General features: G+C 38.9%; 11 protein-coding genes across 23 annotated transcripts in view; 5 read left to right on the top strand and 6 right to left on the bottom strand.

Annotated features, from left to right (window-relative positions):
* The window catches only part of rin2b (Ras and Rab interactor 2b), a 24,445-nt gene extending 7,942 nt beyond the window's left edge, over positions 1-16,503 (top strand). For 2 of the 5 annotated variants that reach the window (XM_079460097.1, XM_079460096.1), the window contains exons 3-15: positions 298-473; positions 1,742-1,877; positions 2,809-2,884; positions 4,754-4,863; positions 5,324-5,495; positions 5,634-5,742; positions 6,045-6,117; positions 6,416-6,507; positions 8,338-9,477; positions 11,785-12,093; positions 12,198-12,329; positions 14,444-14,607; positions 15,085-16,503. In XM_079460097.1, coding sequence (XP_079316223.1) covers positions 2,825-2,884; positions 4,754-4,863; positions 5,324-5,495; positions 5,634-5,742; positions 6,045-6,117; positions 6,416-6,507; positions 8,338-9,477; positions 11,785-12,093; positions 12,198-12,329; positions 14,444-14,607; positions 15,085-15,357 — 2,634 coding nt within the window. In that variant the 5' untranslated portion in view covers positions 298-473; positions 1,742-1,877; positions 2,809-2,824 and the 3' untranslated portion in view covers positions 15,358-16,503. Of the gene's footprint in view, positions 1-297; positions 474-1,308; positions 1,369-1,741; positions 1,878-2,808; positions 2,885-4,753; positions 4,864-5,323; positions 5,496-5,633; positions 5,743-6,044; positions 6,118-6,415; positions 6,508-8,337; positions 9,478-11,784; positions 12,094-12,197; positions 12,330-14,443; positions 14,636-15,084 lie in introns of those variants that run through there. The other 3 variants (XM_079460100.1, XM_079460099.1, XM_079460098.1) reach the window with 2 other exon arrangements.
* Positions 16,504-16,935: 432 nt separating this feature from the next.
* rapgef4b (Rap guanine nucleotide exchange factor 4b) lies at positions 16,936-31,580 on the top strand (the record flags this gene model as incomplete). The annotated part of the gene is made up of 9 exons (XM_079461176.1): positions 16,936-17,066; positions 19,660-19,802; positions 20,217-20,305; positions 21,913-22,059; positions 29,855-29,927; positions 30,009-30,067; positions 30,440-30,546; positions 31,172-31,293; positions 31,393-31,580. Exons 1-9 carry the CDS (start codon positions 16,999-17,001, stop codon positions 31,578-31,580), a joined length of 996 nt encoding a protein of 331 aa, XP_079317302.1. The 5' UTR covers positions 16,936-16,998.
* A 619-nt stretch (positions 31,581-32,199) lies between these two features.
* Positions 32,200-40,366, top strand: LOC306896245 (rap guanine nucleotide exchange factor 4-like; the record flags this gene model as incomplete). The annotated part of the gene is made up of 21 exons (XM_079460048.1): positions 32,200-32,232; positions 32,522-32,578; positions 33,538-33,684; positions 33,880-33,986; positions 34,081-34,166; positions 34,480-34,553; positions 34,654-34,815; positions 34,905-34,915; positions 34,980-34,993; positions 35,411-35,436; positions 35,554-35,632; positions 36,901-37,047; positions 37,701-37,798; positions 37,899-38,024; positions 38,111-38,289; positions 38,392-38,482; positions 38,815-38,865; positions 38,980-39,067; positions 39,194-39,258; positions 39,342-39,396; positions 39,490-40,366. The coding sequence occupies 21 exons, from the start codon at positions 32,200-32,202 to the stop codon at positions 39,615-39,617; spliced, it is 1,824 nt and encodes a 607-aa protein (XP_079316174.1). The 3' UTR covers positions 39,618-40,366.
* An 809-nt stretch (positions 40,367-41,175) lies between these two features.
* map3k20b (mitogen-activated protein kinase kinase kinase 20b) lies at positions 41,176-51,926 on the top strand. 2 transcript variants are annotated; one of them, XM_079461003.1, is made up of 14 exons: positions 41,182-41,250; positions 41,867-42,079; positions 43,282-43,361; positions 43,532-43,716; positions 44,478-44,565; positions 46,289-46,390; positions 47,200-47,265; positions 47,364-47,392; positions 47,477-47,614; positions 47,839-47,925; positions 49,074-49,148; positions 49,756-49,862; positions 50,746-50,887; positions 51,079-51,842. In XM_079461003.1, exons 4-14 carry the CDS (start codon positions 43,558-43,560, stop codon positions 51,424-51,426), a joined length of 1,341 nt encoding a protein of 446 aa, XP_079317129.1. In that variant the 5' UTR covers positions 41,182-41,250; positions 41,867-42,079; positions 43,282-43,361; positions 43,532-43,557; the 3' UTR covers positions 51,427-51,842. The 2 variants fall into 2 exon arrangements, with proteins under 2 accessions (XP_079317128.1, XP_079317129.1); XM_079461002.1 differs by lacking the exon at positions 41,867-42,079 and having other exon boundaries at positions 41,176-41,250; positions 51,079-51,926.
* A 1,398-nt stretch (positions 51,927-53,324) lies between these two features.
* Positions 53,325-64,461, bottom strand: LOC306896695 (tubulin alpha-1A chain-like). 2 transcript variants are annotated; one of them, XM_079460914.1, is made up of 5 exons: positions 64,183-64,461; positions 63,804-63,912; positions 63,383-63,605; positions 62,463-62,611; positions 60,868-62,363 (listed from the first exon to the last, which is right to left on the bottom strand). In XM_079460914.1, the coding sequence occupies exons 2-5, from the start codon at positions 63,804-63,806 to the stop codon at positions 61,383-61,385; spliced, it is 1,356 nt and encodes a 451-aa protein (XP_079317040.1). In that variant the 5' UTR covers positions 63,807-63,912; positions 64,183-64,461; the 3' UTR covers positions 60,868-61,382. The 2 variants fall into 2 exon arrangements, with proteins under 2 accessions (XP_079317041.1, XP_079317040.1); XM_079460915.1 differs by lacking the exons at positions 60,868-62,363; positions 62,463-62,611; positions 63,383-63,605; positions 63,804-63,912; positions 64,183-64,461 and adding exons at positions 53,325-54,439; positions 54,539-54,687; positions 54,783-55,005; positions 56,029-56,194.
* Positions 64,462-66,071: 1,610 nt separating this feature from the next.
* bin1b (bridging integrator 1b) lies at positions 66,072-81,638 on the bottom strand. Of its 6 annotated transcripts, XM_079459724.1 has the most exons (19): positions 81,114-81,601; positions 75,862-75,942; positions 75,663-75,717; positions 74,861-74,955; positions 74,267-74,302; positions 73,961-74,056; positions 73,272-73,379; positions 72,679-72,771; positions 72,315-72,400; positions 72,149-72,224; positions 72,011-72,066; positions 71,882-71,914; positions 71,524-71,587; positions 70,921-71,049; positions 70,090-70,113; positions 68,740-69,090; positions 68,501-68,566; positions 67,588-67,689; positions 66,072-67,509 (listed from the first exon to the last, which is right to left on the bottom strand). In XM_079459724.1, the coding sequence occupies exons 1-19, from the start codon at positions 81,192-81,194 to the stop codon at positions 67,408-67,410; spliced, it is 1,734 nt and encodes a 577-aa protein (XP_079315850.1). In that variant the 5' UTR covers positions 81,195-81,601; the 3' UTR covers positions 66,072-67,407. The 6 variants fall into 6 exon arrangements, with proteins under 6 accessions (XP_079315850.1, XP_079315851.1, XP_079315852.1 ...); XM_079459725.1 differs by lacking the exon at positions 71,882-71,914; XM_079459726.1 differs by lacking the exons at positions 68,740-69,090; positions 71,882-71,914.
* Positions 81,639-83,288: 1,650 nt separating this feature from the next.
* ihhb (Indian hedgehog signaling molecule b) lies at positions 83,289-90,844 on the bottom strand. Its single transcript, XM_079459721.1, has 3 exons — positions 89,843-90,844; positions 86,452-86,713; positions 83,289-84,572 (listed from the first exon to the last, which is right to left on the bottom strand). Exons 1-3 carry the CDS (start codon positions 90,140-90,142, stop codon positions 83,878-83,880), a joined length of 1,257 nt encoding a protein of 418 aa, XP_079315847.1. The 5' UTR covers positions 90,143-90,844; the 3' UTR covers positions 83,289-83,877.
* An 81-nt stretch (positions 90,845-90,925) lies between these two features.
* Positions 90,926-102,230, bottom strand: nhej1 (nonhomologous end-joining factor 1). 2 transcript variants are annotated; one of them, XM_079459722.1, is made up of 10 exons: positions 101,967-102,003; positions 101,243-101,445; positions 100,672-100,890; positions 100,251-100,389; positions 100,107-100,165; positions 92,944-93,139; positions 92,573-92,655; positions 92,178-92,266; positions 91,851-91,990; positions 90,926-91,535 (listed from the first exon to the last, which is right to left on the bottom strand). In XM_079459722.1, exons 2-9 carry the CDS (start codon positions 101,408-101,410, stop codon positions 91,972-91,974), a joined length of 972 nt encoding a protein of 323 aa, XP_079315848.1. In that variant the 5' UTR covers positions 101,411-101,445; positions 101,967-102,003; the 3' UTR covers positions 90,926-91,535; positions 91,851-91,971. The 2 variants fall into 2 exon arrangements, with proteins under 2 accessions (XP_079315848.1, XP_079315849.1); XM_079459723.1 differs by lacking the exons at positions 90,926-91,535; positions 91,851-91,990 and adding an exon at positions 102,148-102,230 and having other exon boundaries at positions 91,991-92,266; positions 101,967-102,002.
* Positions 102,231-102,394: 164 nt separating this feature from the next.
* Positions 102,395-106,810, bottom strand: atg3 (autophagy related 3). The gene is made up of 12 exons (XM_079461319.1): positions 106,549-106,810; positions 106,110-106,151; positions 105,972-106,021; positions 105,516-105,586; positions 105,292-105,399; positions 105,049-105,089; positions 104,871-104,961; positions 104,760-104,794; positions 104,531-104,686; positions 104,295-104,422; positions 104,071-104,139; positions 102,395-103,894 (listed from the first exon to the last, which is right to left on the bottom strand). Exons 1-12 carry the CDS (start codon positions 106,618-106,620, stop codon positions 103,813-103,815), a joined length of 945 nt encoding a protein of 314 aa, XP_079317445.1. The 5' UTR covers positions 106,621-106,810; the 3' UTR covers positions 102,395-103,812.
* A 721-nt stretch (positions 106,811-107,531) lies between these two features.
* gpr161a (G protein-coupled receptor 161a) lies at positions 107,532-112,005 on the top strand. Its single transcript, XM_079460985.1, has 6 exons — positions 107,532-108,019; positions 108,680-109,114; positions 109,227-109,945; positions 110,155-110,262; positions 110,491-110,610; positions 110,727-112,005. The coding sequence occupies exons 2-6, from the start codon at positions 108,756-108,758 to the stop codon at positions 110,966-110,968; spliced, it is 1,548 nt and encodes a 515-aa protein (XP_079317111.1). The 5' UTR covers positions 107,532-108,019; positions 108,680-108,755; the 3' UTR covers positions 110,969-112,005.
* An 8,893-nt stretch (positions 112,006-120,898) lies between these two features.
* hs6st3a (heparan sulfate 6-O-sulfotransferase 3a) lies at positions 120,899-135,284 on the bottom strand (the record flags this gene model as incomplete). Its single annotated transcript, XM_079459536.1, has 2 exons — positions 120,899-121,637; positions 134,764-135,284. 2 exons carry the CDS (start codon positions 135,282-135,284, stop codon positions 120,899-120,901), a joined length of 1,260 nt encoding a protein of 419 aa, XP_079315662.1.
* Between the last annotated feature and the right edge of the window lie 8,107 nt (positions 135,285-143,391).

Below are 143,391 nucleotides of genomic sequence, written 5' to 3'. Positions count from 1 at the left end.
TTACTTTTATTTCCATGAATTACGGTTTGTTTAGTTTTATTTATTTGCTTTTCTCTCTGCTCCTTATTGTAAGGGCAGTAAATTGCTAATAGCTTGGGATATCTGTGATCAACCATCTGTTTGTGAAATCCTATTTGTGTGTGAGCATCTACTGAGTTAAAGTCTCGTAGTAGACCAACAATTGATCTTCCTAACTGGATTGTTTTTCTTTATGTTTGTTATTTCCATTTATTAATTTGGACTCTATTAATGTCAACACTGCCATCTTTATTGTTATAGTTTCTTATTATTTTGCAGGAGCTGAGGTCCCACGGGTGGATTGCTCTTTCTGGTGGTGGTCCTATCGTGTGCAGTGTACACTCGAGTGTGTGATAGTGTGATTAAACTGCACGGGTGTGAGTGTCGTGTGGAAGTGTGTCCCGTAGAATCGAACTCCCCAGTGCTTCCTGCCGTTGGGAGCTTCAGCCCTGCTGGTATTTAGATTTGTTTTACAGCTGCTCTATATCAAGTTGGTTTGTATGTGTTTCTGTTTGTTTTATTTGAAGTGGGGTTTCAATGTCCCATCTAACATTTTAAAGGATTTTCCTAGTAATAAACATTTGTATTTTTGTATTACTCGCGTCTCTTGTCTACTTCCATGAGGGAACTGAACCTGTGTGCTTTGCTCATAGTTTGAGTATTTTTCCCTGGGATTAATTCCTAGGGTGGCGTAGTCGGACTCTTTATTCGTGAATAGAACTTACTCTGTGTCTCAAATTTCACCACCTCGTCACATAATGATGTGGTTTATCTCAGTCAGGATCCTCTTAACATGCATTACATCAAATTGCTTCCGTGGTAGAATACAGACGTGGATGAGTTGAGTTTAGAAGCAGGCTGAAAGTGCAGAGAGCTGAAGGGCATTCACCTATGTGCACAAAACTGATTTGGTTTCGCTCAGACCATGTTGCATATTGTGTTTTAGTGAAGAATGCTTTTACTATGTGAAAGTGCTCTTTAGTGGTCTGGTTAGTTTTGCAGGAACTTTTCGCTTACAATGGATTGGAGAACATTAGGCTAGATTTGTATTCTTGTATGTGAAGAAATGAAATGCTTCCTTTCTTGTGGTGATGTTTTACAAATCAAGAAGGTGTTTTTCTTTATCATGAAGAGGATAATGTCATCATCCGCCACATTTATCTGTTGCTGAGCCCAGTGGTGTGTTTCTCTACTTAGAATGCATAATAGATCATTTTGCCGCTCTTAATGTTCCTGGTATCTTACTGATGGATTTTTGTGTTTTTGAAATCTTGTTTCATTTGCATGGAGATCTCCCTGAACCCCATGATGTGGGTTCACAGCAACAGCTTCCAAATGCAAACACAACAGGTAGAATAAACTCCAGACCTTTAACGTGCTTTAAAAATGATTTATGGAAAAGCCCACACCTGGGAATAAAACAGCATTTGGTTCAACTGTCCAATTACTTTTGGTCCCTCGAAAAAAGGGGGAGCCTCATATTAAAGATCTGTAATTCCTAAAGCCTAAAACTAATCTGGATGTGAAAACACTCTAAATAAAGCCGAGAGATTGGACTAAGACAATATCCACTATAAAACTGTAACTCGAATACACTTTGATGCTAAAATAAAAAGAAATGTGCTTTTGTCCAAATATTTATGAACCCGACTGTATGTAATATGCAGGTCCAGAAATCATGAAAAGTTGAATTGAAAATGTATTTTTTTCAACTCTCTAATAGGTGATATGTTTCCGTATTTACTTGACCTGACATGGACTTTACAAAGTGGCTCAAAACCTGTGATCCATGTTATCCTGGTGTGAATAGAGAATGTTCCAGATTTCCGGTGAGCTTTAATGGGAGCGAGAAAATCAAGGTAACAAGTTTATCACATGTGTTTGCGTATATGACCTGTGATCTAAATTTGCATTTATCATGTTTTGTGTATTTATTTGTGAATCAAACATTTCTTTTTTACAAATTCAAAACAAATGCGGTCTGTGCCTTCTATTGGACCCTGTGCGTATTTATCCTTTTCACTGATGTTTGAGCTAGAAAAAAGCTTTTTCAGGCTAAGTGCATTATTAATTCACATCTGTCTGTCTGCAGCTGTCTCCCACACTTTAGTTTCACTTCAGACTATTGATAGACTATAAATGTCCCCGAAGACAAAATCAACATTGTGAAAAACAGAACAAAGCTCCATTGTCATCAATTCAGAAAGGTGTAATCGACCTACTGCCGCTTTCCTTTATTCTCAATGAGGGTTTGTTTTTGCAGGTCAGCTGTTTAATATGCTGCAAATGTCTTAACAGAGACTTATTCGAAAGCTGAATTTCCCTGTTGTGTATAATGTAATTATACCAGAACTTTTGATATAGTGCCGGTTTAACCACACAGTCTGGCCCAGAAGGACCACTGACCTCTCTTATGCAACACGTTCTACTCTTACTCAAGTTACTCTTGTAAATGATATTCCAAACAGCTCTCAGGAAATGCTTCACCGTCTACTTCAAATCTTACGTTTGTTTGCTTTGTGTGCTCAATGTTGTGTTTTAAATGGAGTAAAACTTGCTTTAGATAATGTATGTTTATGGATTGAGGAACAGAAGTGATAGCGGCCTTTGAGGTCTATCTTTCATTCATAACACACACACATACAAAGCAGAACTGTATGCAAATAGCACAACAGAATGTGAACAATTCAAAGTGTTTTTATGATATACCGGTTTAGGATATACCAAATACCAAGTTTCACAGAAACTTGATTCTCTAAATGTTTTTTTCCTGACGTTTTTTCCTTCAAGAGTTTAACACTGTAAGATGGCAACAGACTCAGCATTACAGCCCAGTCGTAAGGACCGCAGCAGTAGCTACCTTCAGGTAAGACGCTCATTGTGTTTGTGAAGTCACACTTGGTTTCGTAATTTTCTCAAATTAGGGTAAATCATTAGGAGGGGGTGTTTTCGGGGGATCAACCGGCCCACTCTGAAACCTGAAAATATGATATGATACTCATGACATACGAAGGCAGAAACTGAATCCAATATTTGTATACATTTTAATAAAGTCTTGTCTACTACGATGCCTTCATTTGGTCTGTATTTAAAGATGGGGTCACAAGTAGTTTCTGCAAATCTCATATTAGTCTTGAGTACGTATACAGTAGTCTTGCATATGTCGTATCTTCAAAGAGTATTTAGTTTGATCACATTTATAAAAGAGAGATACAGCTGAGAGATACAGCTGGAAAAACACGAGCTGCTGGGGGCAGGCTGGGGGGACTGAACTACAGCACGAGCACACAATAAAATTACATTATAACATTATTATAATCATATATAATATAATATTATAATTCCTTTGTGTTTTTTACAAACGTACGTGCCGATTGCCAACAAAACACAAACACATGAATTATATTCCCTTACTGCGTGCGGTTCTTGTCCGGTATCTTTTAGCACAGGGACTGTGCCGTCTATCAGTTTCAAAAGCAATCCAGCAATATATCCACCGTTTATATAACATCCATCACTTAAATGCCGTGAACAAACAAATGTGCGTGCCAACTACTGGGTGAATGCAGGGCTTGTAGCCCAGACAGGGCCATTCAAGTGTTCCATAATGTGTGTCTGCAACTCTCTCTCTCTCTGTTTATCATTCAAGCTAAACAATTGTGGACTTGCGTTCAAAAATCTAATGGATTGCGTTCTAAATCTATCATACGCAAAGTAGGTTTACATTTATTTGATAATTCTTTAAAACAGTGTCACTTAAAACCAGGAAATAATCCAGAAGCTGCAACAGAAACTATTTGTTTATCTCTCTATAACTACTGAGTCTAATCGCCTGGAGTTTTCCCCAACATAGTCCATAATTGCATGGAATTGCCAGGAAGTTGGCCTGGCGATTCAAATCTGCAGTCGGTCTGTAAGTGGTTGAGTACTAATAGACTTTCAGGAAGAATTTGTTTCAGTTGCTTGTCTATAAACTCTGCAATACTGCACTTACTCAGGGTTTTTTCCTTACTCAAAATGAGGTGGAGGTGGTATCATCACTTTCTTGTGCACACGTACGCCTACTGCGCCTTTAAGTGGCTTAACCAAACACTTTACATATTAAAACATTAAAATGAAATGAAAATGACAATTATTATGGTTACATAAAACTTTTCTTTTATTTAACTTAATTGAAATGTTTTTAAATCAAATAACTTAAAAAATAACCAGTCTTACTAAATGAGCAAAGGTCATTTACATCCTGTGAATGACCTTTGAATGATTCACTTATTGTTTTTATTCCGTTGACTGAAAAGTTTCAAATGAGTTCAAATAGTTGAAAGGACTCATTTGCCAATTGCTCAGCTTAACATTATACAATTATGGACGCAACATTAATATAAGAAACAATTTAAGAAACCTTTTAAGAAATTGATTTAATACATTATTGTACCGCAATGGCCAAGATGTGTTGCCATGGCGAGCCACATTTCCTGTCGTGAAGAATATTTATAAAATACAGGAAAGTGACTAACTTGTTTCCTGTTTGTGGGTGGATATCAGAGGGGATTTACACTGTCGCATTTGTTTCTTTTAACTTGTGATGTGTCTCATTTCTAACCAGTTTTGCATCTTTTATATACTGTTCTTGCAGTTTCTTGATCATATAATAAAAGAAAAGTGTCTATGAGACAGATAAGAATGATGAGTTCTCTGTCAGGACACACATGATCTTATTTCTGTTCATGTGCAGTTGGTGGAGGCTTTTGCATGTTCGCTGGGTGATCTGGAGCAACAAATGGTTCATGCTCAGGAGACAGACGAAGATCCAGACAGAGATCCAGATCCCTCTTTACTCGTACAGTGAGTACACTTTATTGACTATTAACAAACATTGCTGATTAAAGAAAGTATAATACATTAAATCATACCTACAGATCATCTTATAGGTTTGTTTTCCATGAGTTTGGGGCTGGTTTGGTCCACAAATATGACGGCTTTGACGGCAAGCAACAATTAATTTCTCTCAATTATTTTAAATACAGTCTTGATATTGTGACTGGCAGATTAAGTGAGCACATAGTAATCCTATTACTTTCATCAAATACTTATGTGTGCGATTCATTTTGTCCACATTTGTGCTCAAACTAGGTAAGCAAACGTTGCAACCCTCTGTGTAATATCATAATTTACATTAACCAGCAAAGGGAGCTATTGTTTGAGTCCTTGACATAGAGCGCTGTGAATGTTTATTCTTCCTTTAAAGGACATGAAAGACAAACAAAGTCAGTAGAGCGATCTCCTCTGTTTTGTCTCTCTGTAGGATAGAGGGAGAGATGAGCGGTGTGTGTCTGGTGTATCCTGCGGCTGATGGAGATGCTGTGGGCACAAGTGTGAGTGTGTTGGATAAACTGATACACACACACCCCATCTGGCTTCTGCTTTCCATCGACCAGCAAGAGGCCACGGACATTCTACTAAAACAACCAGCCGGGGTAAAAGTGAAAGGGCTGTTCTCTATATCTCTTCAAAAGATGAAATACACACAGCAGACATATTTCTTCAAAGGCCCTTAAAAATGTATGCGTGACCTGTCTTAACTGAATATAATAATAATTATTTATCCTATCCAGGTGTTTTTGGTGTGGAGATCACATGTCTTACAGAAGAAGGTCTTGTCTTTCCACGTGGATGAAACCTCAGATTCTGTCATTCACATCCCTGTTAAAGAGAGCCAGTACAGTATGTCAAATCCTTGATTTCATATCAAGACATAATAGCTGTTGAAAAGTTTGCACTAGGGGTGACATATTTGTAGTTAGACATCATCAGGATGACCTGACATCATTTCATGTATATACAAGCGGGGCAGTTCCTGGAGATTGTCCATCAGAAGCATCTGTGTGTTTTTACTTTAGACACAATTGGCCGGGCGGCCTACCTGCCAAAATCCAGTTGCCAGGTGTACCCAGATCTTTTTAGATTAGAAGTGGAAAGAGATACACTGATGATGATCTGATTCATGCATTGTTCTTTATTTCCAGCATTTTCTCTGGAGGAATCTGGAATCAGTTTTGCTGACCTGTTTCATCTCGTGGCCTTTTATTGTATTAGCAGGTAACAACTTTTAAATAAAAAATTACAAATCTGGACGGGATTAGATGTGAAGTTATTAAGTATAAAGACTGATTACGGCATAAAATACACAATTAACATTTAAATCTTTAATGTTCAAAGAATGAGTCATTGTCCGTTTATGAACATGCATTCAACACAGTGGTGTCCATCACCTTATTAACATCACGATAATGTACGGATGACCATTGAAGAGAGAAAGCTGTAATTTTTGGGAATTGTTGAAAAATGTCGACATCTGTTTAATACATGTTTTATCTGTGCTTTTGTTATATTTCAGGGACATTTTGCCATCCACCTTGAAGTTTCCGGAAGCCATTGGCTCAGCTGAAACTCTGTCTGATCTGCTTGAGGTTGCCCAGCGAGGGGCAGGTATTGACCTATCCTGACCTACTTTTCTATGATAAACAATATGTCATTAAACACAGATACAGTATTTTTATGTGGTGTATTATATTATTAAGGGGGTTGTGGTGTAGACACAAGCAGAAATTACAGACCAAGATTCATAATTATGCATTCAAAAATCGGCTATTCCTTTATATGATTCATGTTATATATATATTATTAGTCTAAAGCAACTTACAAATTAGGAAATCGCAAGCAATGTATTGTTAAAAATCCAACAATATTTGCACATTAAATACACAGTGAGATCAATACACATGAGAAGTAACATGACTGGGAAAACTTGGAATAACAATAAATAAAAAATTGACAGTTTTAGGATTTAAAACAGTACATTAACATAATATGTAATACATTGGCAATATGTACAAAACTGCAAAAGGTCAAATCTTCTTGCCCTCATTAGCACACAAGATGCTCTTTGAAACATTCTCGGATCATGCTGGGAAAACAATGGATTATGAGGATGTAAACAAATGTGACCCGGTCTGTGAAAACCAGCCTTAAGTCTCAAAAAAAAAAAAAAAGCTCTCTAACTCAACTAATAATGAGTTAGAGAGCACCAACCTTAGAATTCAGTCTTTGACATGGCATGACATTTGACATGGATTATATGTTGAAAACATGATATTACTTAAGCTGGGTTTTCACAGACTGGGTCACAAATCTTTGCAATAAATATCAAAACATCGAGAAATTCATGTTGATTTTCTAAGCTAAGAAAATATTGTAGTGCGCAAAACACAAAACATTTTCGATCCCACCAATATATATAGTAAAGATTCTAAGTGAAATGCCTTGTCTGTCTACCACAGTTGTGGTCATGTTGCCCTGGAACAGGTTATTAATAGCCAGCAGCCGTCATTCCAGATAATGTGTGCGAGACTATATGTGAGCCAATTGGAGCAAAGAGTCACTCATACTCACATAAAAAAGCTACAGGCACACTTTCTCTAGTCCTCTGTTCCTTTTTTACGGCAGTACTTCCACTTGTCGTAACAGGACTGACGTTTCATTTGTTTACAAAGCTATCAACCATTCTTTATTTACTTACCCTTGTGTCATTCCAAAACTGCATGACTTACTTCTGCAGAACACAAAAGAAGACATTTTGAAGAACCTTGATAACCAAACAACAACTTTTGTGTTCTTCAGAGTAAAAAAAGTCATATACAGGTTTTTAACCACATGAGTGTGAAAAAATGATGAAATATGTGTATTATGCGTGAGTGAACTGTTCCTTTAAAGTGTATCAAGGGTGACGTTGTCTGTATTGCATGATATTGCAGACTTTTAAAAGAGATTGTCACGTGAGTGAACTGTGAGTCTCATGAAAGCGACTATCAAAACAAATGTCCAAATAGAAACTGGCTGAACAACTAGAGAGCCGGATGCCACAGTGAAATGGGTGGGGAGACGGGGAGAAAACATGGGGAGGAGAAAGAGGAGGGCTTCTCTGAACTCTGTGAAGTTCAACTCCCCAAACACACTGTGTGTTTGGATAAAAATGACTCACTGAGGTTTGAGTTGGGTGTGTTTTGCATGGCATCTGTGAATCAGCTTTCTGAAACACAGGAAAAAGCTTTGCTAAACTTCACTCGACTTTAGGGCGACATGAACGGATGAACGGAACGGACGCTGTAGCCTGGCTGTAATAAGATATGGACAACCACAAATAACTGTCAGCGGTCCTGTCGTAGGCAGATAGAGTGGGTGTGTTTGCTGCTTTCAAACTTGTGTTTGTCCAATGATTGTATATGTATGTTTTAATCATTAACCACATTCTCTCTCCAGCGTTTTGGAAGTCTACTCTCAACCGTCAACACGAGACTCTTTGTAAACCAGACGGTTCTCTGGTTCAGGAGAGAGCACCAATCTTTGACATCTCACAGATTGAGGATCAAACTGGCTTTTTCCCAAATACTTCAGAAGGTGGGAGAAGTTGCTCCAGTGCTTTGTCTTTTATCAACCCGGCCTTTTATCAACAACAGCATCCTGCTGGAAACACGGCTGGGATTGCAGAAGACCTGACCACAGCCAACAGAGAATCTCGTCCACCCAGACCTCCACCACCACGTCTTTTGGTTCGTAGACCTTCACCTTCTGGTCCGGGAACTATGCCGTTAAACATCGGCTTTAACAGACTCAGCCAGAGATCCAAGTCTAGCTCCAAGGGATCCAAACAATCCTCTTCCAAAAAACCTCCACCACGACCTCCTCAAGCTCCAGATATTGACAGTTACCGCTGCACCATTGCTTTGGACGACGAGACGATCTCTAGAGCCCTGTCACGAGCCAACCTGCCCCACACTCCCTTAAACCAAACCAACAACAACATCCTACAGCAATGGACAGGACCTGAAGAGAAAGGACGAAGCTCGAGCGGCCGAAGTTTGTCCACTTCATCATCTGATTCTCTGGGTTCTCCTCCAAAGCCTCTCCCGTTGAGCCTGTCCCCGAGCACGGCCCCCGGCCTCTTCACAACCGATGACAGCAGCGATGAATATGATGAAGAAGAGGAAGACTACGGTGCTGGTCTCGAGAAAGACCTGGAACTCCGGCTTCGTGCTTCCCGCAAGTCGAAGAGAATCATGGCGGTGGAATTAGCGGGGGCCCGTCCGACATCGTTCGTCATCTTACCACATGCGTTAAGGGGACGCTTCCGGAAGGTCCGAGGTGTCCTCAATGTTCTGGCTACACCTGAGAGACGCATCTTGCTGAGGATCATTGATCTAGCCCAGGATAAAGGTTCTTACTTTGGGTGCCTGGTGCAAGACTATGTGAGCTTTGTGCAGGAGAATAAAAACTGCCAATCGTCCAGCCAAGATCTTCTGAAGACACTACGACAGTTCATGACCCAGATGAAGGCCTATCTCATACAGAGCTCAGAGATTAACCCACCCATTGAGTCTTACATACCTGAAGACCAGATTGGTAAGACGATTTCTATTCCAATAGTTTTTACTTTCTTTACTGAATAAGCATTTAATGCAAATGCCAAAACTACCCAAAAAAGAACATGTTTGCATTTGTATTGTAGTGAGATGTGTCCGTTTTAGAGAAAAGTGCAGACAGGAAACGATGTGAATGATATTGCGAAATGTCACAATCTTTATTTCATCTTCAACATTTCTTTACCCTTAAATTATTTTTAAGAAATAATGGATTTCTTTTTTTAAAATGTTCGATAAAAATGGATATGTTAAATCAGTTATCTTTCTTGACACAGGGATTTTACTGAATAATATATATTCTATAAAGTATATGTGGACCCCGGACAACAAAACCATGGCCAACAATACATTGTCAAAATTATAAAATCATTAGGATATTGAGTAAAGATCATGTTCCATTAAGATATTTTGTAAATTTTCACATCTTCCGTACATCAAAACTTTATTTTTGTGATTGGATGCTGCAAAATCTTGTTAAAAAATGTCTGGAAACACACCTACAAACCTGTTTTTCTTAGCAACAGGCTTCTACAGTGCCTCTGACAACCTTAAGAGGGATTTTCTCATTATTTCGATTTTTTTACACCCTCAGGTTCCAGATTCTCAAATAGTAGTATCTCGGCCAAATATTGCCCATCCTAAAAAAACATAATGGAAATCGGCTATATATTTGTGTCGAAAAAGCCCTGAGATCAGAAACATAGCTTGCAAAATAAAAGAGTCAGGATTTTATGATTTTATTGAGCAGCTGTGTACTGGCACGCAGCCATCCATTTGAAATATAAGTGATGGCTGCTTACAAACATTCATATGCATATGAAATCGCTGTCACGTTAAACTGTTAATAAATGAAAATACTTTCCTCATTAACACTCTCTCAGGGCATTCGAGGTAGGTCTATGTAAAAACAAACCGAAGCAGATTGTATGAACAGGTTGAAACTTGACTGCTATGGAAATAAATAATGAGCAATAAAAACTGGAACATATTTCACACAACTTGGCACAAGATTTGCAATCTTTTTGAAATGAGATGGAATTTGGTGTAAAAGGTTCCTAATATCCTTAAAACATCAACATGGTTTGGACAATTTATAGGTCAAGTTTTCTAAAGATTAACCTTCTCTTCAGTTGGGAGGGTTTAGGGCCAATAAACAGAGCCTGAAGGCAGGTATTTCAATACTTGAATATGCCAAAGTTGTGCTAGAATATTGAACCTAAGTCACAGACCTAAACCATTCAAAAGCTGTCAAAGTTCCAAAGGTTCAATTCTTATCTCCTTGTTCTGAGAGCTTACGTTAGTGTAACTTTAAAAACTTCATGTCCAGTTTCACTCCACGATAAGCTAACGGTTTCCTTAATGTTTATGTTAAGTTCATGTTTGTGTTTTGGAATAACCTCTGTTGTTGAATGTCAGGTTTAAATATTTTTCTAATATTATACATATTCATGTTTCTGTAACTGCTTACTTTAGTTGCAGTCACAGGGAACTCATCAGAGATCTGTTTTTGTCCTCGTTTGACTTGCCACCAGTGTGTCGGAAAGCTCTCCGTCTTATTTCACAGTAAAGCGTGAAACTGAGACTTGAAGCTAAATATTATCTTCAACTTCTTGAGTCAGCTTTCCTAAAGCATTTTACTTTTTTGCCCTTACAAAATCGTTATTTAGAAGGAAAAAGTGTCTGCTATTTAAATAGTGTATTTCAGTTATTATTTCCAACACAATCTTACGGCAAAAGCTTAACTATTTGCATGGTGGCTAATTTTCGCTAATATGTATGAATTTAGTGTGATGTGCTTTCGGGCCGGTGACGCTATGTTCAGTAGTGGGGTTAGGGGTGGGTCTTTAGTATTCATTTTTTCTAGTAATTCACAACGTACGAATTCATACGAACTAGTTACGAAGTCCCGTGCGATCGGGTTGGTGTTTCATGTTAAAGTCTGGCTGTAGATCAGGTTTTACCAGGGCAGAATTTTAGTGCCACATATAAATCTTACATTTATGAGAATATAGTCATAATATTTCAAGAATACTGTAAAAATATAAAAATCATAATCATACCGGTGTGAAATTAAAGTCGTAATATTTTTTGAATAATGTAATTTAAGTTCCATATTGGAGATCTGCCAATTTATAACTTTATTATTATTTTATTGCTTTTGTGTGAATTCACATAAGACGAATCAAATCAGAATGTGGCAGGTTTGATATCATGAATACAATATAATTCATGTTTTAACAGAAAAAGATGCTGTGTTAAAGCTGTTCTCTCTCTCTGTGTGTGTCAGATGCATTGTTGGAAAAGGCCATGCACAAATGTGTGCTGAAACCTCTGTACGGTTCGGTGCAGTCGGCACTGCATGAGTTCCAGGTGGCCAGCGGTTCCTGGCGGAGGCTTCAGGAGAATCTGGCCCTGGCCAAGACCAAAAAGCCCAGAGAACTGGGGGCGAACGCAGCCAGGCCACCAGACAGCCACGCCATCCATCGGATCCGCAGTAAACTTATCGCCATGCGCAAGATGTACTCGCCCGAGAGGAAGATCGCGGTTCTGTTGAAAGTGTGCAAACTCACCTACAGCATTATGCAAGATCATACAGGTGTGTACGGGTGGAGTTTGTTTGTTTAAATGTTTTATGGGTGTGTGAGCTGTGAAATAATCCGGGTGAAGATCAAACATGATGTTTTTTTCTGTTTGCATCAGTGCGGCTGTTCGGAGCGGATGATTTTCTGCCCATGTTGACATACGTGTTGATCCAGTGTGACATGCCTCAGCTGGACACAGAGATCATGTACATGATGGAGCTTATAGATCCACCACTGCTACACGGAGAAGGTGTGTTCGCATGTTTTTATACAAATACATGTTCAATACATACTGTTGATCACTGATCAATAGTCACACAAAACGCATCCATAGTTTGTGTGATGCAAGAATAATAAAGTTTATCAAAACTATTAAAACATTCCTGTTACCTGAAAACAAATGAAATAGTGACCTAAATATATATATATAAATAATTAAAACAAATAAATTACAAAAGCACATAACAAAATAAAACGACAATTACCACAAACTGTCATGAACCTGCAGACAGACAAGTTTGCCAAAAAGACTTTTATTAAATAATAAGCCTGCAATGGGGCAAACAATAACACAAAACAAAGTGAAAACATGCCACGAGGGGCAAAACAAAGTCCAAAATAAAGCACTGGGAATTATCCGAACATGGCAGGGCAGGACAGGGCAGGAACAAGGTCCTCAGACGCACTGGACAGGGCCCTGTTTCAATAAGGAGGTTCAACCAACTCTAGGTTAAACCTTGAACTCAGAGTTGGTTTAAACGGCCCCAGAGAACACAAAGGCCTTAAATGGGAAGACCAATGAGGGGAAAAACACTGGCCAGGTGAGGGGAATGATACACTAACACAAAACTAACAGGGAGAGTACATGGGCAGGTGAGGGGCATGAACCACAATCTAAGAGATGACGGGGAAACAAGGTGGCGGGCCGAGGCACACAACAGGAGGACACGTGGCGCAAAGTCAAAACAAAGGCCACGTGTCTCCAAACATAACACAACAAGCACAAAGGACATGGTACTGTAACAACTCAGAAGAAGAAAACTCATGACAAGGAGGACAGAATCATGACAACAAACACTATATATATAACATTATAAGCTTATTCAAAGGATTATACAGTAAGACAGTAAGATGACAGTAAAACCAAACTATAATAACTCTGGTGTGATAAGATTCTTGTTGTATCACATGGTAAAAATGGAGGAATTTTAGTACAAGAACAACATTAGTTCCTCAAGTGCAACATTTTAAAGTCTTTCCACCCTTTCCTGTTTTGTTATGACAATCCTCTGTAATGGCTCGCGTGCTTCTGTATTTTAGAAACAAAACAATAGAGGGAGTTATAGATTTATTTTCCATATTTGACAAACTTGCTTAATTATGTTCCCCACAAAGTAATTTCCTCCTGGGTGTGTGTGTCCTGTTCCTATTGAGCTCTATACAGGAAACCTTTGTGGAAAACACACAGTCACACAATATATCTGAGGCCAGATTTAACTTAACTGCAGATTTAAAGGGACAGTTCACCCCAAAATTTTAATTCTGTCATCGTTTATCCATCCACGTGTTGTTAAAGACTTGTTGTGACTCTTTATTCTGTGGAACACAAAATAAGACATTTTTAAATATGTGTCTATACAATGAAAGTCAATGGGGGCCGATGTTGTTTGATGACCAAAATTCTCCAAATATCATCTTTTGTGTTCTGCAGAGGAAAGAAAGTCATATAGGTTTGCAATGACATGAGGGTGAATAAATGATGAAAGAATCTTCATTTTTGGGTGAACTCTCTCTTTAAACATTGTGCATTTTCAATTGGTTTGATTTCTAAAAAACAATGTTTTACAGATACTTCTTAGTGAATTAAGTAAAGGGATATTATAATCAGCATTCTCAACACAATGCATTCTGGTATTGCCTCTTTTTAAAAGGATGTATATTTCCTTCGAAATTTGACAAAATGAAGTACTGTGAAGGAACCAAAAAATGAAAAAGAATTTTCTGCCGCTCAAGTTGTTCAAAAACTGTATTAAAATCTTTTTCTGCTGAACATAAAAGAAGATATTTTGAACAATGTTGGAAACCGAATAGTTTTGGGCCACCATTAACTAGGAGATTATTTCCCTACTATGGAAGTCTATAGTTCCCCAGATGTCTTTGGTTTCAAACATTCTTCAAATATCTTTGTGTCCATCAGAACAAATACATTAACGCGGGTTTGAACTTCAGGATGAGTAAATGTTGACAGTTTTATTTCATTTTTGGGTGAATTGTCCCTTTTCATAGCAACACAGTTTTGCTGTCATGTTTTGAAAAGCCTTTACATCAGGATTTGTAGTGTTAATAGACTTCATTTGTGTACAGGTGGTTATTACCTGACTAGTGCATATGGAGCGATGTCACTGATCAAGAACTTTCAGGAAGAGCAAGCTGCCCGAGTCCTCAGTTCAACAACACGCGACACACTCCACCAATGGCACCAACGGCGCTCCATGCTAAAAAATCTGCCCTCTGTGGATGACTTTCAGGTATCACCCTGACCCACCATACTCTTAGGTCTGCATGACTATTCTCTCTATTTACCAATGACATACCAGTCTACATGAGTATGAATGATATTAAAAAGCTTTTGCATCTGCTTCTTACATAAAACCGATGTTTAGTTAAAATGTTTTAGTTCAACCACCCTGATGTCATTCCAAACCTGTATGACTGTCTTTCCTCTGCCGAACACGATAATTTGAAGAATGTCTGTAACCGAATGCGGTGGTACTCATTGACTTGAACTGGTTTATGTCCGTGCAACAAAAGTGAATGTGTACCATTGTTGTTCAGTTACCAGAGGGCGAATAAATGACCGACTTTTCGTTTTTGGACGAACTGTCCCTTATGGATATTTTTGCCCGACAGATAAAATCAATAACAATCATAAGGGGGTTAAACTTGAGTAAGTTGAAGTTTTGGTGAACTGTCCCTTTAATATCTGTTTGTGTATTTGTGTTTAGAATTACTTGCGTGTGGCTTTGCAGAGGGCAGACAGCGACTGCACATCTAAAACCCTGCAGGTGCGGCCGTACGCCACCACGGAAGACGTGTGCCGCCTTTGTGCCCTCAAATTCCACGTGTCCGATCCTGAAAACTACAGCTTGTTTCTCTGTATGGAAGACATCAGCCAGCAGCTGACCATGGACACACATCCTCAGTGGATTAAAGCAGAACTGCATAGTCGGCCAAACCCTCTGTCTTTTCATTTTGTTTACAAGAGGACACAAACATAAACGGATGCTTTCTTGCCCATCAGAATCATGGGAGCTGCCCTAAAGACAAAACCAGCAAGAGTACTGTGTAACAAGTTTCATAAAAGCAAGACATATATCAATATCAGGACAACACGTGACTAAGAAATGTGTACTGTATAGAAAAAGATATGTAAAGGGATATTGTAAAAAGAAATGCAGCATGCGCAGTAAGCACTTTTCTAAAAATGGTTTTAAAAGGCTTCAAGTGTTTTTGGTCACAAAGGCAATATGATAAATTATTTGCTTGGCATTTTCAGTAATGTAGTTTTGAGGGCAAATACTGTAAGATTTATTGTTCTCTCATAATTCAATTCTCGATTATATCTCAAAAGTACGTATTTGGTTTATCATGTGCTTCAACAAACCGAATATATACGCGTTTTGTTTTTAAATCCTAGAAAAGATATCAGGGATTCTCTCCAGTTCTATATGATCTTGTATTCTGGTTAGTGTTGAGATGTCACCTTTGCTGTCAAAGTCTCACATCAACAGAATCTAAAATCTTTTAAGCCCTGTGAGGAAAGCAGCTTTAAGGACGTGACCTCTACTAGAGATCCAGCGTGATGTGGCCTTTTCTCATTTCTTACAACAGTGTGGGATTGTTTTATTCAGACTTAACACGTTTCTGAAAAAAGATCACTTTTCTTCGTAGCATTTGTGTAGTGCAACTTTAAAAAAGTAATATATTTTTGCAATTTATAATGTACGAAATTGCTACGAATATGAATATGATTTATTTTTCCTGGACTTGGAAATGATTATATTTAAAGTGTACATGTTGTGTATTTTACTCCCCTTGTAGTACGCCTAAATGTACCTCCTCAGAAGAGTAAAAGTGTGATTTTAAACAAATCAAGTTCCCCGACAAAGTGTTTTCCCCGAGGTTAAAATACGGGTTAAATAGGTACATATTGAAGTCAAAAAAGTGCTTTAAGTGGTAATCAGGTATGTTGAATGTTAAATATGTATTTATGTATTCACTTCTTTAAACCCTGTGTGGCCATCTTCTGTGGAACACAAAATTAGATATTTTGAGAAACCTCTCACTGGTTATGTGTCCATACAATGAAAGTCAATGGGATGAATGTTTTTTTCTTCATTTTTTGTAAAGACACTATAAGAATTGCACAATTGTATTTTTTTCCATCGTAGTCAAATCTTTTCTGACGTATACAAGGTGCCTTGAGAGCACATCACTGTTAGTGTTGATGCAGCATCCGTGCTCCCGTCACCATGGCAGCCGCATCAGCACCACGTATGTCAGAACGCCGTGTCAGGTGAATCGATGTTAAAATCCTTTATCTAACAGAAACGTCTCCCGTTACACACACTACAGCAACACTTTCTTCTCAGAGATTTTACCATCCCATCACTTCCCTCCAGCTAAAGCGTTATATGAACTCGCCAAGGCTTCTGCGCGAGATGATGCTGATCCGAACGGACATGTGCGCTTGTAAAAGGTCGTCGTGCGTGGCGTCGTGACGACGCGTGCACGCTATTGAGATCCAGTTGACGACAGAGGCGAGGAGGGAGGGAGGGAGAGGAACGATACCCGATGCTGATGCGCTCAATCGGTGGGAATCTGCGATCCGAACACGAAGCACACCGGTGGAGCCGAAGATGGTGGCGGTGCACGCCTCAGCGCAGTCCGTGGCCTCCTCCGAGTGGATTATCTGCCTGGATAAGAGGTGAGATAGACAAATGAGATCACACAAAAGCGATTTTAGGTCTGTTTATTTCAATGTCCTGCAACAAGGTGACTGTAGCCGAATGCGCGATTCCCCATCCCGCATCCGCGGTGCATCACCTGCATCCAACTGGTCGTGTTAAATGTACATTCAGTGCGCACATTTCAATTGATGTCTCATATAAGCATTTCATTTTATAAGTAGTGAAAGAGATGAGATCGTTAAGATGAACGAAAGACAGGATTTGAATGAACGATTTTGCCGGCTTGGTCATGCATGTGCGCCCTTTGCTCTGTGGTGTCTTTGTGTGTTTTTTATTATTTTGTGGAAGAACGGATGTTGCATTATCGAACTGTGTTGTGTGTTTGTGTCTATGTCTGTGTGATTGCAAACCCGATGAATTACAAAAAGGATGAGTTAACCTGTCAGTGAACCCGGAGGCTTGCAAAGTTGTGTTGTTCTAAACATAAACCACTCTTAGTTTACAAAGCATTAGGTCTCCAGTTAAGTTATTGATCTTCACCGAGAATATCTCTTACTTTGAATCACAGCCCCTCCTAGCCCAGACACATCCCTGCAGGTTACCATGGCGATGGGAGGGAAAAGTGAGATCACCTTACTGGGCGTGATGGCTTTCCAGAGGCTGATGTTTTTAATGGACTATTAAAATCTCTTTATGCCGATCAATTTAATGCTTCTTAAGGATATCTGTAGTCTCGCTGACACTCTTTTAACATGAGAGAAACACTCTGGGAATCAATAAAAGCGCACACATGTTCAGAAACGCACTGCAATGTTGGATGATACCGCACAGTTTCTACACATCACACCATGAATATTCTCTATTCTGACCGAGAGTTCAATCTTGGTTACTTTGTTGAAAATGAGAGTTTGATGTGTCTGATTTCAAGAGAGTGCTCTATCCGACCTAAACCCAATGTGCAGGCTCCATCGATACTTCGAGTTTGCGCTTGGGTTTGTGCTTCTCATGAATATAAAAATGGTACTTGTTTTGCACAAGTGCACACACTCCTCGTCTATCAAACCGGTATGACTCTTTATTCGGGAAGCACAAAAGAAGAACCGTTTAGGAATCCTCACATAGCTTTTTCATGCACAGTTCACGGTGACCAAAGCTTTTTTTTTGTAGTCCATTTGACTTCCATTTATCTATATTTCATGCCTCGTGAAGCCACGTAATAGCTGTGACGTGCAGGCCAGATTTTGCCCTGCCGTGTTCATTGTTAGATGGCACCGAAAATAGTCGCATGCAAATTTTGAACCATTCCTCTTTCGGACATCATGGAAAAATAACAGCACTGATGTTTGTAATGCCACTAAAGCTCCGTCTATGATGTCAGATTTTCCTTTTTTGGAATAACCGCTTTTCTACAGAACCAAAGGGGAAGGTTCTCTTTCAAAGGGGGGGGGGGGGGTCTTCACAGTGAAATTGTCAGGAAATGGATTTAAAAAACAGCGAGAGAGACAGACATAGCTTTGCTCCTGCGGCTATACTGTAATACAGTGTCCACTCACAGTACCCACAGCGCCGCTGGATATATGCGGGTCATGTGTTTCCACTTCACTGAATCGCAACACATCCAGAAGAGCACAGAGACCGGTCTGTATCATATGGGGTTTTTATTTACTTATTTACAGATTTTCTCGGTGCTCCAAAAATGATATGAGGGTAATATACTGTATGTAGGTCATAATTTATTCATCCTCGGTTGGTTCAAAACCTGTGACACTTTCTTCTGCAACACAAAAGAAGATATTTAGAGAAATGTCTCTGTGGTTTTGGTCCATACAATGGAAGTCAATGGGGGTCAGTGTTGTGTGGTTGTCAACGTTCTTCAAAATATCTTCTTTTGTTCTTCTGCATAAGAGAGAAACTCGTACAGGTTTGTAATAAAACGAGGTGAATAAATGATTATTTTGGCTCTTTTAGTTCTCGCACTACCTGGAAAAGGTTTGGTAAAATGAGTTCATGATTAAGTCTCGTCTTATTGCCGTTTTAATTTCCCCATTTGAAGTTATTATCTCCATGGCAACAAGAAGTTCTTGCCCAGAAGGAGTACGCTGACTTTGTTAAGCTAAGCGAAATGCATGGACACACACATATGAGAAGCATTACTTTATATACACAGCGAGAACAACAACAAACTCTTCATTATCATCTACAATATCTCAATCCGTCATATGCCATGACGCAAAATGATGATCCGGCCTGCTTTAACCTATTATTTTATTATAATAAAATGATGTTTAATCCTGATCGATTTAGTATTAAAAAGCGTAATGGAAAACAAGCCTAATAACTGAACAAATTGAGTCAGTCCAACCCGAGCACTTCTTTTATGAAATGTTTTCTACGCTGGCCACATCTAAAGACCAAAATGTTTCGTTTCCATGTAAGCAGATAGTACAATGTCGATACTGGTGCATTCCAAACAGACCCAACTTTATTTGTGTTACGCCTGTTTCGAATACCAACATGACATCCCGGTCACATGCATTGTGACAACTTCAGGATTGTCTTGGAGGTCACGTGTGTCTATCCAGGCATAGCATGTCTTTGTGTGTTTGGCAGGCCATCAGAACGCTCAGGGGAGGACGTGGACATCATTCTGGCTCGACTGAAGGGGGTCAAAGCCTTCGAGAGGTTTCACACCAACCTGCTGCAGCAGATCTGCATGTGTGGCTTCTATGAATACCTGGAGAAAGGCATCACCTGTAAGAACCTGATGTAGTTTTGTATTGCGGGGTTGTTTCTCTTTTTCTTATTTGGATTTGATCCGTGCAAAATATCTTTTCACAGTGTGGGATTCTTGAGTTGGCTACGGACAGTGCATCGTTTGTTTTGCAGTGAAGTTCTACATCATTACTATTTCACAAGGTGGCTAAATCATTACATTTGTGTGATATGAATTGTACAAAAACAAGCTTTCATTTATTAAACCATCACTGGATCGTAATTACTTAAAAGTACAAATAGGATTTTACTCATTCATATGAATTAGCCACCTTGTAAAAAAGTTGAACGAATGAATTGCCATGAGATTTTGTAATGAAACAATGTAAAATTGTCTTGACATTGAAAAATAAAAGATACTTTCTGAAATATAAACTCTGTTTGTTTGGCCACAGTGTATCGACAGGGTGATATTGGTACCAGCTGGTATGCGGTTCTGTCTGGTTCACTGGATGTGAAGGTGTCGGAGACGGCCAACCATCAGGTAAACCGAACCAGGATCGTGTACAACATTAGTCTGCATGCTGCATGTTTACTGTTCTGTTTAAAACCGACTAAGAGGAACCTTTTATTTGTGTATTATAAAAGCATTTTCTGTAATGCTTCAACCGAATCATATTGAGACTTAGCTCATGTCGTCTTACATGTGTCTATTAAAACTTATTTTTACACAGACAAGGTTTAAGCCTACAGTCTCAGACTAAAATAAGTGTTTGAGGAAACTTTTCAAAGCGCTATACTTAAATGATCAACAGTCGTCTTTCCAGTAAAACAGATCCATTAAAGATCTGTTAAAAAAATGGAAAATTCTACATGGTGCATTGATCTAATTCACATAATAAAGCAATAAAAAAAGAAATCCCTTCAGTCCATTATTGTCAATTGAGTCTAAATTGCATTTAATACCCAGAAGCACCAGAGATTTTCCCTATTCCTGCGCAAAGAGATAAATCCTCCATTCAGAGCATTGCCTCGGATGTTTCAGGGACACAACAATCGAAAATCTCTACAGCAAACGTCAGATGGGACCGAATCATGTTTTCATGTGGTTTGAGGAAGCTAGGAAAGGAATTAGACACGGGAGAGTGTCCTCTAACATCTAGTTTCTATTTTTATTTTAGGAGAAACACCTGAGACAAAATTAATAGGTAAAACAGAACCAAGCTTTCATGCGCTCTGAGCGTTATATTATATTTTAGGGCTGTCAAACAATGAATCGCATCCAGAATAAAAGTTTGTCTTTAGATAATATGAATGTTCTGTGTACTGTGCATCTTCATTTTGTATTTATAAACACATAAACATACATGCATATACATAAAAAAATATTTTTAAACATTTCAATTATTGTTAAATATTAATAAATCCAAATATTTCCTAAATATATATACATGTATGGGTAAGTTTTTGTATTTATAAATCCAAAATGAATATGCACAATATAGATTATGTAAAAACAAACATTTGTTCTGGATGTGATTAATCACGATTAAACGTTTGACAGCCCTATTTTTACGTTTATCATTAACATATAAGAGACTGAGTTGTGCTTACAAAGAATTTCCTGCAGATTTGCTAACTGACTCATGATGTCATGTTATTTTAGACACTTGTTTTTACAACACTGTGTAATGTTCTGCAGCGTTGGGTGTTGCTCACATTGATGCATGTATGTGAAAATTCCTCTTTCTTCAATGCTATTGCAATGGTTATTGCTTTAATTTTATGGTGTGGCAATCGTCCATTATCACGCTGCTCTTACAAAATGAGTGTCAAATGCAAAACTATGACAAAAGCAAATGTGTTCATATATGATTCATGCACAAATGTGCTTTTGTTTCGAGCGATGATGTTTTTCAACCTCACCGAGCAGATGCTCGTATACCGTATGCATACATTTACATAAAGATCATTAAGATTCTATAATTAGCTCACAAAGATGTCATGCCTGTTTCCTGCTTAGCTGGCAGAATAAGGTGCTATCAACAACAAGATCTGAATCTCTGTGGAACGCTGGAGAACTTTATAAATCTATATGATTGTCCGTCTAATTCTATCAAGTGAAGTCTCTTTCTTTTCCTTGTTCAACAGGACGCTGTAACAATCTGTACTTTAGGGGTAGGGGCGGCGTTTGGAGAGTCGATCCTGGATAACACCCCCCGGCATGCCACCATCGTCAGCCGAGAAAACAGCGAACTGCTGCGCATCGAACAGAGGGAGTTCAAGAGCCTGTGGGAGGTTTGTTTGCCTGCTGTTGTTTTCATTCGATTTGCTGTATAACATTGTCATATCATTAGTTTTGTGTGTGCCTAGTAAGGGTGTGTGTGTGTGTTAGCGAGGTGTATTCTGAACTGTAAAAAGGTTAGAAATGTATAATACTGAAAATGAAGACAACAACAATAATTAAGTATACAACAGATAAAAGAAGGATGGGAGGAGTAATACAAAAATGACATGGTTGTAATGTTGCCTCTGTTCCCCCGTGGCCATGATAGAAGTGGGCAGAAGTCCCCGGCCCATGTTACGCCACAAAGGGGCGTCAGGGATGTCACCCCCAGGACACTTCCCATTCCAGGCCATCAATCTACATGCCCCGCTTATCCTATTCTCTCTTTTTTCTTTTTTCACCCTTCACGTTTTAGCCAATCAGAAAGAAGGGTAACTGTCTTTTAATTTGTCATTTTTAGATACATCTGTGCGGGGGGGAGTGTGTGTGGTTCAGGAGATGGGGTGTGGTCAAGATGGCGCTAGCAACGCAAAGGTCATGGGTTCTCAGGGATTGCATATACTCAAATACAAACGTATAATATACTGCAATGTAAGTCGCTTTGGAAAAAAGCATCTGCCAAATGCGTAAATGTAAATAATAATATAAAACAATAAATCATTAAAAAATGTAAATAAAGATATCTAAATAAATAACTATTACGAAATCAAAGTATTAAAGTATAAAAATTAAGTTCAATTCACTATGTCTGACATAAGAAATGACTCAAATGGTGTGACGGTCACCCATCAGGACCACCAGAGGGCACTCTCTGATGTGTTATCGGCTCGACTGGTCCTCTGGTCTGATCATTGCAGTCATATGGCATTTCTCCTCAAACTGTCCGTCACAGAATCTTAAAAAGCTGGTCTGCGATTCCAACGCTACTAAAGTGTGAATGTGTGTGTGTGTGTGTGTACGCTGTGAGCAGTGGCGGCGCCAGGGGGGGTCTCAAGACCCTTCCAAAAAACGCCTTGACCCCCCATTAGACCCCCCACCCCTTCCTGATTAAAAAATATTTGATATATATTAAAATATATATCCGGGATAAAGATTTAAAAATCGTTCTCTTCAAACTACGCAGAACAATAATAATTAATAATTTAATCGACATATAAAAAAATATAAACATCAGAATCAATGCGACGCCCTATGAACGTTGCTGCCGCTGCCGCTGCGTCTTGCGTCATTGCGTTCAAGGCGCTGTCGCGCGACCGCAAGAGCTGCTACGCACTTTTCTTGAAGCTAAAAATGGATCGTTTTGTCATACCTAAAAAAGGGCGGAGGAGACAGGTGAGCAGATGGAAAGAAATTGCGCCTCATCGAGCGCTACAGCGGGCACAGATGGTGGGAATCCTGACGGCGGAGAGGATTTAACTGGGGATTTAATCCATTGCCCAGCCGAGAAACCAAGACAGGCTCAATTTAAATCATACACGCTTAGTTCGTTTGGATTGTAAATATGTTTTCTGTCATGGGTGTGGCAAACGCCGCCGCTACCACGCGCTGTTATGGAAAGCCAACAGGGTCAGAAAACGCGTGCTTTTAATCGCCGTATTAATATTGAAACGCCGATTTCTTAACGCCGCCAGGCGTTAAATAAACGCCGCTTGACGCTAAACTAACGTCACACGCCGCCACGCGTTTAAATAACGCCGCACGCCGATTGGCGTTAAGTTAACGTCACACGTCACTCAAAATGCAAACGTAATAGCTCATTTGCATAGCCCGTCCTTTTCTAGGTTGTGGGCTCTACGGCAAGTCGGAGCATCCAGTTTTGCAAAAGCGCGGGTCAAAGGGATTGATTTAAAATAAAGTCAGGAGTTCAATTCATTCTTATTATGTCTACAGAACCTAATCATTATTTTAGAAGACGCCTATCTGCAATAAGGGATCGCATAAATTCACAACTTGATTGTTTGTTGGAAGCATCACCAGAGCATGGAGAACAAAGTATTGTAGACAGGTAACATTAATAGCTAATTATAACGTCAGAAATGTATTGTTCATTTTTTAATACCAAGATTTTCCCCTAAAGTATTAAACATCATTCACTGCAGTCAAATTAACCATTAACTTGCCGTAGAGCCCGCAACCTAGAAAAGGACGGGCTATGCAAATGAGCTATTATGTTTGCATTTTAAGTGACGTGTGACGTTAACTTAACGCCAAGTTAAGTGCTGAGGCGACACCAAAATAGCATAATGAAAAACATTTTTTCAAATCTAATATTATTTAATTAGGCTATAGAAAAATGATTAGGCGGGCACATTTTAGCCATGTATATGTAAAAAAACACGGCCGAACAATCCCATATCACCACCACCCGCCCATGTACGGTCCGCACGGCAGCGCCGGTTGATGGCGCGTCCGCCTGACGCAGTGTGACAGACGGTAGTCTAGGCAACTTATTTGGAAATGGCCCCGAAAAGACATTAGGAGTCAGGATCAGAGAAAAGAAAGAAGAAGAAACTGCGAGATGATGACCGTGCATCACATGCAGGTATGTCCATGTTTAATTAACTTAAATTCGGGAAATGTGGATGTGCTGCTACTAATTCTGTTTACTGAAGAAAAGTTTGCACTTTCAAATGTGTAGTGTGTGTTGGCTATTCTACATATGTTTGACAAAGTCAGCAAAGCTGTGAAGATTTTACTTTCTCTATTTAGTGTTCCTAGGTTTTATACTGCGATGCTGCTATTGTGTTATTGGTATTGAGTTATATGTTTGGTAATAAAAAGTTAAACTGGCAAATTTCAGGGTGGGGGGAGGCATCATAATGGAATTATGCTCAGGGCACCAATATGACTAGCAGCGGCACTGGGTGTGGATATGGCAATTAAAGTTCGAGCATATTGTTTGCAAACTACAATTGATTAATTAATTAAAAACAAAGTAGTTGATATGCTGTGTTGTTTTATTTGTTTATAGCATTAATATGCAGTTATTACCCGTGTCCACTGTATTTTCTGTTGGTTTTCATGAGACCCCCCTTTAAATGACCAGGACCCCCCATTGACCCCCCAATCAAAATTGTCTGGAGCCGCTACTGGCTGTGAGTGTAAGCCAGTCTGTGCGCTAATAGATTTAAGAGTCATGCATTGGTCTTTGAAGTTCGTCGTGTGCATTTGAGTCGAGAAAAGATGTATTGGGATTTTAAAGCTATACGGCTTTATTTAATGACATAAAGGGTTTATCATGGCTCTCAATCCTCAGTATACCAGAAGTGTGTTGGCTGATATGCTTTACAAAGACACTTTGAAGATGCATTTTGTGCATGAAGGTGTTTTGATCTCTGTGTATGCTTCTGCTTGCTACGCGTCCTGGAAAAGGTCGTATTGGTTGCTTTAATGAAATGAGAATAAATCACAAATGGCTTGGAGTGGAGGTTCGGTGCAGCTATGACTTCAATATGCTGGTTATTTGTGACCTCTTTAAGGATTTAACAGGAGGTGATTGTGACTCAGTGTGTGTATAGACACCGAGGGCGTCCGGCTTCTGTTGTTAACACTGCTTGTGTAAATAGTTTCAGCATCAAGTCTCATCAGCTTTCCAATGAGCATATGTGCTTTATTTCTGTTGCATGTCACACACACACACACACGCAGCGGCATAGACGGAAAGGGTTTTGTGTTATTATGTGTTATTATGATGCACTAAAGCAGACATGCAACATCAAATATGTATCAGTCTCTATTGCTTCAATGGAACAATCCGGGTGAAGGTCTCTCTCTCTCTCTCTCTCTCTCTCTCTCTCTCTCTCTCTCTTTCTTTGAGCTTTGTCTCCCTCTTGTTTTCAGACGAGTGCTCATGAGAGAATGTTTTGTCTGTATATGACTGTGTGTGTGTGAATGAGAGGCAGAGTGACAGAGTTGATATAGAGTATTTGTGTGTGTGTGTGTGTGTGTGTGTGTGTATGTGTGCGTGCGGATGCGTGTGTGTTTTCCATTTCAAAGCATTCGCGTAATGTTAATAATAAATGTAAACATTACCAACAAAGTCAACGGCCTCCTTTATTATACTGTATGTGTATACACAACTCTACGCTACGTGCCAACACAGTCTGTTTATATTGTACGCTTTAAGTATAAAGTATACCCTGTGAAAACTCATTTAAGAGATTTTTATCATTTATAAATGATACCTCACATTATTTAAAAGGAAGTAATATCATAATGACCAAAATATGAGGAAAACAGTGAGAATTGTCTAATCTCAGAAGTCATTTAACAGATGCTTTTATCCAAAGCGACTTGCAGAGAGTTCAGGGAGCAATAAGCAATACGTCATACTAAGCAATAAAACAATAGGTGCTATTTCAAAGTTACTAGTTTCAGCAAGGGCCAGACAAATACCTGTTGAGAGAAAGAGAGAGGGTTAGTTTTTTGTTTTTCATTTCATATGCTGAGAGTCAAACTACTGTTGAAAAGATTTTGCCGACTCAATCTGTCCATTTATTTTAACTTTCCGTCTGTTATCTCGGATAACCCCGCCCCAAACAAACTGTGATTGATCGCTTCAGATGTCCATCAGACGGCTGGTTCACTTCAAGCCTCCAATAGCTTTAGATGTAGTCAGTCTCCAAGTGTACAGTAAGTCATGTTTGGATAAAAATGTGTTCGTACAACCAGTTACAGAGCATTTGGACTTACATCACAAAAGTAGTAAATTACAAATGACTTTTTAATTGCATTCTTACTTCTTACTTTGTATCAAAATGAAGATTTTAAATTCAATATTGTTTTATATAGAACAGTTGAAAGTATATAATGCAAGTACATCATAAGCAACTTTAATAAGATTGCTTAAAAATTCAAAGATATTCCTTATTGAATTTAGTTACCCATTTTCACCCAGCACTGTTTACTGTCACATATTCACTATAGTTTTGGTCTAGACGACATCAATGAATGGGAAGAAAAGGGTTGTACTAAAGAGGGGGGTACGTTTTCTTTTTAATGGGGTCATGAGACATCCATCCGGATAGTGAAACCCACAGCTCGTGAATAAGTGCTGTTTCTTGTTTCCCATCCAAAGAGGGGTTTTTTTTATCAAAAGCAAAGCAACGGTATGAAGGTCAGAAAGAGGATACAACAAATAGTCATAGTTTAATAACATAACATTATATCATTATTACACGGAAAGGTTATTTTCCCTGTTAAGTTTATTGGTGTAAAAGTGTAGTAACCATGTTTTTTTTGGCAGATAACCATTTGTATTAACTACAAATATCATAGTTAAACTGTGGTTTTTGTGTTGAGAGCATAGTGAATTTGTAATTACTATGGTTTTACTACAAATAAAACCCGAAACACTGAACTATAGTAAAATAATGGAACCAGGCTGCATTCATGCATTTCGAAAAAGGTTTTCCAACAAACACACTTTTACAAAGACAGACAGACCACCTCCCAGATGTGATGAAGGTGATATCACTACTGCTGCAGGACACACGCACGCACACACACAGCTGTCTATTCAGTGTAAATACGATTTAACAGCTTTAATAATTGATGAGGACCGAAGCTTTTGAGAGCCTTTTAGCAGCCCAAAGTCTCTCTCACTCTCTCTATTAGATGTAGCTCTACGGAAGAGGGTGAATTGAGCAAACGCAGCTCTCTGATTGGCTACGGCTATTGCCTGGCAACGGCCACTAAAGTCCAGTCGGATGCCCAGCCGGAGCGCTGGAACATCATGCGTACATTACTGTGTGTGACAGGAGCGGAAGGCGGCACGTGTTTGTGTTGATGTACGTGTGCGTCGGACTGGAAAAGATAAAAGTGGGTTTTGTTGGATGGTGCTGGGAAGTTTACATTTACATTTAGTCTTTAGGAAGTACATGTAGTCAAGAATCACGTCTGCAGGGATTCACAGCTGGAGACACAAAACCAGGGTGAGTCTCATAGGCTCAGCATCTTTTGTTATTTCCAAACACAGTTTTATACTGTAATGTTATTAGATTATTTATTATAATATTAGATTTATGTTTAGCATAGTATCGTACACAAGTTTTTCGCTGTTTTATTACTGTTCTTATTTCTCATGTGAAAACAACAAAAACATTTTTAAAATATATGATATATATATACACATAAATATTTTACTTTAAACCACACCAAGTTAGTTATGCTTAAACAATTCATATTGACAGAAATAAGAATTTTTGTGAAGTACAGTGTTGTTTACTATATACTTTTTTATAGTGTAGATTATTTATATTGATTATTTATTATTTCTCGATGTGAATGATGGGGTATAGAGAGCCTGTGTCTGAGGTGGATATCAGCTGTTATGTGCTTGTGGATGTGAGTTGAATGTTGAGGGCTCGCTCTCGGGGTCAGGCAGCAGGGGGCACTGCCAGACCTGGCACCCGGCGAGGAAATACACTTGCTCCGTGTGCTTATGTGCTCTTAATGACATAATCCTCGCTGAATTACTTAACCTACATGAAGACGGCCAGCTGGAAGACTGAACAATGTATTATTCCCCGCGTGTGTGCCGGGGTTGGGAGATGTTAGGAAAAAGTGACTTGGCCTTTTGTGTAAGATTCAGGAAACAGGAAGGAACCGTGTATACAATGTGCATTTGTGTGAATGGGGCAAAGCTGGTCAGAAACGGTGCCTTAATGGCTATAAGCTACAATTCCTATACACACGTCATTTTATAAGCAGATTTATTTGGCAAAAATAATATGGTCAGGTTTCATCTGAGACCTTAAACTGTTATTTAAGGTTCATTGTGTGTGTATGAGAGCGCTCGGAGGATCTCAATCCCTCAGCATGTGTTGAAGGATCCTGCTGGGGTTACACCAGTTCTAATATGCTAACAAGGCTGGCATGCTGTTTAAAAGGGCAAAGCACCACTTTTAAACCAAATTAAATATCGGATTTTAAGATTATGGCTTAGTTTGAACGATTCTTGAAAGATTCTGTACTGTATGTGCCAAATTGTGTTTTATCTTAAAAACACAGTATAGGGAAATAAAGCGGGGGAACATTTTGCAAAAGATTACGAACACAACAATAAAAATATATGTTTGCATAATATTATTAACTTATGGAATGTATAATAAATCAAATATTACATAATTGAGTCTAAAAAATGATTCAGAGCCTTAGTTAATATCACAAAAATAAACAACTTTATTGATTAGAAATCCAACCGATAATTTCTCTGAAAGTATTTATATGTATTATTCAAGTGAATTTAATGAAAATAAATACGTTTTTAATTAACAAATAAAACATGTATATACCCTTAATATATCTGGTGAGTTCTAAAATAAATATTCGAGTCACTCAGGTTTACTTTTCCTTATATTTTCTCAATATATAAAGTTTATTTCATTGATTTTGAACGCCTTAAAAGTTACTAAAAAAACATTTTATTCTCTTAATTCCAGCAAGAAACTCGATTCTGATTTGATTAAGAAAATAAAGGAAATGATGGTGTGATGCTTTTAACATCATTCACACGGTATGAATGAGTCATCCTTCGGCCATTTTGGAAAGATGTGAAACAGGTGCAGGATAACGTGTGTGTTTGAACTTTAGGTGAGATATCAGACGGGTATCTGTGAATCCCCTCCATGAATCACCTCGTAACACATCACCATGGTGATGTGGAGAAAAAAAGAATAAAAACATGAATATTCACAATGGTGCCCAGGTAGAGAAGCCTTGAATGTGTGCGGCTGTCACCAGGATGTAGAGGCAGTTCACCTGAATTCAAAATGAATTCATGATGATGTTTTGTGTGTGTTGCAGAAATACAGACAGTGCATGGCCGCGCTTCTCGCCCCGCCGTACGGAGCCATGGATAGTGGCACTGCAAATGACAGTGAGGACACATAAAACGGCCAGGACATACGTGGTCCTTCTGGCCTATTTCTCAGCGATCTCTCTTTCTTTTTTTAAACAGGGATGCCGAACAAGGACAACACAGACCCTCTTAATTTTATGTCAAAGAACCTCAACAAGGTATGATTTTCAGATCCAGATTTTCGTCCCCGTATAAATTATTCATTTTATTCAGAAATTAATGTGATCTTGGCACAAAGCTTTAACTGTGCCGTGTATTGAGTTTGCTTTAAACATTAAATGCGCGTTTTCCTGAGAACGTTGTGTTTGTTTGGATGGTCATTTGATGGTAACTCAAGACCGCAGGCTATGGTCAACCTGTTCACACAATGTTAGGCTGATGGTGCGTAATGTGCTCATTGAATTTCAAACACAATCTGCTGACTGAGGCTCCTTTATGTTATTCACACCAGCGTAGGTGTGTGTACCACACGAGAGTGTGCTTTTCATTGTATACTTGTTTGTGTGTCTCTCTCTTGGATTTTACTTTAGGTCCCATCAGAAAAGATCCTGAAGGCAGAGAAAGTCTTACGTAACGCTATACTGGCCAGAGCTCCTCACATGATCAGAGACAGAAAATATCATCTGAAAACCTACAGGTTTCTTGTGTTCATTTCATTCGTATGAATTATAGTTAACATGTAAATCGAAGAAGGGAATGAGAAATGAATTTCTGCTCAAAGAACATCAATGTATTTTTCATTCTTGATTGATTCGTTTAATTTGCCTTCATTATTGTGATCAAATGACAATTATGCACAAAGTATGTATAGCTCGAATTAGAATTAACTGTACTGCCATAAATATAAAGTCTAATAATCACCACAAAAATAATTGACAATAATAAAACCTTGTGTCCTTACACAGGCTTTATTTTGTCAATGCAAAATATTTGTATGCATTTATTTTTTGCATTTTGATTGACTCATACGTGTGTATATCACGGAACGGCTAGGAACCACAACGAGGGAAGATTTCTAGAGTAATACTTTTAATAAAAGTCCAAAAAAATAAATAAACCAGCCAGCAAAACAACAAAAACAATGGACAAGGGAACAGGTTGAGTATACTATATATATATATATATATAGTGTCCAGTGATGTGGCTGATGACCGGCAGGTGTGGAAGCATCATGGGACATGGAGTCCGTGGGGAACACAGGAGAAAACAGGCACGGGGACAGACGGAACGCTGACAATTGTATTTCGTGTGTTTTTTTACAGGCAGTGTTGTGTCGGCACCGAGCTGGTGGACTGGCTGCTTCAGCAGAGCTCGTGTGTTCACAGTCGAGGTCATGCTGTGGGAATGTGGCAGGTACTTCTGGAGGAAGGTGTCTTAAACCACGGTACGCACATCTACCTCTTCAAACAACAAAAAGTGAGCATTTCATACTGCGCCAAAGCAATGGTTTTACTCTCATCTGCCTTTACTTTCCTGTGAGCAGTCGACCACGAGCTGAACTTTCAGGATAAGTACCTCTTTTATCGTTTCCTTGATGATGAGGATGAGGATGGCGTGTTGCCTAGCGACGACGAGAAGCATGATGCTGAGGAGGAACTGCAAGAGACCCTTCTCTTCGTCTCTCAGATCGGCCCTGATGCACACATGCGGATGATCCTCAGGAAACCGTGAGTAACCCCGTAGTGTCTTTACTCTAGTGTCGTTGTATTAAATATGCCTCTTTCTTTCTCTGATTTTGCTTTCACTTCTCTCTACAGGCCAGGTCAAAGAACCGCTGAAGATCTGGAGATCATATATGATGAAATGCTGCATATCAAAGCGCTCTCTCATCTCTCGAACACTGTAAGTTTAACTTCTGTTTATCATTTTACATATATATTTTCGAACACATAAAAGTTTAGGGTTACTCGGCTGAAATGCATTTCATGATCTTTAAGAAAATCTGTTGATCAGAAGGCTGATGTCTGAATGTTTTAAATTAATAAGGTGGAGAAAAATATTACGTTGCAAATATATTTAGTCATTTAGAAGATGCTTTGATCCAAAGCAACTGACAAAGTGTTCGGGGAGCAATAAGCGATACGTCATACAGGAGCAATAATACTATCGGTGCTAATACAACGTTACTAGTTTCGACAAAATCTAGACCACTACCTGTTGAGAGAAAGAGAGAGGGTTAATGTACATACATTTTTTTCATTTGTCTGTCAAGTATTCACAGAAGAGATGGGTTTTAAGCAGTTTTTTGAAGGTTGGGAGAGATGTGGTTGGCCGGACTGAGTTAGGAAGAATGTTCCACCAGAAAGGAGATATGAAGGAGAATGTAATGCTTACTAAAGATGAAAAAATGAAGAAAAGGCTGAAAATAAGAAAAAAACTTCTTTGGAACATTTATTATAATTCTAGGCAAATATATAGTTAGACTAAAATATTAAATCATTTTGATTTATACAAATTTGTAAATACATCTGTGTTATTCCATACTATCATGTCATGCTTAAAAATGAATAATTAACTCTTTGATCAGAAGTGTAATGAATTCATTTACACTGTCTGGTTATGTCTAATACTGTATATGCTAACGTGTGCTGTGGTTGTGCTGCCCCCTGCAGGTGAAGAGAGAGCTCGCTGGTGTCCTTATCTTTGAGTCACATGCCAAAGCAGGCACTGTCTGTAAGTTTGAATATCACTTTAAACACATGATAAAATGTTCAGATATAGACATATTAGATAATTATGCTGTGCAAGGTTCATGAATAGAAAGGGACAAATCCTGGTCAAAAGTATTAGTACCGTACCACCATCAAAGGCTTTAGTTGTAGTGCCACAGTGTGTATTCATTGATAAAGTGATGTTTGCATGCATAACCTTATTTTCTGTTTTCAGTGTTTAATCAGGGGGAAGAAGGCACGTCGTGGTACATTATCCAGAAGGGATCTGTTAACGTTGTTATCTACGGCAAGGTGGCGTTCATGAGCTTTTATGAGACACTTGCATTCACTTGTATTTCTGTGATTTACAGTGACAATTTTGGACACTTGCGTCACACTAAAATGTTTAAATGTCATTGAATTACAATACAAAATATTAAACCATGGTGGCATTTGTTGTAAAGAACTTTTCATTTCACTAAGCACTACAATAAACTGCAAAACAGCAAAGATACTGTTCAAATAAAAAGGCAAAAACTGTCATTACTATTGTCAGGACCTGTGTGAACATAAGGGCAATTGACATCATCATACATCTATTCAATTTGTTTTGATATTTTGTTATTTTATGCAATGACATTCCTACGTTTGTGTCTTGTACGTATTAAAAACATATGACAGTAATCACATTTTGTTTAAAAGCTTTCCGCAATTTTGCATAGTTTTAAAGCGGCTTTACAGAAAAGACTTTTTAGTTTTAGAGATATTTCCATAATATGTGTGTAAATTGTAAAACTGTAAAAAAATAATAGGATCATAATAGTCATTCATCGTTGTTATCAGATCATCATTTTCGTCGTTTTTGCTTTTTAAACATTTCTTTTTCTATTATTTAAAAATGCATATTATAAAATATCTATAAATAAATAATCATAATGTTTAGGTTTGTCAGACTGACGTCTGGTGTGTGTCTGTAGGGTGTGGTGTGTACATTACATGAAGGAGATGATTTTGGCAAACTGGCCCTGGTGAACGACGCCCCCCGCGCTGCCTCCATCGTCCTGAGAGAGGACAACTGCCACTTTCTGAGAGTGGACAAAGAGGACTTCAACCGAATACTCAGGGTACAAACACATACACACATCTTACCTCCAACACTGAATGTACACCAAGGACAAGAATGTTTGAGATTTCAGTAGAATCTGTGAACCTCCCCTGCTGGGCGAGTTTAACATGATATTTCCAAATTGCTCATAATTAATTTTGTGTGTGTATATAATGTAAAATACTAAACAATGTTTATATTTGTGTGTGCGTAGGATGTTGAAGCAAACACAGTGCGCCTGAAGGAGCATGACCAGGATGTTCTAGTGTTGCAAAAGAGTCTTCGGCCCTCCGGCCATGGGAACTTACCTGTCCACTTCAAGTATATAACTATTTTATTTCAGTTCATTCTTACATTTCTTTATTATTCAAGTGAAATATGCTTAAATCAAGCTGAATTTTTGTGTCCGTGGCAGGTACACTGTGATGTCCGGCACTCCAGAGAAGATTCTGGAGCATCTTCTGGAGACAATGCGACTGGACATTCATTTCTCCGAACCGGGTATTTTATCTGAAGTCTTTTTCAAGGGATTCCTGTAGTTCACCCCAAAATAATACTTCTGTCGTCATTTATTCACCCTCATGTCATTGAAAATCTGTATATCACAACAAAAAATATATTTGGAGGAATGTCTCAGTGGTTTTGTGCATACAATGGAAATCAAGTCCAGTGTTGTTTGGTTACCAACGTTCTTCAAAGAAAGAAAGTCATACAGGTTTGGGACGACATGAGGGTAGATAAATGATGAAAATTTTTATTCTTATAAATTCAGACATAAATCATTCCTTCAAATAAATGTTTTTTATTCCTTCAGATCCGGCTCTGGATGACTTTGTGCTCATGCACTGTGTCTTCATGCCCAACAGCCAGCTGTGTCCTGCCCTCCTGGCTCAATATCCTGCTTGAAGAATCAATCGATCGATTTGTCTCTCTGTGTTTGTCACCTCAATGTTCCCTACGTTGTATTTTCAGTTCACTTGTTCCTTAGCCCGTGTGTACCTATCACTCTCAGGCTTCTCAGGGCTCAGAGCAGGAGCGTCTAGACTACGCCCTGGCCACTAAGAGACGGGTGCTCAGTCTGGCTCTTCGCTGGGCTGCCTTGCAGGGCCACCATCTGCTAGAGGACGACACGATGATCGGCTTTCTGGATGTTAGTAACACACACCATGTTAGATGTCGCTCACCACCTGTCTGCTCTGACATGGCAGATTCCATAGATTGTTTTGTTTTTGTTTACAGGAGCTGCACGGGTTCGTATCGAATGATTCAAGAGTTTTGCGTCCGCTGAAGGAGCTTTTGCCCGAGATTGAGAAGATTGTCAAGCAGTAGTAAGAGTTTTTTTCACCAAAGATTCTGTCTTCAGAACGATATCGGCAGTTAACTTCCGGTCTCTGTTTGGCTAGGGTGTCTTATAATATAACTTTTTATTTAATTTATGTTCATATTTAATTTACATTAATATTTTATTGTATAATAATTGTATTAAACAAACTATTTGTAGAATGGGTCCTGCAGTTTTGATGCATTTAAATCAACCGTATGGTCCATTGACATCTGAGTCGATTTTTTCGCAAAAGTAACGGTTCTTTTCCGTTTCTTTTGCTTGTTATCTGAAATAATCTACAGTCACGTTATTATTTGTGAATGTGTACCGGAAGTTAAGGGTAGTCCACGGACGCAGTAACGTTTGTTTATGTTGTTGCTTTGAAACCATCTATAATGTTATCTCTTCTCTTTCAGTCCAGATGATGCAAGAACTTCTCAAAAAAAGGTAGCTGAGCTCTGCTTCCTACAGAACAATCTGTCTGGAAATCGGCTTGTGATGAATAATACATACATTTTCATTATTTTATTGTTTGACTTGATGTTTTTCTCTGTGATCTCTCAGCATAAAGTTCTCCTGAGACAGTTCAGCTCTGGGGAAGAGAGGCTTGCGAAAAAGCAACCAATCAGGAGCTTTGATGACAGTGAGTATGTGTATGTACAGTAGTGACAAAAAGTGACATCTTTGTCCTTTATTCCAACACATTTGTACTGCATGTTAAGTCATTGAAATGCACTTCCTGCATGTTAAAATAAATCCTTTTTTGCAGAAATAAATATTTAATTTAAATGCACATTTTACCCAAAAATTTTAATTGTTTCACCGTTTACTCACTCTTGTGTCATGTCAAACCTGTATGACTTTCTGACCTCTGCAGAACACAACAGAAGATATTTTGAAGAATGTTGGTAACTAAACAACATTGGTTGACTTCCTTAGTGACTTCCATTGTATAGACACAAAACCACATAGACCTTTAATATGAAATAATTGTCTCATTGCGATTGTTTGACCTCATTGTGATGGTTTCAGATTATAACAATTATTGCACATCTCTGAAGAAGACACAAGGGGGAGCTGTAGTGCCTGCGTATTGCATATTTTAGTGTACAGTATATATTGTAACTTTAAGTATGATAATACTGGAAAAAATTACCAACACAACCACAACACCATCACTTAAGCATAAACCATAAAAATAACCTGCAGTACAATATTATTTTACATTATATTATCTCAGTGTGAAAACCAGCCTTCCAAAATGTCATTAACACAGAAGTAAAATAAATTCTTGTAGTCTTGCAAGTGACCAAAAAACAGACTAGGAGCTTTTCTGCTTCTTCATTTCACTCCTGATCAAACTTTATTTATAAGTATTTGGCAGTTGTATTATTGACACGTTAAAGTCAACACCTTAAATATATGATGACTCCATTTTCCCGATGTATTTCCTAGTAAAAAACAGTCTTATATTCAGAACCATGTGGTCGTTTCAAAGCCGAATAAATAATGTGTGAGAAACTAAATGTCAAAGCCCTTAATAAACAGACAATTAATCGTCAACGATTTGTTATAAAATTCATCATCAGCTAAATGTGATATCCATGACAGCCCTAACTGAGACTTTTTATTAAAAGTATTACATTGTTCTTAAGATAAATTGCAGGACGTTCGTATTCCTTATTAAGAAGTTCTCGAATATTAAGTTCATCTTTATTATTTTCATAAGAAATGCTTTGTAAATCAATCTTGAGAAAATGTTGGAACCATCTTAAAAAGTTAAGAATACAAATCATTTCTAACCTTTCTTCTTTTATATTGGAAATACTACTAACATTTTCTCCAGTAAATGTACATTAATATTCTCATCATGCTAATATAATGAATTCTTGATCTGTTTTATGTGTGTAGTACTCTTAAAGGTTTACTGCAATGATCACACGTACACCACCATCCGTGTTCCTGTGCTGGCCACGGGGAGAGAGGTCATCTCCGCGGTGACGGATAAACTGGGATCCACCGAAGAGCTGCTCTTAATAAACCTCAGCGCATCTGGAGGTGATCCGCACACATCCCGACACGCGTATGAAAGCGCAGGCTGATTGGACACGGATGAAATATTAGTTGCCCTTGGAAGTACCACACAAACAAACGTTGCATTTTTGCTCCGTGTTTTGTTGCTCTAGCAACATTGTGCTTAAAAGCAGATCTATTTCTGTCATTTCAAACTCATCTACGGATCAGTTTCAACCATCAAAAAGCCTTCGATGTAAACCAGCCTATGTGGAAATTCTCCCAGAGGATGTTCTTTTATAGCTCAAAAAGGTCTCAGTTTAGTCTAGTTTACTTTACTATAATATTGCATTAGAGAAATAAAACAAATTCCCATCCATGGAGGTGTAAAACGAATGAAGATTGTAGAGGTAAAATAATCTGGTTTGGGGTCAATGTGATGAGAAATGTTTGAGTTCATATAAAGCTCTTCAATAATAATGACTTTAGACAAATCCGAGTTCAGTTTGTGACATTGTTGAGATCTTTTCTGGTTGTTTTTCTCTGAAGAAATATCTGTGATGCAGACTTTGTCCAGGAAAAATACGATTTTAAAGCGATCTCATCTGTGAATTTTCTCGTGCTTTTGTAGTCTAAATATTAAGGCTAAGCGTTCAGGCCGTGATTTCTGATGTGACTAACTATGCATTTGCGTACAGAAAAGCAGATTTTAAAGCCCAATGACGTGTCAGTGTTCCAGTCGCTGGGAGTGAATGGACGATTGTTTGTCTGCTCCAGAGAACAGCTCGACTTACTGGTGAGATCAAACGAACCGTGTCCCTTAAAGCTGTTATCTATAACGTTTTCTTGTTGTTGTTAAAAATAAACAAGGTTTGTAATTTTGCCACCATGGGTAGAATCCTCTTCCGGAGCAAGAGGGTCCGTCCACGGGGTCTATGTCCAGTTTTGAGCTGATGAGTTCTAAAGATCTGGCCTTCCAGATGACTCAGTACGACTGGGAGCTTTTCAGCTGCGTGCATGAGGTCAATATACCTGCCGGCACGCTGATACACACAAATAAGGTTTTAAATCCATGTTGTGCATCGATCGTGTGTGTGTGTGTTCGCAGTACGAGCTGGTGTATCACACGTTCAGCCGTCAAGCATACAGGCGCTCCACGGCGAATCTGGAGCTGTTTCTGAAGCGCTTCAATCAGGTTCAGTTGTGGGTGGTGACGGAGGTCTGTTTGTGTGCAACGCTAAGCAAACGCGTTCAACTGCTCAAGAAGTTCATCAAGATCGCCGCCCAGTGAGCGCACAAACTCAACACAACACGTGATGAATATGGCTCTGTGTGAATTACTGACTGGAGCGCTGCATTGCTTACGACATCTTGTATTTGTTTCCTCAGCTGTCGAGAGTTTAAGAATCTCAACTCTTTCTTCGCCATTATCATGGGCATGTGCAACCTTGCTGTCAGCCGGCTCGGCCAAACATGGGAGGTCAGTGCCACGTCATATTTTTGTGATTTACTGTTTTTAACATAAAATCGTCCGGCATAATGAAAAGAACGTATTTTTGAGTAAGACCATATCAAGAAGCCAACTTCTGGTATTTGTTGTGCAAATTAGTGCAATGTCAATAAAAGCATTCAGCATATTAATCATATTATAAATAACAAATTTGTGATATATTACATACATCTAATCCTAATATCGCCTAATATCATTATTAAATTATGCGACTTTGGTCTTGATTTCACAGATGGGGACACAAATATGGCGATTGAAGTATGTTTCTTAATATACAAAGTTTATTTCTTACTTTCTTTTAGAAATTACCCAGTAAATTTAAGAAGTTCTACGCAGAGTTTGAGAGTTTACTGGTGAGTCTACTGCAAACGTGTTGCATTTTCACATTTCTTAAAGGAATATTCTGAGACGTACGTTATTTTTCATTCATCAATTGTCCGTTATCGATCTATTGTCTACATTCCCAGGATCCGTCCAGGAATCACCGTGCATACCGCCTCACTGTGGCTAAAATGGAGCCGCCAATCATTCCGTTTATGCCCCTCCTCATTAAAGGTGTGTGGGGGCGTGGCCTATTCTGAATATTCGTTGTTACGGCCAAATAGGAATAAAAGGCATTATAAACATTTGAAAGAATCCGTCTGTTCTATTGCAAAGCTAAACGATACGTTCTCTTATCAGACATGACATTCACTAATGAAGGGAACAGGACTTTCATTGATGGACTGGTGAACTTTGAGAAGATGGTGAGTGTTTTTCTTCGGTCTGTGACCACGGATCCACGCAAACTGTCTGAGAACATCGCGTTGATATTTTGTTCTCCCCGCAGAGACTGATTGCTAACACAGTCCGGGCGATGAAGCACTGCAGGAGTCAACCCTTCAGTGAGTCAACTACACATCGATCTGAAATCGAATTTGAAACAACACCCGATCTAACATGTCATTATCACTGTTTTCCCCTCTGATCTCCACCAGATGCCGAAGCATCTCCGGCGAGCAAGAATCCACAAGAAGTGAGGAATTACGTCCGGCAGTTGAGCGTGATTGACAACCAGAGAAGACTATCACAGCTGTCCTTCAAACTGGAGCCAAGACGGGGCTAAAGACCAATGCTCTCTCTCCTTCTCTCTCTTATTCTATCTCTTCCACAGTATATCCAGTTTACAACATTAAAATCAATTAAACCTTCTGTCAACTGCCTAAGCAGTTGTATTACGTCTGTATGTGCAATCACTGCCAACTACGTGTACGAGATGCATTCTCATATGTGTGCGTGTGAATAGCATGTTGCCGTCTGTGAGATCCGAAGGTCAGTTCAGCTCGGATGCCGAACACGCGAAAGGTTTGTGTTCTTATATTTGTAAATGTAAGGCCCGTCATCACGTTCAGTGTCTACCGACGTTCAAGACCTGCCTGTGCATTTCTATGAACCTTCGAAATCTGAACAATCCCCCAGATGAGAATTAAGCGCAAGCCACATATCATGCGTACAGAGACACATTGATCCTTCGTTCGCCACAAAAGAACCTCCAAGGCCTCGATGTCCGTCGGTGTGTTACGTTACGTCCGTTCTATATGTCAGCATTCTGGCTCAAGGACTATTTTTGTGCTAGCAACTTACCTCTCGCCATAGCCTGTAGCATTATTGATGTCATTTTGTATATTGAGTTACATTTGTATATTTTTGGACCCATTTTGCTAAGTTATCATAACTGGCCACAGAAGGCCTGCGTTTGTTCTCATCCCGCCTTTTGGAAAAGTGAGACGCTGTCTGTGCAGGGCACTTCTTTTCTTTTAGGAAAATGCCTACGGATTGTACAAAGTATGGAAATAAATGTATTGTTGAACTCTTTGTGTTGCTTTGATTTGACTTTTAACTCCTAAAAGGTTTATATCTCCCATGACAAGAAATACTGTAGTACACTTTAGCATTTACTATAGTGAACTGTACTTGATACCACAGTGTTTTTGAATCACACTAAATATATGAAAGTACACAAAACAGTTGTATGTCTGTTAATTTCCAACCCAAAATATATAAAAACTTTATTTTTGTGAGTGGATGGCCTGCTACAGTGCCTCGGATTAACAACTTCAAAGGCGATTTTCTCAATATTTAGATGTTTTGCACCCTTTACTTCCAGAGTTTTAAACTCTTGTATCTCCACCAGATATTGCCCCATCTTATCAACCCATATATCAATAAAAAGCTTAACTATTCAGCTTTCAGTTGATGTAAAAAGCTCAATTTAGAAAAATGTACCCATAAGACTGGTTTTGTTGTCCAGGGTCACATTTCTAAATAAATAAAAAATATTTGCGTTATTTCTCAAACGTTACGTGTTATTTTCAGCGTTTCTGACCGCGTGGAGGCGCTATTGTCCTTATAATCATGCCAGTGTTACGGAATACGAATCCGAAGTGTCATTAATATTCATAGCCACCCTGGTCTACCTAATTGGCTGGATTGCCGGGGTTGGCCGCCGAGCGCCAGCCATCTGACGAATCAGCAACTTCAGTGATGAATATTTATCAGTCGTCGTCACGGACGCTTCGGGACGGCAGTCTGGCGTAATGAATATTCATAAGACAGACCTCTACCGTAGTAAGATTAGTAACGCGCGCGCGCTGTCCTCTTATGGAAGTAACGCGAGACAACGAGGCTCCGCATTTTATCTCATGACTGGGATTGTTGAGGCCGTTTTCACCGGACCGAACGGAAAGCACGACTAACAGGTAAAAAAAGTTATAAAACACATCGCGTTGTGGAGATTAAATCCGTTTTGTCATGACGTGCATTGCAAGTGGAATTTGTACTTTTTCCATTACTTCAGAAAAGTGTCACATTATTTGTATACTTATTTTACTTGTGCAATAAGGTCGTCTGTTGTCATAATACTGAAAATGTGTGGTACTTTCCATTGTGTTATTTATTATTTTATACTTATTTTCTATTGTGTTGTGGTCTAACGAATAGACAAGAGCAAACTCCTTCAAGTTGCGTATTATAATGGCGCATATTTGTTTATTTGTTTGTTTATTATGCGCGTGTAACGTTACACTTGTGCAATAATGTGTCTATGTTGTGAAAACACTGCAAATGTATGTTGTTGACTTTAATGATGACGCAATTATATTAACGATCATTTTGATGAGTTATTATTATTATTATTATTATTATAACGTTGATGGATTTTGCACATTTTGTCAATGGAAGTCATTGGTGTGAATGAGCTTTTGTAAGGGTATTGTGTGTCAGGTCGGCCCCTGATGTCACAGTCCGCGGGCCACAGCGATGATATGTGCGGTTGTTTTTAGAGACACTGTGCTATTAAATGAACTGTGTGCACAGGTTGGTTACTCTTAACTGGGGAATCCGCACTGAGGTCATGTATTTCAGGGAATGGTGACACGTGTCCTAGAGAGGCAGAAGAAACCAGACCTCATTTCCACAAACCATAACTCAGGTTACAGAACTGGAAGTGAAAGAACACATCATGTAGCGAGTATGAAAGTCCTTCAATTCTCTTCATCTGTGCAAATTTGGTTCCTTCTTAATGTGATGGTAAGACGTTATTTGTATGTAGTGATGCTGTGATGCTGTGATGGGTCCATGTTTGGGCAGTCAGATTTATTGTACATCTGATCTATATCAAGAGCTAAATAATATATATACGAAGAGTTTGGTTGCAAAATGAGATTGTTTTATTATGTTAACATGTTTTTATTATGTTCGTTAGCTGTGTTATTTGAGTTATTATGGCTGCACAGTAAAAACACGGTTTTATCTCATTTTGGAACCGAACTCTTCATATAATATATAAAATCTGTGCACATCAAATGCTCAGACTTTAAATCCCCGGGATGCTTATAAAGGATCTAGCATGACCGAGGTTCAGCTTATTTGACGTTGGGTGATGTACATGGAATTAACTGCCAGTGTTTTTAGGTTTTCTGTTTAATGTTATTTTAGGTTAGGATAGATTTCCTCCTAATACTTGTGGTATTATGCTTCTGGTGAAGTTTACTTGTTTGTTTTCATCTTTTGTTTCATTTTAACTCAACATTGCTAACCCTCCCTTATTGTTAGTCCAAATGGGTGATGTTTTATATTCTTTTAAACTCACAATGCCTGTGAAATTGTGCCTGCAGTCTAGACAAGAGTGGCAGGAATCCACACGCAGATGTAGAAATGTAAACAGAAGGAAGATACAAAGACATGGCATGTGGCTCTGGAGTTATAGGAACATGGTTAAAGATCACATTGTAAATCAAACACATGGGGTTGATATTTCACACAGCTCAGCTCCTCGTGCTCTGATTGTATAGAATCAAAGCCGTGCTTTCCCACGTACAGTCACTGGCTCTGATTGACTGTAAATGGCCTTTCTGTAGTCGTGTTTGCTAAGGATGATTATTATTACTTGATGGGCTAGTTCACCCGAAATGAAAAGATATTTTGAAGAACGTTGGTAACCAAACAACACTGGATCCCATTGACAAAACCACTGAGTCATATACAGGATTTGAAGTGTGAAAAAAATGAACATTTTGATGACATCATTTTTGTTTTGTTTTATATACTGTATATATATATATATTTATATAAAAGCAGTGTATGTGCTATAGACATAAGTATACAGTACAACAATCCTATACAAAGACGGACCTGAGCTATGTATATATGCATATATATATATATATATATATATATATATATATATATATATATATGTACAGTATTTATAAGGGGTGTCTGCTTTTCAGGAGTGAATATCCTACTTCCAGATCAAAGACACCAAATTAACAACGAAAATCTTTCCCTGTGAATCCCACCTATACAAGAGGTTTGTATTAACAAAACAAGCTTTGCAAATGTATATCAGAACTGGCAGTGCAATGCTTTTTATTTTAAAATCGTACTAAAAAATATAGATTTTTTTAATTCCCTTTATGGCTTGTCCGATATATTGATCTACTTACTCTTGGCTCTTTCATTATCATATTTATTTTCTAGTTTGTCACAGTCAGTGTCAGTATGAGATGTCGTCCCTCAGCGGCAGCTTCGTTCAAATCCATTTCGATGACATCCGCTTCTACGAGAACTGCGGCGGCGGGAGTTTCGGGAGCGTTTACCGGGCGCTTTGGATCTCACAGGACAAAGAAGTTGCGGTCAAAAAACTGCTGAAGATCGACGCAGAGGTGCGATCATATTCACAAACACTTAAGATGTCAATACATAAAGTGTGATTGGATCGAGAAATGCATGTTAAAGCTACAATCTGTAAATATATTTGGTTAAAATAAGCAAAAATCAGTTCTTGGGCAAATACATACAAAATCAGTGTTGTTAACAGTCTTCTTACCTTACCTTACTGTCTGGGTTTTTAAGGTTTCGGTGTTAAATGTGTTTGTTTTGAGAATTGGAACTGAAGCGACCCAGCAGTCAACAGCTATGACATCATTTCCTGTCTTGCCTCTGGTTTACACATTAAACTTGTTTATGGATTAAGGCACGAGGCAGTCTTAGTGCCAAGATGGCACGAATGCCAAGTCCAGTTTTGCACGCCCTCCCCCCTATTTCTCGATTTTTCTTTGTCTAAGCAAATTTGATATACTGTAAGTGTAAAATGTAACATCTTAATGTGGCTCGACGGTACTGTCAAGACTGATGCATGCTCAGCATCTTTGCCAGACTCTCTATCACTGTTTACCGGCGCTTAGCAGTGCTGTTGAGCTCCTCTGCTTTCCTGGCTTTAGCCGTTGGGTTTGAATCCCAGTGGGCATGTCCCACAATACTGCTAATGGCTGCCTCTTCACACACATTTCTTCTGCAATATTTGACCTTGACATACTGTAATGAAAAAATAGTTTTATGACATTGATGCAGCGCTAATTTGAGCCCGAGTGTTTGACCGCGGTGTTTGTCATTCACGTGTGTTTTTTTCCTTCACCCCATCCAGGCCGATATTCTCAGTGTCCTGAGCCACAAAAATATTATTCAGTTTTACGGCGCCATTCTGGAAGCACCGCACTACGGCATCGTCACAGGTAACTCAACACGGATGCTCGGGTGTGCCACGGGGTGTCGTATCACCCTGACGAGGTTTATCTTGTGATTGGCTTGATGTACATTATTTCACTCACATGACTCCATGCCACAAACGTTAATAAATGCATGTAAAACTAATGCAAACCTTCTGCAAGAAATTTCTTTTCAAACACCATGCCACGTTAGCCATGTTTTAGTTGATAATTTATCTATTTGTAAGAATGTCGTGACTGGCAAATCAGAATGAAGTGTTCCAGGGAGACTTTTATAAAAATAAAATACTCTGTAAAATAGTGGTGCAGTAACTTACAGAGCATTGTAAAACGTGTGTATATATCCTATATCGTCTACGATCAGGGCTGTGATTCACATACAAGTTATCACATACAGTCATAAGTTCATATCGATGCCTTGAATAGCACTGTTGCCTGATATTGAATTTATACAAAAGTTCAACGGACAACAAAGTATTAAAAAATATAAGTAATGACTGCACTCAAAATACCAATCCAAGTTTAACACATTGTGTTGTTTTGTCTCTGAATCACCGCCGCAGTGTTGTGATTATAAATAGCGTTGTGGGTTATCAAAGGGTGAATGCAGTTCGGGAAGGCATGCGCGCACACACACTTTTTCAAACATACTATTGTGATATTTATCTCCAGGGATGTAAATGTGCTTACGAACAGATTTATATGGCCTAATCATTTCTCACGTGTTTCAGCTGGTTTATAGAGAGCATACAGTCCGCTCCATAATCTGTAAATGTGTCTAATAAATCTAATCCTTCTGCATAGCATCTACTAAATCCTGCTGCCTGTGTCTGCTTCTGTGTACGACCAAACGATTGCATCCAGACAAAAACTTGTGTTTGTATAATATATGTTTGTGTACTGTGCTTATACAATTTTGTATGTATAAACACATACAGATGCATGCATATTCGTTGTACAACGCATTTAAGAAACATTTATATACAATTTAATTACATTTTGTGTTTATAAATACAAAATTTATATGCACAATACACAGACATGCTGTATATTATGTAAACGCAAACGTTTATTCTGGATGCGATTAATCAGATTAATTGTTTTACAGCCCTAGTTGTGATGGATGATCATGGGTTTGATTGACATCTCAACATGAGGTGGAATACGTCTTATTTGCTCCATTGTTTTTTTTTGCTCTCCATTGGTCTCCAATTGGTTATATTGACAATTATGCAAGGAATATTGTACAGCCATCACACTTGTATCACACTGAAGGGGCTTATTTAGCCATAACAGCCTGCTTCTTGTACATTATCTTGCTTATTACACGGTTACTTACCACATTAGAAGAAAAGAAACGGACATGAAATGCGAATTTGAAATATTTCATTAGCTTATTTTCACTGAATACAGATGTTCTGCGAAGAAAAGCTGTCTACTATTGGTTTTTGGTGGAATCATTTGTAAATATTATGTCATATATATTATGAAAATACATATTTATATGTCATAATGATTTGCTGCATCCAGGTTACCGTGTGTTACTTTTGAGCGTTTTTTATCTGGGAATCGTGACTGCGGCCAATCAGAATCAAGCATTCCATCGAGCCGTGTTATAATAATAAATATCCATCCTCCACATTCACACATCAACCAATACTGAGTCCTGTCTCATGTTCAGTATAGACTGCAGTAAATGCTGCTTATGAAACATGTGTCTGTGTTGTAGAATATGCCAGCAAAGGATCGCTGTATGAATATTTGTCTAGTCCTGACAGTGAGGAGATGGATATGGGTCAGGTGATGACCTGGGCCGTAGATATTGCTAAAGGTATGTCCTTAAGTGTTTTTTGGGATGTGTCCTTAAAGTACTTCTTGCCTGTGTACTATTAGACTATACATGTCTGAAACACACTCTTACTTATTTATTTAACGTCCTCGTCTGTTATTTTTAAATGACAAAACATTTCTGAATGACAAAATTACAAAATGTAAACATTTTGGACTCCTTTATCTGACTAGCTGGCTAATTTCATAGCTAGTGTCTTATGTTTTCTAAATATACACAAATTAATAAATGTTGATAAAATGTTTTCAAATATATGATATAAAAACACAATAATATGATATGAAAATATATTATATAATATGATATGATTAAAAAAGTAATGTATGATACATGTTTAAATAGCACTTTTTAAATAGTTATTTACATAACCCTACAGATATTGTTAGATTGAAAAACAATGTAAACGCATACATAAAGATGCATCATTTAAACATAACAAGTCATGTTTTTATAATGGATGTTTTAGGTTTAAGACTGGGTGGACAACAAGCGTATAACAATACAATTTATACATAAACGACATTTGTAAAGTAGGGAAAATAAATGATCGAGGGAAGGAATGATGAAAATGTGTGAGAATATTGTTTTAGTTTTTTGCGAGTACCGTATTTGTAAAAAATTGTATGTGATTTTCATATTCAGCATGTTAAACTTAAAAATAAATAAAAAAATAAATAACTTTAAAAAAAGAAGCCTCATAAAAACCTTTTTTTAAATGATGTTTGTTTTAATAAAGGTTACGGAAACACTCAAACACTCAGTGGCTGTTTGTATGATTTGTTTCTGTGCAGGAATGCATTATTTACATGCAGAAGCCCCTTTGAAAGTCATTCATAGAGACCTGAAGTCAAGAAACGGTGAGTTTGTGATGTGATCAATGTTACTAAAGAAATATTGTGAGGAAAGGCGAACACTTTCTAACCATTTCATCAACCCTCTCCTGCTTCTCCAATAGTTGTGTTAGCTGCAGACAATGTATTAAAGGTATTTCTCTTCATTAACTATTATTATTGTGCCAATATTTTATAGGCAACAGTGATTGTGTCAAATACTTCTGGTCTGTTACAGATCTGTGATTTCGGGGCATCGAAGTTGGTTTCTCACACCACACATATGTCCCTGGTGGGCACCTTCCCTTGGATGGCCCCAGAAGTGATCCAGAGTTTACCCGTCTCAGAAACATGTGACACATACTCATACGGCGTGGTCAGTACTTATATGTGAATATTTACGTGATCGGTTTCTGGAAATATTCTATGAAGAATAAAACAGCGAAATTATGATTATAAATAGACTGATTTTGAATGAGTCTTTGGTAAAGTTAAGGTCGATTGTTAATACAAACAGATTCCAAGTTGCGTTCCTACCATACATGTTTGGATGTCTAGCTGGACATGTATTTATTTTCTGATTTGTGGTTTGTCTGGCAGGTTTTGTGGGAGATGCTCACCAGAGAAGTGCCGTTTAAAGGTTTTGAGGGATTGCAGGTGGCCTGGTTGGTGGTGGAAAAAAACGAGGTGCTGTAAAGTACATCCCACAATCCCTCACTGTTCTTAAGAGAGGAATGCTATTACCATCCAACCACCACATGAATGTTTACAGTGAATATGCAGTTACATTGCTATTGAAGTTACGCAGACCTAAAGCTCACTGGCCACCTTAGCGAGTTATTGCCCAACACAAAATATAATCTGGATCTGGGTTAATTTGAGGAGAAAGGTTCGACTTGAGATATTGATATTTTCAATTATACCGACTTTTGGTTGCAGACATTGATGAGATCTCTTCTGAAACTGTAATGACACAGACATTTGTGGGATTTTTAGGTCCTTTCTCAGGACAAATATCTGAGATGAAATTTAAACAAAAGTCATAATGTCATAATATCTGAATTAAACTGAACCAGATGGCCAAAAGTTTTCTTAGAAGACAGCCTGTACAGGTTTCACAACAGTCGGCTTTCTCGTTCTTTCTGTGGGCAGCAGAATAGCCCGATCACGGATTCCATCGCTAGCTTTAAGAGGTTATTTATAGTCGGCTGATCCAAAAGCTTTGCTCTGCGAGAACCCCTGCGAATTTTATGGAGCACAAGCACACTTTACGGAAAGTTACTTTACCGTGAACATCAGATTAGACCACAGTGGTTATAGTGGGGTAGGAAACCTTTTTTAGATAAACATCCCAGCCCTGGAAAGCCAGGGAGACCAGGGACTTATAAGAGAAATTGTTGGCAAGGCAGCAATGGGAGAGGTCAAAAGATGGATGAAAAGATATTTTCATTTATGTTAAATTCCCACAAGGAAAGAGCGGTTTCCATGCTGTCGATGACTCATGATGGTGTGTTGTGCCAGATCCGTTTGTCAGATTTCATACCGTGTGCATTTTATTCAGTAGGGCTCAGCGTCCATGTTTGAAGTTCCATGAGAGAGAATTAAATGTTAGCGTAAACAATTCTCATGTAAAAGTGTTAATCCTAATATACCGCTTCTGATGTATCATGATGCAAGACGCGGAGATCTACACTCGTCGTTCGTGATGTGATGTAAACGTATTAGAAGCACTTAAACTCGTGCTAAAATGAGAGTTTAATGTAATGGCTTCTATAATGAGTTTTTGAAATGGATTCTAATGCGCGTGTGGTGTTTGTGCTGCTCGTGTGTTTCAGAGGCCGACCATTCCCAGCAGCTGCCCCGCCAGCTTCGCAGACCTGATGAGAACATGCTGGGGTCCGGAACCCAAGGTGCATAATGGGATAGCGCCAACACTGCGCTCATACGAAGCTCAGCGGGTGTCAATCCTGGAAACTTGTTCAAGTTTTTATATTAAAAAAACATATTGCAAGGACAGTTCACCCAAAAAAAACTTTCTTCTGCAGAAAACACAAGAAGATATTTTGAAGAACGTGGTAACCAGATAACACTCCCTTTAACTTCTATTGTACAAACATAAAACCACCGAACATTTCTCAATATATTTTCTCTTGTGTTCTGCATAAGAAATAGTCATATACAGATTTTAAACAACATACGTGTGAATAAATAATGACATGATTTTTCTTTTTGGGTGAACTGTCACTTTAAAACTTGTTAACGCTCGAGTCAGAAATGAAAGAAGTTTTATAATATAAAACACACATCTGACTTTTTAAGGTTAGGTAATGTTTTCCAGCCAACTGGGCATTCTGGGTATTCTAACTCATTTCAGAGAATGTTCAAATATTTCAGCATCCAGTTAAAAGTTCAAAATTGAGGTGCAAGTACGTTTGTTTGTTAGAATTTTATGTTCATGTTGTTTAGTCGTTCTGAATCCTAATAAAGCCCTTTAATGACGGTTTGTGGTTTCCGCAGGAAAGGCCGCAGTTTAAACAGATCCTGAGCACGCTAGAGACCATGAGAAACGACAGCAGACTGCCAGACCAATGCAACTCTTTCTTACACAACAAAGCCGAGTGGAGGTGCGTACAGAAATGAGATGAGAAATGAACAACACATGAATCAAAATGAAACAGAAACATTGCACGCTTTTGTTTTGGCCACATGGGACCCTTAAACGTAGCCTAATGCATGTACTTACTATGCAACAACGCATTTAAAAAAAACTTTGTCATAAAACATAGAAACTAAAATCTGCAAACTACTGCTCGAAGAAACTAAATCGTATTAATGCAACAATAATGCAAAATAGTGCGTAAAGGAATGTATTTGTTGTTTTTAAAGTTTGGGCCCCAACTGCTATAAAAAGCGTAGGTTTGGCCTCTATAACGCTAAACGTTATATGAGCCAAAAGACCATTGGAAAGAAACAAACACGATGAGTGCTCCACTTCAGCAGACCTAGACTGCATGAAGACAGATATCCCAGAAATGAACTGAGAGCAATGGAAAAAGAGAGCGAGTCGAGGCAGTGCAAGAGGGAGGGTGAGAAATTCTGGAAACGCTCGACATGAGAGTGGTAGAGAAATCAATTCCAGCAGCGGGGAAGTTTTGAGAGTGTGTGTGGAGAGATTTTGGCAGGGGCTGATATGGCTTTCGGGGGCAGAGGGGATGAGGCGGGGGAGCGTGCTGGCCTTCCATCACATACCTGTTTATAAATAACTGGAGAAAGACTTTGTGTGAGGGGTTTATTGTTTCACCAACACCGCCACCTGCTGGCACAGAGAGAAACTGCAGGCAATGACTGTGTGTTTGTCATCATTAGGGGAACATTTTGGTATCTTTTTTTATATATATTGCCAGAAATGATGAACTCATTTTAAAGGGTTAACATGTTATATGTCTGAAAATGTTTGATTTGCGTGTATATATTTTCATCCTCACTGGTTTTATTTGTCTCTGTAAGGTGTGAGATCGAGGAAACGCTGGAGCGCTTGAAGCAGTTGGAGAGAGAGTTGACCTGTAAAGAGCAAGAGCTGGCGGAGAGAGAGAGGAGATTGACAGAGTGGGAAAACAGACTCATGGAAAGATCCAGACCCTGCACTCCGGTAATTTTCACCAGGTTTTATGCAAAAAACAGCAAAAATACTGCATAGAAAGAAAGAAAGAAAGAAAATATGTTATATAAGCTTCTAAAGCACACAGGGCAATGTCGCTATAGCTTATTTATACAAAATATAAAGTCGCATAACTATTCACATAATTATTGATCGAGCTTAACTTCACGTTGTTTCCGCAGATGTTTTCACACATTTCCCCCCTGGCGGCCACTCTGAGCGCCGAGACCTTCTATGAGGCTCACATGGAAGAGAGCAACAGCTCGGAGGTCAGCTGCCAGATTTCATCTTCCTCCAGTAATGGCGATCTGGGCAAGGCCAGCCTTCAGAAGCTCATGCTGGGGTTCGGAGACATGTTCGACCTGGACGGCGACGTTCCCGGCGGCAACCTCGTCCGACAGTCGGGAATAAAGGTGAACATGCAAGCGAAGAAGAACTCCTCCAAGTCCTGCAGTATCCGTGAGGGACGCAAAATGAACATGGCCATTACCATGGATAACTTTGGCTGGTCCGATGATGACAGCGATTAGAGGAGGGCAGAATAAGGTGACAGGGCGGGGTCAGAGCTGGTCCAAGATCAGATATTTACAGTGAGAGCTAGTAATCTACTTTAATTTTGGGGTCAAGCAGTGACAATTATTTGTTTAAATTAACAATCATATGAATAGTTTAAAGAACGATGCACCCAGATTTCACATCATTTGATTTGGAGAAAAATGTTGCGATTAACGGTACAAATGTGTTTTAATTTGGGACTATACAGGGTACTGCATAGATGACCATAGACAAGATTTATTGGAGTTTTTAGGAGGAATTTACTGAGATTTGCCCTGTGAGACATATGACAGATTTCATATTTGCAATATTTATAAAGTTTGAGGTTAAGGATTTCTGAAGCTGTGTTTTTGTAAACCCCTGAAGTTTTTATAAAATAAAGGTAACATGGAAGAACTTGTGTGAAATTAGTTAACATGAAAGAACATTAAATACATATTTTAATAGCAACAGAATAAAATACATAATTAATTGCTGGAGTATCTTCATCAGTTTTACCTTACAAAAAATTATTAAATATGTAAGTATACTTTTGTTCAAGTAGCCTATATTTTTAGGCATGCTTTTCGTAGTATTCTCATATCAATGTACTAGTAGTAGGTTTAAACATACTTTTATTTCTACCTGGATTCAATTGGCTCACTAATTTATTCTTGGAGTACACAACTACATTTACATTTACACAACTAGTTTAAAACTACGTTTTTAGCAACTTATAGGTGTACTATTTACTATAAGTTTACTACGCCAATACTTCTAGCATACTTTGAAGTATACTCTCTTTAAACTACTACCAGTTCTTTAAATGACATCAAACGGTTTACTATTTACTTTAGGAATCCTTCTATGTTCCTATCTAGGAATATATTGATCCTTGAAATATTTTGATACTTGAAATATACTTTAAACTTAATTCTTATGCTCACTGTGTACTAAAGAAGTTCAGCTTCAGCGCCACACGCTTTACTGTATATAAATAATATTATATTCCACCTTAAAGCTTGTTATTATATAAACGTATTTAAGATTATGTATGTAAAAAATTATTTGGGCTACCCAGTCAAGAGCAAGTCAAGTACTTCAATATACTACAAGTCCATCTCTATCAGTATGTATTTAAAGTATCGATCTATAAAATATAGAGCAGGTATATGCCAAATATAGGGTACTTAAAATATAAATATAATATATAGTATATTTGACTTAAACATAAAAAGTAGACTGAACGTCTACTTTTTATTCTAATTTAATTTTAAACAAACACACAACTCTATTCATAAATACATGTTTGGTCCGTAAAGCCTAAGCGGCAGACTAAGATTTAAAAAAAATATTGCAGACAACAGAACATCAAGTTTAAACGCTTGAAGCTCTATAGTGATATCAAAGACCTGTAAATATGTGCATACATGTGCCCACAAATTAACATACATAAGCTTTAATGTTGTGAAATGCATGAACAGGACCTGAAAGTTCTATGTATGACAAGCACATGTTTAATGGTCACACAATTTAACCTTATCCTTTGTAGATAAGTGGCAAATTCTGATTTTATTTGTTGAACACAGTGTTCAGAGTACTTTATATAGGACTCATTACCCTCATCAACAAATACTTACTTGGAAAGAACTTCAGGTTTTGCCCGTCTGGTGTCTGAAAATAACCCATATTAGTGTGGATTGTGGTAAATGCAGGTGTTGAGATGTCAAATTTACTAAAACCATGCTTCTACTGACATTATAGTGCTGACAGATTTTGGAACCTGCAAAAGCCTCTTTCCCGTTTTATTAGCTTGTGGCAACACTCACTTCCTCATGTATCAGGATAACCATATTTCTCAACAAAGTAAAGACAACGACAGCTAATATTTTATTTCTGCACTTTTATTGAAACCAAGAGGAAAGCTTTATTGTAAGGAATGTGGTTAAAAGGGAACTCCCATCTTTTTAAGCTCATGCAAGTGTTGTCTTGCTAGATTGAGCAGGCATCTGTAAGCCAGGTGGTGACATCCTAATACTCTTCCCCTTCCTCATCCTCTTCTCCGACGCTGTCTGTGCCCACCTCTTCATAATCTTTCTCCAGGGCAGCCATGTCTTCTCTGGCCTCGGAGAACTCGCCCTCCTCCATACCTTCACCCACATACCAGTGGACAAAAGCTCTCTTGGCGTACATCAGATCGAACTTGTGATCCAGACGAGCCCAAGCTTCGGCAATGGCTGTAGTGTTGCTTAACATGCACACGGCTCGCTGCACCTTAGCCAGATCTCCTCCAGGAACCACAGTTGGGGGCTGATAGTTGATGCCCACCTTGAAGCCAGTGGGACACCAGTCTACAAACTGAATGGTGCGCTTCGTCTTGATGGTGGCGATGGCGGAGTTGACGTCTTTGGGGACGACATCACCACGGTACAGCAGACAGCAAGCCATATACTTGCCGTGACGTGGATCGCACTTCACCATCTGATTGGCTGGCTCGAAGCAAGCGTTGGTGATGTCAGCAACAGACAGCTGCTCGTGGTAGGCCTTCTCTGCTGAGATGACTGGGGCGTAGGTGGCCAGAGGGAAGTGGATACGTGGATAAGGCACCAAGTTAGTCTGGAACTCGGTGAGATCCACATTCAGGGCTCCATCGAAGCGCAGAGATGCTGTGATGGAGGACACGATCTGTCCGATCAGCCTGTTGAGGTTTGTGTAGGTGGGGCGCTCGATGTCGAGGTTTCTGCGGCAGATGTCGTAGATGGCCTCATTGTCAACCATGAAGGCACAGTCGGAGTGCTCGAGGGTGGTGTGGGTGGTGAGGATGGAGTTGTAGGGCTCGACCACAGCTGTGGAGACTTGGGGAGCTGGATAAACGGCAAACTCAAGTTTGGACTTCTTGCCGTAGTCGACAGAGAGTCGCTCCATGAGCAGAGAGGTGAAGCCAGAGCCGGTGCCACCACCAAAACTGTGGAAGATCAGGAAGCCCTGGAGTCCAGTGCACTGATCAGCCTTAAAATACAAAGGGGAAATCTTTAGTATAGAATACTACAAATTTTACTTGTTCATCATGTGCACATTAATGGGATAGGAAAATAAATGATGTCATACCAGTTTGCGAGTTCTGTCCAGCACCAGGTCAATGATCTCTTTGCCAATGGTGTAGTGGCCACGGGCGTAATTGTTAGCGGCGTCTTCCTTACCAGTGATCAACTGTTCAGGGTGGAACAGTTGGCGGTAGGTTCCCGTGCGCACCTCATCTGCAAAAACAAGTGTAATTAAACTCTTGCAAGCAAAGGTTTTAGCAGGGTGTGATGGGAATTCTGTCAATTTGTTTTTTTGCAAGAATAATTACCGATGACGGTGGGCTCCAGATCGACGAAGACCGCTCTCGGGACATGTTTACCAGCGCCAGTCTCACTGAAGAAGGTGTTAAAGGAGTCGTCTCCTCCTCCGATGGTTTTGTCACTTGGCATCTGACCATCTGGCTGGATCCCGTGCTCCAAGCAATACAGCTCCCAGCATGCATTGCCCATCTGGGCTCCGGCTTGGCCAACGTGCATGGAAATACATTCACGCTGGAATGAAAGACAGACGTTAACATCGGCGATGCTAAACATACAACAGCCAGTGTGCATTTTGTATTCGTAACGGCATTTAAAACCTCGAATATGAAAAATTAAAACATCTAAAATGTTTATATTCTCCCACATGGGAATTGGGTCCAGACCTAATGATAGGATGTTTACTCTGAACACCGTTTTGATATAGAAACGTGTGCGTCTTTGTTTGAATGCTGGGCGGTGGTGGTATTGTTTCACTCTCTTTGTTCTCTGCATTATAAGGTGCATGATGGGTAAGGACCTTTCTTTAGCTCGAAATACTGATCGCGAGGTCAGAATCAGTCATTGCCTAAGATGGCCGCTTTTGCTGAATCAATAGCCATTAGCAGCTCTAAACCCTGCAGCTGTTCTCGCCGCACGCGCACTTCAATGATGACGGAGCTCAAATCCATTTCGCGTGGACACTGAGATACAGTGAACGGACAGGGCAGGGCGCGTCCCATCCCCCACATATCTTAGTGTGCTAGCAGACGAGAGGAAACCCTGGTGCGGAGGAGAGAGAGGAGAAATCGTGACCGCGCCTTTGCTGAACACATTTCTATCAATGATGCGCATCGAACAAAAGCCTTTTCAACGTAATTCATTATGAGTCAAATCGCGTAAAAACCCCAAGAACGCGTTTACATGTTCATATCTATTTAAAAACGAACTCGATCTTATTCGTTTTCCTGCGAGTCTCCACAGAAGTGCGCCAGACGCGCACAAAGAGCCCGATGATGCTCGTGCGCGCGCGCGGGAAGGCGATTGATTCGCGCACGCCCAACGTCTTAAAATCCGCCCGATATAAAACACAAATACACGTTTCGCTTCGAACGAATTTTAAATCCTAATCTTAAATTATAATCTGCTTGTGTGAAATTACATCAACAAAGGGAAATTAAACCTATTGGGATGAGCATGGTTATTGGCGTTTAAAGGCAATACGCGTAAAAACCGGCGTCCGTAACATTAAGGAAACACAATTGTGGTAAAACTCACCATTTTGACAGATTTTCCTTCAGACCGACGTTAAGGGTTCGAAAATTGAAGGTTGTGTTAAAGCGGAAAGAACCGGGCTGAGTTTATATAGCCCCCGCGCGACCGGATAAAGGAGGGCGGGGCTATCCTTCATTGGCGGGATCGACCGTTGGGTAGAGAGACGGAGGAGGGAATGATTGGGCGGGGCTTCTCGGGAACCGACTAGAAGGGATGCAGCTGCCTCCACCGGGCATGCGCACTTCAATACTGCTGCATATTGTTTGTCACGCTGATAGCAGTTAATTACCATATTTTTGTATTATTTTACGGTTAGGTGAAGGTTTGGGGCAGGCGTAGGTGTCAGCTAATGTCATTTATGGCGAGATTTTGCATCACTTCCGGCCTTGGCTTTACCCCTTCTAACCACAACCCATTGAGCCAGTGCTGCGCTAGATTGAGCTTTGAGTGAAATAAGGGCGGTGACCGGCTCTTCTTGCCCTGCTGCTATCGACAAGGCCCTCTTTATGTCTGCCATTAAGATGCGTTTTGGTCCATCGGATCACAAGTGGAGGAAAGAGGCACATCCCCGTTTACAATCACTGCTGTGGTCCGTCTCATTTGATCGCTTGTGTCCTGATGTCTTCAAGAAATATCTGCACAAGCATACATATTTACCCAGCATACACCCATGGCTGGCTTCATGCATTCTCTATTTCAGATGTTTCATTAGAATGGACGAAATAAGTGCATGTAATGTACATATGAGCGCGACCGGAAATGACAAAAACAACATACATCGGTTTTATTGCTGCTTTGATGTGAGACAGGGCCGTGCGTTAGAAAACAAAAGCGACTAAAGCAGAGTGCGGGCGACAGCGCGACGCGACTCTCCTATTGCAACGCTCCCACACTTACTGTCATTATAAAACGCTTACGTCTAAATTATATAAAATTCGCACTATATTGCCACCTAGCGGTGCGACTGTGTAACTACCTTGCATGCATAACCTGTTATAGTCATTTTAAAGTAACATATATTTTGCGGCTCCTGACAGATTTAATTTGCTGGGAGAGGGCCCGAAAGGACTCTTTAGGTTGTCGACCCCTGGTCTAGGCTAAAACAAGACTGAATTTGGGCTGTCAGTGAAAATCTAATAGACGTCTAAATATAACCTGAGAATAGTCCAGTCATCCATTAGACAATAGACTACGTCATCTAATAGAAAACAAAGCAATGGCTAAAATCGCATCAATCAACACAACTTGTATTAAGAAAACGTGAAAACATGAAAGACCCTAAATAAAATGTTATTTATACAATATAATTAAATATGATCATTATACAAATATGGAAAATTGCCCAACATTAACTTAAGATAAAAATATAAAGAATGACAAAATAATACAGTTTTAATAACTTAGCTCTATTCTAAAATAATAAATCTATTACAAATCAATAGCAAATAAAAATGTTAACCGTTTTGTTGGTTTGCCTGTTTTAACAAACAAACAGTGAACTTTATAATTAAATAATATGAATAGTTGGTTTAATTTCTTCATCCCCTCCCATCTTCTCCCTAGTGCTTTCTGGCGAGTTGATCATCACAGTGTTATTAAAGTAAGTAAAACCAGAGTCGATGTCTTTAGCTTGGAGGCACACTAGGGCTGTGCAGCGTACCTTTTAAATCGTTTTTAATAATCTTATTATTTATTGTCTTTACACAACGCCATAAATTATGTTTGATGCAAAGCATGTTAGTTAGTCTTGTTGCCAAAACAAAGCTCACTTTTTATATGATAATGATCTAAAGAATATAATATATTGATGGCTTTCATGTCAAATTCTAATAGGTTGCACATGTTGGATTCTCATAATTAAGAGTTTATGGGGCACACGGAAACACTTGCGTGTAAGTTAACAGGTTTAAACTGACCACAACATGGCTCCGCACTGTCCCACACACATGTTAACAAATATTGTAGATCAATTATGAACACAAATCAAAACAAAAACACAGTTACTTACAGCAGGAAAATGCTGCGCTCCTACACGAAATGCTCTCAATTCAAACGACGCGTTCTCGCGAGATCTCGCAACAGCGTTCGCTACTAACTATCAAGTTTTGCGTTGCCGGAAGTCTCTGTAGGGCTACAGTTGCCATCTAACGGTCAAGAATTGTAATTGCATTATGTTAATTTGTTAAAATGGAAGACAGCTTATATTGTAGAATGTGTATGAATGTTACGTGACAGCCAATATAATACAAATATACCCATCTTGCCCGACGGCGCGTATGGTTGCGTTGATTTTGGTACTGTGTTTAAGTTGCGCCATATGGGACCCCCCTGGTCCCTGAGCATTCATTTTAATGTAGGGAGTCGTGGCCTAATGGCTAGAGAGTCGAAATTTGCTAGTTCGATTGGTTGAGGCGGATGGACACAGCATGGGCTGCCAGATGACCTTGGAACAATGCATCACCCACCCAGGTCTGATCAACCTGCGGTGGGCCTCGCTTGGCTGAGGGTGTCTTGTGATAAAGGGCGAAACACCCAATGAAGCCAGTGTGCACAACTGACGATGTGTCGCATTGATTGGGAACCATACAAAGGGCATTATCAGCAGCACCTAACCCAAAGGGAATTTCGCTAGGTGGACTTAAAACAAACTGCACATGGCCCAACCCATTCAGAGCTAAATCGTGACCCCAGATCGACCATGTAATGAAATGACAAACATCTTTTGCTTGTATTATTTATACATCGAACATGATGAGATATAGAATCAGTCTCTGCGCTGACTTGCCATAAACGCCAATGAACCAGTCTCGACTACAAATAGCCCGTCTGAATAAGAGCTAAATCGTGGCTACACACAGGAAATGTCAAACGAATTAAACCAAACGCCTGTTGATTTTCTTCACATGATGGAATATCATACATCATAGGCAAAAATGACATGTTACCAAATTCAAGGTTATTTCGGCTGGAAGTAGGTCGGACTATATTACGGACTATATTATATTAAAGTTTTGGTGGGCTAACTATAAACTTGAGTCAGAACAGACGCCTAATTTTTTAGCAGTCTTACATAAAACTGCTGACTTCATAAATATATTTGACAAACATTTCATCGTTTTATTGTTGTTTGTTTCAAAGACCTAGCACTCTCTATTGGTTATACTACAGTTAGAATAGGGCATGTGGTCTGATCTGAAAGCATGAGGCAATAACACAGAAACACATTTACACACAGACGTCTTCAGAATGATGAATGATGTGGATATCTGTGCCATGAACTTTGACACACGTCACGCACAATATCCTCAGATAAGCCACATCGCATGTTCCCTAACTGGAGGACATCGTGTTTTTTGTGTAATATATTAACAATGTGAAACACATCTAGTTCTTCAATAATCGATGCTCCCTTGTTCTTTTCCTGCACAAAGATTTGCCGCTGGGATAAGTCCAAATGTTTAGAGAAGTCCTCAGTTGAGAATGTTTTAAATTTCAGGGCTGTGTTAAGCGGGTAGTGTTTATGTTTGCATGAAAGAAACTACAGAGAGTAAAGCTCATCTCATGTTACTATGCCTTCAACTGTGACAAAAAGACCTTAAAAGACGTTTGGCCAGGTGAATGGGACATTGTGTTATAGGAAGCTGTCAAATGTCTTGCTTTGCATTTCAATAGATTATTCTCAATGCAAATTAGACCATTGTTTGTGGAATTCACCTCTCGGCTTTTGAGACTGAAACAGCCTTTGCAATCACACCGTACGTTGAAAAGAAAAGACAAATCAAAGTATACAGTATTTGGTCTATACTCAAAGTATACTTGTCTTTAGTTGTGTTTACTCTTTCGATTGAGGAGCCTATCAATACATTTTCACAGTTTTACAAACTTATAAACTCACATCTTGAATTTATTTTTGTGAACTGTTAGTATGATGTTAAAGGAGTAGTTCACCCAAAAATGAAAATACTGACATGAAGTACTCGCTCTCTAGTTGTTTCAAACCTGTCTACATTCCTTTTCATAGGTTGAACACAGAGAAATACATTTTGACCAATGGTTGTAACCAAACAGTTCTTGGACCCCATCGACTACTGTAGTTGGAAAAATGACAATGGTAGTCAAAAGAAGTCTACCCCGGAACTGTTTGCTGTCATACATTCTTCAAAAAAGCTTGCTTTGTGTTCAAAAGAATAAAACAATTATAAAGTCATTTTTCCTATATGATAGTGTATGGGGTCCAAGAACTGTTTGGTTACAAGCATTCTACCAAATATCTTTCTCTGTGTTAATCAGAACAATGACACTTATACAGATTTGGAACATCTCGAAGGTGAGTAAATGTTGACAGATATTTGGGTGAACTATCCCTTTAAACTCACTTAAAGAGAACAATGCTAAGACAATATAGTACTTTACTGCAGTACACTAGAGCGTATACTTCAAGATGTAGTTTTATAAAATTAAGAATGTGATTCAATTAAAATGTGCCTACCCACAATAAGTTAAGTTCTATTGCAGTTGTACAAATAAACGAGTATACTTTTATATATTAAATGTGTCCAAAGTAATGTGGTCTTCAAGTAATATTGACTATAGTACATCGATATTAGTATACTTCAAACATCAAGGAAGAAATAACTTTATCTAAATACTTTACTTAAGTATGCTTATAAAATAAACTTGAAGTAAACTTATTGTTGGGTATTGAAAACCATCACTGTATAAATAATGTACGGTTACAGATAAATAATTCACTAGAAGGCACCTTTAAGCACATACTCTAAAATCGATTCATTAAATAATTTATGTTTTTCTTTTCAAATGATTATAAACGTGTCTGTACAGAGATATCTGAAACAGATTGACTGACTCGTGCTTTCTAAAGTCATGCAAATGGTGTGTAAATGTAAAACTGTTGTTGATGGTTTCCATGGTGCCGTCTAAATGTGCACTCCTTCATTTGGATTCTCAGTGTTCAACCAATGAAAAACAAAGACGTTACACAGATGGTCTTCGGGTGGCAAAGTGTTAGCCAAGATTTTATTTGATTTCCAGAAAACTTAAAAACAAAAGATTTTTGCACTGTAGTGGTTAGCATTGCAACAATTCTCGACAAGTTTGTTACTATACTAACTAAGACTATTTACAGTGAATGTGTTTCTTTGTTTGTATCTTATTCGGTGGTGCGTTTTTATATAAGTGTATGAATGAAAATAGAAATTGCACATAGACATGCATATTAACTACATGCTTTCAATAAGAATAGGAAACATGAAACAATATTTTATTTGCCTGAAAATACTGTTTGTAAAACCTATGTAGATCTATAAGGTTAACTAAAATTTCAAAACGGGGATCTTTTAATATTCCTCGCCTTCCTCTTCTCCCTCATCTCCGACGCTGTCTGTGCCCACCTCTTCATAATCTTTCTCCAGGGCAGCCATGTCTTCTCTGGCCTCGGAGAACTCGCCCTCCTCCATACCTTCACCCACATACCAGTGGACAAAAGCTCTCTTGGCGTACATCAGATCGAACTTGTGATCCAGACGAGCCCAAGCTTCGGCAATGGCTGTAGTGTTGCTCAACATGCACACGGCTCGCTGCACCTTAGCCAGATCTCCTCCAGGAACCACAGTTGGGGGCTGATAGTTGATGCCCACCTTGAAGCCAGTGGGACACCAGTCTACAAACTGAATGGTGCGCTTCGTCTTGATGGTGGCGATGGCGGAGTTGACGTCTTTGGGGACGACATCACCACGGTACAGCAGACAGCAAGCCATATACTTGCCGTGACGTGGATCGCATTTAACCATCTGATTGGCTGGCTCGAAGCAAGCGTTGGTGATCTCTGAAACAGACAGCTGCTCGTGGTAGGCCTTCTCTGCTGAGATGACTGGGGCGTAGGTGGCCAGAGGGAAGTGGATACGTGGATAAGGCACCAAGTTAGTCTGGAACTCGGTGAGATCCACATTCAGGGCTCCATCGAAGCGCAGAGATGCCGTGATGGAGGACACGATCTGTCCGATCAGCCTGTTGAGGTTTGTGTAGGTGGGGCGCTCGATGTCGAGGTTTCTGCGGCAGATGTCGTAGATGGCCTCATTGTCCACCATGAAGGCACAGTCGGAGTGCTCGAGGGTGGTGTGGGTGGTGAGGATGGAGTTGTAGGGCTCGACCACAGCCGTGGAGACTTGGGGAGCTGGATAAATGGCAAACTCAAGTTTGGACTTCTTGCCGTAGTCGACAGAGAGTCGCTCCATGAGCAGAGAGGTGAAGCCAGAGCCGGTGCCACCACCAAAACTGTGGAAGATCAGGAAGCCCTGGAGTCCAGTGCACTGATCAGCCTTAAAATACAAAGGGGAAATCTTTAGTATAGAATACTACAAATTTTACTTGTTCATCATGTCCACATTAATGGGATAGGAAAATAAATGATGTCATACCAGTTTGCGAGTTCTGTCCAGCACCAGGTCAATGATCTCCTTGCCAATGGTGTAGTGGCCACGGGCGTAATTGTTAGCGGCGTCTTCCTTACCAGTGATCAACTGTTCAGGGTGGAACAGTTGGCGGTAGGTTCCCGTGCGCACCTCATCTGCAAAAACCATCAATGTACTTCACCTTAAAGAATGGTTTACCCCCAAAAAAGAACGTTCTTTCATCACTTATTCACCCTCATGTCATTCCAAACGTGTATGACTTTCTTCCCACTGCAGAACACAAAATATATTTCGAAGAATGTCGGTAACCAAACAACATTGGCCCCCATTCACTTACGTTGTATCCGAGACATTTCTCAAAATATCTTTTGCATAAAAAGAGTCATACATGCTTCATGAGGATTAATAAACAGAACAACATTTTAGAAGATCTGTAACAGTTGAATCATAAATACTGAGCAGTGTTGGGTAGGTTACGCTGAAATAGTATTTATTACTAGTTGCTAATTACAAATTCAATAGTGTTATTAGATTACTGTACAAATGACTCTACCAAACTGTATTTAATTACTTATAACTAATTACTTTCTATATCCCACATCAACCTCGATTAGAACAGATTCAAGGATAGACATGAAACAATTAATCAATTCATATAAACAATATATAACTACATAAATTATTATTATTAACTGACAAAATTATACAAATGTAAGAAGGATGCATACATTAACAAATGGTTCCACAATTGAATACACAGCATTACAACATATTTATCACAATTGTAACCGAATAACACCCTTGACTTTATTTAGAAGGGAGACGTAATTAATTACAAAAACTAATTACTTAGTAACTAGTCACACCCAACACTGATACCGAGTCGAATGAACAGAGAAGGCCCAGTATTGAATTACTGTGTATACCAATGACGGTGGGCTCCAGATCCACAAAGACCGCTCTCGGGACATGCTTTCCAGCTCCGGTCTCACTGAAGAAGGTGTTAAAGGAGTCGTCTCCTCCTCCGATTGTTTTATCACTTGGCATCTGACCATCTGGCTGGATCCCGTGCTCCAAACAATACAGCTCCCAGCATGCATTGCCCATCTGCACACCTGCCTGGCCGACATGGATGGAAATACACTCGCGCTGCGAGGAAAACGTCAAAACGCATTTTAAACCCAGTGCATTCGTGACCTTGTGCAAATACCATACACGTCATGTTAACAGTCGAATCCGCTCAAATCAACCGAACAAAAACCACATCTTAACGTGTTAAATTCGAGCGATATCATTCGATGTTATCAATCATTTTATAGATAGATGAATCGTTTTAAAACGACTTACCATTGTTAATCTTTCCTCTGGCCGTCGTCAGGAGATCGGTTGAGAAATCTTGTGTACGCTCTGTCAGGCGACCGTCGCTATATAAAGGGTAAGCCGATGCCATGGCAACCTGGTTTGTTGTTGGAAACAAAGGGGTTAAGTCAAATAATGAGAACAGCTGCCGTGCTGGTCTTGAATCGGGCCAATCAGAGACGTCGAGAGCTCGAGCAAACACGCCCAGTCACATCCCAACGCTTCCGGTTTCAAACACAGTAAAGGGCGGTTTAGATCATAACGATAAATGATAACTGTGATGCGGAAGATGAAGATAACGTTATATTAAGCCTGCGCGCTGCAGTCACTATAAAATGATTGTAGATGACCTGATGCTGATGCTTACGTTGTCATTCCCGCATTACATAGATCATATCCCGCCGTAAACGCGCCACTTCCGGCCACTGCGGTCTTTAATTCGGACACAAAACCCGCTTTGCGATCACCAGTAGTCCTCCAGAAACTGCTCATCAGCTGGAAAAAAATATCGTTTGAAAGTGATCCCAACGATATCGTTGTCTGTAACTTTATCGTTATGGCGTGAACCGCTATTGTCCTGAATTGAACGTTATTGTTTACAGTTATTCTTATTGTTCTGATCTGAACGGCCCCACACTCGTTCAGAGTTGAGATTAATAACCCCGATGGACCATATCTGATGGAAATTAAGTGATAAATCTGTTTCACGTGTTATCATCTCTCAATGATATGTATCGTGCAGACTTCCCTTAGAGAAATAAAGAAGCCACATTTAGAGATAGAGATCATAGAGGACATGTTTGATGTTCGCATTCGCAATTTCTACTCTGCATGTTTGTAGATAGTTTAACTCAAAAGATGTATTTTTATTATAAAAATAAAGAGCCACTAAAACTGCAAAGAAATTGTATTGTTTGCTTCTTTCCCTTAGGAAAATGTATTAATAATGAATAAGTCAAGCAACCATGTTGTTTTGTCTATTGGCAAAACTATAAGTTTACTATAGTAACCCCAGTTTAAGACTTAAATCCAGCATGGTTATTTTGTGGTCGCATGGTTTTACGACAGTAATCATGTTTTTTGCCTGTAGTAAAACAATGGTACATTTTTGTAAGGATTAGTCTTATTTTTTAAGACATGTGGAAGCACCCTTTGGAAGTTTGTTGAGGGCCCGGCCCACCCAGAACACCTTAGTAACCGCGTAGCAACGATCCTTTGGATTGTGGTGTGGGTAAGCATCCATCACATATTTCCTTTTTTTGTCTTTATTTAGGACAAATACTTAGCTGCGCATTTTCATTATTCTATTTCTGTCTGTCTCAATACATTTTGTATGCTAGCCAAACTGACCCGGGCACTAACCCGAAGCACTACTTATGCATTTGTGTAGTTAACTGTCATCTATGGTATTGTTAACAGGTGACCATGGTGCTCAGAAACAAACATTTCTCAATTGTGGACAAAATGTTCCCATGACAATAAATGCACATAACTTATTATTATGTGAAGTTCTTTGAAGGCTGAAGGTTTGTTTAATCTTTTATCTGTTGCAGTTAATATGTACAGTATATCCTATCATAGGGCTACAATAGTTTTTATGCTGTCCATCTGTTGCATTGCCTTCAGAGTAAAGAAACAGTATGAAGAAACAAATAAGCTTTAGCTTTAAAGGGGGGGTGCAACGGTGTTTCATCCATTCTGCATTCATCATGGACAACTTGTCAAAACACGAGTTTCGTATATATAAAAAACACTTTTCTTAGTGCCTTATGGGGCAATTCTCCCCGAAACACACGCCCATGAGTCAACCAATGAGCGAGACCCGCTTACCATACAGATTGGCTGCGCTGTGGGCCTGCAGCTGCAGCTCGTTACTCTTGCTATAGTGAGAGAAGTTGAGGTGTGTTTGTTTGTTCACAGCATTTCAGTGATGGAAGTTATATAAACGCTGGAATAATGTTGGATTTGGAGATCATTTGAAACTGACTGGATAAAGGGCAAACTCGAGTTTGGACTTCTTGTGGACCAAATGTTCCCATGACAATAAATAATAATACATTTATTTTATATAGCACCATTTAAGGTTGCTTTCGCAGCAGGTAAACAAACACAATGACAACACTTTGTGAAACAACACAACAAAGTCTTCAGAGTCATCATTAATATCACAGTAGGGATATGAACAACAAATAATCTTTAGCTATAGAACCTCATATGTGATTTTATCCAAAGGTACATTAATGAACGAGAGGACACTAGATGTTCAAAATCATTTTAATGCTTCTCAAGGGCTGCCAGACAGTTACAGCATGTTAAAACAGGGCGTCCCAAGCTATACCATAATGCCTCAGGGCATATTTCCCCCGTCTTAAAAATCCTTGTATTTCCTGTGGTACATTTTGAATCTTCGCATATTGCATTTTTTTATATTTCAATAATGCATGTAAGGGGTAGGTCATGTGAAAGAACATAATAAATATGTCATATTTAAAAGTCACGAGAGCTGCAGTTGCATGATGTCAAAAGACACAGTGTAAAAACATCTTCCTTGAGGTAATCGATTAGTTATCTTTTGTAAAATGTAAAGAATGTCTGCAATCTGTCATTCAAAGAAAATCCTCCCCCACTCGCACCATCCCATTCTCATACAAATCTCTTTTATCATTGAAAGAGTGCAGGAACATTCACACAATTTTGCAAGAACAATGAGCAAACGCCCCCTGCGGGTGTTTCTTTCGAATGCCTCAGCATTCAAAACAGATTTAAACGAAGAGCCTCGAGATGAATTAGAAAATGACAGATCTAATATGCGAACAGATGAGAGGGAGTGAAGGAGACAAGATCTAGATTTGACAAGCACGGAGTGACAGTATCAGATCTGACAATACACACATTAGCAGCATCATATTTGTCAATAAAAAAGATCACCTCTAATCGAGACTGAACACTCAAAAGCAGCTTTTCAGCTTACCAGTATATTTATCAGAGATAACATTAGACTGACGTCAGGGCTCAGTTTATCATAATGAATTTTCCAGATCATTACCAAGATCTCGTTTTAATCTATCAATTGGAAATGTGTTTATATATTTGTAACAGCAGAAAATAGAAAAATAAATAAAGCATGCCTCGAAAAAAGATCTATAAAATGTCCAAACAAACTTATTGGTTAGTGGTTTGCCCTAAAGTAATAATGACATTTTCTAATCTTTGGTGTCTTATACCTGCAGACATCATTGACAAAACAAAAAAAACAATATAAATATAATGAAATTGCATTGTGTGATACTGAATATGGCTGAGGAGTCAAAGGTACCAGGACAGCACTTAACATGCAGTGCAAGAAAAATGTATTTCCAAGAATGACAAGGAAGGATGTCAGATCAAGAACAAGATTAGTGTGAAATAACATGTTGCTCTAAACACCTTCTACTATTTTCCAAGGAGCCGCAATTTATGAACACATTTGATTGAGAAGCCCTTATTTTGAAAGGTGTCTTATAAAAACCATGAGGAAATAAAAGCAAGAAGATCACAGCGCTTGTTTCGTAGAGGGTGAGGACATTCATCGAGTAGGTGATGGTTGTTCCGCTTACAGTTTCTGGGTGAAGTTTTCCGGGAAGACGCCTTTCGCTAGCAGGTTTTTATTCTGAAGCCAATGTGACTCTTTTACGCCCATTAACCAGCCGTCATCCTGCGAAAACAAAACGGAGGAAAGATAATCGTATCTTGCTGTACGATTGAGTTTTTACTGTGTGTTTGCGTTTCTGACCTGTTCATCTGGATTGGCGAAGTCAATCACATATACAATGTCACCAGCCTTCAGATCGAGTTCATCCTTGTCTGTTGCTCCATAGTCATGCACCACTTTCACCTTACAAATCACACATTTCAACCAGGCATTAGAACTAAAAAACAAGCTTTATCCAACTATGAATGTCTTTATAGACATATATACAGTATATATAGATATACAGCCGCTGAAAAAATGTCCATTCCAAATGTTCATTAAATCATCATTTCTAGATGTATTGTGGTCATTCCAGTGATTGCGTTTCAATAGCATCAAACCTCAGGAGTGACATAAAGTCATCCAACAGCAATGTGAAAGACTGACAGCATGACAAGACACATGAAAACCATCCTAAAATCCTTCGAGGTTTTCCTAAATACATGTAGAAATATCACTGTTGTGTTGCTTAAAATTGAATATTAACTTTTTTTCTTTGCAGTATTTGACGTCTGACAAAATACAGAGCATCTATTCTGTTGTTTTGACTGGTTTCTATACTGCAAATACATGCAAATAGAAGCAATATTTTTATTTGAAATTTGGGGAAACATTGTTAGTAGTTCACAAAAGGCAAAAAAGGATCATTTTACATAAACACATACCTTTAAAAAGTAAATTCAGAAAACCTGAAAATAATTTTGGTTTTCGGAACCGCTGAATATCTTATAACAATAAAGTTGCAATCTGTAACTTTTCTAGTAATAAAATAAATGTACAAAAGTACATAAAAAAATCAGTTATTATGGTTTTGTTGACAATGTCACTTTGACGTCATTTGACGTAACCTGTAGCTTTATGTTTTAAACAGAGATGGCGATAGAGAGGCAAATAAACGCATACGTTTAAATGCAGCTTTAAACTATTGTTTGTAAAAAAAAACATTAAAACACACCTTGTACAGAAAAGAGGGAGGCAGCTCGGCATCCGAAGAGCCATTTGTCACTGTTGGCGTTTCATTCTAAAAAAAACAATAAAAAGAATATTTACTAACCAAAAGAAACAAAACAAACCTCCACTACAAACACATTCAGCTACAATTTTGTAGTCTCTAACGCAAAAGGACCACCGATGACATCACATACACCCACAAAACAGAAGCATCCTAATACTACCCCCACCAGCTCCTCTTACACTCTGAGGCTCCTCCCACTCAGGCTGATTAGACTCCGCCTCCCAGTCCTGAGCAGTGCCACTGTCCCAGTTTGCATCTGCGTCCTGCCCTTGCCCTACCTGGGACCCTTCCCCACCCCAGAGCTCCACACCTCCATCCGCCTCTGCTGTTGCATTGTCCCAACCTGACTGCCCCAACACGCCATCCCAGCAGGGCTGCCCGGCAGAAGCGACATCGTCGTCCCAGTTAGGAGCCTCGTACGGCTGCCTGTTCTCACACGCAGGAGCCTCATCATCCCAGTCCCACTGCTGAGATAAAGTCTGATCGGGCTGGGGCGGATGGAAGGGATTGTTTGTTGGATTTTGGGTAAACTTGGGATTTTGAGGCGGGCAGGAAGGTAATGGAGGCAGGATGTGTGAGAGACGTTGTTTAGCGTTAACATGTGTTATTTCAGGAGTAATAGTGTCATCACAAAGAACTGAATGGCATTATGTACAGGTTTCCCATAAAACACTCTACCATCTGCCATCCGTTAGACACAAAGCCCCGCCCTAAATCGGATGCACCAACAAACTAAAGCGGCGCAGTGTTGACAGTTTTTGGAGGAATTAATTATTCATAGCTGTCATTAAATATTAACCTGAAACACGAGAATGTAATTTAACAATTTGAACAATTACAAAATTTGACACTTCACCTATATGTGATATCCTGATGTGTTGCTTGCATTTGATACTTTGAATCAATTTAATCAAACTTAAATTAATTTGCCAATATAATACTATATAAAACATTTGTAGTCAACAAACCTTCTTGATCCCTAAAATGTAGGATTTGAACCAGGATTGTTAACCACAAGGCTTACACCACACCCTACTTGTGTGACATTAAACATGACATTGTGATTTGCAATGCAAATACCCACTAATGAATACACAATATTTACAAAGACGTGTTTCTGTAGCTCAAGGGTTCTCAACCTTTTCGACTGTATTCAAAGCCCCCCACTGTATTCAACAATATTCCAAGGACCCCCTTCCAATTTAAAAAACTCGATTTCTACCCAACTACATAATTAGAGACTAATGATAATAAATATATTTTTTGTTTTTTAAACATATTTCAATGATCATTTTGTCTCATTTTAAAATATCAGTCATCTTGAGGCCCCCTTTGAGTCAGCTGGGACCCCTTTGTGGTCCACGTCCCCCCGTCGAGAATCACTCCAAACGATAAAGCATTACCAGCATTCTTCCTTGATTCTAATAGCTTAATCAGATTGTGGCTTGTAGCTAAATGCATGCGTACCCAAACTTTAAATCTGACCACCATCTGGTCACAGCCAGGTGTGGTTCATCACAAGATCTTACCTCCCATGAATCCCATGAAGCCTCCTTCCATGAGGCAGCACAAAAGGAATGTAAGATACATCTATCATCATGTCAACAGTAAATACTTGAGAAAGCTCGAAATCAGCAGTTAAGCAGTTTGTGCTCATATAAAAATCAGAGGACTATGTACAGCATCACACATAAGGGACCTGTATATTTCAATCATGTGACACCATGTGAGAGCACATTACTCCTCAACAAAAGTATTGCAACTGAGAAATGTGCCAAAAAGAGAAGGGGCTAAACGTTACAACGGTTATTTTAATAAAAATAAAATGATCTTGTATGCTGATTCATCTCTGAATGTTGTCTGAAGTGCAAAACCAATTGGCATGCATCCCTTGAGATACATATATTACACGCACAAACAAATATTTGAATGGACTGAATACAAATATTTAAAGTGCAACGCTCAGTTTTTAAGGAAATACGTGCACATTAAATATAGTCAATATATATACATAGTATATAGCCAAATATAAATATAGTCAAAAAGCTCACATGCACATGCAAAGCATCCCTATCTAGATTCAGCAGACATCTCACTAATGAGTCTTTGCAAACAAAAACAACGCAAATAGAAATCAGCATGTTTACTGGGACCAGTTACAGGGAGTGCTTGGGACAATACAATGTTCACTTGACGCAGTGGCTTCCTAAAGAAGTTTGTGCAGGTGTATGGCGAGACGTTAAGGTGGACGTAGAGGATAAAAGATGTATGGATAAATGTGTTGGACAGGTCTGAGTGTATGATGAATAAGCAGATATAGGGCGTTCTTAGATGAGAAAGGGAGTCATTTGACCTCTGACCTGTGAAGGGGTTGTAATGTTAATATCAGCAACCACTGTCTCCTCTAACACGATAGTGTTGACGTCCTGTTTCACCTCCTGACATGAGGTCGGTCTGGGGGGCCGTGGAGCAGGCGGCGCATCTCTGGACTGCCACACAACATGCCGATACAATCAAAAACATGCACACACACGTGGATTATGAATAAACACAATGCAGGTTAAAACACAAATTTAGCAGTGCTTAGATTTCAGGTGAAGGCACACATTATCCTTGCATTTTAGAATAAAAGTCTACTTATAGTATTTAAAGTACATTTATATTACATTATTATTTTATGTTTTATTTGCCGTATATTTGCTTTATTTTAGAGTTTACTTTATATTAGATTATTTGACTTATATTTACCAGAAGCCGTCAAAAGTAAATTATATTAATAAAGTTTTCATTTCATCCTTTTTCATTCGGCCTTTCATATATTCTAGTTATTGAATCGGTATCATCAAAGACCACAATGATCTGTTTTATACATTTTAATAACCGCTATAGGCACAAACAATGTGACAAACAGATAAATAAACAGCAACTAAAATAAAGCACATTTCTCAAACGCCCGGACGTACCTTTGGTGGAGATTTATTGATGTCTGTCCCAGGCTCTGAGAGACTGTGATTGGTTGCATCTTCACTGCATTTAAAAAGACACACTGATTAAGAAACAACACTACAAAACACAGTGTGATTCACATGGGTCATGTCTATAATTCACCTCTAGGTGTCAGCACAAGTCAATGTTAATATTTCAATCTATTTCACACACACACAGATGCTGTCTTTCACAGATGTTCCAGACACGCGGTTATTTGGCGTGTCAGCATTTAGACATGCACGCTCAACACGTCTGTGGTCAGTTTCCACAGCGCCCGTGTGTCAGTATGTCTTGAGTGCAACAAACACTAATACACAAAACTCGTGTAGTTACCTTGTCCCAGTGCTGTCTGCTTTAACACCTTTTCTGTGGGTTTTTGGGGGTTGGTTGATTACATTTACAGGAAAACAGCAGAAAACAACAACGGTTTCTATGAGGAAGAGAGAAAGCACATGTACTCACTTCACCTGACGCTGCTCGTCCAGTTTGGTCATAATGTCGCTCAGATTCTGGTTCAGCTGTGGATGAGACAGATTTTTGTAAACAAAACATGATTAATCATTGGTCTTTTGTTATTAAGAGAGACTTTTATTCACTCACTTTGCCCATGTCCCTGTGAAATTTCTCTTCCAGGCCAGCAACGCTCTGGAATGTGTTAACATACAAGCCAACACGACTGAAGGCAGAGATCTCGACATTACTCATCAGATCAGGACAGGTTCAGTTTAGGATAAAGAATAAAGCGAGATGTCAAGGTGGTTATTACCTGTTCCACAGGGTGGGAAGCTCTTCCTGAAGCTCATAATTGATCTCTTCAAAGACCTTCTGAGCTCTCCCCAAATCTTCCTCAGCCTGAACGCATACAAACAGACCAAACAGATAGCAATTACAGTAAATAATTACAGTCATTTACAGTATCCTGCAGCTCATGTTTAAAAAAATGCATGCATTTCAAAGTGCATTAAACATTTAAGCCACGTCTAAAACCATAAATACACCTTAGGAATAATATCGCTGTATAAAGAAGCCAATGAGACATCACATTGCTCAGACCTGGGGGGGACCTTGAGCAGGGGGCGGGGTTAGACAGGTTAGGGGAGGGTTCACAGGCTGAGTGACAGATGAGTCACCTGGTTTCTCCAGAGGTTAGTTTGAGCGATTTGGTGTGCTGTGATTATTCCCTGAGCCCACACGGGAGCCGCTTTCTCCACCAGAGCAAATGGCTTGACATGCAGAAGAAAACAGATTTCCAAAGCAGAACGAGACAAAAAAAGAAAACAGGCCAGGAGAAAGTCACTCAGAAATACTCAAGCGCTTTGTTAGCTTGCAAAAATTTTATCAAGCAGAATGATGCAAAATGAGACATGTGTTTTAAAAAAGCTTGTGCAAACATATGTATAGTCAATAAAAAGACTGTTATTAGTATATTGCAGTCACATTCATAAGCAATGAAGGAATAGTTCAAACAAATACTTTGCTAGGCTTTAATGGACTAGTTTTGATGGACTTATGTATTTTATGTTGTAATAATTGCTTCCAATGTTTCCTCATCTGTAAGTTGCTTTGGATAAAAGCGTCTGCTAAATGACTAAATGTAAAATGTAAAAGCAAATATGATGGAGTAGACTGTGAGATGATTTTCATGTTTGTGTGAACTGTTCCTTTAAATTGGTTAGTTAACAAGATTTAGGTAGTACATGACAAGCTGGTGAGCATCTGGTACCTTGGCAATTTTGGCCTCATCTTTTTTCTTGGCTTTCTGTATAGAAGCAAAGTGATGCCTGGCACTGTCGAAGTCCACCAGCTTTCTCTCACGCTTCGCCATGCGAGCCTGCAGGAAGTCAAAACAAAGACTTACAGAGTATATGTTAACGTTTCTGAAGGAAAAAGTGGAAGTCATTTTGGATATATTGCACAGAGCAACACGTGACTTGCATCGACATATACAATGTTTTAATTTTTAATTTTTTTATTTTGCGCTATTACAGCTTGTTAACTTCCTTCTCAATTTAAAATGTTAAGGATGTATGTTCAACTGCTATCACTGACAGAGAAAGTTCAATTAAACCTTGAATGAAAAGAAAGAAGTATTAGTTTTTTACTTTTAAAACTACTTAGAATTAACTTTTGTTGTAAGGCTCTCTTGGTGTAGAGTGTATTGCGGCCCCCCCAATAAAACCAAAAACATGTTCATTTATTCAATGCTAAAACATAAATTAATTTGGGTTGGTGGTCAATGTTTCCTGATTTTTTATTGCACAAAGTTTATGATCGATTTCTATATTTCATAAAATCTGTGGCCCCCCCTGGAATCATCTTGGGGTCCCCCAGGGGAACACGGTCCCCCGTTTGAGAACCACTGCTCTAAAATATTCTGATGGTGTAATAAGTTCTCCCCGCAATGTAACAAACCTTTATATCTGGAAACTGCGCCAAGTATGTATCCATAGAAATGACGGGATTATCCGCAAGCTTCTGGTGAAAATCTTGCCACAGGATGTCAGTGTCCTGTCAAATAAACACGTCAGACATATCCACACGTTCATATGCTCTTTCTCTCTCTCTAACACATACACACAGTATGGAACCACAGATATAATCTAAATTTTCACATCAGTATAACTACTCACCACTCCTATCTCTATAAATACTCTAATCTAGATAACACCAAGCACCATTCTCTCCCTGCGCTCTATATGAGCCATTTGTCATGTTTACCTCCAGATTATTATCCATTTCTTTCTCTATCATTTCCTTTATTCATGAAGAGATGGATGAGAAGAAGGAAGGAACCAAAATGTAGAAAGAGAATGAATTCGCAAAAGCAACAAAGATTAAGTGCAGGCAAGATTAATAAAGCTATTCTTTGCTCAGGAGATTTAATAAAGTTCTCAGTTATATCTACCTATGTCAAAGTGAAAAGTCTGTCATTGTTTACTTACCCTATTATCATTTCAATCCTTTATGACTTTCTTCCTTCCGCAGAACGAAGATATTTAAAAAAAAGCACTGGACCCAGTTCACTTCTATTGTACGGACACAAAACCAATGCAAGTCAATGGGGTCCAGTTCGCATTTTCAAAGTATCTCCTTTTGTGTTCTGCAGAAGAAAGTCGTACTGGTTTGAAAAGACAAGAGTGTGAGTAAACAATGACAGAATTATAATGGCTTTGGTGAACTATCATGTTAAGTCTCAAAATGTGTGACCTGAAATTCCTTAAAACACAAATGAGACAGAGTGAATAGAGCTGTACTTCAACATGGACGGCAGTCTGTTTCGGTCTTGGAGTAATTTCATGAACTTGTACACACCTCCACGAGGGAGTCGACCTCTTCTTTGCCAAACCACTCGGGGTCGTAAATGTCGGCCAGACAGTCATGCAGACGCTTTGAACACTCGTGCATCGCTGCGGAAACAGACAGCGGGTAAGCTAAGAGACAAGGGTGAACAATCGCTCAACTTTAAGAGAAGTGAGAGCAGTCGCGGGTTCACAGGAAGAAGCTGGATGGTTGGGGGTCTGCATGACAGCAACATTACAGTGTTTCATCAAACAAAGACCACTTTGCCTTCGTTGGTGCATAAAGGAACAGTTCGCATAAAATTCTGTCATTCCATTTTTTATATACATTTTTACTATTAATGAATGATATTCACCGTGTGTCCTCTTAAAAGTAGATGATATTCTTACTTTCGTGGGACTCAGAAAGAAATTCATGACTTGTCTTTTTCAACCCATATGTAGCTCCTTTACATGTCTCTTTGTTCACTTAATACTTAAATGTACACCAACATGAGATTTAAAGAAGGAGGTGGAAGGTTATACTTTCAGCAAATATTACACAACACAACTAACAAATAAAACTTCAGCCTGCTAGCGCTGAACGCAAAAGTATTAAAATGCAAAAAAACGTCAATCGGAATTTGTCTGATATCTCTTTCTGTGTTTCACGGAAGAACACAAAGCAGTTGTGTGTGGAACAACAAGTAATTTCTTTTATTGGGGTGAAACCTAGTGAACAGAAATATGTCCATATTAAATAAGATATTATTGAGGTTATTTAATTTAAAAAAACACAGTAAGCTACAATAAGATCACAAGACACACAGTCTTACTATTGACTGCAACCACATATGCCTTCAGGTCTCTCTGGAGTTTGGTGCCGTCAGCCTACGGACAGAGATCAAAGAGAAACCATCACTAGACCATCACATTTAAGATGGATAAAAGAAGCTGGATACGGGTCAAAGGGCAAAAGAAAAGCGGTATATTAAGGACGAGGGTCACAGAAGGGTGAAGCGTGAAGGGTCTTACCAGCTGCTTGTTAAAGTTTGCCACCACCTCCTCAAAGGCCATGTCTTTGGTTTCATCTGCCTTTCCCAACTTTTGCATCACCTATTAGAGAAAAAATTATGCCAATAAAACAGACAAAAACTATAGATTATGATAGTTCAGGTCGCAACATCTGTTTACAATTTGCACCGCTTGATCTTTTGATAACTTTTTTAATGTAATAAAACACAATAGATCTGTGCCCATCGGCTGTGATTTATTACATCTTCAATAGAAATGCTGACATTTCTGTCTTAATGTTACAAGAAAAGGGTTTAAACAAAAGCACAATCCCTCATGTGTGTGTGTGTGTCTTAAAAAAGTTCCTCGGATCATTTGCCACCCCATCGTAGTTGACAGTATCAGTTCCATGTTTCTATTTCTCACCATGAGCGCTGAAAGACCTTCATAACAAATGAAACTCAACAAAGGAGGTTTCCGAGGAAATAAAGCTCATGAATATTGTGTCAAGGACACGTTAGTGAAAACATAAAACACATTTCCCACCAGTCCTAATAATGATGCACGTTTCCTTCCTGTCAAGTGTGTTTGAATCCGGTTCTATTTACTCAGAGGATATTTCCTTTTCCGGGCCATGTGTGACCCAGACAGTGCTGGTTTTCCATCACATCACAATACTCGATTCATGATGTCATGATGATTTAAGATGAAAGGAGCACACAGGATGGTGCTGGATAAACCATTTTGCATTAAAGTTCAGTGAAACCGTGACCTTACGTTACATCAACTACAGAAACCTAAGAGAGATCACAGTAAGCCCTCTGGACCAGCTCTGAAATAGACCACATCCATTAAAGCACTTCCTTTTTTCATTTCTGGTGAAATTTTCCTTCAAACAACAGAAGTCAGTGTAAAGTCAAGAAGAGGCCCCAGGCTAAAAATACAGATTTGAGCATTTTCGTTTTGGCTAAAGAAATACATACATGAAGAAATAATGCTTATTAAATGTAATAGATAAATATTTATTTATTATCTTGTAGAGGAGGGGTCAAAATGAAAATGCTTATGAATTTACAAGGGTGGTAACTTTAGAAAGATAACACCATTGAATGTCTATAAGTAAAATTTGTTGGCTTTAGGAATACTACATAAAGTCATAAAGATATCTTAATATGCTTTCAGATTGAGGTTCTTACCAAACTTTTCATTTGCCATCTACATTTCCAAGGTCCTTTATGATGCATTTATATAGCGTTACATATTCTGGGTACTCAAACTCCTCAACCACCACCAATGTGCAGCATCCACCTGGATGATGCAACGGCAGCCATATTGCACCTGAACGCCCACCACACACCAGCTTATTGGTGGAGAGGAGACAAAGATACGAAGCCAATTAGCACATATGGGGATGATTAGGAGGCCATGATGTGTAGAGGCGAATGGGCGAATATGCCCAGGATGCCGGGGTAACACCCATACTCTTATTCTAAGGACATCCTGGGATTTTTTATGACCACAGAGAGTCAGGATATCGGTTTAACGTGGCATCCGAAGGACGGATAATATTGTTTTTAGTAGTCAAATAGAGTAAAAAAAGTGATCACTAAACATACAACTGGGCAATTCCGTGAAAATGTCCATTTTACCACCAAAAAAACAACGGTAAAAGCACAGATATAACATTTGGGGGTTCAAATATCCATGTGAGGTCTCTCTTCAAATTTGAAAAGCATTTTTATTTATTTTTACTGCGTGATTTCTCATAATCAGGTAAGAGCCAATTTCAGGATTGTCACATCCATAACGCTATATATTCCTCATAAATAGACACATGAAAATTTTAATAAAGTAACTAATTTATAGTGCACTTTATTTCACAGAAATCCTACAAAGTTGGTCGTCTACCAAATACCGCATCCTTTTTTTGTAACATCCATAATGCATGTTTATTTTCCTTCATTTAAATGGAAAATCTGTTAATAGACGGACATTTTTTATATTTAGACTCTATGAACAAGAGTTTAGTCAAATATAAACAGATGGTTCAATATATTCGTAACAAATTCATCCTCTGAGCATTTTTATGTCACATCCATAACGCAAAAAAAGACGTTTCGAGATTTGACAGAGTTCTCATGTTTTATTTAAATATCAACGACTCAGATGTTTCTCCCAAAAGTGCATAGGAGAAATAAAACCTTTCAGTTGGTAAACAGTTCAGTTGGACAGTTGGTAAAATCCACGAAGAGTATAGTGGTGTAAAATGAATGTAGATTGTAGAGGTCAAATAATCTGGATTGAAGTAAATCTGATGAGAAATGTTTGAGGTCATTTTGAGATCTTCAATAATAGGCCTTTAGATTGCAGATTAAACAAATCTGAGCTCAGTTTGACACACTGTTGAGATCGTTTCTGAAACTCTAATGAGGACAAATACTTCTGAGGAGAAGTACCGAGACACAGGAAAATAAAGCAAAAGTTTCCATTTGCTCTCCGTTTAATCTCAGTTTAATCTGAGAAATAATGGAGATATTACAGATATCCCATCTGTGATTTGCCCCAGGCCTGAGTCAGCCGTGTTTAACCTATTTTAAACAAACCAACACTGAGCATTTGTCCAACAGCTGAGAGATTTGTGTGCGTGACAGAAAAACAATCTCAACATTTGAACAACTGTGTAGTGACTGCATACAAATTGATGCAGTGATCTACTGTATATAAAACACGGCACGCATATAATCTGTTCCATCTTGTCCAAGCTCGAATCTTATTTTCCAACGCATGCTCAAATAATAGACATTACTGTAGATTTTAATTGTCTTATTAATAAGTGTGTGAGTGTATTCTACCAAGACACATGTCTCTTCATATGTGTTTTACAGTGGCCTCTGGTCTTAAATTCTAGTCGATGGGTCCCGGTGTTCAATTACAGCCCCAAAAATACCCCAGACCACGGCCGCTGGCATTCACACACACCGGGTTTGTCACACAAGAGCTTTCTGGGGATTAGCTCACAGCTACAGCCTGTCTGCTATTCATAGCGCTAACCACACACTGCTCGATAGCTCAATGAGGACGGACAGGTGTGTGGGTGGAGTGCAGATGAGGGGCGTCGCTAGAAGACAGGAAGCGCGGTGGAAACTTTTGATTGACGCGTTGACTGTCCAGTCGGAGCAGAGGTCAGGGGACGCTGGGGACACCCATTTCGTCTTCCTCTGAGGTCGCGATGGTTTCCATAACAACTGGTCATGCTCATTTTTGCTCAATGGGCGACTGAGGAACAAGGACATTATTTTAAATAGTACCTCGTATGAGGAGGGATGGACAGGGGGGGATGCAGAAAAGGGGGGAAAGATGTGGGCTGTTTGCCAGCAGAGGATCATGGTTAACTCTTCTCTATTTGGCAAGGTTGCACAGGCCAAAAGGAAACTGTGACCTTCTCAAAGCAAGTGATCGCTCAGAAGAAGAGCAAACGCATATATATGCATACAAACCCTTAAAGAGGTGGTAAACTTATACCTTATACCACTCAAAAAGTGCTGTGCATCAAAGGTCTTGTTGCGATGTACCAAAGCATAATTGATGGAGGACAAACATTGCGAGTCTAGCGTTCCGGACAGACAGGAAGAGGAACGCAAACGCAACTAAATGATTCTAAACAACATCTTAACTCTTTTCACATCTATGTAATAAGACTGCCTACTTTAGAGACAGGAAATGACTTGTAAAAATCTCTTTCACGCATCGCTTATTCTCCCTTCCTATTTAACCCCTTAATATCACCAAAACATCAAGACAGACATTTTTGCGCAACATTATGGGGGAAAAGCTATTAAGAGAGTATATGAATCAGTTGATAAGTGGCCACACCAAGTGGTACTACCGATCATTTTGCCAGCACCTATAAGATTCACATTGTACTAATGATGTTTTAAGTAGTTCCTATCCTTTTTTTCTTACATTATATCCCAAATCAAACGCGCCACGGCTCTGGTGTTCAGCTGTGCATGTGGGGGACGAGCAGCCATTTCGAATGTTTAGTGTGGAAATGACACTTCCTGGGCTGGTCTTCCCGGGCTCAGATGTGGCTCTGTTTGTGTTGATGTAACGTTAATGCCCTGCCGCTTAAATTTAAACACAACATCGCCGTTTCCTACCTGCTCCATATCCTGCTGAGGGCAGGCGAAGCGTTTTGTTCATTGCGGTGGGCTTTGAACAGTATGTCATACTTGCAGTATTCTTGTAAATCAGTGTAAATAAGCAATGACAATATACCATGATATAGTGACATAGCACAAACTGCTATAGGGGCACGTTGTCTCAAACTTGTAGCTATATTCTTGTATATTATTGGTGCCGATTTTCATAGGATTATTAAGTGTAACTTTTATGTAGGTATTTTATATAGGTATTTACAGAAATTATATCTAAAAATACTACTGGGTGATTTCCCAGACAGGGATTCGTTTAAAAAAAGACTAGGCCTTAGTTAAACTAATATATCTTAATTGTTTTTAAGAACATACTTGTACAGTGTTCAATATCCAATTGTTCAATGTCCAATATTCATTATTAATGAGATAAGAAAATAAGTTAGAGCTCAGAAAATAAGTTTAAAATGTGACTTTACGGCAATATTTATTATTGATGGGATAAGAAAATAAGTAAGAGCTCAGAAAATAAGTTTAAAATGTGACTATACGGCCATATTCATTATTGATGGGATAAGAAAATAAGTAAGAGCTCAGAAAATAAGTTTAAAATGTGACTATACGGCCATATTCATTATTGATGGGATAAGAAAATAAGTAAGAGCTCAGAAAATAAGTTTAAAATGTGACTATACGGCCATATTCATTATTGATGGGATAAGAAAATAAGTAAGAGCTCAGAAAATAAGTTTAAAATGTGACTATACGGCCATATTCATTATTGATGGGATAAGAAAATAAGTAAGAGCTCAGAAAATAAGTTTAAAATGTGACTTTTAAACAACATCCCAATCATTGTCCTACAGATACCATAGAGAAAAACGCACCACGCCACTGCGCATGCGTAACACTCAAGCATAAATTGTATTATTTTCATTAAAATTAAACATAAATACAATTTAAAAAAGTAATAAAAGTATTAATTTGTTGTATTAAAAAAAAATACTAGATAATGACATTTAACTATAGCGTCCTACTTAACGCAATAGCGCCCATAAGCAACTTCAATGTAAATGAACATGTGAAATATAAACACACACACATTATAAACACGCATACCTTCTCTTGCGCTCGAGTTATCCTCTTCTGCACATTACTGGCCAGTTTTCCAGGGCTGACCACTTTCCCTATCTCTGCCATGGTTAAACTTCTTCAAGTTTTCAACGTGAATAAATAAGTCAATAAATAAACAAGGCGTCACAGACGAGCTAAAGCACGGAGAGTAACAGCAGGAGAGACAGAAGGGAAGTCGTCGCTTTTGGTGGAATAACTTGGACAGGAGGTCGGCGAGTAACTGTTAATCCTTCTTAAAGAGACAGTGCCGTTAGTGTTTCACGAAAACTGAGGCGTTAACCTTGAAAACTATTAAACACGGTAAGTCTTACGAATTCCGTTATGCGCCTGCGGTGGCAAGAGACTGGAAAACGAAAGAGAGAGAGAGAAAGAGAGAAAGAGAGCTTCTTCAACTGTGCGGATTATGTTTCCATTACTTATTATAGACGCTCTCTTAAAGGCGCAGGTAAACCCAAGCACGACGCAGAAGCTCTTAAGCGTAATGACATTCAAGTATCGCGAGAACGAATCCAAAGCGGAGCTCTTGAACGGCTTTTGCGGTACGTCGATGTCATAAATCTTTCGGTTAGCGTAAACAAATTATATTTATCGGCTAAAACCGGTCTATTATAAAATCTTTCTATATTTATTATTCATTATATTGATTATTGATGAGATAAGAAAATAAGTTAGAGCTCAGAAAATAAGTTTAAAATGTGACTTTATGGCAATATTCATTATTGATAAAATAAGAATATAAGTTTAAAATGCCACTTTACGGCAATATTCATTATTGATAAGATAAGAAAATAAGTTTAAAATGTGACTTTACGGCAATATTCATTATTGATAAGATAAGAAAATAAGTTTAAAATGTGACTTTACGGCAATATTCATTATTGATGAGATAAGAAAATAAGTTTAAAATGTGACTTTACGGCCATATTCATTATTGATGACATAAGAAATTAAGTTTAAAATGCGACTTTACGGCCATATTCATTATTGATGACATACGAAAATAAGTTTAAATTGTGACTTTACGGCCATATTCATTATTGATGACATAAGAAAATAAGTTTAAAATGCGACTTTACGGCCATATTCATTATTGATGACATAAGAAAATAAGTTTAAAATGTGACTTTACGGCAATATTCATTATTGATGGGATAACAAAATAACATGTCATAAATCTTTCGGTTAGCTTAAACAAATGATTTTTATCTTCTAAAACCGGTCTATTATAAAATCTTTCTATATTTATTATTCATTATATTGAGTATATTAATTACAATTTTTTTGTTGTTTTGTAGATTGTTTTTATAGTTTTTGTAAAAATGTTAGTTTTCATATTAATTGTAGCAAAAGCATAGAGTCCATAAAGTGTGATAATAATTACCAGCATGTTGTTTTTACTCCAGTTCCAGTAGTTTAACCACGATACTAAGTAAAACTATGGATATGCAATGGTTATCAATTAGCCGGAAAACTAAACATGATTACGACTTTTATTCTGATTACTTATTTTATTCTTCCTAACTCAGTCCGGTCAACCACATCTCTCACAACCTTCAAAAAACTACTTAAAACGCATCTCTTCTGTGAATACTTGACAAGACAAATGAAAAAAAAGTACCCTAACCCTCTTCTCTCAACAGGTAGTGGTCTGGCTTTTGTTGAAACTAGTAACTTTGTATTAGCACCTATTGTACTTTTGCTCTTTTATGACATATCGCTTATTGCTCCCCGAACTCTTTGTACCGCAAGTCGCTTTAAAAGATAAAAGCGTCTGCTAAATGACTAAATGTAATTGTAATGTACTTTTACTATAGTAAAACCATGTTTTTTCTAAGGGATGTTACAAGTTTTGAACAACATTTTCTAAATGCTATTCCTTTTTTATTTTTTGGCAGTTTGTTGAATTTGCAGTCATGTATATTTAGATATGTCATGTTTGCGTTGTCTTAATAGTAACAGGAGTTGTGTCTTTTAAATTGTCTGATATGACATAATCGGTGGGAATCCCGTTACGCCTCGACATTTCAATGAAACCATCTAATCTCCCTGTTTGGCTGTACCAACCCTCTTCTGCCATCAGTACAATTACGCACACAAACCTTCAGATGACAATGAAGTGACAGTGTAAATGGTCATCCAAGACCAAATAAGAGACAAAAGGAACTTATTTGTGTCAACTTTAATTTAAAAAATAGATTTTTAAATACTTTAATCAAATCTTAATGACATCATTAGTACCTGTAAAAATGTTTATAAATTAGTTGAACAAGACTATCCAATGAGGAAAGAGGCTGGATTACGGGAATAGTGTCATAGACATACAACACAAAGCACAAAACATAATTGGTCTCTCACAATTCCTGTAAAAAGCATGACCTGGGGGTCAGTGTGCAATCTGTTCACTTTACAGTAAAATGTGATGTGTGTAATCTCTTATCTCAGAGACAACTATAAATAAGACATTTGTAACTGCACGATGGTGTTGCTATCAAACATCGATCTGTTTGTATGACAAATCCAGCCACATTGGCTCAACAAGTGCTGTGAATCTGGGGTGGGATTATATTCTTTCCAGCCACAGGACGACGGGGAATGTTTAAGAAATAACACTCAAACGCCGCTTGTTTTGATAAACCTTACACTGACACTGGTGATGGATAAATGCTAATCGAGTCCTGAACCCTGAGCTTTCAAACATTTCAATCTCTGTCTTTAAATTGCTTTGGCCTCTCCTTTATTTTTCAATCCATCATCTTTCATGACCTTCTAATGCCCACGGGTGGAACAGTTCTGAGTCCAGCAGTAGTGATCCCACACTCAGCAGGACCCGAGAGTACCAGTGTAAGCCGGTCTTGTTATTATGATCCGGCCCGGTCCATTTGTACAAAAGACGGAGAGGAGCAAACGCCCAGTGAGCGAGCTGTTGCCTGTTCACGACTGCATAACACGAGGTCATCACTCCATTCACCACCAAAGTGCCATGGGCCGTGAGCGGTGCGTAAGCGCCCTGGTCCTCCTGCACCTCCACTCGAGTGATGCGTGAAACACGCTTCCTGAGTCCCCCTCCGTGTCGCTCGTCCACGGTCAGCAAGCACTGCCCCGCATGAGCATCGCTGGCGTATATCGTCCGGAGGGCTCCTGTCACTGGGTGCTCGTCTCCGGAGCAGTTCCCAACCCACACAAATAGTAAATGAGCGGCTGTTAAAGAGACACTGGTTCCGTCCTCAGTGCTCATAACGTAAAAGGGTTTCTGGGTAGTGGGGCTGCGGTCCAGGAAGGTGAGTACGTCGCTGTGGATGAGTTCGCCGGACCCGTCGCTTCCATCAGAGGCCAGGACACGCTCGCCAGATCTGAGCTCACGAATTGGTTTCTGCGTCCCGTTCTCCGTCGTCACCAAAGCCCCCCCAGGGAAACAACCCCCTGTCTTTACAGCTACGGAGTGATCTGAGGGCAGTACAGAGATGGAGAGAAGTAAAAGAATGTGATGATGTAGGAGAGGAAATGTAAGATGGAGAAAGAAAGAAAGTAACGTGTTATTGCAGAGATGGAGAATGGAGACGATGCCCAAGACACTGTTCCTAACCTCTGGCCTTTTAGCTCTTCAGTCACTGGTAGGTCCTACGGTATCTTCCTAAGTGATTGGTAGAAGAGGTGCATGAGATAAGTGTGACGTCTTTAAAGTCCCGGCCTTTATCTGACGTCGGAGCGCCTCCTAGTGGCCTCTTTCTAACTCAACCGGCACTGCAAGCAGTTTTTGCCTTTCTAGTTTGGTTACAATATGTACATTATAATAAACAACATATAAAAGCTAGATAAAAAAACTCTGTTCCTATCTGATCAAGTCAGGAACAGCTGACTCGGGTTACGCGATCTGGGCAGGAAGGAAAGGTGAAAGAAGAATGAAAGAAAAGAAGAAAAAGAAAAATGAGAAAATACAGAAAACAGATAATAAATGTTATTGCGATTTTACTATAAAACACAATGCAAATATATCAAATAAATTGTCAAATACACCTTGCAATGGGGTTGGCCATAAACAATATGAAATATTAGTTAAACATGTTGGAGAAGATATACGATAGCCACTGAAAGTATTTGGACTCCTACGCCACAATCCAGTATAGAAAATGCTGGGTTGTTTCAGCCTAAGGCTGAGTTCATATAGATTTTTCTAGACTAATAAAAAACAATGGTGGGGTTTGGCCAAATGTTATGGACCTAAACAACCCAGCAGTATTGAAATACACCAATTAAACTGCATTTATACAAAGCTGCATCTGCAAACATTACTTTTCTTGCTATTACTAGATTACTAATTACTATTACCAGTTTATCATAAATATATGAAGTTTACACAGGCTACTCAGCAGGTAGATCATCACATTATTTATGGACATGTTTAATAAAATATAATATTTGGATATTTTGTTAATAACTAATCCCATCCGGATTTAAATCTGTCATCGTTTATCACATTGTTTTGGTTGTTCGAAAACTGTTTCAATTCTTTATTCTGTTGAACACAAAGGAAGATATTTGAAAAAATGTCAGCAACCAATTCCCATTTATTGCCACAGGGAAAATAAATACTATGGGAGTCGATGGGGGATGAGATCTGTTTAGTTACTGACATTCTACCAAATATATTATTTTGTGTAGAACAGAGAAATGTATACGGTTTTGATTCACAAAATGTCCTTTTTTGGGTGAACTATCCCTATTAAGTGTGTCTTAAATGCATGTGCTAAAGATAAAAAGATTCATTAATTTGTTATAAAATGTTTTAAGGTATTAATCTTATGTTTTTCTCCTGTTGAATAAAATAGCATAAACAGCATGTAGCGTGTCTGGAGGATGCTGATGGTGAATGAAGCCTAAGACAGAAAAAAAGATAAAAGTCAAACTAAAGCAAAGGTGAAAGAAAACTGAGTGAAAGTAAGAGCTGATGAGATGTTAGTGAGAGTCGCACTGATCAGACGGCACAGATTAGGCTGCTTAACATCACTGAACATTAGCAAAACATACACAAATGCTTGTGTGACTCACTCACAAGGTGCTCACGGTAAACAAAAAAGGCATTTTATGTGTTTCTATTTGTATTTAAATCACATCACCGCCATGCTCTTTAAGTGCACCGCTCTGTATCCGTACATTACCATACACTTAATCCAGGTGAGAAGCTTCTCTGTTAGTTAAGATTAGATCAATATAAAACTTGTGAAAGCCTAAACTCATGCGCACACATCATCTCTCCTCCCTGTTTGCTTCTACTCATTTTCTTCCCTTATCTGTTTCTCACATCAGATCTCCGAAACAAACGCACCTGATTTGACGCTGCAGTGAATGTGGCCTTTGGACTCGTAATAGACCCAGTCGAACCCGGCCTCCACAGCAAGGCGGGCCAGCATGGCGTACTTGCTGCGGTCGCGGTCCGAGGTGGTGATGTCAACCGCTCTGCCCTCGTAATGCAAGGACTCTTCGGAATGATGTCCGTCCTCGTCCCAGCCCTCCGTGACCCGCAGACGCACGCCAGGCCACAGGTTCATCACCGAGATGGCCAGCGAGTTAAGCTTGTCCTTACAACGCTGTAAAAGATACAAATGCGCAATTTGAGAAAAACTAAGTGAAATCATGTAACTAAAACAGTCTTGAGTCTCGCCTCAGTTTAAGACTTCATTCTTTCAGGCTAATCATTGACAATTTAATGTGAGCTAACGAGAAAATCTTTGGTAATGGAAAACCGGTAACCATGGTTACCGTGACACATCTTTTGAGTTATGCTGAAAAATAGAAAGTCATACAGGGTTGGAATGACACGAGGGTGAGTAAACAATGAAAGAATTTTAATTTTCTTAGACAAGTATGCTATACTCCGATACATAAGTAACTAATTGAAGAAACATTGGACAGCTTTGCATGTTCTATGGTAGCAAAGAACACAAGGCCATTGTCTTCACTTAGTGGATTTCCAGGAAGAAATATGGATTTTTCAGGCACTCCTGTCAAAACCCCATATGGGCCGGTTGCTACGTGAGAGACGCGGTACGCACAGACAAATAAAGACCTGACAGCCATTTGACACAGTTGTTGTAAGCACACATACATTTGGCCCACGGGCTGATAAATCCCCGCCATAACTAGAGGCCACGAGACATGCAAGGTCACCACGTAACCACCGACTAAGTGGGCACAAATTGCTTGCCTAGTGACGACAGCAATTCTTTGATGTGACTATTCTGCAAAGTCCTCGCTACATAGTTGCACCGTCAAAAATCTATTTCTGTTCCGAAAACCGGAGACCCACCTTTCCAACCCAATAGAGGCTTTAAAAGGCCTCTGCCGTTTCAGTGTTTTGATGGGCACTGTAATGTACATAACCTCTCCATGTGCTCTCTACATTTCTTTGGATATCTGAGTTGGGAGTGAATGGTTGAGCAAGACGGCAAACAAGAAAGAGCGATTGAAAATAAAGATCCGGTGTGTTTTCTTTGTTATGTTGAGTCTTTCTGGCACTGAAACCAAAACACGTACAGGAGCAAATGTAGACCACGAGACAACAATGATAATGCACTCTCCCACACTTACATGCGCTCTCTCACATTACTGCTACAGTACAGTTCACTCAAAAATGATTTCTGTCATATTTACTCGCCCTCATTCTGTGGTAGAATACAAAATGATATTATTCAAAGAAGGTATTTAGGCTCACAAAGAACAAATCATAAAAAAAAGCAGCCAGGGTACCAGGTTTGGAATGACATCATGGTAAATAGGTGCTTGCAGAATTGCATTTAGACAAGGAAATAGTCATTGATAAAATAAAAAAGCTGATACTGTGGTTTTACTGGAACTGATATCTGTCAAGCATAAAGCACAGTGCATTACTGATAAGCTGTTTTTTGTGTGCCTATAGCAATAAATATTCTTAAAAATAAAACGTCAAATAAAACGTAACGCCCTCTTTCCATATAATATAAATGATCGAATAGTTTTTGTAAAACCGTATAGAAAGCAATGATAAGACTTGCAGAACCGGTTTATGTTGACCTGCAAAAGGAAACGGTAGTTAATGGTCAACTTAGTGCAGATTGCGCGTTTGGCATCATTTCAGATATAATGATAAAGCTCTTCCACGACCAAAGAAAATATGCATTTGTATTTTTATGCGATATAAAATGACGAATCTATTCAAAACACATTTCCCCCTGCATGTATACGGATTGGATGATAAGAATAGAGTATGCATAGATGCCTGTTCACATGGCGGTGTGGATTTCAGCTCCTGTTTTTTTGGTCGCGGTCGCAAAAGTGAACTGGACTTCATAAATCAGCCCGTGAACTCTGTTAGTTTAGCTTTCAAAGCAGAGATCGACGGGTTTTCAGGAGGAGTGCTTTAACCGCGGGCTGCGTAAACATTCACCCGGCGCGCACCGGCGACGCGTGGTCCGAACACTCGCGCCTGTATGAGAGCCACTGAATCAAAAATAAGGTGGAGAGAAATATGTGCGCAATTAAGGCTAACGCGCTATTTTTACGCACGAAAACAAACAAGAAAATAAAAAGGGCAAAAACAGAGCAGAGGCTGTCTCCAGCGGTCGCCCTCATAAATCGTGGGAAGGTCGCGGGTAGACGCGCGTACCGGAGAGGTGACAGGTAAAGACGGGGTGAGCCCTCTTCCGTTCCCACGTGGGTCGCATGGGCATTCGGAGGAAAAGAGCTGATATAAATACTTCTGGCGAGGGGGAGATCGGAGTCAAATAAACTCTGCTCGGGACCACATCAACATCGTAAAAAACACCCGACGGTTCAAAGAAGTGCCGTTAATCACGAGCGCTCGTGTCGGAGCATAAGGGGAAACATTAAAACAGTTCGGGTCATGCTCGATCTAAAAGCGCACTTTTAATGTTTTCTTTTCCAGTCGCGCCTGAAACAGCCGAGGCACTGTTTTAATTGAGCGTTTCGGGTTTCCTTTGCGTTTTATCGGCAGTCGCCCCCCTTTTGCGCTCATTCATTCACATACATCGAGCAAGTGCCCCGTGGGAGAAAGTTCAAATATGCGGTTATAAAATAACCCGATGACTACTGTTTCTTTAATTGGACGAAACCTTCCCCCTCGTTCTGTTATGAAGAGTGAAAGAGCTGAAACCTTGAATGAACTCAAGGACGTTCAGAGGCGCTCTCTTTCCCCGACGCACGCGAAATAATGAAAGCTATAATGAAAGAAAAGCGTCCGAACAAACGCGCAAGACGACACCTTGTTAGGACTATACAGGCTCGAAAGCCACGATACAATAAACATTCATTTAAACCTTCCATTTGTTCCTGTTGCGAATTGAAGGTCTTCAACGGACCAACTAATGAATAACACGCAGATGTTCTTGGTCACATCCTCTGAACAAACTAAAAGGTTATCAAACTTTCAAGGAAAAACAACATGGACAACGAAATACAACTGTTGCCTTAGCGGGGCACAGTATACCCTTCAGAAAATAGCCCCTCGTGTAAAGTGAAGTGGCAATATCTATGATAAAAGGTCGGGGTTCAATCCCATTGACAAATGAGTTATCATCACTATTAAGTCCTTAAGCAAAACAATTAACCACGTGAGATAATTGTTTTGTCTCTTCGCATGATTTAAACAGTGACAGATTCAAATAAACCAGCAGACCTTCCCAATGCGCTTTGGTGACCTGGATGGTCTCCGTCTGTCTCACCTGCGTCATCATTCGGTCAGCACCTGTCTTCTCCTCATCCTTAAAGTCGATGTCTGGATTGTAGTTGGGTGTTAGTTCTTTGAAACGCTCGGAGCTCCGCGATATCTTCCCTTCGTATCGCCCACTCGCACCGAGCATCTTCTCGGCGACGTTTGGGCTAAATTGCTTATAGGCGAGGGGCGTGAGCTTCCTCGGAGTCCGTCTCTTCCCATAACCTCTGCCCGGTCCGCAGCTGTCGCAAAGTGGCGAGAGAGACAAGATACACCCGGTGAGCAGCGCCACCGCTATGGAGAGTCTCATACCAACCGGTGCCAAAGGGCACTCCAAAAATATGGAGTGTCAGAGATTATGAAGATTATGATGGTAGTGCACACCTCCTCCCCCTAATCTCAGTTTCTGTCCTCAATCAAGATCACCGGAGGGGGAGGAGGACCGGTCTATTAGGACGGTGATACTTCGGGGCACCTGCCGCTCACCATGTTGCGCACCCCGGACCGGATACGTAGGGTTCCCCCAGGCGTTTGATGATGGCGAGGCTGGTGCCAGCTCGTCGGCCGTCCTCTCGGGTCTGTTAAACTCGCTTTCTCTCAGTCCGAGCGGAGACAGGGGGAATAAATAGAGAAGTTCCGTTTATCTTGGCAAGCGCGTTCAGAATCGTACGCAGGCGGATCCTGGCTGCGCAGAGTCGCGGTCAGAGTGCGCGTACCCGCAGCGGTTTCTGGCGCCCGGCTCGGCTTTTTGAATGCTGCGCTGTGGCGCACGGGTCTCAGTTGAGATGGAAATGGAAGTGACCCGAGATCAGATGCGAGTGCGACAGACCGCACCCTGCCAGTCCTGCCCTCTGTCCTCCTCTCCACCCCTTCAGGCGGACGCGATTTATCAGCTCCGCGCTCCCCCTGTACCGCAACCACCGGCTGCCAGGACGCGAGGCGTTACAGGTCTGGACTCTCGGACTCTGGTGTCGGTAGTCCTTTGAAGAACCTCACGGCAATGCTTTACTGCCTGTCAACGGCGCGTCAGCACGCGTAAACACATAAACACACACAATAGAAACCTTTAGAGAGGGCTTCTCATAGAAGTGATGATTTCCATACAGGGTTATTTATTATAGGTTACTAAAACTATTACAAACTTCATATTATTTGAAAAACTTAAACTTGGAAATGGTGAAGTAAGTTTGAGGCACTAATATGAACTGAAATTAAACTAAACCAAAGCTAAAACCTGTAATAAATGCAGCAATAAATGCACATAAATGAAGAATGCAACTACAAACTTTAAAATAATAATATAATTCAATAAAACGAAGAAATAGCATCATAGTCTTCAATTTCTGGTCTAGGATTAATTGCCTGTAGTTAATAACTTGGAACATTTATCAAAAATATTATTTGTAAACTTTTGACTTACTAAATAAGTCCCTTTGGATACATCAAAAATATAAAATGAGAGTGTTCTTGTTAACACGAAGAGCTCAAACATCTAGCTTCTGAAGACAGCTCATCAGATAAATGCCTGAACCATTACTAAATGATACTGGTAGGAAAATGATGACAGTTCTACGTCTCTTTTAGTGGTGAAGGCATTTCTTTCTGGCTCTGCGTGACCACAATGTTGACAGCGTGAAGATGTTGCTGGGGTTTCTAAATACACTTAAATTAGAGAGTCTTTTGGCCAGTCATCAGAAAATAATCTGTAGACAGAAAATATACACCCTAAATTAAATTATTTATGCCCGCATATAAATCTAGATTTAAGGCATCATGTACTTCAGGTCAACGGAGCAGGATTTTGGTCAGAAGATCTGGTCTGCTCAGTGGGTACTGGTGGTTCTATTCATTCCAAAGTACTAATGATTTCAGAGATCATGACTCGGAAAACAAGTGGCATATTTAGTTAGGATACCACAATGACTTGCTTCCTAATATTCTGAACAAACCTAAAAATGCAAGTAATGCGAACAAAGGATTACATTTTTAGCTAAAACGTTTAAAACCATTTTACTTACTCCGCAATGCATTCTGACACTGGGAAAGGTTGATCAATGAGGATTACTAAAGAGTCCAAATGTGTTAAAATAACAATTTAACACACTGGCACTTCATTTCAAGCTGATCTCATGCATTCTGTCAGACCAAACGAAAAAATCTGCATAAAGGAAAGCAATATTTTATTTGCTTTTAAGAGACACCATTTTAAAATTGAAACACACAGAATAAAACGCAAATTAAAAAAAGATTTTAAAATACACTTAAAGAAGTGTGTATGTTAAGAGTTTAGAAAGTGTCCATAATTTGATATTGTATAAATGAGCTTTGGAGGTGTAGATGGTCACCGAAAGAGTCCCACGGCTTTCTTCTTCTTCGGCCGTGAAGTGTAACGCTCTTCAGAACCCGTAGCAGCAGCAGGTGTTAGCGGCACCGTCTAAACGACATATGAAAAATGATGATGAACATTACTAACATTGAATGTGAGCATTTTAGCCCATTTAGACGCAAGCGGAATTTATGTTGCTGAACTTCAACGACCTCTAAACACAAACAGTGGCTGGACTCCACCAGCCAGAGGTCTGGAAATGCTGGGTACACCGAGGATGTGAAATGATCACTTTGGATTTCCAGAAGGATTTATCAAATATTTATTTTCATGAAACGATTTCACAAAAGTCAAGAGTAACGGTTAAGGCAGTAGCAAACCCAACATGACTGAATGAGGAATTAAAGACCGAACCTGTTCACTGTCTTCCTCCTGAGTTTTTCCAGATGCTTTTTTGACATCGTTGTGTTCTTGAGAAGCCAATGGAGCCCCCACACCTGAACATGACCACAGCAACCAACACAAACCGTTAACAAAATAAGGGACAAAATAAAACAATTGCTTGTTCAAGACCCTTATGACTTACTTTCTTCCACAGAACACAAAAAGTTAGTTCCTGGAGGCTCTTTTACACAAAACAAATATGGAAAGCCCAATGAAATGTATTCATTTATTTGGTCAAATCTATTTCGTGTCACTATGACTGATCACAAGACCAAGCTCAACTGTTCGTTTAATAAATGCATCTAAGAGGAACAACTACAGCTTGTGTGTGAGAGAACAACCTGTGTGAACATCATTGGTTTGTTGGTGATCCGGGGACTGATGTTCAGGAACGCTGATGTCGTCCGACGCAGGGCTGCTGTCTGAAGAGCGTTTACGTTTCTGAGCGGATTTTATAGAGTGTACAGCCACATACAGCGCCTGTAACTCGGGTTCAAAACCCAAACTGTCCAACGGCACGCCCATCTGTGGAACTGTCTGTACAACAAAGAGAAAGAATGACTAAGACATGGTTCAATTTCGATTCTGTATTCGCCTCGGCATATCAATTTGGGATAAAGCTTACATTTATAATAACAACAAATCACCAAAATATATTTGAAATCGTACAAAACCGCTACGTCCTCTAACACTTTATCCATTAAAGGGGCAAAAAGCCCATCATATTTCTAAAGCGTACACTGATTTAAATGAACTCAAAATACCGTCTGACTACTTTTAAATAAATGTATTTTCTAAATGTGCACAATTCATCTGTGTTATTTTAAAGACAAAAATGTTTGAATGCTGTACTGAAATCTGACATCACCAAGCCCCTCTCTGTATCCTAGTAAGAAATACTTCCCTTTGAGGTCAGAATCGTTCTCTTGTCAATTATGCCAAACCAAAAAAGCAGATCTAAACAAAAACAGCACCATCTACAGATGCTCGAGATGATGATTGCATAAAACACAAAATGAAAACGCACACAGGGTAATTCAACAGGGTAACAGTATTGATGTTAAAGCGGTGACTGCATTCAAACACACTTAAACACATTCTCTTTCACAACAGAGAGGACACATTCTTAAAATTAGCTGCCCAAATATTGACTCGGTGAGATTGGTGACCACCGGCTGAATAAAGGGACCCCTAAATAAGCGTGTAGACATTCAGGGTTTACACTGATTTATTTTTATTATTTATTTGTTTAAATATCATAAAAATAAATGTGTACTTTGAGCCGTTCTTTGGGGACAGAGAGCTCAATGTGAGGAGAGCAGCCGCAGTTCATGAGCGTGCACTTCCTCTCCATATAACCCAGGTCTTCTGAAGTCATGCGATAGCTTTGTGTGAGGACAAAAACCCAAAATTGAAGTTTTTGAACATGTTCAGAGCGGTCTTTATTTCTGCATTTGTGTACAAACGAATAACAACGTAGATAATAAACAATGACAGAATGTTCATGAGTTTAAACTTTTTAAACTGATTAAATGCATCAAGTACTTTATTAAACCAATCTTATTGGCCTTCACCTGTGTGCGTCAAAGAAAAGGCGTGTCTAGGAAGGGCAGGAAAACAGTGGTTCACATGTGTTGATGCATCATGTTGATACACCTATTCATAGCTGGTAAACAGCGCTGGCTGGTTTTTAGTGGTTTGTGGATAAACTGCTCTGGCTTCATGCTAAACCCCAAACCAATGGACCCCAATGGAAGATTCCAGAAACTCTAAAGGCACCAGTGTGCACACTAAACTGATAAGATGAATAGTAAATATACATTTGAACAATTTAATGACATTCGACATTCACATTCAAGAGTGCAGGAAGCTTTACTTTCATCTAATATATCATTTACTACCCATGCCACTTTATTTGGGTTTTCATGTTATTTTCGATTAAATGCGGCAACCCGTAACGTTTGCCTCTCTATCGCCACCTCTGTTTTGTATTTTTGTACAGCTGTTGAGAGGATGGAAAGCAAAACTTAAAATATTGCATACGTCTTACATATAGAATAAATCGTACAAAAAAGAATATTATTACTATGTCATTTAACAACTCAGCACTACGAGAGCAAAAGTAAATCTTAATAAAAAAAAAGAAAAGTTTGTGGCGGTCGTGATTAACCACATTTTCACTCTGCGGCCTCACAGCTACGCCTGTATAACAGTCGTTCTTCCATAAAGTCATGTCACTCGTGATATATTTATTATAACCCGACTCCGAGCCAAGCGCACAAACAGACACTGCACACAATCTAAACAAATAAAAGCAGGTGAAGTCTTAAGTGAGCGTCATGCATTAAACCCCAGAAAAGCTTCATTTTACAGGCCTTCATAAATCTGTCCTCGCTCTTATTCAACCAAAACACCCCCTCTTCCCTTGAAATATCTATAACCGCTGTCTGAGCTTCTCTCACTTGTCACCTCCTGCGATTGTTTTACCTCATTTAATTTTCTAGAATCCTCACCTCCTCCTCATCGTGATCTTCACGAGAGGAGCTTGTGTCTGACGGGACGTTCCTCTCGTCCCGACTTTCTTTCTCAGGGGTTAAAAGAAGATGGAATAAACCACAGGCCTGCTACAGCTGAGTAATTACAGATCAGAGCCGAGCCTGTGGAAAACTGGACTAGTGCTATGAGAGAGAGAGAGAGAAAAGAAATAACAGAACGAGAGACATTTGGCCTCTCCGAGCGCCTCTGAATGGGTTTCATGGTTATCAGTTCGGGGTGATTACCAAAGGCCGGAGCCAAGAGTTTCAGTTACGAGAAAACATCTCGAGATTTAGCTGGAGGTATGCGGACCCGACAGTTCCTCACGTCTCACTACAAAACGGACGACGTTTCATCAACTAGAAGAAAAACATTTGAAAATGATCTGCTATTAAATTATGAAAAGTTGCTCGGCACTGTGCTCGAATCGGCCATCACATCATTTCCATGACGACCAAGTCATACACCCAGGCTGCATCCTAGCGACCCCTTATAGATGCATGTTCATGTTACATCAACAAGCAATGGAAGTTGTCAGTGGAAGGTGGTCTCTTTGTATTTTTTTGGTGACTACTCTTTTATTGTCATAAATAATATGATCAAAACATCACATATCATATAGATATCAAAGATAATCTGTTGTTGTTGTTGCATAACATGTAATTGCACAACTTGTAATATTCACTTATGCAGATAAAATTACTTTTGTATATCTTTTGGTTTCAAATATCATATCTCATATATATATGTAAGATCTTATCTAAAGTGACAATTTTGACCTGCTCTATAGATGTGGTCATAAATGTTGTGTCCAGTTTTCATCTGTTGAATAGAGAAAATCCTATAGAGTCCATAACATTCATAAACAACAAGTGAGCTGTTCTTAACTGGACCAGTAAGTAACCACCTAGCAACCGCCCTCAAGTGCCTAGCAATGCCATAGCAACCACCCACATCCATAATAAAAGACTGCCGAGTGCAAACACAACGTAAATATTGAGTTTGTATTTTCTGTCGCTGATTCATTGTGACAATAATTTGGTTTAATAAACGCATCATAAGACCTAAATGCATCTGTCTCTAATACCGGAGGATTATGGGATGTTCCGCTGATGTTTAGTTCAGTACGCCCCATGGCCCGGTGTGGCAGAGGGTAGGGTCAGTCCGCAACTGCCAAAACCAAACTGGTTTCTCAACTCACCCGGTCAAATTTTCTTTTTTCCCCTCAGCCTCAAAAAACCAACAGCATGCGTCATTAAAACACATTCATGCACAAATACACAGAGACCGAGAGGATCTGTAGAAACAACACCACTCCGCATTTGAACTAATATGGACTATACACAAATCTTTGTGTCAATCGCATAAAAATCAACACATTTAGACAAAACCAGGGTACAAAACACACGCTCCTTCGGTCATATATGGTCATGACAGGAAATCAAATGTCCGTGCATCTTTTTATCAAACACATCCTTGGCCAGACTTCCAGCCATCAGGAATCTCAAGAACGGGCTCCATTTTTCCAGAGACTTGCTATGTTTGTTTGGCATTTGGGTGAGAAATTCTTCCGAATATGCCTTTATTTTCATTCTGAATTGGATCTTAAATGGTTCTTCAGTGTGGAGTGGAATTTCCCATTGTATTGTGAGACAGAAGCAGTCAAAGACTTTGATATTTCAGAAAAATTTCAATGGACACACGGCAAGTACTGTCGGGGTCGGAATCACGGCATACCGGCAGCTCATGTGACCCCTTTAAAGATGAGGTTATCTTGGGAGGAAATGTTGGTACATAAAATAATGGCAGTTTTTTATAATGCTAAAATATATATATATATATATATAATTCATAATAATATAAATAAATGCATACAACAAAGACTTGATGCACTGCACAAACTGACAATTTATTTAAATAGATTTTTTATTTAATTTATGGAATAACGTCAATAATCTATCATCAAAAATTACAATCATAAAGAAAAAAATATTCTTCAATTCAAAATATTTTGTCCAAAGTACAAAACGTAGTCGGTCAATCTGTTTTATAGTGTAGCTAACTCCTTTATCAAATGTAACTTTATCTTGGGTTAACTACATAGGAGCTCCACTCATAATTTAAAACGAATCATCAGAAATACCTGAATCAGTTTTTTTTGTGTTGTCACGTTGGGTTGAAATGGCACGGGTTAAATAGGCGACTAGTGTCTGAGTGTTGAATACAGTGGGCGAGTGGACTCATATCCTTTTCTCACACCACCAAGTCAAGCCACACATATCTGACTGCACATTCACCAGGCTGGTGAGAAATACCACTGGATTCACACATACACACTGACAATGAGATCAAAGCCCTCACCTCACACGGAAAATATGACTGCCAACACAAAAAATCAATGCTAATGACTGAAGCTCCAAAAAATATTTTACTCATCAAAAGATAAAAGCCCATAAACACAACCGCACGGCTCTGACACCTCAAATATACCGCCGCTGGTTTGACTCCTAGACAAATCTAGATAAACAGTGGCTCCTTTCAAAATTATTTCCTGTTTTTCTGAATTTACTATTATAGGTATGTGTTTAGGTAAAATTATCGTTTTTGTTTCATTCTGTGAACTACTAGCAATATTACTCGCAAATTTCAAACAAATAAATTGTTTTTATTTGCATTTATTTGGAGAAACAGGTCAAAATTACTGTATTTTTACACACCTCAAATACTACATAGAAATCAAGTTAACATTCACTTTTTTTAAGAAATACAACAGTTACATTTCTACATGTATTTATGAAAAGTTAAAAATGATGCAATCGTGTAGTTTTTGAATCACACTTTTCAGGCGTCTCGTCATTTTGTCGCTGTTGGATGACTTTGTAACTCCTTTAGTTTGATTTTGGTGAAATTCAACAAACACGAGTGGAATCACCACAAAACATCTAGAAATGCTGAATTTTGAAGAGCTTGCTATTCTCCTAAAATGTGTAAATTAATAAATAATAAGTACATCACCCTAAACGTTTGTGCCTGTGGATCAGTCCATTTCTATCACACCATCACATGCATACAGTAAAACCGGCGGCCAGCCATAATCCCACTCATCACCAAAAAACAGAAAACACTCACACAGACCCCAACAGTAGGAAAAAGAAAACACGGCCCAGTCTACAGGCTGAGCTACAACAGAGCTGTCAATGCAAACACTCTCCGGTCTCCACAAACCAAACCACAGACTAATTATACGCTGACTCGGTGTGTGTGTGTGGTGACCCTCAGTTCTGAGTCAAACAGAGATCCAGTCTCTCTCTGTTCCTGCCCAGCTCATTTCTCCTCACCCTTCCTCCAGCGTCCTCCCAGAACAGACCCCCCTAACAAGGGCTTCGTTTCTGCTTATGGCTGATTCTTCAATTCCAGTCCTCATGCCCTCCTCCCAGAATGCCTCAGATATAAAACATTTGATTCAGCTCATCATCTGGTTAGCATGTTAACTAGGAAGACTTATGCAGCATTAGGTTTATTCAATTTGACGTGGTGCAGCTCGGACCCGTCAGCGAGGGACATCACGGCACCGTGAGAGCGATTCGAGAGTACACGACTCTATATGCTTGCTTTCTAAACACGCTCACGGTACTGTGATGACACTCGCTGATCTGCGGGCGCCGCATGAAGTCAAACAAGCCTGTTTCGGAAGAGGGCTGATGAGTTGAATAAAGCGTTTCATATAGGGAGAGGTCTAAAGGGCCGCGTGAGAACCGAGAAATATCAATCTTGAAAAATGAAAGGTCTCTTAACAATCTCAAATATGTTGGATCTACTGAAATAAGGGTTTGATTGTGACTGATTATAATCTTCCATCAACTGTGTTTTGGTGTTATGGTGTTATGTGTAATGTTAAGGGATAGACAAAAAGTTCTTGCTTACAAAAGCCTGGTGAGGACACGAAAGTAAAAATGATGAAAAACCAATTTTTGTTGGTTTTGTCTTTCATTCTGCTGCCATGGCAGAGATACACACCTCCACTTCTCATTTAAGTGAACAACTGTTTCTTAAATGTAAGGCACAATGCTTTTAAAAGTAAAATATGTTAAAATAAAAGTAAAATATAAATTGTGTTAAAATTAAATGAAAATATAATTTTGCATTAAAAGTCGCATATAGGAAATCTTACATTCAAACATTTTACATGTATTTAAATGTATAATGTAATTAAAGACATAATAAATTGTTTCCTATTTTACAATATTGTTTTTCTAAATCACCCATTACGTAAAGCTTTTTTAAACTTTAAAAGATTTAACTTTTTTCGACTTTATTTATTACTCAAATAATGACATTTCATATAAATTTTTGGTAACACTTAACAATTCGGTTGTACTGGTTAACATTTGTAAATGCATTGATTTACCCGAACTAACAATAAACAATACTTCTACAGCACTTTATTAATCTTAGTTCATGTTTAAACTTTATTTACTGCATTTATTAAACCATTTTTATATTTAGTAACATTTATGCACAAGGAACTAACATGAAAATATTGTATTGGCATTAACAAAGGCATTACCAACGATAAATTAATGCAAAAAAATGTACAAGAAATTATGAAATGAGAAATAGTTTGTGTTACCTTATGCCTTTACTTCGTTAACAAATGAAGAGTTTGGAGGGCTTTGAAATCTTTCATGTTTTTATTATGTTACTTTTTTGTGTTTTATTGTTTTAGTTCTGTAATTTAGTATTACTGTTTTTTCTGCGTTATTACGGCTTAAATCAAAACAAACCAACTGCAGTTTAATTGATATTAATTCATGATTAATCTTATTCTGACAGATATAGAGAATTTATGGAATCGCCCATGTGTGACTGCACAACATGTATCTCCATCCCATCTTCATATACCTGCTAGTTCTGTCTGAGCTTGTTCGACTATATTTAGCAGTAGATTGAATGTAAAAATAATTCACACCTCTGTGAAGAAGTTCTCCCTGTATCTGTGCACCTCAAATGGCTCCGTCTGCAGTCGAGCTGTGAAAGCAGAGAAAGTGTCATTGAGCTACAAATAGAAATATGAAGGCATGTGTTTGTGCTCACGCTGAAATGGGGACCTGACCTCTGCTGAGAACAGCTCCGTTCTCCTGATAGTCCTGTATCTCTGCATCTTTCCTGATCAACTGAGTGGCTAGATCCTCCACTTGTCTCTGCAGAACCCTGCTCACTGCCAGCAGGGGGCGCACCAGCTGCCTGCAAACCTGATACATACAAAAGAACGCTCATCTTGGGTATTCAGTGGGATAAAGACACCATAAGTGTCCAAATAGCTGTACTATTAAAAATATAAGAATACTGATTTATTGATATTGATTGATCATTTTAAACATTATGCACTTCAAAAGCGCATATTTCCTTCAAATAAATGCCACTTGGTTTGTTTTGTAATCCAATGCATGACATTCATACATTTTTAGGTATGGGCAAGTAAATGTTGGTTTCAGAGTATGTGAGCAGGAAATGACTGTTAGAAAAGTTTTTACCATGGCTACCGGCATCGGGGTGCCACGGAACTCCCAGTAAAACGGCAATCCGGCCAGCTCACTTTTGAGTCTGACTGTTAAATTGTCACCGTGACGTTCCAGTGAGACTTGGGCAGAACAGGTCTGATCATCACCCGGGCTTGAAAAACAAGGCTGTGCCACTGAGCACAGATGAGAGAAAAAAGCTTGCGTAGGAGCCCTCAGGCGCTTATTTAGATCCTTTTATACAGAAAAAGACAAAAAAGAGAGATTATGGCACAAACTTTTTCATTTATTCACCAGAATTTCATTCAGTCTTACACAGGTTTTAAACAAAATGAGGGTCAATAAATGATGCCCTTGACAGGGGGAAACTAATAACATTGTACTTGTGCAGGGGGCCGGTTACAGGAGAGAGAAGCCAGCACAAACGAATGCAAGCTGACCTGCAATATGATATACTTATTTATATGATCTTATTGTTTTAATGACAATAAAACATCTTGCACTGACAAAACCGTTTCAATTAACCTGGTGTCAAAAAAAGCTTTTTAATGGCTGGTCAGCAGTGTGTGGTGTCGTATGTTCTTGCCTGTGCTCGACTCTGGATGTCGTCTGCATTCATATACTCTTCCCAAACACCGCTCAGATCACTCAGCAGAACCCGGTACTGTGTGTTACCAAACCAGGCTTTGGCCAGAAGATCACAACCACCAACATTCACTGGCACCCACGGCAGGGCAGACAAACCTGACTCCATGTCCACACAGAACACCTCGACGACGACACAAGCGGCTTTACGTAAACAGAGTTAAGAATATGAAGCTACAAACTGATTACCTTTCGCATTTTCATAGTTTTACTGCAAATATGCTAAACTGTGGTCATGCTGTGGTAGATTTATTATTACAATGGGTTTACAACATATAAAACCTAAGTAATTCATAAACATAATTAATTATACTAAGGATGCTCGTTAGATAAACATAACTATGGGTTCTGACACTTGACATTCCCCCTAAATTATTTACTCTTTCAAAACATCAAGACTTTGCTCAATTCATTATATAATGTATAAAACACGAGTGTCTGATGTGTACTAAACAAAGTTAATTTTATTGAGTAAACTTCTAACTATTTTAATTCTATTAATATATAATGTTTCGACGTATATAAACTAACTAATAAAAAAAACATCATAAACACTAACGACAGTGGGGGTATTTAATAGTCCACAGATATTTTTTGGCAAACTAGTTAATGATTATAAATATTTGAGATGTTAAAGGATGAAGAATGGATCAGCGTTAACTCACCAGTAAGGGGGACCTTTCCGACGGACGCACACTCCCCTGAAACAAACGACGATTAAAACATTCCGTGAGGAAACACTTCCGCTACAAGCGTTGCATTAGCAAACGTGTTAAACAGTACAGGAACTACCAGACAACAAAACAATAAATACATATATATTTATTTTGTTGAAGTATATATCACCCTTTGTTCAAAGATTAGCACGAAATCGATTCATCAGACGTCATGCAATAAAACAGTCTGGACGTGAAAGTCCGCTCTCGATTGATACGCACTTGAACGCTGCCGCCTAGCGGCTCGGAGTTTACATCTGTTGGGGGAGGAGCCACGCAAATTAAGCAGCACCCAATTCTGTCAAATGTGGCAATTTTACCTATTGTTTATTTTTGCCCAGCACAAATGCTAAATCTGATAAAAGACAAATCCATTTAAATAAGATAGTGTAATATATTTTAAAATGATCAAAACGTAAATAAATGTCCCCCCAAACAAGCCAGATGAACAGTACTGCGCAACGTACATTGACCTGTAGATCTGAAAACAGTATTAATATATAATAATTTGATATAATGATCTCACATTCCAAAATGTGCATTCTTATATTCATTTTAATTAACCTCATCAAATGTGCATTTTATTTAAAATAACATATCTATTTTTGATCAATTATTTCAACCAATATGAATAATGACAAGCAATAGACAGTAAAATGTTATCAACGACATCAAAAGCTGTCTTTAAACTGCAGCAGCATGACATGTTTTAATACAAAGACTGTTTAATGTTGCTGAAATGTGCCATAGTTACACCAACATAAACAATATACAATTTAAAGTAAATACAATCACGTGACAAAAACTATTTAAGGGTTAGTATTGCGTTTTTTGCATTCGTAAATCTTCACATAACAGAATAAACAGAAAGCGATTAAAAAACATCACTGAAATCGTGATTCTGTTATAATTTCGCGTTACAGAATAAAACTGACTGCTGACTGATAACTCTCTTTATAATCATGAGTTTGACTGACCTGTAAACTCTTGAGACTTGAGAGCCCTGCACCATGGTCAACAACAAAAACATGTCTTTATAAAATGTTTTATTAATAAATGTACATATTTTATATGTGCACATGGCCATACAATTAAGAGCTGCTCACAGTCTTAAATGACTTCATAGAATTATATTCATTAGTTATCATTAAGAACTATGTTGTGCTGTTTACCTGTGGACCACAATAATAGATTACACCCATTAAGCTTTTGCAATAGATTCAATAATTTGCATAGCTTCCTTTTGTATTACTTCAACAATACACAGACAAGTTCTAAACCACACATAAATTATGATACGCACCAACAGATGTAAATATAGTTTCCACAATACTGGTGTTGCTCCAACATTCAGAGAACAACGTTATGACAAGCTGTTCAAGTCAACATGTAATTTAAAGTTCAGCTCACATCTGAGAAGTGATCCTGACCATAAACATAACACCAAAATATTTTGACAACCATTTATTTTTTTCTGGTAAAACCGAGAGTACGACTTGTTGCATCTTGAATCGGATATCTTAAAGGTATATATAAAATAAAAATTGTAGGTTTAGGAAAGCATTATTAAGAGCATGTGACTAACACAAAGAAGAAGCAGAAGAATAATCGAGAGAAGTGGATTTAAACGTTTGTGGCTGATCCCTCCAGACCCCCTCTCTGCGTTTCATAGAATTTTTGAGATTCAGAGTCTTTCCAGGGCAGTTTTGTTTTTACTTTCACGCTGCTGTAACAGCCACCATTCGCAAAATACACTTAAATATGAGGTCATAGTTATAGGCAGCCAAACGAAGAGCTACATGGTGAAATGCCTTGTGTAATCATATTCTATTGTAGGAATGACAGCCTGCACAAATTTCAAGAAAATCAGAAGATACCTGAAATAAAGAAGGTTAAGGAAAAAACTTCAGAATCTGCCATTTGTTTAGAATTATACTATCAAACATAATCCAGACTGTCTAGATGCTGTTTGGGGCGTCTGTATATTTGTTTATCTACAAGATGCTGATGTCAAACACATGCAATGGTATTAGGTTTCTATGTTAAAGGATACATATGGACCCCAAGTTCGCCGCCTCCTTCTGCCACAGTCTCGATGATCTTTTTCATAACTTCTGCATGTCTGACAAATAAAAGAAATACAAAAGCTTGGAACTCTGACAATCTGCAACTCTGACAACTCTGACATCTGACTGTAAATAAAATGATTAAGATTTGTAAAGAGGTGGCATACTTAAAAATTACACTCGAGTTTGGAGTATTATTGTTTGCGTTTACCTGCATGGATGCACAGAGCACATTGCAGGTGGAGGCAGGTGGGGGTGATTCTCAATGGTAACGGTTTTCTTTACGTGATCCTGACTGATATCTTCATACATCTGATCCACGGTCAGTGGCTGTCTGTCCTGAAAAAGAGCAAGTTACACCAAAAATGACCTATTGTACTATTAAAAACACAATGTCTGCAGAAAAGTATTTCCATATGCCGAAAAATGTATTGTCAGGGGTGTTACCTCATCATATCCAAACAGCCATAGTCTTGGTGTCTGGTAATATTTATCATATGTGATATAGAGATCATAAGTTCTAGTCTGTAAGATTGCATCTTCTCCGCCCGCCTCTGTCTTGCTTTTACTCATATCAGCCATTTTGGTTGTGTCAAGAGTGGCCTAAAGAGAACAAAAATGTGAATGATTCCCATTAAAAAAAAGTGCTGAAATTTCTGTGTGTATACTTTCTTACATCATCCGTCTCCAGAAGTCCACTCTCTTCATAATCTGAAACACACATACCAGTTACACTTCAAACATATACACTGAGAAGAATAAAACATTTACACACATGTATGGCTACCTTCCATGTCTGCTGCTTCTGCTTCATCACCCTCATCCTCATCATCACCGTTTCCACTCGTACCTGACTGCACATTCATATTCATTTTGTCCTACACACCCACGCAAACACACACACCTGCTCTTAACAACTTAAACAAAACCAAAAATGTTTTAAAGTTAACACTGGGTCACCTTACCTTATTATCCAATGATATTTCCCGAACTGCTTCTGTCACACCTGGGAATGTCAAGACGTCAACATACATCTATTATTGACTGGAAGAATTGGACATTTTCATAAACCGAGGTTTGAAAGAAAAAAATGGGATTTCATGCATCAGAAGAGCAAAAGTTTAATTTGGTTAAAGGATTTCCACTGCATGGCTTAGCAAAGGGTCAGTAATGTTCTTAAATAAAGAGTGAAAAAGTGCATTTCATACCAGAATTGTGATAGGTATCAACCCATCCTCCGTCACCATCATCCTCTTCTATAATGGCCTCCAGTTCATCAGAGTACTCCATCTGTTTACAGCGCTTGTAGCACGGCACTGCACCACAAATTTACAAAAGAAAACAACAATTACAGCCTTACAATTTTGACTTCACACATCGTAGTTCAGATTCGTATATTCGGTGAAACTGAACATGATTCTCACTTCCTTACCATTTCGGGTTAACAGAAACTGCTTGTCTTTGGGCAGATAGGGCTTCACCTTTGCTTCTTCACCAGAGGCCCTATTAATACACAAAATACATTCTGAATTCTGTAAAAAGCCTTTCAAAATAAAGTTTGGGCATGGAAAAAATTATGACACCAAAAAATGACTAATGTAACAATGTTTTGCTTCAAGCTAATCACTAAAAATGTTTTCACATAGTCAGAAACTAAAATGTATAGTACATTCAATACTTTGGATAAAAGCGTCTGCAAAATGCATAATGTTAATGTTTGTGTATGTATAACTGAAATGAGATAATTATTTTTAGTACATTTCTTTACATAATGGATGAGTTGAACTAGAGACTGGATAAAAGCAGCCCGGACACATTAAATATACTAAAGTGCGAAAAAAGTAGGCGTGTCCAGTCTGGTAGTAGTGCATCTAAATGATGTTCTTGCCATTTCCATGTCGGGCAGTGATGAACCAGATGATCTCCAGCAGCAACGAACTACAAAAAAAAATTTTGTAATGCTTTAGCATATGTTTTCATTTTTAATAAAGCAATGAATGCACATTTAAAACACACACACACTCACCTCCTCTGGAGTTATAACCCCAGTTTCCTTAAATTTTGATTCCTAGGGGTTTAAAACACAGTAAAAAACATAAATAATCAGACCACAATGAAAGAAGCTGTTGTAGAGGAAGAATTTAATTTCTGTAACATTTCAGAAGGCGGCAAAAACATTTCAAGTTTACAGTTAATCAACCAAGCTGTAGTGGATCAAGACTATGTTTATTATAGACACTATATTGCCATTAAGACAAACAATGCCACAATAATACAAATGATCGTATGTTTTTGTAAAGAAAAGAACAGAGTGCATGTTTCAAGCAATTCAAATTGCTTGGTTTATTCTATTCTTACCATAATTCCCATTTTATGTGTATGCTGACAACTTATATTTAATCAAATGTTAAACTCTTACAAGCTTCACAGACTGCAAATCACGCTAACAACATTCCTCGTCTTACCTTCAAAACAGGCGTTAAAAACTCTGCCACCCCCAGAGCAGTGCCCTTCACCGAGTTAATAACGTTCTGCATGCTTCGACAAATCTCTCCAGGAAATATGAATCTGTTTGTGCTCAATGTATTAGACTTTCAAAAACAACTACACACATAAACAGACTGTTTAAAGGATGTCACAGCTCCGAGCTGCACCACATGACCTAAATCACCCGAGAGTCACTTCCGCATTCCAAATCTCGCGATGCTACAAGACACGTCCGTTCGCGTTTAATGACATTTCTTGCGAATTAAATACAAATCATTTAGTTTCTGTATGTATTTTCGTTTCTTGTGTTTTTCTACCCGTGCAAATACAAAGAACGTTTAATTTGAAGAAAGTCATCATTTCAACAGTAAATGGGGTTTCAACACAAAACAATAAATGTCAAAGTATACAACGTTAGATCAAGAAAGCCAGTTTGCCCTGCTTCTCTGCTTTTTCAAAAATTTTGGAAATAAAAGATTATTCGCTTTTCGTTTTTTTCATACAGTTCTGCTCTTTTCGTTTTAATTTTTTGTTAGTTAAATATCTTAGAAATAAAACATTATTCGCTTTCCGTTTTTTTCATACAGTTCTGCTCTATTCGTTTTAATTATTTGTTAGTTAAATATCTTAGAAATAAAACATTATTCGCTTTCCGTTTTTTTCATACAGTTCTGCTCTATTCGTTTTAATTATTTGTTAGTTAAATATCTTAGAAATAAAACATTATTCGCTTTCCGTTTTTTTCACACACTGCTGTATTCGTTTTATTTTTTTGTTAGTTAAACGTATTTTTTGTTAGTTAAACGTATAAAACATACACCATGAAAACCGAAGTAAAACCTTTCAGTAAAAAACGTTTAGTTTCGAGTTCGTGGCGAGTTCCTTCCTAAAGCTACAGAAAGCTTGCAGGGGGGCGTGGCTCAAGAGCAGTTCGAAAGTAGCTAATTGGTCAACCGTGTGCACGTGACTGAGGTGACGTAACCTGCGGGAATCTTTAATCTTCTTTGGTGGTCCGAAAGCGCATTCCGCAACAACAAAAGAGTTTCATTCATACCGTGTTGCAAATATAATAGTTCAATATCCAGCATCAACGCGTGTGTTTGACACGCTTTAAAACACTAGATTGTCATTATAAAGACAAACGCGTGAACGCACACTATGATCACAAATAACCTGACATGCAGAGTTTATATTGTTCCACATGACCGCAGTGCTCTGATATGAGTTTTAAAGCGATACGTCATATGTAACACTTTGTAATTGTATTTGAACTCGATTTACTTGAGAGACGGACCACACACAGACTAACACACAGTCTGGAAGAGACGGGACAGGAGGGATCCGCCATTGCGGTGCTTTCTGTCTCTTCATCAGCAACAAACTGCGAATAAAGATTAAAATACCGACACAACTTGTTTCGAGCGACATTTAATGCGATCTAACAGCGAGGTGAGTCAAGTAGCGTTTTTGCAAAGCAACTTTGGGAAAACCGTTTTCGATAAAGCAGGATTATCTTGAACGTTACATCTATATGCGATGAAACCATTTGGGTTTTTTACAGTTTGGAGTTTATTAAGTAATGTTGTGTGGAACTAAACTTGAGAATTGCATACAATGGATGAGTTTTGAAAGTTTTCTTTGACTTAATCGTAAGATGGTGGCATACAACTTATTATACTTAAGAAAACTGCCCTTAGGAACCACGAATTTATTATAGTAAAACTTAAGAAACCACGTTTATGGCAGATTTATTACGAACAATTGTCAATACAATGAGACAATGGTAAATTCGGGGTTTTATTTCAAATAATTTCAATTACTGTAGTTATTAGTTATTTTTTTAATGAATATTATTAAGAAGGGAAGTTTTCTTATGCGTTTCAATTTTTTTTCTTTTTACATTTAGTCTATTGAAAATATATTTCGTTTTTTATTGTTTTGTTTGTGTTCCCGCTCATATGACTTTCCTCAAGAAGAAAACCACGAGAAACAGTTTTTTAGGATCAGCTCCGGTCCTTATTTATTTCTATTGTATAAAAAAGTCTATTCTTTTTGTGTTGAACAGAAATAGCTGCGCTAACCGCATATGTTTCTTTTGTTTCCTTAAAGAAGTCTTCGTGAGATGCCCAAGAAATGGATCTAAGGCCTGTGCAAACATATCGTTGCTCTCCGTTCGGATGATACCATGAACAGCAGCCGCAATGAAACATCGCTGGCGAATGTCACAGATGTGGGAGACGGCAGGATTTGGGTGGTGGAGTCTGTCGCCATCCTCATAATCGCTCTGTCCGTGTGTCTGGGTAATCTTATCGTCGTGGTGACCCTGTATCGAAAGCCCTACCTCCTGACTCCGAGCAATAAGTTTGTGTGCAGCCTGACGCTGTCTAACCTCCTTCTGTCCTTTCTGGTTCTGCCGTTTGTGGTGGTCAGCTCTTTTAATGGGGAATGGCTGTTTGGTGTGTTGTGGTGTAATTTCACAGCACTGCTCTATCTGCTCATCAGCTCTGCCAGCATGCTGACTTTAGGAGCCATTGCCATCGACAGGTGAGGAGTTTTATGGAATGGGTTGTTTGGTTGCCAACGTTCTTCTTCAAAATATCTCCTTTTGTGTTGTGCAGAAGAAAGAAAGTCACACAATTTTGTTGTGTTCTATCAGGTACTATGCTGTGTTATTCCCTATGGTGTACCCCATCAAGATCACTGGAAACCGTGCCACCGTGGCCATCGTGTATCTGTGGTTCCATTCTCTAATGGGCTGCCTTCCACCTCTATTCGGGTGGTCCGCATTCGAGTTCGACCCTTTCAAGAAGACGTGCTCTGTAGCTTGGCATCGTGAACTTGGCTACACTGTATTCTGGGTCGTGTCGTGCTGGCTGATTCCGCTCTGTGCCGTGCTGGTGTGCTACAGTCTCATCTTCCAGGTGGCTCGGCTCAAAGCCCGCAAGGTGCATTGTGGGACGGTGGTTGTATCCCAGTTGCCCTCGTCGTCCAATAGGAATGGCCGAAAGAACTCCACCGCCTCTCTTTCTTCCGTCGGAAGTCGTAGAGGCATGATTTATGCCGGCAGTCAGTGTAAAGCACTGGTCACCATTTTAGTGGTGGTTGGCACCTTCTTGTTAACATGGGGGCCGTATGTCGTAGTGATTTGCACAGAAGCAGTGTGGGGTAAAGGAAGCGTGTCTCCCGGACTGGAAACACTGGTGACCTGGCTGTCGTTCGTCAGTGCCGCGTGTCATCCTCTCATATACGGGCTGTGGAATAAAACCGTTAGGAAGGAGATGCTTGGCATGTGCTGTGGTGACCACCACTACAGAGAATCATTCGTCAGTCGTCACAGGAAGTCCCGCCTCTTTAACATCTCAAATCGAATCACAGGTATACTAAGATTATACATCTATGTATTTTCATGGGGATTTAACTGACGGAAAACTGAAACCTGTTGTGGACTTACAAAGTAACCCTCAAGGTCATACAGACTGGAATAAAACTCATGGCGTTGGTGTCATCGGCACCCTGCTGTAAATGTTAAAAAAAACAGAGACCACATGCATAATGTGCTGAATAGACATATTTCTGTTTTGCAGATCTCGGTATGTCTCCACACCTGACAGCCATGCTTGCAGGTGGAGGTCAGCTTTTGGGTGCCGGGAGCAGCACTGGAGACACCGGCTTTAGCTTTTCCCAGGACTCAGGTGTGTGTAAATACAATTATTGTTAAAGCGCTTTTAAATCAAATTGAACCCCTTTTTTACTTATTAAACTTATTTCTGTAGTGCAAATAGTGTAAATATACAAATTCACGATTTTGTATAGGTGAAAAGCAACGTAAAAAAACCGAAAGGAACATTTTGAAACAATAAATCGTTTGAACAGTTATGGTTTTGTTCATTTTGTTTTATTTTATAAATGTTACTCTGTAGGTACAGATATCATGTTGCTTGATAACTGTTCCGAGTTTCCAGAAACCTCCCACTGCAGTGCTTCATTCAACAAACCTAGAAGCTCCGTCATGTTTGAGGACCAGGTGGAACATTCAAAAGGTATAATGAAATTATGATCATCAGTGCATGCATTTCAGTAAGAACAAAAAAACACTGGGTCTGCATTTTAATTTGACAAAGCTCTTATTTATAGATTTTACTTTATTTTTGACCAGTTGAAGATCAGTCCCAGTGCCTGGTGAAGGCGGAGATACACCAGGCGATTGACAGCTTTGCGTCCAGCATGGCTAAAGCCATAGAAAGCGATGCCAAACTTCTTATGATTGACAATATTTCATCATGTCTGCCCACACAAAGAGACCCGGATGGCCAGAGGGTCCGCATGGAGAGTATCGATGAGGGAATTGTAAACGATGACAAAGATGAGGAAGATGAAATCGAGCAAATTTGTGCATGAAGTGTATCAATGCATTGCCGTCTGCAATATTCGTGCAAATAACACCTTTCATTTAACTGCAAGATCATACATCAGTGTTGGAAAACGATTACTTCCAAAGGCCAACATATAATGAGGTGTTGAATACACATGTGTAGATATTTTTTGGTGGATTTAACTATATATATATATATGTTGTGTCATGTTTCATGTGTGAATGGATATGGATGTGGATGTGTTAGTAACCTTTAGACCAGCCATAACTGTATTTATGAACCACTGTCCAGAATGACATCAGTTCACTTTTGTTCTGAGGCACTGCTTGAACTTTGACAACATTCATTTTTCTATTCTGGTTCTTATAAATAAGATCATACATTTCCACAGTGAATGTTTTTGCATTCTTAAAATAATTATATTTCAGACTGAAAGGTAGAAATTATTTCATGATGTACAATCATTTGGAATATAGCAGTCTTTTAATTACAATATTTCAAGATGTAAACATTGTGTAACATTTCATTATTTGTAGCGCTATTGAAAAAATTAAGAGTTATTCGTCTTTAATATCAAAACCACCTTTCTTACATTAAGCTTGTAAAGTAATGGTGTCTGCTGAATATCTGTGAGGATATCATCCAACTTTGGTGCAGCATGACAGAAGTTTGAGCAATGTTATCAAACTGTTGTAAAAAAGAAGATGATTCCTTCAATATATTTGGGATTAAAGATTATATAAGAATTAGCTGACTTTCCACAAACACGATAATGTATAAAAAGTTATTGAAATGTAACAATGTAACAATGACAAACACACAAAAAGGTTCATACAATTCCTATTTGCATCATTTAAAAAAATCTCGCAACGGGACACATTTCTAGTTTTGATACTTATTGATTGCAAATAAACCACTGAAATCATTTATAACTAACGAGTGATATAAGCCGTCACCTTCAAGTAGGCCCATCCAATGGTTAGTGCTTTGGGTTTGTATTGCGTAGGAGGTTGATTCGAGGCCTGCGGTCATTTTTTTCATCAAAAACAGGGAAACCTTATCTGACAGCAACATTCTTAGTTGTCATAATACGCTCCCCTGCTGTAGCTGGCAAAATTTTGCCTTGATGGGCTTCACCCCTAAGCAAACCCATCCAATTGGCTAACTGATGTAGTGCTTGGTGCTTTGGGTTTGTGATTCGGTTTTTCTCTTTGGACCTTATCTGAGAGCAACATTGGTTTGAGGTTTTGAATTTATTATTGAAAAATATTGAATATTCCAATACCAACAGTGGATCATGTACCAATACACAACACATGACATTAAATAAATGCATTAAAATCCTCCGGCGCTTTGTACAGCCCACTTGCAGATAAAGTCCCACCTACTTGCAGCTGACCCGCCCTCCGTTTATACATCACTCTTCTGAAGTGTCTGAGAGCAGCCAGCCGTTTTAGCATAAAGGGTACACAGAATTACCTCCAGAGGGAGACAAACATTCTTAAATCCCTCTAAAGCCACACTAAAGAACCATTTTAATGACCTTTTGGCATCATATGCAACCAAACTAAAGGTTAAGTTGGGTCATTGTTTCAAAATGATTTATCGTGTGGTACCCTGCCCATGCCTACGTATGTAGTGAATTAGTTGTTATCTAAATACTTTCTCTTGTCCAAGCGGATTCCCGGTGTCCAAAAGTTGTGAAGCATGTTTAAAAACTGTTCTGTATGTAACAGATGAGAGAAATATTATCCATATCAGTGAAAATCGTATGAGGTTTGATTTTAAGGTTGTAAGAGTGACCGGAGGTCTCAGAGTAAACAACAGACAGTGGATCTTTTTATTGTTGTCAGAAATGAGAAATGATCCGTCTGTTCTTCGCCATCCCCACTGACTCCTCATTCCTGATATACGGAGAAGGAGTTTTTACCCTCGAGAAGACAATAACATTGTGTAAGACATTCGTCTCCGCAACAGTTTTATTACAATCATCTGCTCTTAAAAAAGAAACAATGTTTCATCTAAGTGTATTTAACTCTCTGAAGGATTCATCTTATTATGAGATTTGAACATAACCTCAAACATTTCTCATAAAAATAGAGTTGCAGTCAATCACGATTTCTTTTCATGTATTAACCTAGAAAATGTTCATATTTGACCCAACCAAGGGAAAGTGTATATTTGTAGTAAAGGTTTGGGAATGAAGATATTTTGTTCCCGGAATATCCATCAGACCTCAAGACAAAGTCTTATATCTGGATCAGATTCATCTTAAAAATCAATGCAGGAGTAATAAATAAACCATCCCAAAGAATTGGCAGAACGTTTCGCTTTTCTTTCACACAATAAGAAACCTGTTAAAAGCACTGATATGTGTTTATCTTAATATATTTTCAGTCATGGTAGATGTGTTTCATTATTGTGAGTTATTCTGAAAAAATATTTGGATGGATGGACGGACAGATTAGTGTCTCCATTATCTCCCGTACTATACTTTTACAATTGCTGTTGGTTAAACAATGATAATTCAGGATGTCAACAATTCCTGGGGAAAACTATCCGCCAACATTCACAATCCCACCTCATGAAATATTTAAACATTTGTTTGGTGGCTTTACTTTTATATATAAAAAAAAGAGGCAAACTGGTCTACGCCAATGAGGGACACTTTGACCCCACGGTCGGAAGAGCAAGGCAGTAACCTTGATGAATTGAGATTATAATTGGGACAGTCAGTCAGTATGAATGACCTCAGGCACCCGTTTGACTGTTTCTGGATCAGCCAAACCAGTCAAATGAGTTGCATCACAAAGGTGATAAAGGTTAACACAAAGACAAAAGAGTTGAGGGCAAATATGTATTTTTGTATCATGAAAATCGTATATTATGAAGGCCTGTCTTATTAAATCTATCCTTATGTCATGTTTCCTAAAGAATGAAGTCAACAGGGGATATGCAAAAAGTTAGATTTAACGCAGAATCAACTAGCTTATTTTTGGCATAGCAATCATTGCAAAACAGAAACGCTTTTCAGCCAACTTATCACCAAATATTTGACGTCTGACTCCCGAGCTTCTCACATGATGCATTGGAAGGCAAAGATGGAACAAATGAGCTGGGTATTTTAGTCTTCTGCGGTCTGGAAGGGCGGTTTTCTCTGCATCCATCTTTCTGAGCAGGTGTAATATTAATTAGGGACACATGGCCGGTGTCGCTGGAAGCGAATGGAAGGATGCAAAATGATCAGGAAGGACAGCTGCCTGTCACCTGCACAAAAGCCAAGGTGAGCTGACTCATTAATGCCATTTATAGATTTGTCAGGGGAGTGTGTGACGTTGTCAGACATGTGATTCCAAGACACTGTCTCAAACTCTACCTTGTTTTTCTGCACCTTACCGGAGTTTTTATTTTCTGACCTTCATACTTGACGGCAAAAACAGGACATTTACCAGATTATTGGCAAAGTAGACCATTATGCAAGATGAAAACAACACTGGTCCAGACCTAAACTTTGTTCATTAAATGAATCATTTAAAGGAACAGAACATAAAACAAAAATCCTCATTTTCTCACACTCACATTGTTCCAAATCTGTATACATCTTGCATAGGCAAGGCAAGGCAAGGCAAGTTTATTTGTATAGCACATTTCATACACAATGGCAATTCAAAGTGCTTTACATAGAAGAAATTAAAAATATCCATTTGATAAAACAGTTAAGAAATAAGAAAAATAAAAGTAACCAGTTAAGAATAAAAAAATAAAATAACATAGTTTAGAAGAAATAAGAAAAATAAAAATTAACCAGTTAATAAAATAAAATAAAATATAGTTTAGATTAGATAATCAATAAAATAAAGTACAGCGCAAACAGTCGGACGGTCAGAGGCACAGTGGCACATTAATCAAATGCAAAGTTAAACAGATGTGTTTTGAGTCTGGATTTGAATGTGACTACTGTAGGAGCACATCTGATCTCTTCTGGAAGCTGGTTCCAGCTGCGGCTCGCATAATAGCTAAATGCAGACTCTCCTTGCTTAGAGAGAACCCTTGGTATTTCTAGCTGATGCGATCCTAATGACCTGAGTGTTCTTTTGGGTCTGTATTCAATGAGCATATCTGCAATGTATTGAGGTCCTAGGCCATTGAACGATTTATATACCAGTAGTAAAACTTTAAAATCTATCCTATATGTAACTGGTAGCCAGTGTAAAGACCTGAGGACTGGTGTGATATGATCATATTTTCTGGTTCTGCTCAGAATCCTTGCCGCAGCGTTCTGTATGAGCTGCATCTGTCTTATGGTCTTTTTGGGAAGGCCAGTAAGGAGCCCATTACAATAATCCACCCTGCTGGTGATGAAAGCATGCACTAGTTTCTCTAAGTCTTGACTAGAAACAAAGCATCTAATTCTTGCAATATTTTTCAGATGATAGTATGCTGATTTAGTTATTGCTTTGACATGACTACTGAAGCTAAGGTCTGACTCTAGAGACACACCGAGATTCCTGACTTGATTTTTTGTTGTTTGACCTTTAGAGTGAAGGTACGCGTTCACCTTGAGAACTTCATCTTTATTTCCAAACGCAATGACTTCAGTTTTGTCTTTGTTTAACTGAAGAAAGTTTTGGCACATCCAACTATTTATTTCATCAATGCATTTGAGCAAGGAGTCAATGGGGCTGTAATCGTTAGGCGATAGGGCTAAGTATATCTGTGTGTCGTCTGCATAGCTGTGGTAAGCAATTTGGTTATTTCTCATTATTTGGCTCATTGGGAGCATGTACAGGTTGAATAGGAGAGGCGCAAGAATTGAGCCTTGGGGGACTCCGCATGTCATGGATGTCCACTCAGACTTATGGTCACCTATACTCACATAATAACCTCTTGCTTCTAGGTATGACCTGAACCATTTTAGGACTATCCCAGAAAGCCCCACCCAGTTTTCCAGCCTGTCTATAAGTATGTTGTGATCGACCGTGTCAAATGCAGCACTGAGGTCGAGTAGGACCAGCACGGATAATTTGCCTGAATCAGTACTTAAGCGAATGTCGTTTACTATCTTAATGAGTGCTGTCTCTGTGCTGTGATGTGGGCGGAACCCAGATTGAAAATTGTCAAAGTATCCGTTTGAGCTTAAGAATTTGTTCAGCTGGTTGAAGACAACTTTTTCAATGATCTTACCTATGAAGGGAAGATTTGAGATCGGTCTATAGTTGTTTAATATGGTCTTATCCAGATTGCTCTTTTTCAGGAGGGGTTTGACAACAGCAGTTTTCAGGGAGTTTGGGAAACTTCCAGAGAGAAGTGAGGCATTTACCACATCTAGGAGATCTGCTTCTAAACAGTTTAACACACTTTTGAAAAAAGATGTGGGAAGTGCGTCAAGGGCGCAGGTTGATGTTTTAAGGTGTTGAACGGTTTCTTCCAAATTTTTGCCATCAATTTCTTCAAAATCAGACATTGTAACTACTTTCTCAGGTTGTGGTGTGATCTGCCTGACCCCAGCGCTACTCAAGGATGTGCTGATCACCTTTCTAATATTATTGATTTTATCAGAGAAGAAAGAAGCAAACTCACTGCACTTGCTGTCTGAGAGCATTTCACTGGGAATCTGGCTTGGGGGGTTTGTCAGTCTGTCTACAGTAGCGAAAAGAGTCCGGGTGTTGTTTAAGTTGCTATTTATAATATTTGAGAAGAAAGTCTGCCTAGCTTTGCCTAGTTCCATATTGAAAGCATGGATGGTGTCTTTGTAGATGTTATAATGGACTACAAGTTTTGTCTTCCGCCACAAGCGCTCTGCTTTTCTGCATTGTCTTTTCATATTTTGCACCGCTGTTGAGTTTCTCCAAGGTGCTTTTTGTCTACCACTCTTCCTGATTTTCACAGGGGCAATATCATCAATTACACTTTTAACCTTCGAGTTAAAAGAATCAAGGAGAGAATCAACAGAGTCAGAAGATATGCTTGGTGTTAAGGATATGGCCTTCATAAATAGTACACTAGTGTTCTCATTTAAGCATCTCTTCTTGACAGACACAGATCTAACTTCAATGGCAGGGGAGATCAATACATCAAAGAAAATACAGAAATGATCAGATAGTGCTACATCCTTAATAACAATAGATGAAATGTTTAGACCCTTACTGATAAGTAAATCTAGAGTGTGTCCACGATTGTGTGTGGGTCCATGTACATGCTGAGTCAGGTCAAATGTTTTTAAAACAGTTTTGATTTCTTTTGCCATATTGTTTTCTGCATTATCTACGTGAATGTTAAAATCTCCGGCAATAGAGAAACAGTCAAACTCTGAGGAAATTGTTGATAACAGTTCTGTAAAGTCCTCAGCAAAGGATGAAGAGTATTTAGGAGGCCTGTAAATAGTGATTAGTAAAATGCGAGGAGCACCTTTTAACACAATACCCAGATATTCAAAAGACGTGTAATTTCCAAATGATATTTGCTTACATTGATAGACATCTTTAAAAAGAGCAGCTACTCCCCCACCTCTCCTAACTGATCTGCAGACACTTATAAAAGTAAAGTTAGGAGGGGATGCTTCATTTAGGACTGTTGCACTGCAGCTGTATGCATACAGAGAAACATATTTGAAAGTATGCTTGTACCGCTGACTACCATAGTAGGAAAAATTGCTTTATAAATATCTAATGAACACAAACGAAGAATGTATAGCGAATACTTCTGGGACCCCTTTGTTTTTCATTTTTCCAAATAAAACTCTTTCACAGTTCTGAAACCCGCTGTGTGTTTTAAATAAGACGAAAACATGCAGCACAGACACTAACAGGTGACGTTCGGTTAAAGTCTGCTAATCCTAGACAGAAAAACCTCAGGCAGCTCGGGAAGTGTGCTAGTTGTGCTTTTAGCAAGAGCCGTATTATAAATGTGCCTAAGCATAAAATGAACATTCTTATGAACAGAACAGGTCACCGAAGCATCTCTCCAAAGTCCCAAAGCAGCAGGGCCTGTCACTCTCCACCGATAACAGACCTTTGAGAAACAGCTCTAGTGGGGCACATTATCCACAGGAGTTGAACCACATCTTGTAGTCCATATTCATGAGACTCTCTGCTTAAGTCTCCCCTCCATTGTTATTCCTAACCTACTTAATGTTCTGATTTGAATAGAATTATTTGTTCTGAAGGATCTGTGGCACACAACACACTATTGCTTATGCAAACGCATATATACCTAACTATGGTGGTAGAAGTGAGACATCACATGCAGCTTTTGAATCGAGTGGTTGGATTGCCTCATTCAGAATTTCATTTTCTTTTCATCCATCTTAATTTTATTTCAGTGCTCGCTGGTCTATTTTGGGAGCCCATTTCTTGAGGTTTTAGGAGATTATAGTTGTGAGTCTGGCAGTTAATGCGGAAGCTCAGCTGCCCGTCTGTGCATGACCACATACAGCTCACCAGAGACCACACATAACCATACTATAGGTGCACAAGCACGCACGCACGCACACACACAGACAAACCAAACCAAAAGGGTTTCAAGAAGGAGTTTATAATAAGGTCATAGCTGTGCTTTACTGTAAATAATCGACTGACCTCTCAGCATCCAAAACCACAAGCATCCATTTACTGTATGTTTATCCATTAGGTATGCTTCATCCAAAGCAATTCACAATGTATCCAAGGTATGCATTTCACCTGCGTGTGTGTTCCCTAGCCATTGCATACTGTATAGTATATACTTGTTTCTTATGTAGCAAAGTTGAAGAACATAAAATCTTTGTTTATACTGTAAACTTTTATAATTTTTTAAAAACTCTTTTAGAGTTTTAGTACCGCAACAACACCTACATTTCACAATACACATGCATCTTCGGTGCAAATAAACCAGTAACTCATTAAGTACACTTGAAAATGAATTGAAATACACCTGTTGTGTTGACCATGCGATTCTGTATTTTCATTAAAATTTTATTCGCATTTCACACCCTTTTCAGACTGACAAGCCAACATAAAATTGCGTTTATTGTACATATATACACACGTCCTTCATTCATACACATTATTATTCTACCAAAATTCCCCAACAATGAAACAATCAGCGGAAATTACTGGTTGGTATTGTAAAAATATAACTCGCATCATCTTCAGTCAAATATTTTTTTAATATAAGATCCACAGTTTCCTGTTATAATGTAATATACTGTCTAATTTATCTGGTCTGTGTGTCTTGGTCAATTCCCACAAGAAGAAACAGGAAAACGGGTACTGATGAAGACATTCTACTGCTTTTGACAGCCATATTGTAACAAAAATGAAGCTTTTGGTTAAAAAATGAACTCAATTTCAATTCATTTATTTAAAACGTGATATATAGCCATTTAAGAATTTCCAATGCAGTTTCTTCGATGGTGCGGGGTGGATTTGGATTTATAGACTTAAGGAGAGGATGAAGACGGTTTGGTTGTGGGGTTTAAGTGTTAATTTGGAGCTATTGCTCTGTGATCTGTGCACATGTTCCAGCAATATATGACAAAGCGATTCGATGCGTTTTTTTAAGAGAAATATCGATACTGACAGCGCTATTAACGTTGATGTCTAGCTTCCGTCATCTCTGGTATACATTTGTGTCATGATTCTGCCAGCTCTTGTCTTGATTTTCTGGTCTAGGGGCAGAATCATGACAGACCCACGTGTTTTATGTGGAGAGGAACATATTATGGTCAATCAGGACATAATATGCGTTCTCTCCTGTCTCGTCATTTGGCCCCGCCCCTCTCGTTTCTAGTATAGCTCTCCTCCTGTGTCGCATTACCCACACCTGCCCATCGTTTTCCCCTTTGTTAGTCTCCCTATATAATACCCTCTTGTCTATTGTCTTGTGCTCGTTGGTTGTACATGATCCCTTGCTTGTACGTATTCATGTATCCTGTCCTGTGGAGTGTTCATGGTTCCTAATAATTCTATTGAGTGTTTGCTAGTCTTGTTTAGTTTTTCAGTTGGTTTCTTGTTTAATAGTGTTTTCCCCATCGAGGGTGTTTGTTTTGTTCCTGTTTGATTATTAAAGTCTATTTGTTAACCCCTTCATCCCTGCTGCCTGCGCTTGGGTTCTTCCACTACCACGTTCGTGACAATTTGAACCAGAGGCTTGTTCTTCCGGCCGAGGATGCAGGCGTGTCATAAATTCCAGTGGCGAATGCTGCATTTTTCGTTTTCAGCCAATAGGATAGTGTCTACTCTGGCGGGAGATTTCGTCAACCTCATTTGCCGGAAGAACAAGCCTCTGGTTCACGCGCATTCGAGCAATGATGGAAGCTAGACATCTAAAGTTTCATATTTCTCTTAAACAAACGCATCGAATCGCTTCAGAAGTCCTTTGTCAAGACCACAGAATCGTGTTGAGCAGTTCTTTGATCAATGGATGCACAAAACTTCTACACCCGTTCACTCCCATTCATCCTCTGACTGGATTATCCTTCCAGAAGAAAACCATATTCAGTTATGATACCTTGAGGGTGAGTAAAACAGGGCGAAATTTTGATTTGGTAGTGAAATATCCCTTTAAGGGACACTGGGCCTTAAATGATAGTAAAATAAAAGATTTCACTGATGTATCATTATTGCCCTTTATTCCGCTTTTCATTTTTCATCAAAAAAAAGCTAAAAGTTTACCTAAGTGACATTTTTAAGACTGACAGGCACCGTTTTAGTTTAACTTCAGTAACATTGACCGATTTATGAAATAAAATACACCTCGGAGAAATGTACCATTGTAACATACTAAATCATAAATAATATATACTCATTTTATAAAGTGCAGAACGGACACCAACAGACTTTGTTTTGAAGTAAGCACCTACAAATCCGTTTTTAACCAAGTCCGGCCGAATATAATCTTACTTTTAGCATTTACTTGAACCCTCAGGACCTGACTGACACAGTTCGAAAACTGAATGAAGGTGTATGGAAAGACCTCACCATCTCACCACCTGACTACTGTAGTCTTCAGTCACACCTGTTACGTCCTCTGCCTCTCTCATTATTCCTATTTCCTCTTCCGCATCTTCTCTTTCCTCACCCTCCTGTTGTCTAGCCTTCATTTTCCTGCGTTGCTCTCGTCTCCTATCTCTCACCTCCTGCCTCTCCATCTGATGGCAGTACTGTACGCGTCGCAAGAAAAGCTCCCGCGCGTACTCGTACAGCTGCACGTCCAACGCGTTCAGCTCCTCAATGCGCCTCCGGGTGGATGTGCCCACCGTGACCCCGGCCGCACGGGTGCCGTTGATCTGAGTAAAGGCAGAGATGAAGTGCAAACCAAACGTCCTCTCGAACAGAAACTGCGTCTTCCTCTGGAATTCAGTTAGACCGAAGAAAGCCATGCGACGCAGGTTGCGCTTGGCACTGCTGAGGAGCAGGTCGGCCCGTCGCTCTTCACTCATGGAAGACAGATTGTAGCAGCCCACCAGGCTGAGATCGGCCAGCATGCGAGTCTGACGGTTGTTGGCGAGGTTTGACGGGCAGGCCATGAACTCCTGCAGAGACACGCCGGTCCAGTCTTCGCTGCTGTAGCAGGCCGGGAGCTCATCCGGAGTGGGGGGACGGCCGTCGCACATGTGCAGAGCCGTCTTCCATGTGGCGCCACGCTGCACGTGCTTCCACTCGCTCAGGTAGCGTGACACAGGGTCCCGCAGGAGCGTGATGTAGTAGAAGTTCCTGAGCAGAGAAAACAGAGGATAAGTGACTGGACTTCAGGAAATAATCTACTTCTGATTTAAAAAGGAACACCAGTGATCCAATATCTCTTCTTTTCTGGAAACACTATGGCACCTGTACCAGTGTTGGGCAAGTTACTCTGAAAAAGTAATGAATTACTAGTTACTAATAGTGTAATTTGATCACTGTACAAATGAGTATTTCATTACTTATAACTCATTACTTTCTAGATCCAATATCAAGCTTGATTAGTTAAGTGATTCAAGGAAAGACATGAAACAGCTCTTTAAATTTATTCAAATAAATAACATAAAACTACATAAAATAGCACAGATTTCTTTGAATTGTGATGTAAATTCCACTATTGCACACACATATATTTCAAAGAGTATTTAGTTTAACTACATCAGAAGTAACTGTAAAGACATTTTGAAGTAATCCCTTACTTTACTAAAGTAATTAAATTACAGTAACCAATGACTTAGACACCCAACACTGTCCTGTACAATATATCAAAATTATAGAAATATTGCAGATGTGCATGTTGTCATATGCATAATGTGATGGTTTGCAATAACGAAATGTTTTTAATACTTTAGATAAGACAAGAAAATGCCATGTGAATGATAGTCCCTGTGTACGTGCATGCAAAATATTATTAACATCTAAGAAATAAAGAGATACCTAAAATATTAAATAATATTCAAATTGATTTAACAAACTTCAATTGTCATGTCACATAAAATATTTATCACATTATTTAGCGATTTCTCACATGCCGCAGTATTCATTAATATTGTGCAGTCCTACAATACTTTTCGGTTTGGCTGGAAACATTTATCTGGATTTAGGAGACCGGTTGCAACGATTGGACGAACATTCCATGGTCCTGGCCCTTACCCATAAGATAGATATGTATATAAATATAAATATATTTAACCACTTTAGTAGGCGATTGCTTTCAACCAGACTAAAAAATGTTTCTGCAAAGTATGTAAAATCTGTAAATTTGCTCACAAGGGAATCAGACAACAACTTCTAACCCCAGTATATTCACAGACACATACAGTAGCCTAATGAAAACATCCACAAGAGATCATCAAGAAACATCTTTCGTGAAACTTAGTATGGTGTTTGGTATTTATCACAAAAAGAGAAAAACATCCCTGGTAAAACATCCAATTTCCTTGCACGGCTAATACAATCGCTTCTTGCTCAGAATAGCGAGCACATGCTGGCTGTGAGACGCGGCTTGTTCATTGTCACAGAGTTCCTCATAATTTCTCTCATTTCCTCTGGCTGGGATCGTCACCGTCCACACGAGGTGCACATTATATCCAATCATCTCAATGAGAGAAGCCCCACTGACTGTATCTCTGACAGCTGGACGTATTCTCAATTTGACTGAACTCTCAAAATTACATCCTAAACAATTATATTTCCACATTTCAGAATTGCAATGAATTTCACACTGAGGACGCAGGGGATTGTGGGTAAACGTGTTGGAAGGTGATGTCACGACTGCAAATGTAACGATTTGCCACGTCGTGGTTAAATTACGGCTCTGAATGTCATACCTGGTGAGCATTATAATGCAGTGAAATCGATAATGCTTTACTACGGTAATCCATCTAGTCTCCGACAGTGACCTATTGGAGAAGCGCTGTCAAATGCTAACCTGTTCAATAAAGTCAAGCCGAGCAGGATATGATATGATAATGAAGGTCAAGTCCACGATCACAGGCTCAACCGAGGTCCAGATGTCCAGAGATCCAGCGCTGGGCATTTGCACAGCATTCTAACAACTGTTAGCAATTGTATGTAACAGAAACCTTATTCTCGAAGTGAAGGATCTTGGAAATACATGATTTGATTTCAGAGGAAGACCGATTTCCAGTAAACGAACACTAATTTGCCTAATTATGGGAACCCATCAGCATAACGATCTTTTTAGTAATAAATACCAAGGTGTTTCTCAGATTTGTGTTCAAATTTGTGTTTGTGTTCATAATGTGCTGGCTTCAAAACCATTCCACCATAACTGCTCGGGAAAAGTTGCAGTTCATTTAACACATAATGGCTTTTTGTGACAACATGCCCCAATAACAGGACACGCTCTCACTATATGGGGTAAAGTCTGTCAAATAACATGTTGTAGGCTTTTCAGATATCAGTTTTAATGAGAAAACAGCTTGCATCAATAGTGACACAAAATGGATATTTAACATTTGCGAGTTGAACGCCACATGCGCAACGAGAGCACCACGACATATATACGTGCATGTCGGAGACTCACAGGAGAAGAATACATTGATTAAAGTCGTTATTTCACTTTCTTTTGCGCACAAAGTATTCTCGTCGCTTCATAAAAATGAAATTGATGATCAGATTGACCATTTTAACAACGTCTTTTATACTTTTCCGTGACAGAGAGAATTTCGCATGATGTCTATAAGGAGGCCTGGAAACCTCTTGGCTGTCATTAAAATATCTTTATTTGTGTTCCGAAGACGCGAATAAAGGTCTTAAAACGCATAAAACGCGGGTGAGTAAAAAATCTAATGTTTGGGTGAACTATCCCTTTAATAAATACAATGAATTTAATCAAAGAAAATAAGCATGTGTTCCCTTTCAAAAAGTATTCATAAATATGAATTTGGCCGAGGTGATTCCATTGAAAACTCGATGATGACAGCTGACCTGACAATACAATGACTCATATTTCATCCAAAGAATGTATATTTTCCATTAATATAGAGAGATCTAGAGGTCGCCGTTGATCGACAGTATGTAATTAAGAGTGATGAGAAAGTGACAGGCCGAGTAAATTTACAGAGTCCATTAGTTTGTCAGGATGTGAGTTAGGGCTTTAAAGCAGTCGGATGTTGATTGGGTTAGTGAGAAAAAGGTCTTCATGTGTGCGGAGGCTGGCAGAACATCTCGCACATTAGAGCACTTACGAAAAACACCAGAGGAGTAAGAGATAACGTTCATCTCTGCTTTCTGCACGGCTAGATTCAATTACGTGAGTGTGCAGCACGCTGGAATGCGGCTTACATTTTTTTACAAGACTTTCTGCAAACCGAGATCCCATTCGATTTAACCACATATTAAACCCACGAGAGTTTCTTTGACTTTTTAATACTAAATTTCTGACCTTGGATTAAATTGAATAGATTCTGGCTCAGATTCAATGACATATTCCTTGAAGATTAAATGAATAGTTCACCCAAAAATGACGCATTACTTATTTACCCACATGTCGTATTAAACCTGTACGACTTTCTTCTGCACAACACAAAATCAGATATTTTAAAGAATGTTGATAACCGAACAACATTGAACCTCATTGACTTCTATTGTATGAATGAACGCAAAACCACAGAGACATTGCGCAAAATATCTTCTTTCGTGTTTCACAGGAGAAAGAGTCGCATTCAAGTTTTAAACAACATGAGGCGAATAAATAATGACTTGGGGTGATCTGCCCCATAAATTAAGTACAGTACTTGTACAGTATTGTTTCGAACACAACAAATAAACTAAGCAAAACAGGTATTTGTCATTCGCTATATTTTGTAAAAGACTAAAACAACCAAGCAAAACAGACATTTTTAAAGAACCATTTATATTATAACTGAAATTCACATCTTAAAGGAGTAGTTCACTTTAATATAAAAATGTAATTCACATATCATACAAGCCATCCGTGTGTTTAATTCTTCTGCGGAAACAGATTGAGGCTTGGAAGGAAATCTTCTCGGGGTCGTCCATATAATGGACTTCAACGGGGGGCTGTTGGTTAAGATCCAAATCTAGTAGGTTTATGAGAGATTAAATTTGGTTTGCAGCCTGGAATTTATTGAGAAGCAATTTATTGTGTCATGAAATTCGCACCGATCTGCATTAGCAAAAGCAAGAGGCTGATATTTTGCCAGTGTTTGAGCATACTCGTTTATCCTTACGACTCATATAGTCATACAAATCACATCAGCTGAAGATTTGAAACGATCATAAAAATGTATTTTTAGAACATGAAACCCACACCATTCCCAACAAAAAGAGTCAAACGCTTAATAGGCTACAGATATGCAAACTGAAACCTTTTGATAAATATTTGATACTGTTCTAATCTTCACCGTCACCCGCTGATGTCATTGCATGCGGACAGCTGTCGTTCTGCAGATAAATGAATCCAGAGAACAGTGTTACCTAACTCAAAGCACAAAGCGTCTGTGATATCTCCGGCATGTGATATCTTTGTGTCAGCCTGATTCATATGACACATGATGAAACGGAAGAAGCACATGAATGTCTAAGCTTCCATGCGAATTGTTTCTGATGGGACATGATGGCTCACAAAAATATCCCTCTTAGTTCTTTGGTGTTTCGCATAGAATAAATATATGACCTCACAATCCTTCCAAAAGTAAAACGGCAAGATTGCCGAACAACAGGATTACAAAAAAATCATCTATTTATTTTAAGGATCTTGGACCAGAACAACAACGTAAAGTTCATAAGACACGTCAAGACATTTCCTTTGGAGAAACAATTTACGGCCGGTTGACCTAATCAGCATTTCACCTCAGTCAGACGCACGCAGCGGGTTTATCGATCACGGCGAGCGTCGACTGAACTTGATGCTTCTTCTCCTCCTCAGATCAGGAGGTGAGCATCAAAGCGGAAATGAAACCTGTGGAATCTATACGTGCCAAAACAATTTTCTTTCATTGACATTGAAGACAGATGCATAATTAAAGACACACGCCGACGTTAGCATCATTTCTACATCCTCTTCACTCCCAGCATCCCTGAGAAATTCTGTCTATTTGCTACACGTATAAGAGTTCCTTTAAGTACAGCTTTCCGAAACATCTGCTTCATGCTCGGATGGGTTAACATTAACTGATGATAGGGATGTGACGTTGGCCGTGACAACCGCACCAAAGCGGTGGTAAAGTGCCATGACGGTGGTGAACTGCCAGTGGCGGTAGTGCACGTCACTAGCTGCGTTTACATGGACACATCGGATTGAATTTAATCAGATTGTGCAAACTGAATGTAGTGTTTACATGAGAGGTAAGTAATAAGTGATCTGATTGATGTGCGTGTTTACATGACAAGCTTCAAATCCGATGCAGTGTTTTAAAGCACATGTTGTGTATGTTTTACTTTTCAAACGGCACAAAGGTTTTTTTAAGTTTATAACGGCAGAGTAATGTACCATGGTAAAACCATGACAAAACTACCAAGACCCACCAGAGCGTCTGCAGGCAAACAATAACAATAATATGCGGTTTCTTATATAAGCATTAATGGTAAACACAGACGGGTCGTGGTGGACGCCGGTATCATTATAAAAGTCACCTACTCAAACAATGTTTTAAGCACAGAAGTTTTTATTTGCTGTCACAGACACCAGCATAATAACGTACGATTCATAAACGCAAAATAATGTCTACAAATCAATAAAGCAAGGTCTGTAAAGCGACTTACCATGGTAAAAAAAGGTCATCCTTCCAAAGCACATGTAAGTAAACGATAAATAAAATAAATGTTCGGCGGCCTACTACGAATACAATGACATTTTATGATTAGATATTTTTGCCTCGTATTAGTGTTTAAAAAAGGAACTGAGAAATTGTGGGTAAAAACTCTCTCGTGGGAAACAGTTAAGAAATTCTAAATGCATAGAAACATTAATATGTTCATTTAGAGATGGACATTTGTACCGCTTTGTCAGATTTATGGTTTTTGGTTTCTTTAGCAACAGCTGCTCCTTTCCGTGCGTCACACACCATTACATCTACATTTGGTTACTGACACTCTTCCAAATATCTTCCTTTGTGTTCAGCAGAACAAAGGCATTTATACAGATGTGGAACAACCTGAGGGTGAGTAAATGACGACTTCATTTAGGGTGAACGGTCCCTTTAAAGCTTCAATCCCTATCCATTCAATGACCAGTGAGAAAAGAAGGTGTGTAAATAATGATAAAACTGGAGCATTTAAGGTTTTGCTGCGAGTGGTTCTGCGTGACAGCCTCACTAATCGTTCTAACTGTGCCGTTTTCTGCATTTTCCCTACCGCAGCATATTCGGAGTGCGCACATTACTTTCAATTGTGTTTTCAATTAGGGAAAGCAGATGGCAGGTTTTGCGGCCTTCGGGCATGCTGTGGATCTACTCATATCATCAATTGCAGAGGCTGTTGCAGGAACAGCTTGCCATTTCCATACAGACAGCAAAGCACGAACGCCCCAACAGGCCTTTTCTGTCTGGATGTGCTGACTCATCGGCCTCTCGCCGCCGTTCACACCGCTGTCCAGGGCTCTCACACCAACGAGATCGAGTGTGAATGAAGAAAAATATAAAAGCCATCGAGAACACATCCAAAAACAACTCGCCTAACTCTATGCAGAATCAGTAAGAAAAATGTTATGACATCTAGTGGCGACATTTTACCACGGGAGCAAATTCATACTGGTAATTCTTAGATATTTTCTTCTACCAGTCAAATAAACAGATAGTCAAACAAGTATGTTTGTGCCGACATTTACTACAAATACAAGTAAATATCTATAGTGTAATATAGTCAAAGTTTACTGCTTTGCTGGTTTTGAGGTCTGCCACTATCCATTCTCATCCCATCAACCTGAGAATAAGAAAGCTTGCCTTGATTTCTATTATGCATCAAGTTCACTTTCAACTACACAGTTTCCTTTTTAACAGTGTAGGAGACAAGAAATCAACAAAACAATTGTGTGCCAGCATGAGGCCAATTTGGCAACAGCAACTCCACAATTACATACATGATTGCAAACAGCACAACACAGTTTTCAATCATAAATTAAACATTGCATTACAATTTACATGATAGATTTGGATATTTGAGTGAATAATGCATTTCACATTATTGAGGTAAACAGATGAGAAAAAGATATTTAAATTGTAATGCTTTGTAACTATAATACAAATATTTAGGAGCTGAGAGATTACACGCACAAACACATTTCATTCTACTCCTCAATGTAAAATAAAGTTAAACTATATTGAAAACATTTTAAAACGACTTTTTTCATCCCAGCAAGACGGCAAGATGAAATGTCAAGTTTGTTTTAGAATAAAATACGCTACATCCCACGATAGGGGTTGCTTTCTATATTGCAAAAGAACCCGCTTCAATCCATGAGTAAACTGTCCGAATAACTCTGATTCCTCAGCTTCGGACCAATGAGGATTCGGTGAAAAGATCCGATTAATAAAAGTGACTCATTCATTAGAGATCACTAAGAGGAAAAAAGAAAATACAGACACACTACATGATCTCCAAAATATTGTTATATATTGGTAAAGCACCCAAACATTCCCTGGACTGTTCGGAGATAAGATTCAAAGCTTCGAGAGTTCGAGACTTGATTTTGACATCGGTCACTTAATTTCTACGTTAACATAACAAGCTTCGAATCAAGGCTTCATCTGGCACGCTCACAAACTCCGAAGCGTAGGTTCAAATGTCACATTACTAACAGTAACAAACATTATTGCACCAACCTAGAAAAAAACAAGACAATGAATGGTTCTCAGTTTTTTTTCACTTCCTCTATCAACTACTCAAAACTGCTCCACCCAACCACAATTCAGCATGTTAAGTGATTCAGTGTCAGATCCACTATTACATAATAAATAAATAAATGTTACCTTATTTTCTGTTCATGCAGTTGCATTTCCCCGCTTAAAATAATAATATCCCTATAACCCATTGTTGTCTCGCTTCTTTACGATGCATACATGCATTTTATATTTTGTTTCATGATGTTTGGTGAGCTATTTGTGTTGAAAATGAGTAATACCCCCTAAAGAAGCCATAGCTTGCGGTATAATGTTTTTGCTACAAATAGAGTCTCCAACTATGTGTCAAACACGATCTGATAAGGAAAGCACATGCTAAAGTAATTGAAAAAGAAAAGATAACGGAAGTTTACTCATTTAAGTCAATTTGGCATCAAAAGGCTTTGGAAGACAAGAGCTTTGCTTTGATCTCTTATCATTACGTTTGAGCCTCCAACAAGGCTTTCTGCTGTGAACCCCCGCTGTAAGTCCATGTGAGAAAAAAAACGCCGTCTATTCATCGCTTTACCAAAGCTCAGAGTAATGTGGGTTCAACCAATGGAAATTTTGCATCAATGATTCAGTCAATTTGGTGGAGCATCTTTAATCTGCATCAAGAGTTAGATATGAGCACAGAAGTTGTATTGAAAAATAATGCTTTTATAGTGTTTTCGTGCCTTTTTTTTGGATGTTGGCAATGGCATCTTTCGGTCCCTTTTGTGCGTTGTGTTCTTGGCGATCACAGAAACATGGATGAATGCACTTGACTGATCTGCATCCACTACATATAATAGCGGCAAGCAATAAAACGTATTCTCGTGCTGTCCTCTCTCTCTCTCCCAGTCACCCGTCCACCCACACGCACACAAAACTGTGTCTTTCTGTCTCGCTGATAAAGAGGTCTGCAAATGAAGTGATTTCTCATGGCAGATGCCAACTGGTTGGCACTGGATTTTGGACTGACGCTCAACTATAAAAGCCCCACAAAGATGCTGACAGCTTCACTGCTGCCCGATTTGATCAGTGATACTATTAGAAAAACAAGACGCAGCCAAACCCTCAGTAAAGGCCAGCTTCAAAGATTCATGCTCCGTTTGGCAGTGACTGGCTCAGCTGCTGTCAGAGCTATAGACATCAGGTGATGCTCATATGCAGGCAATGAGATGAGCATTTACATTGTGTGCGTTACATTGTATGATGACATTTGATGAAAGGTTTTAGAAAATGGTTTCAAATGAATAAGGATTTGCTCTGTGTTGTTTCACATTGGGAAAATGAAATATTCGGATCATAGTCCTATACAGTATACACACACACTGTTTAAAAGGCTAAAAGCTTGGGGTCCAGATTGCATCTTATTTAAAACATGTAATAATAGTAAACTATGGAATAACACAAATTGAATTATGTCCCAAAATAAGTCTTAAGGTCTCAACCTGAGATGCTTTTTAAACCGTATTGAACGAGTTCACATCTTTTCTGGCCTGTTATTGGCTCATTTTCCTTCATTAAAAGGTCTAAGTAATTTCAAAAGCATTTTTAAATGAAAATTGAGTTTTGAACAATGGAATAAATGTATTATTCATGTTAACATTTCAGACCCAAAACATTTTTTTCCCTAAAGTAAACGATATGTTATTATTATAAAAATTGTGTTTTTTTATCATTTTTCCTTTGGATCCGACAGGCTTTTTAAAGGAAAAGAGGCTACTGCTTCAAAGTAAACTTGCCAGCTGTATGTAATACCGTGTGTGTGAGAGAAAGCGCCAGAGAGCGAGACACAAAGACTAGGTAATACACACATATCAGTTTCACTGCAGCCCGTACAGTGCGGCTCATTGCTGATCCCAGACCAGAGTGCAGTCTATTCTTGGAATACGACGGAAACCCCAGGGGACGCGAGACTGGAAACGGAGTAAAAGGAGAATTGAACAAAGAGAGCGAGAGAGGCAGTGTGTGTGTGTGTGTGTGTGTGAGTAAATGCAGTGTGTTCATGCATAAATCTCCTTCCGACTTTGCATACCCAAGGACTCAGAAACTAGATAGCGTTTAAAAGCTCCAGCATCAAACCCCAAAGGCTCTTGGACCAGATTCAGCGCAGCACTACATATACTGCACTCTCTGCATATCTCGCCTCTTAAGTTGATTGGTGACCACAGCACGGCGTCTCAAACTTTATGATATATAACCTGTCCAGAAGTGTGTAAAAGTATGCCGTCGGGCCAACTTTTTCATATTGGTGCAAGTGACCATTTTTTAGGCCAGGGATGGAAGCGCTGTTAACCACCTTTCTAAATAAACCAGGGATAAAGGAAGAGTTCACCCCAAAAAGATAATTCTGTGATGATTTATTCACCCTATTGTCATTTCAAAGCTTGATGACTTTCTATCTTCTGCAGAACACAAGAGAAGATATTTTGAAGAATGTTGGTAGCAGAAAAGAGTTCCCCACTGACTTGCATTGGTGTTGTGTCCACAATAGAAGTCAATGGGGACCAATGTTTTTTGGTTTCGACGCTTTGAATTAACATAAAAACATGTTGAAAAATAAAACTGCGTGATCTGATGGCAGTGACCGTCGGAACGGGGGGGGGGGGGCATGCCTTACTCATAGTAATCCAGAAATGTTTTGCATAAATCTGGATGGTAATCTCTCGCGCAGATGATAAGATCGCTGCTCTCGTGTGCGCTTAATCTTCCTAAAGGAATGTGAAGATTACAGACGTCTCAAGAATACCTCGATGGGAGCGAACGCTGCATCTCTGATTGTCTGATCACAACGGGGGGCTTGAGTTTGATCGGATTGAGAGAAGGGGGTGGAGAGAGTGAGGGTCTAAATACAATCATATTGTAGTGTATATACGGTTATACAATCCAAATAACTGATCATACTATTTTGTAATTTTTACTATTTTATATATTATAATATTTTATTTTATAAATGAGATGAGGGAATTTTAGGCATGAGATACAGTATGTAATAAAATACATAGCTACATACTTTGGTAGTTTGATTTCATTAAAAAATTTTATATTATTTGTATAGGATGCTTATATAGGTATTGTTTTTAGTTGTCTTAATAGCTATTGGTATGAACGGCCTTAAAGGGCTATTATGATATTATGATAGAAATGACTTATTTTTTTGATTTCCTTAGAAAACCATAAGTGGTTTTGTGTCTATAATGGAAGTCAATGGGGTCTATGTTGTTTGGTTACCAACATTCTTCAAAATATAATCTTTTGTGTTCTGCAGAAGAAAGAAAGTCACACAGGTTTGGAAAGACTTAAAGGCACAGTTCACCCCAAAATAAAACAGCAGTTTTCAGTTCTGTGACATCATCAACTACTACCATAGTAGAAAAAAGCAAAGGTTATATTTTGTTGTTCTGCTGAACACAAAGTGAGATATTTTGAAGAATTTGGGAACACGAACAGTTCTGAGGCACCTTTGACTACCATTTAATATTTCCTACTATGGCAGTCAATGATGTCACAGAATTGAAAATTGCAAACATTCTTGCAAATATCTTTCTTTATGTTCATGAAAATGAATTATACAGGTATGAAATGACATGAGGGTGAGCAAATGATGACAGAATTGTCATTTTTGGGTGAACTATCACTTTAAGGTTGAATAAATGATGAAAGATTTCTCATTTTTGGGTAAATTGACCCTTTAATGCGGATCGAAGCGTTCTGTCACATCCAGCTATCTGCTATTCTTCCACTTAAACATTCTTGAAGCACAAATAAATAACACAAAGTAAACCTCAGAAATATTCCAGAAAGGGCCAGATAAATGGGAAACGCAAACAGAATGCACTTATATCGTGAGAATGCCAAGCAGATGATATGAAGGATTGTTATTCTATCGGTGCACATGGGATATGCCGTGCTCCTTCATGCATTGCTAATGTAATACCTGTAGTGCCCGGTTCACATACATACTTGACGCCTGCCCTATGCATACAAACACACAAGAGCCCATCATCTCTTACACGGAGACCCTGAAAAGACACTTTCTAAAGTCCTGATCACACACATCTCAAATGCCAACATAATAGCACACAATTATCAGGGAAGTGCACTTGGCTTCACATAGTAACCCAATAAAATGCTATCGATGTACTTTAAGTTGGGTCTCGGGGGTTATGTCTCTCGATCACATCTTTCGCCTTCACCCTCTTGAAGTGCTCGCTTGGCGAGGCGTCGTGGGCGAACGGAGGATTTAGAAGATGAGACATTCATGGTGGGGGGGGATTAATATCCTGAAACGTGGCAGCAGATGGGAGATTTTTCACTGTTGTCTGCACAATGTAACATGATCGTGTAAAGGAAACCGCTTATATTGTTGCACGCTGCAAAGTGAGAAGCCCCGGCGCATACACATGCAGCGTTCCGTTGCATCGTTCGCTGTACATCGCAGCTTTTGCGAGAGCATTTAAGTGGCAGCTTGTGCATCATACTGGCGACTGTGCCAAATAACAATTCAAACAGCGGTTTGTCTTGGTCAATTTCAGGCATTCTTCAGGGTGCTTCTTGCAAATCAACATTATGAGGATGCACAAGCCCTTTGCTGTGGATCGATTCATCTTGAGTTGTGAGGAGACCTTTCAGCGGGGGTCTGTAAGGCCGACTAGATAAGAGAGGAGGACAGAAGGAATGTTCATGTCACTAAAGCAGTTCAGGAGGGCGAATGCACCTCGCACAAATTATTATTAATATTCCACAGCCCACTTGATTTGATGGAATCTAGAAGACCTCGAGAAGAACATAAAGTTCAGCAGCCCTGCCCATCAAAGATGAATCTGTTTCCTATGAGATGAAAGTAAATTATTCTGAACAGAGCTTAGGATCATTAGGCACAATCATAATGTGCATTTGGAGAGATCTTTTATGGCCCGTCCGCATCTTTCCAGTTGAGCAACATATTTACAGCCGTCTGTCACAACACATCATCGAGACAGCTGATGTTCACATACGGCGAAATGTTGAATAGTTCCTTACAATCAATGTTGAGAAACAACAATTTAATATTGATTTAACATCAAATCAGCTTTGCGATCTGGGTAGTAACCATTTTAACTGTAATATTTGTAAGTACACTATAAAAAAGGCAACACATTTGAAACATTAATGTTATGGCACTGCTGTGTAAAAAAGGAATAGCAAGTTATAATAAATGTCATAAATAAAATCATCATAGGTTCATGGAATTCTTATAAACAACAATAAACAGACATTAATACATAAAGTAGCCTATTGAATGTACTACTGAATTTATTAGGACCCATTAACCAATATTATAAAGGTGCAGTTGGCTAAACTTTTTCGCTTTGCAGATTAATTGGGTACTCTTTCCATTACCATATTTTGACTACAAGTATCATGGATAAACTTGATAAATATGTGGTTACTGTGAGTTACACTATAAGAAATGGTTCGTTTTCATTTTTTCCACCCTAAACTATACTCAACATGCAGTTTACTTTGAGTCAAACCACACTTACCGTCGTTGCGGAGGCGCGTCTTTCTTCTGCTTTTTATTCATCACTGCCGGGACACAGCTCGTGAGCTCGGTCCAGTCCGCGTGCAGACCGCAGCTCCAGCCCGTGGAGAACCGCGAGAAGAGCCACGACTCCGCTCGGCTGGGCCGGTGGCACGTGCACTTCTTCTGTCCGGAGCGGCAGTCGCACGGGCGCTCCAGGTGGATGTTGCGCACCAGGTGTCTGCCGAACGTGGTCCCTCCGGTCTTCTGGATGTGCAGGAACACGATCACGTCTTCGCCCTTGATGTCGAATTCCACGTGGCGCTCGAGATCGTCGCGCGTGAAGTTGAATTTGGACCGCAACCCATCCGGGTTCGGAGACTCTCTCTTGACGTCCGCGGGGTATTTGGAGAACGGCAAACCCTCTCCGTTGCCAAACCGACAGGACGTGCTGCCCGCCGGGCAGATGTACTGATAGCCGATCATGACAAATAAAACGGTTAAAACGGGAACTAAAAGGAGCTTGTTGGATTTATCATCCATTGTACGAAGAATGAAGCGAGTGGTCACGCCATTGGTGATGCTCTGGTTCAGTGAGCTCTCCAGGTGTCGGATTATTATGCGCGCACAGCAAAGTGAGCTTCACACCCCTTGTGTTATCATATGTAATCGCCACATGAAGGTCTGCTGGACATTGTGTTGCAGACTGAAAAGAAACATAGCTTTAGGTGTCCACGCTGCGTTAAACTTGGAAATAATGCGAAGAATCTCACCTGAACGGAACCGGCCCAACAATCCATGTGCGCTCGGATCTCTGGTTCTTATAGTCTGTTATTCTTCCAAAAGATATGATCGACCGAAAGATTGCAATGTGAGGTTTGGCAGCAGACACGAACAACATCTAAAGATGAAATAATTATTGTGTAATAATTGATTTCTGTGAGATGATATTGAGTAAGTTCCTGTTGCAAGTTGCGTTTGTCAAGCGTGCGCTTGTTCTTGCGTGCGAGAGAGAGAGAGAGAGAGAGAGAGAGAGAGAGAGAGCTGCCCTAAAAAGCGATTGGTCCAGCCATTATTCAACTCATAACCATTGTAATGTGAGTCTAGAAATAAAAAGGATTTAGTAGAATAGCTGAAAGTGCACACATATACGGTGTTTATCTCTTTAATTTTTTTAAAAGATGATGAAATGAACTGTTTTTCAGTAAAAGCCTTTGTATTTTTATGTTTTTTAACAAATATTCTGTGATATGTATTTCACTTTTCATTGAACAAACTTTGTTGCTCTTCAGTTTTCAGTAAACATAAAACAAATGTCTTGTTGATGACTTAATGGTCTCCCAGACATGTTAAGTGCACATTGAAAGGTCCATACTGCAGCCTGAGACCTGTCCACATGGTAAGGACTTAGAGCGAAGTGACTGTCTGACTGACAATCCCAAAATGTTTTGTGTTACATGTTATTTCGTGGCTGTAAACCGATTACACCACATTAGAAGTCAGACAAAAAAGATGGCACTCTAGTGTCTAAAATGTGTACAGAACACAAGAATAATACCATCAATTTGTGACAGACAAAAAGTCTGATCAGATCAATGCTAACTTAATCTTCGGGGACCAAAGTCTTTCTTCCTGATGGTATATACAGTTGGTCAATCAGTCAGATCTTTGGTTTGCATCAAACATTCCCTAAAAGGAGTTTTCAGTTCTGCTTCACTATAATAATTACAAATTAAAAACGTACGTTGCAAGATTATAAAAAATGCAATGATTCATTTATCCACAATAAGAGAACCTGAGCGCAAAACTGAGACAATTGTTGCCAGCCTTTTATCTGACAGTGTTTCAGCACCACGGACAGCTACAAATCATCTTTTTTCCATGCTTATATATTTCAAGACCATTAATGATGATGGAATTTAATATAATATAATTTGAACAGCAAATATTAGCTTTTGTCTTAGTTCACCATCTACTATATATTTATCACACAAGCCTCATGTGCAACATAACATCAAATAGTTTCGGTTCATATTGTAATCATGTCACAATCGCAAGTAATGATTTGTAATGGGTAACTGTAGTGAATGTATTGATTAAGTCAAGATTGGTTCATTGACTTAATTTGATTCATTCACTGGATTTATGAATGTAACACAAAATCTCTATGTTTGGCTGGTTATAATACTTCACTATTATGAAGTATTTTACATTTGATGTTGTTTGTTATGTATACCATAATATATAATAATATATACCAGAAATATTTTGGTGCAGAAATATTTTTATGGCAAAATGTAAATCGCCATTATGACGCAATAAGATTAGATTTCTTCACATTCAATTCAGATTGGAAGCTCACAACTTGCCTAAAACATCATTTTAGTTGTAACTGAATATTAAAGTATGACATTATGCTTGAATGGAGACCATAAAAAACAGATGTCATGAAAATCATTCGCTTTTGTACGTAATGAACTACATACATATATTCGATGTGTATATATATATGTATATATATATATATATATATATATCATTTATTCTAGATCTGAACAGACAAATTATTTCTGTCTGTGAGGATGAATTAAGATACATTGTTTTAGACCTTTCGAGAATATGTGTTGTGCCTATATAGAATTAAGCTGTCTTTAGAATGATAAACATGTCATAAACACAGAGTCAGTCATTTATCTCTCTTTGAAGAGCATTTACATACATTAGTCATCAGGCACCACAGCAGTCTTGACAACAAGATGGTTGAAACTATTCTGTTTTTAAAGACGTACGACACTGCCTGGCTGCTATTAAAGGTTAGATGCCTTAAGTGTCACATTATGTTACGAACAACATTTTAAAAGCAAACCTACAAGAATAATTGGGTTGGTTGCCTTTAAAAAAATGAACCGGTTCAAAAGATGGAAAGTTCCAGGAGCCTTTTTTAAAACTCAGCAAATTCTGCCGTGTAAATGTTTTAAGCAGCCATGCTTTATCCAAAGGGCTGCAATAATGATATTCATGAACTGACAAACTCAAATTTGATGAATTGTCTCTGCAAAACTACCTCATGCATTTATTACACTCTTAAAAAAATTAAGGTTCCTAAACAGTTGGTCTGCAAGGTTCCATAAAGGACCTTCGACATTCAAAAATGGCGCAAATGGAACATTTAGACAGACTATAAAATGGTAAAAAGGGTGCTTTTAAGAATGGTTGATTAAAAGGGAAGCAAAAAACTGGTGTAGAAAAGAACAGGTGAATTTACTCTGGTAATAACAGGCCGTCAGAAAACATGGTAACCATCATTTGACATCGTAACAGACAAATAACAGTGAATACTGTTCACAGCACCCGGCAAACATGTAAGCCTGTGATGGTGATAGAAATCCATACAGGACCTTGATTAATGCAGCGGGCACGTATGCTCAGAGAAGTAATCAGTGTTTTTGTCCAACTCGCACAGAGAGAGAGAGAGAGAGAGAGACAGAGAGGGGCGGAAACGGGCGAGATAAGGGGGGAGTTAGCATAGGGCCTTGTATACATAAGCGTGATGTTTTCCTGGTTTGTTTAATAACGTGGTTTGATAATGCAGACTATTAGACGTCCCAGGGGGTCTCGAGGAAGCCATTGAAAAAGTGAGGTTGCTCAGGGATGGAAGGGGTGTTGCTGACATACAGCAAAACTCTACCACTTCATGCTTCGGTTAAGAATTTTAGAAAGTGCACTTCTGTAGATTAAATGATTTTTGTGTGCTCCCAAAATGTGTGTCAGAGTATGAAATAAGAACACTTGAAAGAAAATGGTTCATCGTGTGTTTTAGTATACGCATGTGGGTCATTTTTAAACCCCTTGGCTTTGCTTCTATTGTCTGACACGCTCTCTGTTGCACAGGAGGAATAATATGGCGCTACCGCATGTTCCCGGTAATGCACCATGATGCTCTTCACTTTGCTGTGATTTTTATGGCGCTATCGGCCAAGATGAGAAACGTTCACTGAGGATCACTGACTCAGCGTCTCTCGCTGTTGCGGCACTGAGAGGGCGTTATGAAATGCTGGAGAAGTGATATGGTCCTGATGGGTTTGGGGACGTGGGTGATATCTGCGGCTGCTTTTAACATGGGTTTGATGTCACACTTAGGGGCTCAGCGATGATCTTTAGACATGTATTCATTTTTCCATTACATTTAAAACGTCATGCTGTCAAATTTACCACCTGACCTGACCGGGTTCCAATATTTTGAAATGAAAATTGTACTATATGGCCAATACACAAAATTACTGTTTTCATGTTTCTTCAACTGAATGTATGGTATCAACTAATAGGGTTGCTATGTGGTTGCTAAGGTGATTCTGAGTGATATAAGGGTGTGTTGTTGCCACGTTATCAAAAAGTGGCATGCCAGTTCAGAGCCACCTGGTGATTTGTTTATTTTATTTATATTTTTGGCACATTTGGTAACCAACATTTCATTTATTCTAGAGATGCACAGATACTAAATGTATACACCTATACCTATAGCCGGTTATTCAGAGTGATATCTGCCGATACCGATCATTTTCTAAATACAGAAGCCGAAATTCACAGCATTTTCCTGTCCTCTTTTGATTGACAGGATACATCAGCCCTGATCATCGGTTGTTTTCAAACAGTTTTTGGCTGATAGTGTGAAAAATAGCTTTTACCGTCCGATACCGATTATTTGCAAATATACATATTCACATGTAATATTTTGAAAGTGACAGGCCTAACATAATGGATTAGAAATATAAAAGCATACTAATCAACTTATTTTGACTTCATAACACATAAATATATTTTAGAAGAACATCTCCAGAGTTACTAAACTAGCCATTTTCACCCATCAGAAAACATAACCTTAAACCATCATGCATGCTTTTTAAACACATACTGCCCACATCTATTTTAACTTGTGCAAAATAAAATGCTGGAAACACAAGCAAACCACATTTTTAACATGGTCGGTCGGATCTTTCCGGACCACCGGAGTTTTCGACAGAAGCAATTTTCTGTGACACAGACAGGTGTAATACAATGACTGATTGCTGTCTGTGAACTTGAGAAAGATCAGTGCTGACTTTGGATTGTGCTGCAGATCCAATAAGCCATAACCTGGACCTCTGAATGATATGTTTTATATTGGTGCTCTGTGGACGGCTGTAGGATTGTACCTTTGACCTGATGTGACTGAGAATTCTTGCTTAAACTGCGAGAGTCTTGCCTTTTATCTTGCCTGTCTGATATTTTATGAATAAAGTGAAATTGCACTTGTTGCACATGTATGTGAGAGTATTTTACACTTGCTCTTTTAAAATTGTGTCTAAAATGTTTCTTTTTTATTTGTGAAAGTAAGAAAAACTCGTCTATAGTCCTAAATATGATCAACTCTATGGCCGAGAGTCTTCGGTTAAAATAAACCCTTTGCACTACAGAGGGACTCTGTAAAGGATTTTGGAACCGGGTCCATGGGTTTGTCCCTAGCCTTGCTCTGTTTCTCTCGCAGGCCACTGCCCCCTTCCAGTCTCACAGATTTAGCTTTCCGCCACCGCTGGCCTGGTTTTATGCCAGTTCCATCCCCTCTAGTGGGCTTGGCAGGCTATTAAAGCACTCTCACCCAGCATGCTGAACTAGCATGGCATTAAGCCGGAAACTCGGTCGGGCCAGAGTTCTGTGACCGCCCTGCTCATGGGACACGATGGAAATCCAGTCTGGCATGAAAACAGAGTAATTAATCTGAACCTAAATCTGTTCTTGAATAATAAAACTATTTTTAACTACAATTAAATATTATTCATTGTTACATGAAAGAAAATAACATAACATTTGCTATTCGGCTTTTTGTACAATTAAACAAATGGATTTATGAATAATAACCAGTGATAAACCCACATTAATGGAATGCCTTTAAGCCTTCACTTGACAACTTTTTTGTATTCTTGGGTAATGCAAAACCTCTGGAAATTTGTGAAAATGGCATCATTACGTTAGGTACACTACATCATTTTGTGTAAAATATATTCAGGTTAATTATTACATAAATTATTATTAATTATTACATAAAACTAATCAAATAGAATAAATGAAAAAACTAAATTTGAATGTGTACCAAGTGTAATGCAAACATTTTGGAATTCCTTTAAGAGTCAAAGAAAAATACTATTTTTCAATACAAATGATTATTAATTATTACGTAAAATAACATAAAGTGAAGGGAAGTAAAAGTAGACTAAAGGAGCACAAACTAAACTTAAATGTCTTGTGTAAGGCAAGAATATTATCATTCCTTTCAGAGTCAAATAAAAAACTATATTTCTGACATATTTCCTAAGTAAACCTGTTTAATGTAAAAGCGCCCCTATTTTTGAGCATTTTATTGATTTGCCAAAACAAATTCAGAACATAAATGTCAAGTGTTTTAGCTTTCGGATGAGGCATAGTTTGTGATGTTTGATTGAATAATAATGTCAAACAAAGGTAATAAAAAAGCAGACGTAAAAATCCCTTTTCATAGACCCAAGGGCCCTTTGCATGGGGGTTAAAATCCCCCCAATCTTGGTTCACTTCAGGCTCAAAGACACAAATGCTAATGTAATTGTTTTTGTTTGCTCCAGCTGGATCATTTTGACTGCCAGCAAGTGTTTATTATTTGTTAAAAGAAATCAGATTTCACAGAAATAAAAACGACACGCCCGTCAAGCTTGTATAATCGCGTCTAAATTGTGTGACGTTGAAAAAGACAGCAGACTGTCAAAATGCAGCTGTGAGTCATTATTCTGTCTCATAAATGTTCGTGTGGGGTATCTTTGAGTCTTAGAATATTACAAAGGCTTGTGCCGGCAAGGTGAAGAGCTGGAAGGTTGAGCGTAAATCTCTATAAATCATTATCTGTGGAAAACACATTGGGGGCTTCTCTCTTGAGGGGGTTCTTCAAAGGGAAATCTTTTGACACGTTTGTGAGAGGGAGCTTTTTGGGAGTATCTTTGAAAGCGGAAAAGCTTGTAATGTCAGCCTTGCCCAGGTAACTCCTGCTGACAGCCGCACGTCACAGAATGCAAATACTCAATTACTGGAGATGCACCTGAAACATAACGTATAAAGCACGAAGACATACATTATTTGGGCTTATATGATCTTGATTTGTTTTTTTGGGGCGGCTCCCTTTTCCGTTTGGCAGTCAAATATGAATCGTGTCGAACTATGGAAGTTTCTCTGCTCGGAAATCCGTCCGGGTCAATCAGATATTCTCTTTGCACATATTTCTGTGTGATAATTGACATCTTATTTGAGCCGGAAACCCACGGATAGTGTGTGGTCTGTGGATCAGAAACCTTCTGGAGAATAGTCTTCTACTCTCTTATACAAACACAATCACTTTGTTCTTGCAACGGAAACAGAGAAAAACAAGATGAATCCTTATGAAAGAGAAATACACTTGGATGAAACTTTGTTTCTCTTTTTAGGGCAGACAAATGCAATAAAAATGTTGCAGAGACGAATGTCTTTTGAAGTTTTATTGGGCTGGGTGTTTCCTCGTTCCCGGTTTATCAGGAATGAAGAGTCAGTAGGGATGGAGAAGAGCAGACGGATCATTTCTCATTTCTGACAGCAATAGCAGGATCCACAACACTGTCTGTTGTTTTCTTAGAGACCTCCGGTCACTCTGTGCACCCATAAACAGAGAACAACTGTAAAAAAACAACCTCAAAATCTCAAAGTCATCATTTCAGGCCCTGTGTGCGCGGGCGTTCAGACGAGTGTCATAACTCATATGATTTTGACTGATGTGCACATATTTCTCTCATCTGATGTTAGACACAGAAGATGTCGTCTGGTGCACATCTTGCTTTATTTATTACTCCCCAATGTGTCATGGGGCATTTCTAGATGGTAGCTTTATGCTCTTCATAATGAAATATAGGGCTGCTCGTTCACGACACAAATTAGAATCACGATTATTGTGGCCAATAATGAGATCCTGATTATATAACACGATTACTCATTAACATTTAAAAAAAATGTGGAAAAATATAAAAGCGTATAAACTGTGAATTCAACTGAAAAATACATGTAAAGAAAAACCACAGCTGAACCACTGTAAAGGACACCTCAAGAACAGAGAGGATCCTTGCAAAGCGGATGCAGCACAATGATTTCGTTTTTGGAGTTGTTGAGGGACAAAATTGATGATTACGATTAATTGTCGATTAATTGTCGATTAATTGCACAGCCCTAATGAAATACACGTGGATGTTAAAAACCTCCACAACATGAGTCATGCTGAGACACAAAATATGACATTTTCTCAACTTATACATTGATTTGTTTGAAAATGTAAGTCTGTGCCCTTGAGATGGTTCAAGCAATACAAAACCTCTTCTGCTTATTTCGTTCTTCTTTCCTTGTTTGGCGAGAGTCCCTCTTCATAAAATGTGTGTGTGTTGTCTTTGTAAAGTCCTACAAGTTTAACAAGACCAGAGATTGTGTATCACTATAGTGCTCAAAGTTTCACTTGATCAGGGTTTGTGTATGTCCCCAAATTGGACATAAAAATACTGTCCCCAAAGAAAGGGCAAAATGTCAGCTCTATAAAGAAGGCTTTTATTGGAAATATTAATTGATATTTGTATTG

Source organism: Barbatula barbatula (genome assembly GCF_947034865.1).
Source record: "Barbatula barbatula genome assembly, chromosome: 7".
Taxonomy (NCBI): domain Eukaryota; kingdom Metazoa; phylum Chordata; class Actinopteri; order Cypriniformes; family Nemacheilidae; genus Barbatula; species Barbatula barbatula.
Note: the sequence above shows the minus strand (reverse complement) of the source record. Positions and strands in the feature narration are given on the sequence as shown.

Excerpts from the sequence above, each read along its gene's own strand:
- atg3 (XM_079461319.1), bottom strand. The coding sequence starts at position 106,620 with ATGCAGAACGTTATTAACTCGGTGAAGGGCACTGCTCTGGGGGTGGCA. Across the intron at positions 106,022-106,109 it reads GGGTTATAACTCCAGAGGAG|TTCGTTGCTGCTGGAGATCA; the intron begins GTGAGTGTGTGT and ends TTTTTTTTGTAG. Across the intron at positions 105,090-105,291 it reads TGATACCTATCACAATTCTG|GTGTGACAGAAGCAGTTCGG; the intron begins GTATGAAATGCA and ends TGACATTCCCAG.
- nhej1 (XM_079459722.1), bottom strand. The coding sequence starts at position 101,410 with ATGGAGTCAGGTTTGTCTGCCCTGCCGTGGGTGCCAGTGAATGTTGGT. Across the intron at positions 100,166-100,250 it reads CGGAGCTGTTCTCAGCAGAG|CTCGACTGCAGACGGAGCCA; the intron begins GTCAGGTCCCCA and ends CTGCTTTCACAG. Across the intron at positions 92,656-92,943 it reads AACCAATGATGTTCACACAG|GTGTGGGGGCTCCATTGGCT; the intron begins GTTGTTCTCTCA and ends GGTCATGTTCAG.
- LOC306896695 (XM_079460914.1), bottom strand. Across the intron at positions 62,612-63,382 it reads TCTGGAGCCCACCGTCATTG|ATGAGGTGCGCACGGGAACC; the intron begins GTATACACAGTA and ends TGGTTTTTGCAG. Across the intron at positions 62,364-62,462 it reads TGGACAGAACTCGCAAACTG|GCTGATCAGTGCACTGGACT; the intron begins GTATGACATCAT and ends TTGTATTTTAAG.
- bin1b (XM_079459724.1), bottom strand. The coding sequence starts at position 81,194 with ATGGCAGAGATAGGGAAAGTGGTCAGCCCTGGAAAACTGGCCAGTAAT. Across the intron at positions 75,943-81,113 it reads TAACTCGAGCGCAAGAGAAG|GTGATGCAAAAGTTGGGAAA; the intron begins GTATGCGTGTTT and ends TTTCTCTAATAG. Across the intron at positions 69,091-70,089 it reads CTTCATGGGATTCATGGGAG|TTTACCCAAAATCCAACAAA; the intron begins GTAAGATCTTGT and ends CAAAATCCCAAG.
- ihhb (XM_079459721.1), bottom strand. The coding sequence starts at position 90,142 with ATGAGACTCTCCATAGCGGTGGCGCTGCTCACCGGGTGTATCTTGTCT. Across the intron at positions 86,714-89,842 it reads CTGACCGAATGATGACGCAG|CGTTGTAAGGACAAGCTTAA; the intron begins GTGAGACAGACG and ends TATCTTTTACAG. Across the intron at positions 84,573-86,451 it reads TCACTGCAGCGTCAAATCAG|ATCACTCCGTAGCTGTAAAG; the intron begins GTGCGTTTGTTT and ends TACTGCCCTCAG.
- gpr161a (XM_079460985.1), top strand. The coding sequence starts at position 108,756 with ATGAACAGCAGCCGCAATGAAACATCGCTGGCGAATGTCACAGATGTG. Across the intron at positions 109,946-110,154 it reads CATCTCAAATCGAATCACAG|ATCTCGGTATGTCTCCACAC; the intron begins GTATACTAAGAT and ends TCTGTTTTGCAG. Across the intron at positions 110,611-110,726 it reads CCAGGTGGAACATTCAAAAG|TTGAAGATCAGTCCCAGTGC; the intron begins GTATAATGAAAT and ends ATTTTTGACCAG.
- map3k20b (XM_079461002.1), top strand. The coding sequence starts at position 43,558 with ATGTCGTCCCTCAGCGGCAGCTTCGTTCAAATCCATTTCGATGACATC. Across the intron at positions 47,393-47,476 it reads CTGCAGACAATGTATTAAAG|ATCTGTGATTTCGGGGCATC; the intron begins GTATTTCTCTTC and ends GGTCTGTTACAG. Across the intron at positions 50,888-51,078 it reads GATCCAGACCCTGCACTCCG|ATGTTTTCACACATTTCCCC; the intron begins GTAATTTTCACC and ends TTGTTTCCGCAG.